A 129,655-nucleotide genomic window follows, 5' to 3' on the forward strand; every position below is an offset into this window, starting at 1 on the left:
TCTCTTGCGACATTTCTGCCACACTGCCAGGGGAAGCCGAAGGCGGCAGCAGTGACTGAGGAGGCAGCCTGAGGGAGGAGGAAGGGGAGGGGATGGGGAGGGACGCAGAAGGGCGGCACTTCAGCAGCCACCGCGGCGCCGTAAGCACCTCATGCCAGGCTCGCAGGTGGCGTGGGCGAGAGTCTCTCTCCCTCCCCCCCTCTCTCTTGGGTGGGGAAGGGCCGATGGAACTCCTCGCGCCAGGACGACAGCAGCCCCGATGTGCTGCTTAGCATACCCTCTAACCAGTGCGGCATCTTAATGTAGTTATTTCCCCCTCTGCATCCCTTTCATAACTCTATTTTTATAAATCATTTGTCCATCCATAGTTTAAATTTTTACTACAAGTTTTCTGTCAATCCTACCAATGTATGTAACTCTTTACAATAGCTTTTCAAGTAAATTATAAACTTTCCCCATTCTTTATAAAAGAGGTCCTCTTCCTCGTTTCTAATTCTGCCTGTAAGCTTTGCCATCTGGGCGTCATTCATTAGTTCTGTCTGCCACTCTTCTTTGGTTGGAGTTGTAGACCCTTAGGATCATCTAGTCCAACCCCCTGCAAAACACAGTCAGTCGCAGCAAAAGCAGCATGGCTCCATCAGTGGCTGATTTATGTACAAGCGAAGCAAAATCCCTTATTTTGGCTGCTGGTCCCTTATTTTCAAGGCTGCTGGTCCCTTATTTTCAAATCTGTTAAGTTGACAGCTATGTTAAGGGGACAAGAAGGGGAATCTGGAGCGATAAAAATATTTTAAATAAAAAGCTTGCCACTACATTTCTTCCTTGTAGTTCAAAGCAGCTTCTGTAGGGGATCTCACATTAACTACATCTTAACCTCAGCAAGGTTGATGCATCTTGCACCTTTAAGCCGTGCAATACAAAGGTGAGAAACTATCAAATCAGCATTTCTCCTTCACACAAAATCACAAAAAATTGTTGTTGCTTTGAGGAGGAAAGGAAACCACATGCTCAGCATAACACAGAATTCTTATTTCTAAGAGCAAAAGATTTTGAGAGTCAAGTCTATCTGGCTTCATCATGTGTCCCTCATTCTAAACTGAAAGAGTGGAGGGGCAAACTTGCCCTCTACTAAACTTAGAGGGAAGAATTATGCTAGGAGCTTTCTCTTGTACCCCTGCTGCTGCTAAGTAGCGGCATCTAAAAGCTCTGAGAGCCTTTGCTCTATTGCAGCCCTAGGGAATGCACCCCCGTTCACATTGCCTGCCAATACTGAATACGCACCACACCTGAACTGCCCACATCTCCTCACAACTCCTTCAAGCCCCACCCCATAGTCACCTTCTCCAAGGAGCCATGGCACTTTCAGGGGGCATTTTTTAGGGGGTGGGCCCCCTCAATTTTCAAAGGGTGTTCAGCTCTGTTCCCTGGTTCCATACAACATTGCGTGTGTGACGTCAGGATGTTACGTCAAGTCCCCACAATCCTCTTTAGATGTTTGTGCCTCTGCCCCAGCCCATTTCCTTACAAGATATATATCTTGTGCAGACACATTAACGTGAAAACATAATGTTGTTGTTATTGTTGTTGATGTTGTTGTTGTTGTTATTTCTTACCTGAAGTACCTTCTCTGCTTTTTCGTTTTCCTCAGGTGCTGCCAACTCAACAGCAGGTAAGAGCAATTCGATATATTGGAAGCATTTCTGTGCAGAAGTTTCACCCAACTTCCTTAAGACATTCAGCCAAGCCACAGACAGGGATGGGCAAGCTAGTCAGTCCTCAAGGCTCTCCCCATTTCATGTACCTTCCAAAGCACACATCTCTCTCCAGCCAGGCTCCACGTTGTCCTTGAGTAGTTCTGTCTGCTTGGAAAGCATCCTTGAACCGTATTGGTGCCTCTTCCTTGCCAGAAAGTGTGGCTGGGTGGGAAATTTGATTCAATTCACATTTAAAGATGAACCTACCTGGTTAGCATTTTCTGAAACAACACATGAACTTAAACACAGCTCTCCTTGCAAATTCTCCCTTCTCCAGAATTCGCAGTGCAGTTCTCCAGTCAGGTAATATGCAGGAAAACGCATATGCTAGCGTAAAGTGTGAATAAATGCATGTGTTAGCAATGACATACAAAGATGTATTATAGTAGGGAAAATATCTTTGCAAAATGTTTACATTAGGGGAGATTGTACAAAAATGCTGGTGAATTTTCATTAAAGCCTTTGCGGGGGGGATGCAGAGTTGTGTGCAGCTGAACTTAGACGACTGGAAGAAACTGAAATTGATAAATTTGCCCATCTCTGTCTGTGACTAACTAAGGGCACTTCTTATGCTAAAATGGAAAATTAAAAATCCAACTGAGTTTTCAGAAATAATTCAAAAATTCAAGATTTAGCAATCAGAAACACACACAAAAACATAGCCCTATGATTAGGGGAAAGAGATTTTTAAGTGTTCCATGCTCTCAAGATTTACATTTAGCTTTTATTGGTATATTCTAGAGAATATTGGTTTATCAGATAAAACTTTTGTTCGCTGTTCACTTCATCAGTAATTTTTTCAAAGTTCTTATCACTTACATGGGAATTAAGGCCAAAGTACAGGAGGTGTTAATTGGGACCCCAGTGTGGCAGGGAAGGGCACTCTAACTAAGCCTTCCCCCCTCAACTTTGGTTCTGCAGGGTAACCTCTCCTCCATACAGAGGAGGGCCTGATCCTGACCATGGCTGTGGTGAGGCTAAATGGTTTAAGTTCCGAAATGCACACATCAAGGTCCCAATCCAGATCTAGGAGCCCACATTGGAAATCTGTGAACAAAAGATCTTGCACTCAATGGCAAACCACATACTTAACACCACGTGTAGCTGGGTCCTTGGTCTCATTGAAGAAAATGAGACTTACTTGTGATAAACATGCACAGCATTGGGCCACATGTTCCGAGGAGAAATTATTGGGCAATAAATGTTGTGTTAAGAAACAGTAAGTCAGTTTTACTTACCAGATGAAATGCTCACTAAATCTATCAAAATTGATAACTGGAAATCTTGTTTTGAAGATTAAAAACAGATTAAAAGAGCTCCAACATGGCTGTGCTGCAAACCATAACAGCAAGTCCTCTCATTTTCTCCTCATCCTTCACAGGGTGTGGGCAACCAATAAACTCTCCACGAATTGTTGGTGGCCAACCAGCCTCAAATGGGTCGTGGCCCTGGCAGGTCAGCATTTTACGGAACCTTTATCCTATTTGTGGAGGATCCCTCATAGCCGAGCAATGGGTGCTCTCAGCAGCTCACTGCTTCTACAACAGGTGAGTATCTGATGGGTATTGCTGTGCAGCCGTTATCAAGCGTCACCTAAAAGATGGCTCAAGGGCAGGCTAATATCCTCTGCCTGCCTGTCAGCTACCTGGTGTCTCAGGTGTACAATACATTCAAAGTAGAACCATGTCACTTTAAACAGTCATGGCTTCCCCCCCCAAAAAAAACCCTGGGGACCATAGTATGTTACAGGTGCTCAGAGTTGTTAAGAGACTCCTGTTCCCCACACAGAGCTACATTTCTCAGAATGATTTCAGAATCCATCCCTCTTCCCAGGGAATTGAGCTCTTGGAATTATAGTTCTTTGGGGAGTCCAGGGTTAGGGTGACAAGCAGAAACTCAAAAGTCAGCATTGACAGATCCATCTGTTTGTTTGTTTGTTTGTTTGTTTGTTTTGTCCTTCTATTCACAGAATGGGGTCCATGTTCCAATACAATGTCCTCCTAGGTGCCTATCAACTCTCACACGTCTCAGATAATGCAGTGATATCTGACGTGGAGCAGATTATCCCCCACCCTGACTACAATGGCCCGGATGCCTCCAGTGGAGATATTGCTTTAATTAAGCTGAAGTCCCCTGTGAAGTTCACCAACTACATCCTCCCCATCTGCCTGCCAGAGTCCTCTACACAGTTCCCTTTGAACGAATACTGCTGGGTGACCGGATGGGGAAATATTCAATATGGAGGTGAGGGGTGTTCTTCAAAAGGCTCATTCAGACTCTGGGGCTCATCCTGATTCATCCCAAAACTTTTGCAGACGCGAGCAGTATTGAAAGTGGAACCCATTGAAACTGCCCCAAGACCTTCACGAGCACAAATCCTCAGGAATGCACAATAAAAATGCTATCTGGAAGGCCCCAGTTATAGTCCTTCTTGAACATTCAGTCTGATTTGGTTATGTGGCAGCTCCAAGGGTTTAGGTATAAGCAATTTTTGTGCATGCAAAAAAAATTGTGCACCTGGAACTGAACCCCTGTGCAAGATGTGATCATACTGCACTTGGAATCCGCAAACATTTAGGTACGTGCTTGAATCCCTCCCACAAAATGCTGACACTCTGGAGGCAAATTCAGTACAAATGGGAGAGAAATTTGATTCTGTTTTCATTTAAGACAAACCTACCTAAATTTCACTTTCTCCAAACCATACCCAAATGAAAATATTGTCACTCTTTGAATTTTGCCATGCAGTTCTGCAGCCAAGTAATGTGTACAAAAATGCTGGGGTAAAGTCTGTATAAAAATGCATGGGTTAATGAAAATGCATGCATACCGTATATTAGGAGAAAATTGAACTGGGGTGCGCCTGGATTTTCATGAGGATTTCTTTTTTAAAAACGCAATTTTTAAAATTTCCCAAGGTCCAACTCTACCATTAGACAGAGTGCTAGCAAGCGCTAAGAGATGTGAAACAGCCATGCTATCTGACTTTCATTCCAAAGCTCGCTACCCTTAGGTGTAGTGGAAGCCCAGCCGACTCACCGGTGAGGCAGCACCCCTGCAAGTGCCCCACAGACTCCACCACTGGCAGAGAAGCAGTGGCAGGGGTAGTGACAGCTTCCAATGAGATCTGATGAGACCTCACCCAAACCTGCCATTGCTGTTGTTACCCAGGTAACAGAGGATTTGGCAGGGGGTGTCAGCAGCATTGGCACGTTCCGGTTTTCCCTCAGGAGCCAAATTGGGACATGCCACCCCTGAATGAAATATGATTTCCCACTGCGCATGTTAAAGAAAGCACCAGTATGGCCGTCTTCTGCACATGCCATGCTCTGAGGTGTGGTGAGTGCACACCCACCATGCACTCACTGCTAAAAGTCTGTGTGTCTGAATGCACTTGAATTATTCTGCCTCTGCTTTCCATGGCCGCTTTCCATTTCTCTCTCTCTCTCTTCCAGTGTCTTTGCCAGATCCACGAACCCTCCAGGAAGTCGAGGTGCCACTCATAAGCCGAGAAGACTGCAATATTCTCTATAACAGTCGCCCAGTGCTAGGCCTGGGCAGGGATCCTGTCAAGCAGGATATGATCTGTGCTGGTTACCCAGAAGGTGGGAAAGATGCCTGCCAGGTAGGTTGTTCCATGACCTGTTCTTCATACAGCCATTGCAGGTGGTAGACAAAGGCAGGCTCTGGCGTGGTGGCATTTGAAAATCTCTTATGTCATTATCTATGAACTTACATTGTGTGAATATAGTACTTAGGGCATTGCTTACTAATTTGGCTCTAGCTAGGGAGATGATACCTGACAATTTTTCAGATTCTCCCATTTTTCAAAGTGTTATTGCTTTTGTTTCATCTTAAATATTGTGATGCTGCTTCTTTGGGCAATACCCCAAATATTGCAGGTGCCAGAGGCTGGCAGAATCTATTATTATTATTATTATTATTATTATTATTATTATTATTATTATTTATACCCCACCCTTCGGGTTCAAAAACTGGGCTCAGGGCGGCTAACAACAAATTTAAAACACTTAATTATAAAAGCAGCATAAATACAGTATAAAAACATGAATAACAATAAAATTCAAAAATAAAAAATCAGTTAGATAATCCCCAGGACTAGCTGGCTGAATGGGTCCTACTTGGGCCAGGGGAGAATTAGCTGTGGGGTCTCAGAGCGGGTGATCTTCATAAAACACTAAAACTATCTTGTCCATTCATCATTCATGCCTGAGGTGATAAAGATTTATTATTATTTTTTATTCAATTTTACAATTAACATTTACATTCAAACCAAAATCGTAATCATAAACTTATAGTAGTCCCTGAATCCTTGGACTTACTTCCCTCCATGGGTTCCATTGTTAATCTTTTTTGACTGCATAGTAATGTTCTCTGTTTTTCCTTAAAATCTCATTGTTACCATAATTCTTGTTACATTACAAGTGTTGTTAAAATCCTCCCTTTACAGTGTTCTCCCAGGTAACTTATAAATTCCCCCCATTCTTTATTGGATTTATTGCCTTGTTGATTTCTGCTCTTCCCTGTCATTTTTGCCATTTCGGCAAAAAAAGATAAAGATTTAAACCAGACATTGGGAACTCGTCCACACTTCTGCTTGTCCAAGAGGTTTTCCGCTTGTCCCATGATTTCTAGGCATGAGCGGTTTTTTGTCTGTCCTGCCATGTTCCCTGGGAAAACCCACTGTTTACCGCTAACATCAATCCACAGAAAAAATCAATGGACATCCATTCCAATAATAATAATTAAAAAAAATTATTTATACCCTGCCCTTCCCGGTTTAAAAACCGGGCTCATGGTGGCTAACAGCAGATATAAAACATTGATTAAAATGAGACTTAAAAACAGCATAAAACAGCATAAAATACAACATAAAATGCAGCATCAATATCAATAACATTCAAAAATTCAGGGGTCATGGGGGGGGCCCAGTCAGTAGACATCAAATGATCACCAGGGCTAACTGGCCAAGTTGGTCCTACTAGGACCAGCAAGGAGACCAGGGAAGAATTTAAATGTGGGGTCCCAGAAAGGATTTCTTCATAGAAGAGGAAAGGGGAAAGGGAATAGAGGATCAGGCTTATTCAAATTGAAGGCCAGGCGGAATAGCTCTGTCTTACAGGCCCTGTGGAAGAAGATCAAGTCCTGCAGGGCCCTAGTCTTGTGGGACAGAGCATTCCACCAGGTCAGAGCCATCACTGAAAAAGCCCTGGCCCTGGTGGAGGATAGTCTGGCTTCCTTAGGGCCCTGGACCTTTAACCTATTGTTATTCATGGTCCTTAGGGTCCTCTGCAGGACATACCAGTAGAGGTGGTCCCGTAAGTACGAGGGTCCTAATCTGCATAGGGCTTTAAAGGTCAAAACCAGCACCTTAAACCTGACCCTATACACCACCAGGAGCCAGTGCACTGGGTGAATATGCTCCCATGGCAAGGACCCTGTGAGGAGCCTCACTGCAGCATTCTGCACCCGCTGGAGTTTCTGGGACAGTTTCAAGGGCAGCCTCACAGAGCGAGTTACAGTAGTCAAGCCTGGAGGTGACCGTCGCATGGATCACTGTGCCCAGGTCGGAGTGGGAAATATAAGGGACCAACTGCTTGATACGGCGAAGATGGGAAAATTTCACCTTGGCTGTTGCTGCAACCTGCGCCTCCATGGAAAGGGAGGCGTCAAGGAATACACCCAAACTCTTAACAAAAGGCACTGGCACTAATTGAGCCACTGCAAGAGAAGGGAGTTGGTCCCCCAACCCCATGCCATCCCGACCCAGTCAGAGGACCTCTGTCTTTGAAGGATTTACCGTATTTTTCGCTCCATAAGACGCACCAGACCACAGGACGCACCTAGTTTTTGGAGGAGGAAAACAAGAAAAATAATATTCTGAATCTTGAAAGCCAGAACAGCAAGAGGGATCGCTGCGCAGCGAAAGCAGCAATCCCTCTTGTTGTTCTGGCTTCTGGGGTAGCTGCGCAGACTGCATTCGCTCCATAAGACGCACACACATTTCCCCTCACTTTTTAGGAGTGAAAAAGTGAGTCTTATAGAGCAAAAAATACGGTAATTTCAGTTGGCTCCCACGAAGCCATCCAGACACAGCTTCCAAGCATCTGGTCAATGTGTCCAGGGTCGAGTTGGGGTGGCCGTCCATCAGCAGATAGAGCTGGGTGTCATCAGCATATTGGTGAAACCCAGCCCAAAGCTCTGGACAATCTGGGGAAGGGGGCGCATAAAGATGTTTTTAAAAGCGTTTACCAATTCAGTGGTAAACAGCAGGTTTTCCTGGGCAAGAGCGGCGGGACAAGCCTAGTTTGTGGATGAGCCTAGATATTGCTCAGCTACAATTCCCAACACCCCTTACCATGGGCTGGAACTGTTGGGAGGTGGAGTCCCCCATCCCTGATTATCGCACTGATTCCAGCTGCTTCACCCAATCAAGATTCAGAGTCTGATATCAGAGTGTTCAGCGTAGATCCTCTGCAATCTCCCTTCTCTTTCTCCACAGGGTGACTCTGGAGGACCTTTGGTTTGCCAGCTTGAAGGAGTTTGGACCCAGGCTGGGGTTGTAAGTTGGGGAGATGGCTGTGCTGAAAGAAACCACCCTGGTGTCTACACTCTAGTGCCTTTCTATGCCAACTGGATCCAAGACAAGATGAGTAACGGAAATGGAAGTGGCGGCAAAAGCGACCAACTACAAAACGCCCGTGTTGTGACATTCACTTTGGTATCTCTTCTGCTAGCCCTTCTGTGAAAAACCAATCTATTGGCTTTCCGTCTTACCTATAATTGCCTGGGATATTTAGGCTGCTGGAGGACTCTGTTTAAATCACCACATGCAGTAGATCCAGGGAAACCTACCCCTACTTCTCTCTGATTAATACAGGCATTAGCCTTGTCACATTTCACTTCCTTTCTAACCATTTGTCATAGCTTAAACATTTATTATTAAATGTTGATCCCACCTTCCCTCAATGGAGCTGAAGATGACATACATGGCTCTCCTCCTCCCCATTTTTATCCTCACAACAACCCTGTGAGGTAGGTTCAGCTGAAAGCGTATGACTGGCACAAGGTCACCAACAGGCTGACTGGAAATTTGAACCCTGGTCTCCTAGATTCTAGTCCAACACTCTAACCATAACACCTTACTGTTACACCCAAAGAACCCCCAGGATTGTCACCTGGAAAAGAAGCTGAGAATTTTCCATCCATGGACAGCAGTTGGAAGCTATGATATTTCAGACTTTTACACTGATACTGAAAGTGATGATTTAATGTCCACAATTCCTTTTTATTTATTTTAAGTGGTGCCTGTCGTTCCATTCTTAAAAGAAAATTAATGTTTTTAATTGACATTTTTAAATGAAGTGGACACAAGTGATGGATAAATTCAGCCCCTGGGAGAAGACATAATAAATTATGAACTCTGATGGTGTTCCCTGCTTGGCAGGGGGTTGGACTCGATGGCCCTTGTGGTCTCTTCCAACTCTATGATTCTATGATTCTATGATTCTATGAACTTTAAATTGAATTTCTTCAGTCACTTGATCTTTTATTTGTGATGCTTCAGAGTTTTAAAATTATCAATAAATTATTATAAAATACTTGCAATAGTTTTATTGCTTTATTCTTTGTATGATTATTTCTTCTTATTTTCTTTTTTAATATTTGTATGTATACACAAAGAGAAAGAGAATGTTTTTATGTACTATCTCTGTCTGCTTCAACTACCTCCATTTCTTCATGCTTTGCTCAGCTTTTTCCTCTTCTTTCTGCATCCTGCATTCATGTATATACAGTGGTTCCTTGGTTCTCGAACTTAATCCGTTCCAGGAGTCCATTCGACTCCCAAAACCATTCAAAAACCAAAGTGTGGCTTCCAACTGGCTGCAGGAGATTCCTGCACTCAATCGGAAGCCATGGAAGCCACATTGGAGATTTGGCTTCTGAAAAACGTTCGCAAACCGGAATGCTCACTTCTGGATTTGTGGCATTCGGGAGCCGATTTGTTCAGGAGCCAAGCCGTTCAAGTACCAAGGTACCACTGTACTGAGTTAGACCATTGGCCCAGATGTTGTGGGAAGGGGCAGAGGCTAACAGAATCACTAGAACCACCTCACCAGTAGATACTGGAGATACTAAAGATTTAAACCAGACACTGGTAACCTCTGACCCTCCATTGCTGCTGGTCAACAACTCCTACCATCCCTGACCATGGACCATGCTGGATGGAACTGCTGGGAGGTGAGGCCCAACAACATATGGAGGGTTTCAGGTTCCCCATCCCTGATTGATACACTTATTCCATCTCCTTTACCTTGTTTGGCTCTGGTGTCATTGTGGGATCTATCTCCCAAATCTTTCTCCACAGGGTGACTCCTGGAGAGCCTTAGTTTGCCAGCTCAAGTTGGACCCAGGCTGGGGTTGTGAGCTTGGCATGAGGCTGTGAAGGCATCTACATTTCAGTGCCTTTCTATGCCAAGTGGATACAAGACAGTAGAAACAGGTTCGGTAAACAAAATGGTGAACTACCCAACGCCCCATGTTGTAATGCAAACCTAAGTAATTCACACTTCCAAAACTACATGCAAACGAAAACACAGCTATCTTTTGAAATCCTCTTAATTTTGTGCTGAAGTTTTCCAAAAAAGTAATTCACAAAAGAACAAGTACATTAGGAGGAAGTGTGATTAAAAGTGGATATATTAGTGAAAATGGCATACAAAAATACATTACGTTACAAGAAAGAATAATAACAATAATAATTATTATTATTATTAAGTAGTGGGTGGACATAGTAGATGACACAGAGATTTCTCCAAGTAGTTCTTTATAAGTAAGCTGGAACTGAACGGAACAGCAAACAGCTCAGCCGGCCTGCTTTTACAGGCAGCCGGCTGTCAACATTGTAACAACAACAGCCCAGGGTTTCCCACCTAAATTAACTTACATGGACCTGAGTGAGAACTATATACACAATACCCCCTGGTGGCCAGAGTGAAAACTTCAATACAAAACACCCCTCCCCACTGAGATAAGGCATAGTTACAATCATAGCGGTTCCCTTCCATACAGCAATACCCTTATTGATTCAGTAAGGCACATAAGTATATCGATTCCAATTTTACAAATTTGCAGGTATAACTGTTTCACTATCAACTATATTGTCCATAAGACTCACCATCACATATTAATTGACCCTATTCACCGTATAGCTTTACATGTGCAGTTTGTCCGGTGAACACAGTCTTTTAAATAAGCTGGGCACTTGGAAACCCTGCCGGACCGCCGAGGGCCAGTACCAGAGTCTGGGTGGCCGCCAGATTCTGGCTGGGACTGTGGTGTGACCAAATGTGGCATTGAGCCTGAGTTCCCTGGCTCCCCTGCTATCGAAGAAACCGCCACGAGCAGACTCAGTGGACGGCCAGGTATGGCAGTGGTCCGAGTCTCTGGAGAGCCAGGCAGACCCACCAAAACAGCTTGGCTGAGCTCCACACCTGCAGGTTGTAAGGAAGATGTAGGTGGAGCCTCGCCTTCCATTAGTGTCCACTCCGGAGCTGGGGCCACAGTTTTGGGCACAGCGGTGTGCCCATATCCCCAACCCTGCGCCTTAGCTGGTCTATGTGCCAGCGCCCCATTCTCAAGTGCCACCTGGTATGAACGGGGCCCCATGACTCCCACTACCGTAGCCGGCACCCAAGGAATGTCCCCCACAAAGTTCTGGGCAAAAACCTGATTCCCCGGAATAAAGGACCGTGGTGTGTTAGTACAGCCTGGGGGCTCAGCCACACCAAAGTCCGGGTGCAGCCGGTCAAGCAGAGACCTGAGGTGGTGGCCCATAAGCAGTTCAGCCGGGCTCCACCCTGTGTCTACATGAGGGGTGATGTGCTGCACGAGCAAATATTCAGTGACCCGCTCATGCCAGTCCCGCTGTTCCAGGAGCGCCAGTGCCTCTTTTACTGAGCGCACCATTCTCTCTGCCTGCCCATTGCTGGCCAGGTGAAATGGTGCTGTTAGGGCATGGTGGATGCCTAGCCCCAAGAGGTACCTTTCAAAGGTGCCTGACGTGAACTGAGGTCCATTGTCCGACACGAGAACATCAGGACACCCATGAGTTGCAAACAGGCCCCACAGCACCCGGATGACAGCTTCGGGAGTGGTGGAGGGCATCAGGGCCACCTCCAGCCATTTGGAATAGGTGTCCACCACTGCCATAAAGGTCTGGCTGTGAAAGGGGCCAGCAAGATTGATGTGCACCCTCGACCAGGGTGCCTTGGGCATCTCCCAGGTATTGCCCTTAGCTGCCGGTGATGCAGGTCTCGACTCTTGGCATGCTTGACAGGAGTCAACCCAAGAACTGATGGCATCGTCCATGTTAGGCCAACAGATGTAACACCGAGCCAACGCCTTCATTTTGACGATCCCCGGGTGGCCGATGTGTGGAGCCCCGAGGACGCGTTGGCGGAGCCTTTGGGGAATCATGACTCAGTCTCCCCAGAGTAGGCAGCCACGGTGAGCCAAGAGCTTGTGCTGTCTGATTGCAAACGCCTAGAACTCTGGTGTGAAAGACGCTTCCGGCCACCCCCTCCACACCCAGTTGAGTACATGGTTAATGGTGCAGTCCTGGGCAGATGCAGAGGCTACATCGGCTGCTGATACTGGTGCTGCTCGGAGGTCAGGAATTAGGAGTGATGAAGTAGAAGCAGGGGCTTCCACAAATGCTGGAAGAGGGCAATGACTAAGAGTGTTAACGTGGCCCATCAATTTTCCAGGGCAATGGACGAGCTGGTAGCTGTAAGCTGCCAGAAAGTCCGGCCAATCGCAGCATGTGCGGCGAGAGGACCGGTGGAGTTGGTCGATCACCGGCGAGGAGGCCCAGGAGCGGCTTGTGGTCAGTGATGAGGTCGAAGGTTCTACTGTAGAGGTGTTCGTGGAATCTCTTTACTCCAGCCACAAGTGCCAGTGCCTCCTTGTCAAGCTGGCTGTAATTCTGTTCGGCCGGAGACAGCGTCCAGGAGAAGTAGGCAAGCGGTGCTTCCCTACTATCTGGAAACCGGTGACTGAGGACAGCGCCGATGCCAAAGGATGAGGCATCGCAGGCAAGGACCAGTGGCCTGGCTTCACTGTACTGTACCAGCACACTGTCCTATGAGAGGAGGGCTTTGACTGTGTTGAATGCTGTAGTTTCCCAATGACCCCAGGACCACGGTACCTTCATGCTGAGGAGGCGGTGTAGAGGCTCGGCTAGCGTTGCTTTGTGGGGCAGGAACATGTTGTAGAAGTTCAGCAGCCCCAGGAACTCTGCCTTGCTTTTTGGAACCGGGGCCTGCTGAATGGCCCAGATCTTGGATGCAGTCGGGTGAAGGCCGGAGGTGCCACGTGACCCGGAAGTGTCTCCGGACAGCGCTGGCCCCCGGCCTCTTAAGCAAGATGAGCGCGCAACCCCAGAGTCGGTCACGACTGGCCCGTACGGGCAGGGGTACCTTTACCTTTACCTACTTGCTGATCACAGCAGATAGCGATGCTGGATTTCCCTAGGGGGCGCTGTCCAATTTCATATTGGCCAAGAAGTCAGGCTTGAGCCCAGGGCTCTCCTCGCTTGTATTGGAATCCCTGCTCTGGGTGAAGCACCTTTGCAGGATTGAGCAGGCCCAATATCTCAACATGGAAGAGAATTGGGTGTAGGTGGGTGTTGGAGAAGCAAGGGGGATGTCTGAGGAAAGAATCATTGCTTGCTAGGCTTTTATATATATATAACTTCAAAAGGAAGGGATGTGTCTGCTAAGAGTCTTCAAAGAATTAAAAGCAAACAAGGCAGCTGCACCCCTACACACAAATCACGCAACACTAGCAGTGATAGAGGGACTGCTAGAAGGAGTGGAGCCAGAGAATAGCATCTCCCCACCTCCAGTATCTAATTCAACCTTCGTCAACCTGGTGCCCTCATAAGAACATCAGACTAGTCTGGCTGCCAAATACCCCAAGGAACCTAGGAATCTAGTCAGACTGCCTCTTGACTTGAAGTGTCCATAAGAACGTAAGAAGAAACTGCTGGGTCAGGCAAAGGGCCCATTCTGTCCAGCATGAATGTACTTACAGAAAAAAGGGGAGAACTCAATATCCAAATATATTCATATTAATCTCACCATATGAATACCCCTTACATGTCAGGGGAGAGAGGCATAGATAGGAAGAATTATATTAACCAAAATCTTTGGAAAGACCTCGGTAGCAATTGACTGTATTCTTCATACAATCATACAATTAACGTGTCCAGAGGAGGGCAACCAAAATGGTCAAAGGCCTGGAAACGATGCCTTATGAGGAACAGCTAAGGGAGCTGGGCATGTTTAGCCTGGAGAAGAGGAGGTTAAGGGGTGATATGATAGCCGTCTTCAAATATATAAAAGGATGTCACATAGAGGAGGGAGAAAGGTTGTTTTCTGCTGCTCCAGAGAAGCGGACACGGAGCAATGGATCCAAACTACAAGAAAGAAGATTCCACCTAAACATTAGGAAGAGCTTCCTGACAGTAAGAGCTGTTTGACAGTGGAATTTGCTGCCAAGGAGTGTGGTGGAGTCTCCTTCTTTGGAGGTCTTTAAGCAGAGGCTTGACAACCATATGTCAGGAGTGCTCTGATGGTGTTTCCTGCTTGGCAGGGGGTTGGACTCGATGGCCCTTGTGGTCTCTTCCAACTCTATGATTCTATGATTCTATTCTATGATTCTATGATTCATTGGTTTTAATTAATTTTTATTAAAGATTTTCATGAAATACAAAATAACATGCAATGTCTCTCTTTTTTTGTTCGGATTATAAAGTATTTTGGTTAGATTCATTGTAAGACAATATGGTATTCCTCATTGTTGACAAACATAATAACATTGTACCAAACAGACAAATCTCTTTAATTTGAGCCCTCAAGACCCGTCGCTTAATATGGTGATTTTTCAAGACGTGACGTTTCCCAAACTTTCAAATAACAATATGTAAGATTAGCACCAGCAAGATCCTTCCAGAACAAGATTACAGCTAGGTCAAGAAATGGTGATTTTAAACCACAGCAGATGATTGAGTAAAGCAGAAGTAGCAGTGCGCTGAGAAGAAAATTGTGGTTTTATACAACAATAATGGTTTGGGTAAAACAGGGATGGAGTAACACTGAGGGGTTGTTATTTTGTTAAGCCAGTTTTAACAAGTACAAATAGCAGAGATGAGCACAACACAAAAAGCTACTACAACAAAGGCTTTCCAAACTCTGGAAAGAAGCTCTGGATTCAAAACTTGTTTGAAACTGCCACTTCTCCCTCTGTGGCAGATACTACAGGGAAGAGGGTTGAAATGTTGGAGGACTGAACTATACTGCTTTACAGGGAGTTGGACTAGATGACTCATGGAGGCCCAGCTCTACAATTCTATGATTCTGTACATGCCACATAGCTTGCCCTTTGCCCCTTACACAATCCTACTGCACTCAGGTGCCATTGAGGGCACTGGGCTTTATCAGTGTTGAAATAAGATTCAAAAGTCAGTCTGTCACTGTTCCTCCATCTCAATCAAGCATCTGATTGTTCACCTCAGTCAGCAAAAATGCCTTGAGTCGGCCCTGCCTGACTTAAAGACACAGGAACCTGGCCAGAAAACATGTCAACACCAGTAGCAGGAATGGGGAGATGAGAGGTCTGGGATTGTGAGAAAGAGTTAGAATTTGAGGTTTTGCAATGGGGCTTAGATAATTCAACAGACCTTCCAAGTGTCCCTATTTTCCAGGGACAGTCCTGGATTTACAAAAGCTGTCCTGGTTTCTGATTTGATTCCAGAATGTCCCACTTTTCCTTAGGATGTCTCTATTTTCATCAGATAAATGTAGGTGGGTATGGAGTCATATGACTGCTGAGCCAAGGAGATAAGTAACAATATAATCTTTAGAAGACATCTGAAGGCAGCCCTGCATTTTTTAAATGTTTATTGTTTTATTCAGTGCTATTTTTCTAGAAAAAGTAGTGCTGGAACTCACCATGAACAACTCCCTTGTTCTCTTATAATGGCAATGGGCCCCACCTGAAAGGTGCCAGAACTAAGTTCCGGTGAGTTCTGGCCTGTGCTCATTTTCCCACTCATATTGAAATACTGCCCCTCAATGAGGCCAAACTTAGATTCACAAAATGTTTAGGGGTAACCCGAGAAGGAAAAGCACTGGTTCCAGATGAAAAAAGCCCTGGTTTCATTATGTTTTTCTATATGTTGGAAGCTGCCCAGAGTGGCTGGGGCAATCCAGTCAGAGGGACAGGATATAAATAATAAAATTATTAATATGGGAAAAGATGTCCCTATTTTCATCAGAGAAATGTTGGAGGGTATTTATTCAAAGAACTGAGATTTATATGTTGCACCCCCACTCCAGACATAGAGAGACTCTCAGGAACCCAAAGAGGAGGAAATGCACAAAAGCACCACCCTTTCCCCTTGATATGGAACATTATATAGCACAATTAATTAAGATCAAAGTTCAGCTTTTCCTGGTGTTCACTGGAAAGGAACCATCCGTAAAGTACTTCAGAGAAGGACTGCAGAATCAGAAGCGAGCGGAGCATGTCGTTTAGCCCTCCTTACTGGTACTGCGGCTGCTGCAACTAATTGTGCTAAAAGGTAATGGATTGGTGAGTGGGAATCAATCCCTCAAGTTTTCCCCACCTTTCAGGGATGTAAAAACAAGACGGGTTTAAAGAGTGACAGCTCTAGACTGTCACTATTTTGCGGGGCAGGGGGATTCAATGACATAACCAGCAAAATCAGGTTGTGTGTAACAAACCCACTTCCTAGCAAAATTAGATATTTTTGTCATAAGAGTGAAGAGAAATGCACTAGAAATGCAGGAGAATATCTGCTCAGCACAGTAACAGCGAACCTCCCTGCTGAAAAATTAGGATGAATGCTCCACAAACAGATTGCCTGTAAAGGAAAATTGTTTGTGGCAAGGGCTTAAAAAGAGGCATCCCTTCTCAAATATATATCATGGAATGTTGATGGACTGAATAGTAAATCTAAAAAAATAAAATAGAACGTAATTTCTTTTTTTAAAAAAAGGGATATTATGTGCCTCCAAGAAACCCATATAAAATAGGAAACAGAAGAATTCTAATTAATAAAAGACTGGGTTCAGAATTTATTTCAGCAAGTTCAGAGAAGAAGAAAGGGGTTGTGATGTATGTTAAGCTTGACCTAGAACCAACGTTACTATTCAAAGACGAGGAAGGTAGAGTACTAGGAGTGGAAAGAAAATATGGGAAAGAGAAATTATTATAGCAATTTATGCCCCAAATAGTAAAAAATCAGAATTTTATAAGAATTTAGAAAAAAATATATCTGGGATCATAATAATGAAAATATAATTCTCGTAGGAGACTTTAATGGTGTGACCTCTGTAGACTTGGACAGAACAGAAAGAGACAGGGCTATGAATGTTGGGAAGTTATCTCTTACCTTCTTCCAATTTGTAGAGAATCTTGATCTTTGCGACATATGGAGGATTAAACACCCAAATGGGAAAGATATTACACACTTCTCAGAATCCCAAAAATTGGGAGGTAGAATAGATAATATCTGGGTTTCCAAGAAAATAGTATTAAGACCAAGTAAAGCAGAAATTTTGCCCAGAGTAATGTCAGACCATAACCCGACAATGCTGGAAGTAACACAGAAGAAGGAGTACATGAAAAGGTGGAGACTAAATGAGAGTATCCTGAATGATGAAGATATAGTTTAAAAAACCAAAGATACGTTAGAAGAATTTTTCAAATTAATAACAAACAAGGGACGGACAATTTGGGATGCCAGTAAGGCATATATGAGGGGGTTCTGCATCCCACAATCTGCTATGAAAAAGAAAAACAGAGATCAAAACTTCAACCTAATACTTAAAGAAATAAGACAGAATGAAAAAGAATTGGCAAACATCCTAAGAACAAGGAAGCCCAAGTGGGGATTAGGATATAACAAACACAAGTTGGGAATTTACTAAAGAAAGAAGTAGTAAATAAAATTAAATGGCTCAAACAAAAAACTTTTGAGTCAGCAAACCGTTCAAAAAACGGGGTTCCACTGTATCCTTTCTAAAGCTACTGGGTGGTGTGCTTCTGTGTGTGAAATTGGGAAATGAAAAAGACAGTGCTATTCTGTTAACCTAGTATTTTTCTCTCTCTCTAGTAGATTAAAAGAGGCAGGGGGGGAGTGCCCCTCTGTTTTTGAGGTTATTTGTTTGTTCATTTCTCCTCCCGTCTTCATTGGAGGTGGAGACTGCATAAACAGGGTTTACTGGTGGTCTCCCTCCAAAACTGCTTAGCTTCTCCAAAGTTTTTGCATTATGTGCTTCCCTTAGAGCAGGGGTCAGCAACAGTTTTCAGCCGTGGGCCAGTCCACTGTCCCTCAGATCATGTGGTGGGCCGGACTATATTGGGGGGGTGAACAAATTCCTATGCCCCACAAATGCATTTTAAAGAAAAGGACACATTCTACTCATATAAAAACACACTGATTCCCAGACCATCCGTGGGCCGGATTGAGAAGGCGATTGGGCTCCATCTGGCCACAGGGCCTTAGGTTGCCTACCGCCTCCTTAGAGCATGCCTTAGGGTATTCTGAGCGGAGGTAGCTGATGCTGATTGTAATAGTAGAGTAGAAGTCAGGGTGAAGACCAACGCTAGATGGAGCAAGATCCTGTGACAGGCAGGGCCAAATAATTCTAGTTTTGTTCACATCACCCTCCCTGCTGAGTTCTACAAGGCCAACACTGAGTCTAGGCACTTCCAGCCCCTGGACTGGCTATTAAGTAGGAAGGCCAGCAGGTGGGGGCTGGCTGAGGCTGGTGGAAGAATGTTCCATTGGCTCTCAAGAGCCATCATCCACTGGTTCAGGGGTGTCATAATACTATACCACAGGCAGAATGGTGTTTTCCCCCTGATATTGAAAGAAACACACGATTTTTCAGTGTGAAAGTGGGTGTTTCAGCTTGGGTGTGACGCTAAGCACTTATACACACCCACATGCAGGGAGTGCTTTGGTCAGGAAGCAAAGGTCCTGGCTCAGGTTCTGAGAAGGTGGCATGCCCAGCTCCCTCTGTCAAGCTAAGGAACAGTTTTGTGCGTGCAGAAATGGAGAGAAGAAGTAGTTTTGGAGAGATGCAAAAGCAACAAGAGAGAGAGCTGGGAAGACACCTTGGTGGGGCCAATATCTCCCTAAAGGGAGGTAGAAGACCTGCTGCAAGGGGGAAGTGTACTATGCTCAGCTTGTATATCTGTAAATAAGCTAAATATTACAATATTACAGACTTGGAGGTTCTGTGTTGCTTCTCCAATTCAATGAAGTAAGCATTATCCTTTCACCCTTGATACTGTATTTGATCCTAGAAGACATCCAGACCGAAATAAAACGTCAGTTATCCAGAACCGACTGGTGCTCAACCACTCAGAGGACACTTCAGAAGAAGGACAGCCATGGCAACTGTGTCTTTCACGCTGGCTGTGTGGCTTCTGCAGCTGACCATACTGCAAGGTGACTTATAGGGTTTGGGAAATGCAGAAATCTCCTCCATGTTGCCTTCGTTTAGGGGCATAGTTGTCAACCGTCCCTTATTTGGCAGGAAACTCCCTTATCCCAGCGCCGTGTCCCATGCTGTCCTTTATTGATGATGTCCATTAAATTTCCCGGGTTTCATGCTCGCCTGACTTGGGAGGGAAGCAGCGGCTTGGGGTCCTCCGCCACAAGAGAGAGCGCGCGTATGAGCTGGCGTGTCTCCATCTCTCCCTCAGGGGCACATCGTGAGGAGACGGGTGGCGGCGGGTGGGCAGGCAGCCCCTCTCTTGCGAGATTTCTGCCACACTGCCAGGGGAAGCGGTGGCTGAGGAGGCAGCCTGAGGGAGGAGGAAGAGGAGGGGATGGGGAGGGACGCAGAAGGGCGGCACTTCAGCAGCCACCGTGGTGTCGTAAGCACCTCATGCCAGGCTCGCGGACGGCATGGGCGAGAGTCTCTCTCCCTCCCCCCCTCTCTCTTGGGTGGGGAAGGGCCGATGGAACTCCTCACCCCAGGACGACAGCAGCCCCGACGTGCTGCTTAGCATACCCTCCAACCAGTGCGGCTTCTTAATGTAGTTATTTCCCCCTCTGCACCCCTTTCATAACTCTATTTTTATAAATCATTTGTCCATCCATAGTTTAAATTTTTACTACAAGTTTTCTGTCAATCCTACCAATGTATATAACTCTTTACAATAGCTTTTCAACTAAATCATAAACTTTCCCCATTCTTTATGAAAGAGGTTCTCTTCCTAGTTTCTAATTCTGCCTGTAAGCTTTGCCATATAGACGTCATTCATCAGTTTTGTCTGCCACTCTTCTTTGGTTGGAGTTGTAGACCCTTAAGATCATCTAGTCCAACCCCCTGCAAAACACAGTCAGTCGCAGCAAAAGAAGCATGGGCTCCATCAGTGGCTGATTTATGTATAAGCGAAGCAAAATCCCTTATTTTGGCTGCTGACCCCTATTTTCGAGGCTGCTGGTCCCTTATTTTCAAATCTGTTAAGTTGACAGCTATGTTAAGGGAACAAGAAGGGAATCTGGAGCGATAAAAATATTTTAAATAAAAAGCTTGCCACTACATTTCTTCCTTGTAGTTCAAAGCAGCTTCTGTAGGGGATCTCACATTAACTACATCTTAACCTCAGCAAGGTTGATGCATCTTGCATCTTTAAGCCATGCAATACAAAGGTGGGAAGCTATCAAATCAGCATTTCTCCTTCACACAAAATCACAAAAAAAAAATTGTTGCTTTCAGGAGGAAAGGAAACCACATGCTCAGCATAACACAGAATTCTTATTTCTAAGAGCAAAGGATTTTGAGAGTCAAGTCTACCTGGCTTCATCATGTGTCCCTCATTCTAAACTGAAAGAGTGGAGGGGCAAACTTGCCCTCTACTAAACTTAGAGGGAAGAATTATGCTAGGAGCTTTCTCTTGTACCCCTGCTGCTACTAAGTAAAGGTAAAGGTAAAGGTACCCCTGCCCGTACGGGCCAGTAGCGGCATCTAAAAGCTCTGAGAGCCTTTGCTCTATTGCAGCCCTAGGGAATGCACCCCCGTTCACATTGCTTGCCAATACTGAATACCCACCACACCTGAACTGCCCACATTTCCTCACAACTCCTTCAAGCCCCACCCCATAGTCACCTTCTCCTAGGAGCCATGGCACTTTCAGGGGGCATTTTTTAGGGGGTGGGCCCCCTCAATTTTCAAAGGGTGTTCAGCTCTGTTCCCTGGTTCCATACAACATTGTGTGTGCGACGTCAGGATGTTACGTCAAGTCCCCACAATCCTCTTTAGATGTTTATGCCTCTGCCCTTGCCCATTTCCTTACAAGATATATATCTTGTGCAGACACATTTACGTGAAAACATAATGTTGTTGTTATTGTTGTTGATGTTGTTGTTGTTGTTGTTATTTCTTACCTGAAGTACCTTCTCTGCTTTTTCGTTTTCCTCAGGTGCTGCCAACTCAACAGCAGGTAAGAGCAATTCGATATATTGGAAGCATTTCTGTGCAGGAGTTTCACCCAACTTCCTTAAGACATTCAGCCAAGCCACAGACAGGGATGGGCAAGCTAGTCAGTCCTCAAGGCTCTCCCCATTTCATGTACCCTCCAAAGCACACATCTCTCTCCAGCCAGGCTCCACGTTGTCCTTGAGTAGTTCTGTCTGCTTTGAAAGCATCCTTGAACCGTATTGGTGCCTCTCCCTTGCTAGAAAGTGTGGCTGGGTGGGAAATTTGATTCAATTCACATTTAAAGATGACCCTACGTTGTTAGCATTTTCTGAAACAACACATGAACTTAAACACAGCTCTCCTTCCAAATTTTCCCTTCTCCAGAATTCGCAGTGCAGTTCTCCAGTCAGGTAATATGCAGAAAAATGCATATGCTAGCCTAAAGTGTGAATAAATGCATGTGTTAGCAATGACATACAAAGATGTATTATAGTAGGGAAAATAGCTTTGCAAAAATGTTTACATTAGGTAAAACTGTACAAAAATGCTGGTGAATTTTCATTAAAGCCTTTGTGGGGTGGGGGGGATGCAAATATTTTGCACTCAATGGCAAACCACATACTTAACACCATGTGTAGCTGGGTCCTTGGTCTCATTGAAGAAAATGAGACTTACTTATGATAAACATGCACAGCATTGGGCCACATGTTCTGAGGAGAAATTATTGGTCAAGAAACAGTAAGAAACAGTAAGTAAGTTTTACTTAACAGATGCTCACTAAATCCATCAAAATTGATAACTGGAAATCTTGTTTTGAAGATTGAAAACACTGACTGGAAAACCAATTGAAATTCAGAAATTTTGATTCCTCATGTCCTCGTCATGTTCTGCTCAAAGAGCTCCAACATGGCTGTGCTGCAAACCATAACAGCAAGTCCTCTCATTTCCTCCTCATCCTTCACAGGGTGTGGGCAACCAATAAACTCTCCACGAATTGTTGGTGGCCAACCAGCCTCAAATGGGTCGTGGCCCTGGCAGGTCAGCATTTTACGGAACCTTTATCCTATTTGTGGAGGATCCCTCATAGCCGAGCAATGGGTGCTCTCAGCAGCTCACTGCTTCTACAACAGGTGAGTATCTGATGGGTACTGCTGTGCAGCCGTTATCAAGTGTCTCCCAAAAGATAGCACAAGGGCAGGCTAATATCCTCTGCCTGCCTGTCAGCTACCTGGTGTCTCAGGTGTACAGTACATTCAAAGTAGAACCATGTCACTTTAAACAGTCATGGCTTCCCCCCCCCCAAAAAAAAAACCCTGGGGACCGTAGTATGTTACAGGTGCTCAGAGTTGTTAAGAGACTCCTGTTCCCCACACAGAGCTACAGTTCTCAGAATGGTTTCAAAATCCATCCCTCTTAAAAAAAAATCCATCCCTCTTCCCAGGGAATTGAGCTCTTGGAATTATAGTTCTTTGGGGAGTCCAGGGTTAGGGTGACAAGCAGAAACTCAAAAGTCAGCATTGACAAATCCATCTGTTTGTTTGTTTGTTTGTTTGTTTGTTTGTTTGTTTGTTTGTTTTGCCTTTCTATTCACAGAATGGGGTCCATGTTCCAATACAATGTCCTCCTAGGTGCCTATCAGCTCTCAAACCTCTCAGATAATGCAGTGATATCTGACGTGCAGCAGATTATCCTCCACCCTGACTACAATGGCCTGGATGCCTCCAGTGGAGATATTGCTTTAATTAAGCTGAAGTCCCCTGTGAAGTTCACCAACTACATTCTCCCCATCTGCCTGCCAGAGTCCTCTACACAGTTCCCTTTGAACGAATACTGCTGGGTGACCGGATGGGGAGATATTCAATCTGAGGGTGAGGGGTGTTCTTCAAAAGGCTCATTCAGACTCTGGGGCTCATCCAGATTCACCTGCATAAGGCTTAAGTAGTGGTTAATATTACAGCCGCCTGCAGACTGGTGTTTCTTTGAGGGTGCATTCTGCAACAAGTTGTTTGCGCTATAATAGTGTATTAGTGGTAGATTTATACAGGGCCATCCACACATGATTCCCCTTTCGCAATTTTCCTGCAGTGCTTCTCAAATGTCTTAGCATTCTTACTATCTGGTAGGGTGCTTTTACACTATAGTGCAACAGAAGTAGGACCAAAAAAAACCAAAAGAGTCCCTGTACATTTGTGATATCAGAAGTTAAAGGATTTCAGCAGGAAGTTACAGAACATAAACCAATGGGAAATGAAGCAGTATGTCCACCACAAAACTTTTGCAGACGCAAGCAGTATTGAAAGTGGAATGCACAATAAAAATGATATCCAGAAGGCCCCAATTCTAGTCCTTCTTGAGCATTCAGTCTCATTTGGTTATGGGGCAGCTACAAGAGTTTAGGTATAAGCAATTTTTGTGCATGCGCAGAACACCTGGAACTGAACGCCTGTGCAAGATGTGATCATACTGCACTTGGAATCCCCAAACCTAACATTCTGGTATGTGTTTGAATCTCTCCCACAAAATGCTGACACTCTGGAGGCAAATTCAGTGCCAGAATTTTCATGCCATCATTTTCCACAGTGCTTTACAGTATGAATTGGGGGGGAACAGCTCCCTATCCCAGGGACAATCCCAACATTTCCAGGGGGAAAGAAGGAGGCATGGAATAGTACAGATTGGAGAGAAATTTGATTCCGTTTTCATTTAAGACCAACCTACCTAAATTGCACTCCAAATAATACGGAAACGAAAATATTGTCACCCTCTGAATTTTGCTATGCAGTTCGGCAGCCAAGTAATGTGTACAAAAATGCTGGGGTAAAGTCTGTCTAAGAATGCATGGGTTAATGAAAATGCATGCATATATGAAGAAAAATTTGCATTGGGATGAGATTGGATTTTCATGAGGATTTCTTTTTTAAAAATGCAATTTTTTTAAATTTCCCAAGGTCCAACTCTACCATTAGGCAGAGTGAAGCAGGTGCCTCAGCTGGCAAGCACTGAGAGATGTGAAACAGCCATGTTATCTGACTTTCATTCCAAAGCTCACCTGCTGCTCTTAGGTGTAGTGGAAGCCCAGCCGGCCCACCGGTGAGGCAGGTTGCAGCAGCCGCCTCAGGCGGCAGAACACCAAGAGGTAGCACCCCTGCAAGTGCCCCACAGACTCCACCACTGGCAGAGAAGCAGTGGCAGGGGTAGTGACAGCTTCCAATGAGATCTGATGAGACCTCACCCAAACCTGCCATCGCTGCTGTTACCCAGGTAACAGAGGATTTGGCAGGGGGTGGCAGCAGCATTGGCACATTCTGGTTTAAACTCAGGAGCCAAATTGGGACATGCCACCCCTGAGTGAAATACGATGTCCCACTGCCACCTTCTGCACATCTCATGCTCTGAGGTGTAGTCAGTGCACACCCACCATGCACTCACTGTTAAATGTCTGTGTGTCTGAATGCACTTGAATTATTCTGCCTCTGCCTTCCATGGCCACATTCCATTTCTCTCTCTCTCTCTTTCAGTGCCTTTGCCAGATCCACGAACCCTCCAGGAAGTCAAGGTGCCACTCATAATTCGAGAAATCTGCAATATTCTCTATAACAGTCGCCCAGTGCTAGGCCTGAGCAGGGATCCTATCAAGCAGGATATGATCTGTGCTGGTTACCCAGAAGGTGGGAAAGATTCCTGCCAGGTAGGTTGTTCCATGACCTGTTCTTCATACAGCCATTGCAGGTGGTAGACAAAGGCAGACTCTGGCATGGTGGCATTTGAAAATCCCTTATGTCATTATCTATGAACTTACATTGTGTGAATATAGTACTTAGGCATTGCTTACTAATTTGACTCTAGCTAGGGAGATGATACCTGACAATTTTTCAGATTCTCCCATTTTTCAAAGTGTTACTGCTTTTGCTTCATCTTAAATATTGTGATGCTGCTTCTTTGGGCAATACCCTAAATATTGCAGGTGCCAGAGGCTGGCAGAATCAATAATAATAATAATAATAATAATAATAATAATAATAATTTATTTATACCCCACCCTTCCTGGTTCAAAAACCGGGCTCAGGATGGCTAACAACAAATTTAAAACACTTTAAAACACTTAATTATAAAAGCAGCATAAAATATAGTATAAAAACATGAATAACAATAAAATTCAAAAATCAAAAATCAATTAGATAATCCCCAGGGCTAGCTGGCTGAATTGGTCCTACTTGGGCCAACGAGGAGGCTAGGGGAGAATTAGCTGTGGGGTCTCAGAGTGGGTGATCTTCATAAAACACTTGAACTATCTTATCCATTCATGCCTGAGGTGATAAAGATTTATTATTATTTTTTATTCAATTTTACAATTAACATTTACATTCAAACCAAAATCGTAATCATAAACATATAGTAGTCCCTGAATCCTTGGACTTACTTCCCTCCATGGGTTCCATTGTTAATCTTTCTCAACTGCATCGTATTAATGTTCTCTATTTTTCCTTAAAATCTCATTCTTCCCATAATTCTTGTTACATTACAAGTGTTGTCCCATGATTTGAGGCATAAGCGGTTTTTTCTCTGTCTTGCCATGTTCCCCGGGAAAACCTACTGTTTACCGCTAACATTAATTCGCAGAAAAACAAACTGATGTCCATTCCAATTCAGTGGTAAACAGCACGTTTTCCTGGGCGAGAGCGGTGGGACAAGCCTAGTTTGATGATAAGCCTAGATATTGCTCAGCTACAATTCCCAACACCCCTTACCATGGGCTGGAGCTGTTGGGAGGTAGAGTCCCCCATTCCTGATTATCGCACTGATTCCAGCTGCTTCACCCAATCAAGATTCAGAGTCTGATGTCAGAGTGTTCACCGTAGATCCTCTGCTACCACCCATCTCTTTCTCCACAGGGTGACTCTGGAGGACCTTTGGTTTGCCAACTTGAAGGAGTTTGGACCCAGGCTGGGGTTGTAAGTTGGGGAGTTGGCTGTGGTGGAAGCGACCACCCTGGTGTCTACACCTTAGTGCCTTTCTATGCTAACTGGATCCAAGACAAGATGAGTGGTAGAAATGGGAGTGGCTGCAAAAGTGACCAACTACACAACGCCCTTGTTGTGACATTCACTTTGGTGTCTCTTCTGCTAGCCCTTCTGTGAAAAACCAATCTATTGGCTTTCCGTCTTACCTATAATTACCTGGAATATTTAGGCTGCTGGAAGACTCTGTTTAAATTCAGGGAAACCTACCCCTACTTCTCTCTGATTAATACAGGCATTAGCCTTGCCACATTTCAATTCCTTTGTAACCATTTGATCGTGGTTTAAGCATTGCATGCCCAGGCGGAAAAGAGAGAGGCCATCAGAAGGAATAATAACTCATGACAACATGTTATGGAATTAAAATTGGCTACAACTTTATTAAACCTTTCAGATGTAGGAAGACCTTGGCTTAGGCATTGGGCATGTATCCCTCCCAGCCCCCCAGCTGGGCAACTGGGGCTCCTCGGGGTTAATGGGATAGGGGAGGGTGCACTGCAAAACACTTGTGTACGCAGGCAGCCCACCCCATATCCATGCAAGGCAGGGGAGTTCACTGACAACCTTTCAATGTATGGCCAGTGACTCCCTTTTCACAAACCCCTTTAAGAGGAACCCTGGAATCGCTGCAGCAGGAGGGGGGTGAGTCACCACTTCACGTCCACCCCCCATTTAGGGAAGATAGACTAAAGGATTCTGCCCAAGGCTTAAAAACTGCAAAAGTTGTGAAAATTGCTACAAGGAAGGCAATTCCTTCCTGGCTCTTCAACAGCAACCATCAAAAGACCCTAGCAACGCCCGCTGAACAGGACGGAAAATGGTTAACCTGCAGTCAAGCATTATACAAAGGGAGAGTTGGGTGAGTGAAGCTCCGGAGCTGACTGCATGCTTGCTGCTGGCTCCGCCTCCCATTTATGCATCTCAAGCGGACCAGTGGGAAGCCTGCCCATTCAAGGTCCACTAGGCTGGCCCCACCTCCAAAGAAGCCACTAAAAGGTTTTAACTGGGGTTTGGCGGGAACTCCCAATGGTTGACGACAGGGAGGAGGGCCAGCCCAACCAGCTGGTGAGTCCCACGTGGCTCCGGGTGCTGCATGCAGTCCCGCAAGGGCACCCACAAATGGAGGTGTGAGCGCTCATTTATTATTAAATTTTGATCCCACCTTCCCTCCATGGAGCTGAAGATGACATACATGCCTCTTCTCCTCCCCATTTTTATCCTCACAACTACCCTGTGAGGTAGGTTCAGCTGGAAGTGTATGACTGGCTCAAGGCCACCAACAGGCTGACTGGAAATTTGAACCCTGGTCTCCTAGGTCCTAGTCCAACACTCTAACCATGACACCTTACTGTTACACCCAAAGAACCCCAGGATTGTCACCTGGAAAAGAAGCTGAGAATTTTCCATCCATGGACATCAGTTGGAAGCTATGGTATTTCAGACTTCTACAGTGATGCTGGAAGTGATGCCTGTCATTCCATTCTTAAAAGAAAATTAAGATTTTTAATTGACATTTTTAAATGACGTGGAAACAAGTGGTAGATAAATTCAGCCCCTAGGACAAGACATAATAAGTTATGAACTTTAAATTGAATTTCTTCAGTCACTTTATCTTTTATTTGTGATGTTTCAGGGTTTTAAAATTATCAATAAATTATTATAAAATCCCAGCAATAGTTTTACTGCCTTCTTCTTTGTATGATTATTATTTCTTCTTATTTTCTTTTTTAATATTTGTATGTATACACAAAGAGAAAGAGAATGTTTTTATGTACTATCTCTGTCTGCTTCAACTACCTCCATTTCTTTATGCTTTGCTCAGCGTTTTCCTTTCTGCATCCTGCATGCATGTATATACAGTGGTTCCTTGGTTCTCAAACTTAATCTGTTCTCGGAGTCCGTTTAACTCCCAAAACCATTCAAAAACCAAGGTGTGGCTTCCAACTGGCTGCAGGAGCTTCCTGCACTCAATCAGAAGCTATGGAAGCCGCATTGGACGTTCGGCTTCCAAAAAATGTTCGCAAACCAGAACACTCACTTCCTAGTTTGCAGTGTTCAGGAGCCGATTTGTTCAGGAGCCAAGCCGTTCAAGTACCAAGGTGCCACTGTACTGAGTTAGACCATTGGCCCAGATGCTGTGGGAAGGGGCAGAAGCTAACAGAATCACTAGAACTACCTCACCAGTAAATGCTGGAGATACTAAAGATTTAAACCAGACACTGGTAACCTCTGAGCCTCCATTGTTGCTGGTTAACAATTCCTACCATCCCTGACCATGGACCATGCTGGATGGAACTGCTGGGAGGTGAAGCCCAACAACATATGGAGGGTTTCAGGTTCCCCATCCCTGATTGATACACTTATTCCATCTCCTTTACCTTGTTTGGCTTTGGTGTCATTGTGGGATCTATCTCCCATATCTTTCTCCACAAAGTGACTCCGGAAGAGCCTTAGTTTGCCAGCTCAAGTTGGACCCAGGCTGGGGTTGTGAGCTTGAGAAGAGGCTGTGAAGGCATCTACATTTCAGTGCCTTTCTATGCCAAGTGAATACATGACAGTAGAAACAGGTTTGGTAAACAAAATGGCTGACCACCCAACGCCCCATGTTGTGACATTCATCTTGGTGTGTCTTATTCTAGCTCTTCTGTAAGAAACCAACAGCCTTTCAGTCTTCCAGATAACAACACGGAATATCACAAACTGTCCACACCCAATGCGTTTTGTAGAATAGCTACAGCTTCCACACATTCAGCAACAATGACTATTTGAATGGACAGTAATCTGGGGAAACAAATGAGAGGTAGCGGAGAAATTCAGTTCTGTTCACATTTAAAGGCAACCCTATATAATTTACACTTTCCAAAGCAATACACCCACACCAAAATATGAATGTGTACAAAAATGCATATATTAACATGTGTGTTTAAATGCATATGTTCACAGAAATAATATTTTTTAAAATGCATTATGTCAGAGAAAATTGGTTTTGCAAATATGTGGATATTCAGAGACACGCTAAAATGCTGTTGATTTTCATGATCCCACACATACGCACATATACATGGAAAAGAAAAATGGAAATATTCCACACTCTAATGCCAAGTTTATTTTCAGGATTGACACACTGGTATAAAGTCCTGCGTCTGTGCACACAGCCTCCATAACTGTCAAGCCCTTACTTATCAAATTAATTTCCTTCACATTTTAATGCACATCTGCCTGAATTTATACCAACCAAACCAATATGTAGATCAAAACTCAGGTATCTACTTAAATTCACACTTCTCCAAATGCATTTCTCCATACTCCATACTCCCTCCCCCCCCCAAAAAAAATCCCAAACCACAAAGATATGTATATTAGGGGGAAATGCATAAAAAAGTGTGTGTTAATTAAAATAATGCACATCGTGCGTTATATTAGGCAATTTTTTTGCAAAAATGCATGAAAATGCACAGAAAGGTTTATGATGCTGCTGCAGAGATAGATCAAATTGAACATAAAACTGGGGGGGGGGGGGAGAGAAACTGATAGAAACCCCAACTGACATGTTTAGCCATCTCTACCAATGAACCATATACCCTGCAGAACCTGGCCAGGCAAAATGGGGCAGGGCACTTAGTTCAACAAAATATGTTTCTGCATTACCGTCTGGTAAATGGGTTGACTTTTGGTGTCACAAGCAGGAGAGGGCTATGTCTTCATATCCTCCTTTTGAGGTTCCCTAATGGCATCTAGATGGCCACTGTGGGAACAGAACACTAAACTACATAGGCCTCTGCTCTCACCTAACAGAACTCTTCTTATATTGCTTACAAAGCACAATGTTATCTTAATAATACAGCACAGTGTTCAGCTTTCTTATGTTGCTGCTAAACCAAATTGATCCCCTGAAAATTGCCCTTTAATTAAAAGATTAAAAATGGAGCAAGTTCAATTGTCTCCTCAGGCAACAGAAACTGAAGAACATCCTTCAATAAAACTTGGAATTCCACGGAAAGGGGGTGGCCCTGGAAAGAACAACTGGGAGGCAGAGTTCCCTGAGAAGAGGGGTTGATAGTTAAGTCAGTCTGTAAATTATAGCTCTATGAAAGGGTGTCTCAACAATGCTCTTAACACACTAGAGTTCTTTGAGAGAAGCCATGACTGTTAAAGCGGTGCAATAGTGCTTTCAATGTATAGTGTGAATGTCTCCTGAAGCAAAGAACAAAATTGTGACCCCCTCCATTCCAGCTGACTGGGCTGGAAGTTGGCTCTTCAGCCTTGGGGGCAGGATAGAGTCCTCCACCTCACCTCAGAACAGCATGATAGCCCAAGGGGCAGAGAGCTGGTTGTGTGGCCCACGCAGCTATGTGCTCCAATAGAGGAGAATGGCTAGAGGGCCAGGAGGAATGGCAGGAGAACTACCACCACTGCCCTAGACATCTGCCACCCAAGGAAGCCACCTCAATCTGTCTAACAGTAGGGACATCCTCTGCATTTGTGCAATTGCTGGCTGTGTGTCTAGCTGGACTCCCAGAAATACTCACTCGTAGCCAGGTAGACTGACAGCCTGACTTCACTACACGAGGCCACTTTGTACGTGTCAAAGGCACTCTGCACATGCTGAGTCAAACTCTTGGCAGCCAGATCAAAATGAAAAACAAAAATGAATGATGGCATCTCTTTGTTCAAACCAGGAAGCAAATGTCTTTATTTGAAGTGATTTAGGTGTGGTGTAATTGTACGGAAAGAATGAGATTGAGTATTTATAGAATGTGGTGTGTGTGTGTGTGTTTTCCTCCTTCCCTCCAAAATCAACAGCCTTTCATGGTATACAGTCTTTCCAGACAGGTGAGTCCAGAAAGAGCCAGGTAGGGTGCTGCAGCTGATGGAGAACGCTTGTCTTCCTGGAGAGGGGAGGTGGCAGCGTTGAGGAGAGGTCAGTAGCATTTAAGGGGGAATTGCAGGAACATACAGGAAACTGCTTTATCCTGAGTGAGACTTTTGGTCCATCAAGCTCAGTACTGCCTTCACTGACTGGCAGTGGCTCTCCAGGGATTCAGGCAAGAGATCTCTCCCAGCCCTACCTGGAGACACCAGGAATTGAACCTGCGACCTTCTGCATTCACAGCAGATGCTCTAGCCCCGAGCTAAGGCCCTTCCCTCAGAGGGAAGGAAGGTGGTCGAAGGGAAGGAATGTCATCAGACCGCTGTTTAAGCCATGTGCTTATTCTGAAAGTAACTTCCATCTATTTAAGCAAGGAACTCAGACGTTTCTCTCCATAGAGGTTAGAGATACCATCTTTGGATTGAATATTAAACCACTTACCTGCTAATGCAGCCAGGAAGGAGACCATAAAACAGACAGGCAGAAATGTATAACTTTTTAATGGTTAATTCATAAAGGGAAGGAGCCTGAATTATGCTTCAGCTATGGGAGGGAAGGAGTATCTAGCAGTTAAAGTGACAGGGCTCCTATATGCTGCAAAAGGAACAAACCCTTTGTTCTGGGAAATCATTGTTTTGCCCCAGTTTTTGGCTTCGGGAGATGATACTATTGTACTTTTAAAGCACATCCCACCACAACCGCTAAGACTCCTGGAAACTGGAGTTGGGAAGCATTCTGGGAATTGTAGCTCTGTGAGTTCCCAGAACTCTTGGAGGTGGGAAATGTGTTTTAAATGTGCTTTAAATGTAGTGTGTGTGAGTGAGTGAGTGAGTGTGTGCACACACACACACAGCCTTAAAGTGAATTGTGAGCCTTGTCATTCTTTTTCATTGCACATCTCCCCCTTCAGGGGAAGTAAGGAGGACGCGGGGGTGCATATTTTCTCTCTACCTCATACCTGTTTGCTGTACACAGACAGCTATTTTGCCTGCTGCGTCTGCTGCAGAATAATGGGAAGGAGAACTTGAGCTCTGTTTGGGCCGTCAATTGTGCAGGAGGCCTGGAGGGCGGGGAGGGAGGGTGCCCCCGGCACCAGAACGTCCTTGCACCTGCCGGCGTCACAGGGCAGGTAGAGTTTCAACAGGGACGGCCGTGCCCAATCACAGCATCTCACTGTGGAATGTTTGCCGCAGGAGCTCTGCCAGAAAGCTCGGCCACAACGGCATTAGGACTGGGGAGCTGGGAGATCTCAGGTAATTGGGAGAGAGCCAGGAGTTTTACGGAGCGACCGAGAGGAAGGATTCAGGGAAGCCGGGCTTCTAAGTTGCATCTCCACCCCCAGAACTCAGGGAGGCTCCTGTGAGCTCAGGGAAGAGGAAAATGCCTCCAGCCCTTCCCTTTCACCTTTGGACATGAAATTGTATAGCACAGGTGACCGAAACTGAAGCAAAACAGCTTTCACCAAGAACTGGTTGGAGCAGAACTATCTCGAGGACACGGCAAAAGAAGGACCACTGAAGCAAGCAGACAAAGGGGGGAGCCGATGGCAGTTGTGCCCTCCTCCCTGCTGCTGGGGCTGCTGCAACTGATTGTGCTGAAAGGTGATTGATGGGAAGATGGGGGGGGCGGGAATGAATGTGGGAATCAGTCTCTTAAGTTTCCTGCATCTTTAAGAGAAGTAAGATGGAGGACGGTGTAGAAGGGAGTCTTTGAGTAATCAGTGACACAGGTGAAACAAAGATACAGGGTTTGAGGCAAGTCAAGGGTGAACGCAGGCTGTGTACAAACCACGCAATTAAAGTGCGGGCACACACAAACACACACACACATGAATCCTTGGAACTACAGTTCTCAGGATTCTTCAGAGGGTGCTTTATCTGTTTGATTTGTAGGCAGAGGACTCTTCCCCCATTACCATCTTTGTTGTGTGAAAGAAAATGAGACCACTAGAGAGTCATATATTCACCCTTCTCCTTTATGGGGAGCTGGTTCAGTTAGAGACACTCTGCACACTCTCAGATGCACTCACAAAGGGTGAAGAGATGCGGACAGTATATGTGGTTAAGGAAATTTTGAGATGCATTCACTGTATTCTAAAACATTTGTTTTCAGGACAGAGAATCTGTTTTCAAAAGCCATTTCGAGGCACTTAGGATCTATGTCTGTCTTCTTCCCTCCAAAATGTGATGAGACCTTGGGTGCATTCACACCTGGGGAATATTGCATTAGTTTTCCTGTTTTTATAATGCTAGAGATTCTGCCCTGTTTCTTAATGTTCCTTTCCCACTGAAGTACATGCTGTGTTATTGAACTGTAGCTTTTTGACCAATATACCGGCATGTCTTGCCCAATTGCATTCACACCAGTGGGTGTGTACAACACAACAAGCAATGTCATCAGGCAGTGCTTCTACTTCCCCACCCCTTCTGCACATGGCTGCTTCTGTTCCCCCATTATTCTCCACAAAAACAGCAGGGCGTCACTGTATGCTGAAATACTGCCCCAAATTCCATCACTTTACGTCTGTGATTTTCAGGGTTAAGGAGGCTACAAACAGATTTTTTTTCTGGAATCAAATAACCCGGAAATGAGCACTAAACATGTGCTATATTCCATTGTTTTTTCTGAAAATGGCTTTTATACCGTGTGAAAGCTCAGATGTGGATATTAACAGTTCGGAAAACATCAGGAAAGTGGAACAAACTATCTTGTGATTACAGCCCTTGTTCAAATTCATAACATTTTCAGTCATCTCAGCAATTGGGGGGGGGTATAATTTCTGCATTGTCTTAGTCTGTTTATTAACATATTCATGTCTGTGGTAAATTAAAAGAGGAGGATGTGGAATGCACTTCTGTTTTCAGGATTATTTAGCTATTAATTTTCCTTCCCATTAGCCATGGAACTGAAGGTCACATGAGCTGGGTTAACCGGTGGTCTCTCATCTGAGCACTGACCCCACATAGTCCAGCTTAGCTTCCGCAAAGTTTCTGTATCCTGTGCATTCAAGCCATGCCCTTGGCAATAGCAGTCACAGAGGCAGAGCAGAAGCATGTAGTTGGTGTCCTGTCAACTGTGTTGCCTTACCCCCCCCCACACACACACACCCAATACATCGCAGTGACATTGTTGATGGCCAGTCAGATAAGTGCCACCTCCCTGGCCCTCCAACTTCTACTACCTGGGATGGGCAGGGTCATCGTGACAATATGCACACATCAACTTGTTCCTTTGACAAGGAAGGAAAACACATCCTCCAAAGTGCAAAACTTGCAGTGTTTCCAGATGAACCTTTTATACCATTACCCAAACAGTTTCATTGCTGTGTTTGCACCATGTCCGCATGACATCACCATCATTTTTTTACAATCACCCTGCCCATATCTGACATTTATGGAAGATCTAGAGCATTAGCACAAAAATATTTAGATGTGGGTGTTTGCTAAAAATTGAATATTTTTTAAATGGAAGCTGGGTGGTATGGTTCATCAAGGAGTAACTAACCCCACACCCAGACACCCATGGCTGCACATCTTCACCCCAACTTGCTTCTCCTCTCTAAATTTCACCCAAGCTCTTTTTGTTTTGGCTCCTTGAGATAGCCAGACATGCTTTCACTTTCATTCGTACAAATATTGGTCCTGCAGAGCCCTTTGCTCAGGACCACTAAGTAGTCGTGAATGTGAACAAGTTCCCACAGCTTGCTGATTTAATGTTTAACTTTAACTGAAGACCTTCCAGCATTCTGCTATCTCTTAATGATGAACCACTGTAATAATGTTCTGACCTTTAGAACAAAGAGATATCTTCCAGTTATATTTCATATGTGTCATTTTATGGAATGCATAGGCTGGGTTTCTCGATCTTGTAATGCAAATTATGGTGTGTATGTACCCTTGCAAAACTTACCCTCTTTCGTGGCAAACCTGTTGGGAATCTGAGGTGAGATACCCCCACAGTAAAAGTTGTTCCCAGTACCAGTCACCGCACACAATCAAGAGAAAGTTTCAGATAGTTTACTCCTGCAGAAGATAAGGCTCAATAAGTTCTGGCTGTAGATATATACAGCTTGTAGGCTTTTGCTGATATAGATATATAGTATACAGATACAGATACAGATGATACAGATACAGATGATACAGATACAGATACAGATACGTACAAGTAAAAGTTTCTCTGTTGCTCTAAATAAGTTCAGCAATTCACTGGACAAGTAACACCGACTAATAGGCAAATACACCTGAGATGACATGCATTAATCACAGGTGTAGTCAGGGCCATCACAGATATTGTCCAAGATAGTGGCCATCGCTGCCTCCAGGGGAAGCAGATCCCATAGTTTAACTATGTGCTGCATGAAGTCAGGAGGATTAATTTTCTAACAAAATTGGGCAGGGTCTTCCTTCTGCTCTTACCTACAAACTTATTTTTGTGCATTGTCTCTTATTTGAAATATATTTTCTCTTTTTTTCCCCAGATGTTGCTAGCTCCGAAGCAGGTATGTAATATATTGGAAACTATTTCTGTACAGTGGTACTTCGGGTTACATATGCTTCAGGTTACAGGCACTTCAGGTTACAGACGCCGCTAACCCAGAAATAGTACCTCGGGTTAAGAACTTTGCTTCAGGATGAGAAGAGAAATCATGCGGCAGCAGCGGGGGGCCCCCTTAGCTAAAATGGTACCTCAGGTTAAGAACACTTTCAGGTTAAGAACGGACCTCCAGAACAAATTAAGTTCTTAACCTGAGGTACCACTGTACAGGAATTTCACTGGCCGGAGGGAGAGTGAATGGTTAAACAAAAATAAGCTCTCTCAGAATTATAGTGCTGATACAAACCTAACAGTCATCCAGTCCAAATTCTGATCGCAGCCTATCACAACCTAGTGTCCTCTAGATGTAGTTAGATTCCACTTCCCATCAGCCTCAGCCAGCCTGGCCAATGGTCAAAGATGATAGAAGTCACAGTCCAAAAACATCTGGAGGGCCACAGGTTGTGTGAGGCTGCTGTAGATCCAATTCACCCATGTTGTACTGAATCTAGACCAGTACAAATAGACAGGCAGAGCAAACAAGGTGTCCCACAGACATAACTGCATTTTTCCAGAAAGACTGCTTACCGCAAGCTGGAAAGGAGTGGTGCAGCCGAGGCACTTTGTGGCAGCCTTCTGGCTTCGACATGGCCAGGGGAGGACATCACTTCCTCCTCCATCAACCGCACTGAATGGTGGGGCTCACCCACACTTGCAACCAATCACAGGCAACCTAGGGGGCATTGGTAGGGAGCGGACCAGAAGGGAAACTTCTTCCCTCTGGTTCACTCCCTGGCCATAAAAGCCAGTTGCACTTAGGCCCCAGCCTCAATCATGGGCAGCTTCCTCCATCCACCCTTCTGTTGCCATATTTGGGACCAGGGATGAATTTGCCTTCAGACTAATTGGGCCTTTCAGGCAATTAGCCAGCCTCATAGCAATTGTCACAACTTGGTGTCAGATATGGCATTGGGTTGGATCTTTAGTCTATCGGATGGGGGGTGCCCTCCCTACTCCAAGGTCCTGTGAATTTTGCTACCACCAGTGTAATAGTATCAATCTTATCCCCAAGGAGAACCTTGACATGAAAAGAGTCAGCAATTCCAGGTTGTTCTGTTAGCATTGGTTTGATTATACGCTGCCTAACCTGTTTATACAGACGGCAATGCAATAAAACGTGTTTCATACATTCAACATTGCAAGATAATGTGCATAGGATTGTGTTTTTCAGGGGAAACAAAATCATAAGGCTGCAATCCTTTCACACCTAGGAGTAAGTACCAAATGACTCCAGGGGGACTTACTTTTGGATAGGACATATATAAGATCGCACTAAAAAGTATTTACTTGCCGGGGGGGAAATATTCCTCAATACCCGAAAGGAGCAGTCACTGGAAATGTTACTTAGAAATTATTATACAAATAAATTTGCCAAGGCAAATTGAGACGTTTCATTTCACATCTTGCCTTGTAAGAATTCAGTTTTTGTGATCATTACAATCTACCTTTCTTTCTTCTCTCTTTTTCACAGTCTGTGGACAGTCTGTGATATCTCCGCGTATTGTGGGAGGGAAACCAGCCCCCGAGGGCGCATGGCCATGGCAAGTCAGCTTTATGGAGAACAACCAGCCTATATGTGGAGGCTCCCTCATCAACCAGAATTGGGTGGTGTCTGCAGCTCACTGCTTCACTAAGTGAGTATCCAATCCCTGCATGCCACTGGGGAGCCATTGTGCAGCTTTGTCCCAGAGGCAGCTGTGAGGCCAGGCAGATGGAGGGAGGGAGGTCTTTGAGAGACCAGTTGCAAAAACGATGGAACATTTGAGAACCAAAAACCCGCTGTTCCATGAGGTGAGCCATGGTGTCAGGGCAGGCCCAACAATATTTTTCTGACTGAAGTGAAGAGGAAGATGGTATCCTCTCCAGGCTATGTACCCAAGTGACTTAGACAGGCAGCTGAATCTTCCTACAACACAGGCAGTGGGACAGCTTCCTCCACCACACCTAAGGGAAGCAGGTTAGCTTAGGGGTCTGAGGCAAGCTACATGCTGCACACAGCCGTGTCCACCCAACACCTGACAGACTCAGGAAGAACAGCTGCTGCCATTGCACCTTTTGCCCAAGGTGGCCACCTCCCTCTGTCCAATGATAGAGCAGTTCTTTCACAGTGTATATCCCACCAAGCCTATGACAAGGACTAGTGGAAAGTAGAGGCATGGGGTGACTTGCCCATAGAGGCAAGTGGCGCAGGGCGCCAGGGCGCCAAGTTCTGGAGGGCACCAGGGAAGAGGTGGAGGCTGGACGCAGAGCCTCCTGGCATCAGGTCGCTGCCCTCGCCTACCTCCGCCATGCCACGCTGAAGCAGCACCGTGCCCGGAGCCTCCACCTGCTGTGCCCACCATGGCATGGGCACCAGGGAAGAGGCGGAGGCTAGGCGCAGTGATTCCTGGTATCAGCTTACCGCTCTCGCCCGCCTCACTAAAGCAGCACCACGCCCGGAGCCTCCGCCTCTTCCCTGCTGGAGGAGCCGCCCTCCAGCCGCTGCCTGCCTCCTCCAGCCCCACAAAGCTGCCGGTAGCGCCGTAAAAAGGTTGGCAACTCTGGGAAACGGGGGTGGGGGGCAGAGGGATCTTTGCACCGTGGCGCCGGATATACTTAAGACGGCCCTGAGTAGAGGTGAATGTTATGAATAGTGGCATGTTTAAAGATGTGTCGTGTTATAAGGCATGGTCAACAAAGCATAGCCACTCAAAGGAAGCAGTCTTGCTTGCGGACTCAGCAAGACAGGATCTCAGGTTGCACAGAAACCAAAATCCCTGCTTCACTTGCTTTTCACTCTTGTTTTCCCTCTTCCAGGGGTTACGAACAGTATGATGTGCTGCTGGGGGCCTATCAGCTCTCAATCCCCCCTTCCAGCCTTGTGATAACTACTGTGCAACAGGTTATTTCTCACCCGGATTATAACGGCAATGATGGCTCTCCCGGGGATATCGCTTTAGTGGAGTTGAATGCCTCACTGGATTTGAACGACTACATCCTCCCAGTCTGTCTGCCAAACGCTTCTGCACAGTTCTCTATGGACACATCCTGCTGGGTCACAGGCTGGGGGCAGGTTAAAGACGGAGGTGAGGAAAAGAGACAGGGCATGCTCTCATGCAGACCAGCCTTCCCCAACATGGTGCCCTCTAGATGGTTTGGACTACAGTTCCCATCATCCCTAGCCAGCATGGCCAATGGACAGGGACAATGGGGGTGTTGCAATCTACGTATCCAGGGAGAACCTGGTTGAAGAAATCTGTTTTAAATTTTGAGGGCCAAACTAAATATTATGTTGTTCATGCTTGCTTAGAATGACTACTTTTATTTTGGAGGGAAAGTATGCAACTGGGTTCGTGATCCACATTTGCAGGGAAGCATTTCCAAATTCAATTACTGCTGAAAAATCAGCCTTTCACAGCTGCTGTATTCCAAGCCAAGTACTGTTTACTTCTAAAAAGCAGTAGAACAGGCTTCCCCAGTGCAGGTTACCAGGGGAGGAGGTTTGTCTGAGTGTTCAAAGTGTGGTGTGTTCTTCCACAATGTGCTCGCTGTTAAAAGTACGTGTGAGGCACCCAGAACTCAGTTACATTGGCAAATAAAAAGTGCTTTATATGCGTTATAACACTGTGACACCAGATGGCGCCGTGGGGTCCCGTCTTTTGTCAACGTGATTTCCCTTTATGAAGTTTAGAACGCATTTTCCTGAAACTATTTTTTGGACGTGTCTAGATCCAGCCCCAGAGACCCTCTATTCCATTTTCATTCAGCTGTCCAATTTTTGTCTTCTGCAGAGGCCTTGCCACCCCCGCAAACGCTTCAGGAACTGGAGGTGCCCCTCATTGACCGAGACACATGCAACTCTCTCTTCAACAGTGCCCCAGCGCCAGAACTGCCTCAGAATCCTGTCCTAGATGATATGATCTGCGCTGGTTACCCCGAAGGCGGGAAGGATGCCTGTCATGTAAGATGCTCCCTATCCTACATGTCATAAAACCATTGCCAGTCTTGGGCCTAGTATTATTAGTGAAAACCAACTGTTCAGAAGTGTTGTAAGTTTACTCAGTGGGAACTTCTATCCCTGACTCTACAGTATCCTGAGAAAAGACAGGGAACTAAATGCACTGTAAAAAGACATGTGCCTACAGAACCCCAAGCCATGTCTTCCTGACCTGGACCTAGTCCATGGATCAGCCATACCCAGTCAACTGTCCCAGACACCCCTGATTTACAGAAGCCACCTCGGCTTCTGATGAGCTCCTGGGATGTCCCAATTTGGCTCCCACAAAAGCACAGCCCCAAAAGATGAACGTTGGAGGGGGCACAATCTCAGAAGAGTCACTTAATTTATGCAGGACCTCCACTCCGAAAGGCGCATGTCCCGATTTCACTCAGACGCATGTTGGAGGGTTGGGGCCAGCAAGCTTTTTTTAGGGGATCAAGGAGCTAATCTTTCAGTGGCAAACTGGGTAGGGTCTGGGTCAGCATGGTGGGGCAGAGCCAAGAGCAAATGATTGCTCAGTGAAATGATTTAGAGGTGTATAAAATGATGCCTGATATAAAGAAAAAGGATAGAGAGATAATTCGCCTCCCTGGCTCTCTCATAATACTAGAACCCAGGACCATCAAATTAAGCGGAATGCTGAGGGATGCAGGGTGGATGAAAGGAAATACGACTTCATGCATTGCATAGTTAAAACTGAAATTTGTTCTCACAAGTTGCAGCGACAGCCATCAACGTGGATGGCTTTAAAGGGGGAATAAACAAATTCCTTGAGGAGAAGGCTATCCATGGCCATGAGTAGGAATGAGGGTTCAATTATAGGGGCTTGCAAGCGCCTGGCTTGCAAGTGAGACCTGAGCCTTACTGCAACTTATCTAACCATTAACCCAAATCTGGTCTCAGGAGGCTTCCCATAATCACGTTCTAGCTGCCATGTCCCCCTCTCTCTTTCTCTCCACAGGGTGACTCTGGAGGACCCTTGGTTTGCAGGTGTGATGCGGGTTGGACCCTGGCTGGGGTTGTGAGTTGGGGAGAGGGCTGTGCTGAACCCAAACACCCTGGTGTCTACACCTTAGTGCCTTACTATGCCAACTGGATCTCCGACAACGTACCCAGCATAAGCTTTGTGGCGTGCAACCATGCTGGATGGCACAGTGCCCCCATTATGACCCTCTTCCTTGCACCTCTTGCTCTGGCCCTCCCTTGAGGTGCCATCTCTCTGTTGGCCCGCAACCCAAGTGGTACTGCCAACTGGACTCTGCTAAGAAATATCCAAAAGGACTGTGTGAAGTAGGGTACAGTTTCTGGGAATCTTCTCCCACTTCTGTCAAATTAATTGGGGCACATCTGCGTTACCCATTTTTTAAAGAAAAAAATAAACTCTTTGATAGTGCTGATGTTTAATGTCAATCACTCAGTTTTAAAGGGTAAATCCCAGGAGATAGTTTAAATTATGCAAATCAATTCCGCAGCAGAGGTGGGTGAAAAATGTTGAATTTAATTTATTTGAATTATTTGAATGCTTTTGATGCAGTCCAGGTTTGTCTGTGGTACGTTTGTTTACATCATCAATCTACTGCTATATTTACAAATGTTTTGGCTCTTGCACTCTTTGAATGCTCACGCACTCTTTTCCTCTCGTCCCTCAGGTGCATACCTGGGATTGCAGTTTTGCAATCCAAATGGTGTGATTTCTCAGCACCTTTGGAGAATTACCTTCCTTAGGAACTTTTTTCTTTTTGCGCAATTTTCAATGTGTATTCGGCATGTGTACCAATGCTTTGGTACTATCACATTGGGAAAAAATTAAAGGGGTGATCTAGACTGTCACTGTTTCGCAGGAGGAATCCAATTGAAAATATAAATTTTCACAAAGGGGATTAAAGCGCTGTAGTGCAACAAACCCACTAAATACAAAAAAGACAGGATTTTTGGAGTATGCAAAGTAACAGGAAAATCCAATAACCACTGATTGACAGGGAGCTATATAATCTCATTGAAACACGGGACGCTAGCTGCCATATACGGAGTCAGACTATTAGGCTGGTAGCAGCTGTCCAAAGTTTCAGGCAAGGGACGTGCCCAGTCCTGCCTGGAGATGTTGGGGATCAAACCTGTGACCTTTTGCATGCAAGGCAGATGCTCCTCTGCTGAGTTACGGCCCTTTCCCCATAGCTCAGTGAAAACAAATGAGTGCAAACAATGAATGCTCAATAAACAGTGGACATCATATAACCTCCAAGCCAATTTTGTGCTAAATAAGCAGCTCACCTGGGAGAGTGTTTCCTGGTCACTGTGTGGTGTCCGTGAGATGCATCTGTCTTAGTTGAGATCACCTCACAGCTTCTGTTCTACAGATTTGCAGCTTGATAGTTTGATACCAACATTGTCTGGCTAGTTCCATCCCAGCGAAACATGGCACTTCATTATATACAGCTGAATTTTCCCCTTCCTGTGTTCATTTACTCTACAGACAGACAGACCGACACCCAGTTCTAACCCACATGTGTCAAAGGCATCTCCGAAAACCAATCCAGGAGGCAAAATATTAGCAGTGACTTTTTCAAAGGATGGGTACAGGGAAACAGGGACTGTCTCAGATAAAGACCGACAGTTGAAGCATACCTGTGGGGTTTTCTTGCTGGTTGGGTGTTCAAACAAGGGCCAGTTACCAGCTACTGCTCATGTTCACAGGACTGTATGATTAAAATTGAAGCGAACTAGCAGCCTCATGTATGGGACGCGGGTGGTGCTGTGGGTTAAACCACAGAGCCTAGGACTTGCTGATCAGAAGGTCGGCGGTTCGAATCCCCGCGACGGGGTGAGCTCCTGTTGCTCGGTCCCTGCTCCTTCCAACCTAGCAGTTCGAAAGCAGGTCAAAGTGCAAGTAGATAAATAGGTGCCACTCTGGCGGGAAGGTAAACGGCGTTTCCATGTGCTGCTCTGGTTCGCCAGAAGCGGCTTAACCATGCTGGCCACATGACCCGGAAGCTGTACGCCGGCTCCCTCGGCCAATAAAGCGAGATGAGCGCAGCAACCCCAGAGTCTGCCACAACTGGACCTAATGGTCAGGGGTCCCTTTACCTTTACCTAGCAGCCTCATGCCATGCTGGCTATCACTGATGTGAGATGCAGTCTAAAATATCTGGAGAGCACCAGGTTGGCAAAAGCTGCCCTAACATCTGCCGCCTGTTCACTTTTGGACACAAGCCACCAGGATATTCTCCCATGAAGGCTCCACCCCCTATGTCTAAATTACTTACGAATTGGGGAAATGGTCCATTGTTACATAGAAAAGTACCCTTTTAATTTCGACCAGTTGAGTTACATTTATCTTTTACCGATCTGTATTTCATTTCATTTCTCTGTTATTCCTCTACATTCTTTCTACTGCCATCCGCTAAGCCTATGTACTAATATTGACCTCCTGCTCTGAGAGCTATGACCCTTATGTAACCAAAATGGCATTATCCACCCACAGCAGGGGTGGTACTGGCAGGTTTGAAGGCACTCAAAGTTTTGCAGAACAAAAAAAAAGTACAGTAGCCACAGAATGCTGATTGACTGTTGGGTGGGGAAGGACAGAAGACAGATGGAATGGAGTAGCCTGAAAGAAGGTGTGCGTGGCTGGCTGGCACATCGAAGAAGAGCACCCCTTGCAGATCCATGTGCTCTGTTCTTATTTTAATGGCTCTTGACCCTACTTCTGTTTCTGTTTCCTCTTTCAGTTACACATTGTTTCTCTTCACCTATTGAACAAAAACAGGGCGATCTTTCAGATGGTGGCAAAACTATTTAGAATATTCAGAGGTGACGCACTTCTGAACACTAGTTTTTGGGAATTGTAGGTGGGAGGAGCTGCTGTTGCAAGCTTCCCCTGGGCATTGGTTGGCCATGATGAGAATGAGATGTTGGTCTAGATGGGCAACTGGCCAAGTCCAGCAGGGATCTTCATCTGTCCTTGATGTCCTCTGCTTCAGGCTCAGCCTACAGAAGACCAGAGTCCGGTCACTCTGAGCTGGTTGATCCAACCTATCAACACAAGGTGGCCATTCTGAAGCTCCAAGTGTGCAGGCAACATGGGTCACCAAAGGCTGTGGGTCAAGACCAGGAGGAGATGTAGAAGCAAGGGAGTGGCAGAACTGGCACTCAAGAGATGGGCATCACCGCCACCATGGGCTGCTTTCTCTGCCATAGTGCGCTGAATCCAGTCCATGTAGGAAGTCACCCGTGTGTGGATTCCCGGCCGCTTGGGCTTTGCACAGTCCACCCCAAAGCTCACCACTCCAGCCAGGAACCAGGTGCCATTCTGCTTGCAAGCTAAAGGGCCCCCAGAGTCACCCTAGAGAGAGGGAGAGAGAAAGACAAGGAAATATAATAGATTGCCTTATAAAAGGCCAGCCTTTTTGTGCATTCATTCATTCATTTTCTAGTATTTGTAGATCTCTTTTCACTACTGTGTGATCTAGCCCAGTATTGTCTACCCTGGCTGGCAGCAGCACCTCTCCAAGGTCTCAGGCAAGGGACTTTCTTATCACTTGCTGCCTGATCCTTAAAGTGGATATTGTTGTTTAGTCAATTAGTCTTCTCTGACTCTTCGTGACCGCATGGACCAGAGCACACCAGGCACTCCTGTCTTCCACTGCCTCCTGGAGTTTCATCAAATTCATGTTGGTTGCTTCTGTAAGACTGTCCAACCATCTTGTCCTCTGTCGTCCCCTTCTCCTTGTGCCCTCAATTTTACCCAACATCAGAGGGTTTTTTAAAGAGAGTCTTCTCTTCTCATTAAGTGGCCAAAGTATTGGAGCCTCTGTCCTTCCAGTGAGCACTCAGGGTTGATTTCCTTCAGAATGGATAGGTTTGATCTTCTTGCAGTCCATGGGACTCTCAAGAGTCTCCTCCAGCACCATAATTCAAAAGCATCAATTCTCCGGTGATCAAAGTAGAGATACCAAGGGCATTTTTGTGTGTGATTTTCACTAACATATGCATCTATAGCACGCTTTACCCTAGTATATGCATTTTTGCACATATTGCTTGGCTGGAAAACTACATTTCAGTCCACATATTGTTTCAGATGATGCAAATGTGGCAACTTAGCCTTTAAATACCAGTGGAATCAGATTTCTCCCCCATCTCTAGTTCCAATGGCCCATTTGCAATATCTGAATTTGCAATAATAAGCACTCATCTGGAAGCACCCACTGTCCCTCTTGTGTTGGAAGGCTCCAAAATCTTGAGATAAACCTCTTGCAGAAACCAGGGGCGCTTCCAGACAACCTCTTTATTGAGCATTCCCATCCTGCTTTCTCTGCAGGGAGATTAGACGATGTTGGCTATTTAATGAGCATCCGTTCTGATTTCTCTGCAGGGAGGCTAGACAAGGTTGCTTCGATGCAAGTGTTATATCCCACACTTTCCAGTGCTTTCTTGATCACAACAGTCTGATAGTGTTTTGGGAAAACTCCCAATCAATAACAATTGTACCACCTGAATTTGCCAGTATGTGACTTGAATTCCCACCTAAAAGCAGTGGCTTGTCTGGAAGTGCCCCAAAGATCCACTTCTCTCGGAATCTGTATTTTTAAGGACTGAACTGTTGTACTGAAGCCAGATTCTGGCTCTGCCCTGATCTATCCCAATCCACAGTCACCCTCTCATCCTAGCTGCCAGTTGCTTCCTCCCTGACCCCTCCCCAGTTTCCATTGCCCTTAATCTTCTGCTCTGATCCACAATTACTTGGCAAGTGTCTTTATTTCCATCTGGGTACCCAGCACAGATCATGTCTTTGTAGATCAACCGGTGGCCCAGAGGCACAGTCTCGGTGCCATTGGAGTCCTCGTGGAACATCTGATCACATTCCTCAGTGCCTAGGATTGGCACTTCCAGCTCCTGCAACGTCCGAGCCATGAAGTAGCCTAAGACAAGGAAAGCAAAGGACCAAGATCAGCCACAGACTCACTGTCCCTTAACAGGATATACCATTTACACCAGACATAGTGAACCCCTTTTTTCAGCCTAAATGCAGTTCCCCTTTGGGCAACTTCTGGTCATAGTCAGAGTTAAAGAAGGTAAAGGACCCCAGACAGCTAAGTCCAGTCACAAACGACTCTGGGTGGGGTTGCGGCGCTCATCTCGCTTTACAGGCCGAGGGAGCCGGCGTTTGACCACAGACAGTTTTTCCAGGTCATGTGGCCAGCATGACTAAGCTGCTTCTGGCGCAACGGAACACTGAAACCAGAGCAGCACACGGAAACGCCGTTTACCTTCCCGCCAGAGCGGTACCTATTTATCTACTTGCACTTTGATGTGCTTTCGAACTGCTAGGTTGGCAGGAACTGGGACTAAGCAACAGGAGCTCACCCTGTTGCAGGTATTTGAACCGCCAACCTTCTGATCAGCAAGCCCAAGAGGCTCAGTGCTTTAGACCACAGTGCCACCCGCGTCCCTTTGCCAGTCAGAGTAGACCCATTTAAATTAAAAGACATGACCAACTCAGGGCCATTCATGTGAATGAAGCAGTTGGCACTACAACCCGTTCTTACCATCTGCGGAGATGAGGCCCCAGCCAGTAACCCAACATGCCATCCCTACAGGGAAGGTGTCAGGATCCGAAGAGCTCGGAAGGCAGATAGGGGAGATGGTTCGGGAGAAATTGACTGCCTCCTTCAGCTGCATCAGGGCGATATCAGCACTAAGTCCTTCTCCAGCATAAGACGGGTGTACTATGATCCGGCTGACAGCAGAGGAGACCATGCTGGGCGCAGGCTTGGGGAGCTCGTATTCTCCCAAGTTTACTCGGAATTCGGGTAGGTTCAGTGGCCTGTGAGAGACAAGGAACAATAAGCATCTTGTGCGGTAGGAAGGCCTGGATTCAAATCTCACCTCAGCCCTGATGAAAGACATTCTCTAATCCTACTCTGCCTCACAGGTTTGCCTGGTGGGTAACTTGGGGTTATTAACTGTTTTCTTTTTTATATATATAATATTTATTAGAAGTTTTATAGTTACAAAAAGAAAGTATGAAAAACAGAAAAAAACAATAAAAAATTAACAAACAATGCATCAAAAATAAAAAGAAAAACAAAAAGTAACCATGCATCAAAACAACAAGAAAAACAAAAACATTTAACAGCAAATCCAATTTCCATAACTTTATCTTTCATTTACTTATTTCCTCGACTTCCTCACACCTCCCTTTTTTGTATTCTAGTTCAAATTAGCTAATTCAGCAAATCCTTTCCCTCTTTCTCAATTTTTGTTCTGTAACTTATCTTAACACAATCTAACTTTAAATTTTCCACTTTAGCCCATTAACAATCAGTTTTTACTTAATTCTTTATAACATTTCTGCTAAAACCATATAACTTCATTCCAGTATTCTTCTAACATTCATTAATTTTGCAGTGTTTCTGTAAGTATACTTTGAATTTTTTCCAATCTTCTTCCATCGACTCTTCTCCCTGGTCTCGGATGGGGTTATTAACTGTCAAGCACTTTGCACCCTAAGGCTGCAATCCTATAGCCACCTGGCAGGGAGGAAGCCCAGAGCCAGTCCTACCATTTGATAGAGTGAGGCAGCTGCCTCAGGCAGATTATTTCAGCTGTAATTAAAGAGCAGCAATTGATAGGACCTTTGTTCTTGTGGCATTTTTACGCCCACACAGAGTACTTTTTAGGCCATATTTACAACATACATGTAAAGTGCTATGTTATCACTTTAAATAGTCGTGGCTTCCCCCTCGCAGAGCTACAATTCTCAGAATGGTTTAACCATGGATCCCTCTTCCCAGGGAACTCTGGGAACTGTAGCTCCATGAGAGAAATAGGGGCTTCTTCCCAGTGCTATTTTTCTAGAAAAGGAGGTGCCAGAGCTCACCACAAACTTCTTCCTTGTTCTCGTAGAATAGCAATGGCACCCACCTGAGAGGTGCCAGAACTGAACTCCAGTGAGCTCTGACTGGGGAGGGGGACACACACCCTGCTGCTAACTTCTCTCAGCATGCTTAATAAACTACAGCTTCCCAAATTTTGTGGGGGGGGGGAGAAGCCATGACTGTTTAAAGTGGTATAATCGTGTTTGTCTGTATTGTGTCGATGTGCTCTAAAATGCTGCCCTGGGCTCCTTTGAGAGGAAAGGCGGGATATAATCAATCAATAAAAAAATAATAAAAACTGAACTGCCTTGACTTGGGGAAGGAGGGAGTTGCCGTTTGCTGCTCTACACCAAGCACCAAAATGTCTTGTGTTATCCCTGAGAAAACCCAACGGAATTTACTTCTGAGGAGCCGTTTATTGGGTTCCATGTATGTTGGGTTGACAGGCAGAGAAAACTAATTACAGTTTTGTTCTCATCGTCCTCTTCCCTGCTGAGTTCCCTAAGGGCATCCCTGAGAGTGAGGCAAAGAAAGCCGACAGGCAGGGCAACCCCCATTACCGGCTGTAAAAAGGAAGGCAAGCAGGCAGGGGGCGCTGAATGAAGTCAATGGGGCAATAATACACACATTCTCAGTAACTGAGATAAAAGAAGACCATCAGAGCCAGTGCCTATATTCCTGAATCATTGCAAGCATCAGATCGGTCCCTTCCTGAACTAATATTGCTCCTTCTCCCTGACACTGTCCTTCGACCGCCCTCTAGTGGAGCAGTGCAAAGCCGAGTCCTTTCCCTCTCACCCTTCAAAGCAATGAGCAGCCGTCACCACCCACTGGGACGAGACCAGGCTTCCTCCACAAATGTGCAGCCGGTTCCTTCGTATGCTGGCTTGCCACGGCCATTCCCCTTCGTCCGCCTTCTTCCCCCCGATGATCCGAGGGGCGAACACGTGGGGCCGTCCGCAGGCTGCAAAGAAACGAGGGAGAGGCGTCAGGCATGGGGCAGAGAGCGGAGGAGAAGCGGGCGAGCATCACCCTCGACGACGTTTCATTGCAATTCTGCAGCAAATGTAAGCCACGCTAAAGGTTGCGGCTAATAGTTTGGTCTTCCCCGGGCAGAGCTGGGAGCGGGCAGCTCTGGCTTGGGATGCTGCTGCGCAGAACTTGCCTGCAGGTGGAGGACTGAGATGGCAATAAAACGACACACGGGCGTGCGAGCCACTTGCTCTAGTCAGATCACTCTCCTCCTGTGTTTTCCCAAGTGGCCTTAGAAATATGTCCATCTTCAAACTGGCGGACCCACCAAAATTTTCTCTTGGTTGTTGTTTTTTAAGAGGAGAGAGGCAGAAAGAGTTGTAGGAGGGGGGAGAGGGGGCCCGGGATATTAAACAAAATGGGGTCTATCTCTCTGAGTCCAGGGAAATAGAAGCAACTTTTCCAGAGGCACCTTGGAGCCTGATCCCACTGATTTCTTGGAGGAGGAGGGGTATGGGTATCCCTTCCCAGAAATCCTCTCTCACCTCTTTGTGTGGAAGCATTTTCAGCACCTGCAAGAGAAAATGAGACAGGGTCAAAATAATGGGAGATGATTGGTATTAGAAGGCGGAGATTGGACCGAACACTTTTGTCCTATTCCTGACAGCCCCACCCCCTCCCCCATTCCAAAATCTGGTCCGTGGTGAAATGCCACTAAGCCTGAGGTGTGGCAGAACACCAAAGGGTTGTTGCTTCTCCAGCACTGGATTTCATTCATTCATTCATTCATAATTAAATTTCTATCCCATCTTTCCTCCAAGGAGCTCAAGGCAGCATACGTACATGCTTCTCCCCGCTCCATTTTATCCTCACAACAACCCTGAGAGGTAGGTTAGGCTGAGAGATACTGACTGGCAGCGCCGGTTTTACGTATAAGCTAAACAAGCTATAGCTTAGGGCCCCACTCTCTTGGAGGCCCCCCCAAAAAATTAAAGGGGGAAAAAACTGGATGCACATTTCCAAAATATAGGATAAAGAACAAATAAAATAAATCCTACATCATTTTAAGTTAGAGCTTAATAATTATTTCACTATTAATATAATTCTTCTTAATTGTATTTCACTATTAATATACTTCTTCTTAGTTGTATTTCAGTTCAACAATTACTTTTATAAAATACATATTTTGTTATGTGCAAATGGCTTTAGATACCTATTAGGTCATGGGTTGGCAAACTAAGGTCCGTGAGCCGGATCAGGCCCAATTGCCTTCTAGATCCGGCCTGCTGACAGTGCCAGAATCCAGGCAGCCAGCATAGCGCTGGCGGGCGATGATTTTGCGACTCAGTCAGGCTTGGGGGTCAAAAGTGAGGAGGGCAGCTGCTTGAGACAAGCCCCTTTTCCATTTGTTGCGCTTGTGCAGCAATCTTTTCCTCCAGGATGAGGGGTGGGGAAGAGGGGAAAGGAGCCACAGTTCGGATTTCCACCATGGAGCTGCCTGCGACTGACCTCAGGAAGGGCAGTTGCGGCGGCAGGGGCTCGGAGGCGCCTTGGGAGTGATGCCCGCAGGTGTCTGTGATGGTGGTGCTGCCCGCCAAAGGAAGCGGGGAGCACCTGGGCAGCTGCACTCGGACACAGTTCTGCGCTCTGCTGGGGAGGCCACTCATTAGCTACAAGGTGCAAGCCATGGAAAGGTAAATAGCCAATGCCTTGTCTTCCTTCACACGGGGAAAAGAACTTTTTTGCTTGAGCGGCACCAGCCTGACTGGCTTTTCCCTTCACCCACGCATGTGCACATGCTCTCCAGGGCTGACAAGAATGGTGCGCTTACCTCAGCCCCCCACCCCACCTTACGAGAAAATAATAACTGCCAATGCGTAAAATGCAAAGGAACCAGCATAGGTATATGAAGGAGCACCCCCCCCCAAAAAAAAGATCACATTTGGGCAACATTGGGGTTAGTCCCAATAAGGGTTTTTGCCAGAAATGTGGGTCATAATCATGGCAACATATAGTCCCCACACACACACAAAGTCTGAGGGACAGTGGACCGGCCCCCTGCTGAAAAAGTTTGCTGACCCCTGTATCAGGTCCATAAATTACCATATAGCATATATTCAACAACAAAAAAGTGGCAATTTGTAAAGGGCCCCATTACCTTCAGTAGCCTCATCAAACCTAAATCTGGCCCTGCTGACTGGTGAAGTGAGCTTCATGACTTGAGTGGGTTCTAGTCTAACGTTCTACCACCACACTGACAACAAACAACTCCTTCTCTCTATCACTGCATCACCTAACACGGAACACAGAAGAAACCCAAAGCTTTCATGAGGGGTATGGAGGCAGAAACCATTTTGGTCCAGCTGAGGCAAATCATCATACGCAAACATCCCAGTATATCATTTGGGAATTTTATAGCTTCTCGGGTTCCCTGCTGTGGCCCATTCCCTTCTCATAAGAAGACCCCTGCTGGATCAAGCCAATGGCCCACCTAGTACAGCATCCTGTTTTCACAGGGGGCAGCTCTCTGTGGGAAGCCTAAAAGCAAAAGCTCACTTGAGATTCCCAGCAACTGGTACTCAGAGGCATCCTGCCTCCAACAATGGAGGGAGAGCATAGACATTGTGGCTGGCTCAGTTGGTAGAGCATGAGACTCTTCATCTCAGGGTCATGGGTTTGAGCCCCACATAGGGCAAAAGGGTCCTGCATTGCAGGGGGTTGGACTAGATGACCTTTGTGGTCCCTTCCAACTCTACAGTTCTATGATTCCGTGCTCCATGAAATTGGTCTGATCTTTTAAAGCCATCCAAGTCAGTGGCCAATGCTACTTCCGGAGTTTACGTGCCGTGTGGAGAAGTCCTTTCTTCTGTGTGTCCCAAATCTTCCAATATACTTCTTGTAGTAGCCTTGCTCCCAGATCCTTCCACCTCACAACCTACCAGAGCCCCCCCCCCAACTCCTCTTCCATAGAATTAGATCATCCAAAGAAAAGCAGAATGGACAGCCCAGGTGAGATGCGGAAGAACTGCTCCCCTCTGGGAAAGAACAGGGGTTGTTCTCACCTCCCCAGGTTGGTTAAAGGTTAAAAAAAAAGTAAAGGACCCCTGGACGGTTAAGTCCAGTCAAAGGTGACTATGGGGTTGTGGTGCTCATCTCACTGTCAGGCAGAGGGAGCCTGCACTTGTCCACAGACAGCTTTCCGGGTCATGTGGCCAGCATGACTAAACTGCTTCTGGCGCAACGGAAAACAGTGACGGAAACCAGAGCGCATGGAAATGCCGTTTACCTTCCTGTCGCAGCAGTACCTATTTATCTACTTGAACTGCTAGGCTGGCAGGAGCTGGGACAGAGCAACGGGAGCTCACCCCATCATGGGGATTCGAACCGCCAACCTTCTGATTGGCAAGCCCAAGAGGCTCAGTGGTTTAGACCACAGCACCACCCCCCCACCCCCCGCCTAGTGGCTCACCTCTCAGCAACAGCAGTAGCAGCACAATCTGGGAACAGCAGAAACTCAGCATGGTAATCCTGCTCCGAGGTCAACGAGGGAAGGAGAGAGCGCTGGGCTTGGTTGCTGAAGCACCCTTGGCACAAAACCCAGAGCAGCCTCTTGGTGTTGGGTGCTGCCGTCCACCACCCGCCTACAGCCACCCAGTGAAGCCAGCTCAGCTGCCTACTTTTCACCACTGGGAGAGCAAGGCTCCCTAGCTCTTTCCATCTCCACCACTGTCTCTCTGGTTGGGGAGCAAGGGCTAGTGAGCTCTTAGTTCATGAAACATGTGCACACCTACCTGTTTGCATGCATAGATGTTTGCCTATTGTAGGATTACCATAAGCTACGGAGGATGGGGCTCCTATTTCTTTAAAGTCACGTGGAACAGAGAATTTCAGTTGGCGTAGTTCATTCTTCAACAGAGAGGGGAAAGCTGCTCTGTACACCCACATAAATTCTTCCTTCAACATCATACAAAGCTACTCATTTGTTCCTGGGCTCCATTCAAGTTGCTGAGACTGACCTTTGAATGGTTTGTGCTATGGGCACTCAAAGGACCAATCATTCCTGGAACCCTATGCCCAGGATCCAAATTTCATAGGGATGGTTTGGAGGCACCCCCAATAAGCAAAGGAAGGACTTCTCCACCAAATGTTGCAACTCCCCACCCCTGGAAGAGGTTCTGCCCCAAGCTAGTCGATCCCTTTTTCTCAAGAAGAACAGAAAATCACCACTTAAGTACAGTACAGAATTTCAGTACTAATATTGGCTTGTTGCAGGGGGCCAAGGTTGTCCCCATATTCAGCCATCAGGTTTTATTGGTATTACCTGTGCTCTTTCTCTGGATGCTTTCTCCTATACAGCTAACCAACATGGTGCCCTTGTGACAATGTTGGACTACAACTCCCATCAACCCAAGCCAGCATTGCCAATGGTCAGAGATGATGGGAGTTGTAGTCCATAAAACATTTGGAAGGCGCATTGGCTACCTTGTTTTGATTTGTGTTTGTGCCTTTAAAACTCTGGTTCCTCCTTACATTTCCAGACATTTTATTTTTCAAATCAAGCTCAGTCGCTTCTCATCTGTTGAGCAAAATAAGGTAAGGAAGAAGGCAATAGGCAGATCAGTCCCCCAGTGGAAGCTCAGTCCTCGAGGGTCAGCATTCAGACCTTCTGAGCTTTCTCTGAGGACAGGCCAACTTGCAAGCCAAAGCAAGATGGCCACAGTGAAACACATTGGGAGAAGGTAGGGTGGGTCACAAAGGGACATTGGTTAAGGCCAGGAGGAGTGGAATCAAGAGGGTAGCCAAACTGGTATGGACATCAGTGGCTGCCAATTTCTCATGTGTGGTGTCTTCAATCCAGTCCATGAAGGAGGTGACTAGGGTGTAGATGCCGGGTTGAGAGCTCTCCACACAACCAAATGTTATGCTCACTCCAGTCAGGAACCACAAATCATTCTGCTGACAGACTAGAGGTCCCCCTGAGTCGCCCTGCCAAGAAAAGGAGACAGGGTCTCCATTACTCTCTTGAGAAGAGGCACCAAAATGCACAGAGGGTTTGATAACCTGAAACAAATTGCATGAATGTGTTTATTTATCACACTGGTGTCCATTCCTGTTTCTCGTTTTCCAAGTTTGAAGTTCAGTTCTCCACATTTCCACATCAGCTTGCAACTGTTTTTAATAAAAAAAAAAGTCCTCATGAAATTTAATCAGCGTTTGAGAGCAAATTTCTCCTGATATGAATATTTTTGTACACCATTTTGCCTAATATGCACATTTTTTGCAAAGCAATTGCCTCTGATATAATTCAATTTTACATGTTATTTTGACTAACGTATGTATTAACGCGCACACTTTGCATTTTTGTACATATTACTTGACTGGGGAACTACACTGCCAAAAAAAGTCCCCCCAAAACATATTTCAAAGGATGGCTGTGTTTGTTTTGCAAAGTGCAAATAAGGTAGCTTTGCCTTAAATGCAAACCGAATTTAAAAAAAAATCCCTTCTCTATCCTAACAAACTGGCATTATATTATGTGACATATTGCTGCTATTCTTTGAGATAATATAAGATCAACACCACTGCCTGTATTTCTGGACTCTCTTGGAGTGTGGTGGGATGGCACTGTCTTGACACATACCGCAAAATTTACCACTACACCACCGTCTATATTTTCCAGGGCTGGACACTGCTACTGAAAACAAGTTTTGGTTCGGCTGCGATGACCACAAACTCACAATATTTCTGCCATCGTAGCCTCACAGGCTGCTCCTGTCCCCGCCCTGCAATATCCTACATCATTGCTATAATACTCTGGTTCATGATTCTTACAAAGCAGGCATGCTTCCCAACTTCTGGATACCCAGCACAGATCATGTCATCATAGATGAACCTGTAGCCCTTGGGGATGGTCTTGTCACTACTTATGTTGTGAAAGATTCCGTTGCAGTCTTCAGCTTCTACGATCAGCACTTCCACCTTCTGTAGGGTCTGAGTGACTAGGGAGCCTTGGGCAAAAGAAAGGAAGCATAAGGCACAGTCTCAAATTTCACCAGACAACATTCATTACAGCCTTACTGGTTTTTAAGAGCCGACCAGCACATAGTTTGCTGGTTTGGAACACGAAGTTGCCCAGCTTGTAAAGGATGGGCATGTTCTGAATCAGGCTTCATTCCCCACAAAAAAATTCTGCAGCTCAGTGATACAGACCACGCTAGCTCTTTCATCAAATCAAAACAAAGTGATTAACAGTGATCCCTGCATTGCAAGGGGATGGACTAGGGCTCTTTGGGTCCCTTCCAACTCTACTATTTTATGGTTCTATTGGGAACCAACTTAGTAGTCAATAGCACCTCCACCAGGCTGGAAGGTCAGCTCGCTAGCTGTGCAACTATGCCCCTAAGAAGTGAGGGACGGGCCAGAAGAGGAGGTGGCCTGTATCCACCTGCATCCTTTGGGTCATGCTCTCTGCCAAGGCCAGGTGGAACTTAAGACTGGCTTCAGGGTGAGGTTCAAGCTGGGCACCAGGCAGCATCAAAGCTGAATGCAGGGACCCAAGCTATGCCCCACAACCACAAAGCTACTTTGTTGATTCAGCAGGAGCAAGCTGAGTCTCAGCCCTCTAGAACAGCAGCACAGCTGAGTCTTCATGGTGAACCCCACACATCCTGGAAGATGCTACCTTGCTTAAAGGAGACCAGCTCTCTCCACTAGCCTCATGCTATGATGGGGTTGGGTGAGTCTCTGGTCATGCTTGGCCCTCCACGGAGTCTTCCCAGTCCAAAGATGGCAGTGCCACCTCCTTTGGCTGGGGTCATGCTGGCCCTACAGGTTCCTCTGGTAAAACTGCTTCTGGGGTGCACTTGAAGGGGACACTGAAACCTGGTTCCTGACACTTTTCTACCATGCTTTCCCCTACTTGTGATCATTGTTCCTGGTTCCTGACACTTTTCTACCATGCTTTCCCCTACTTGTGATCATTGTTATGGGGGCGCTCCTGCCATCTTCCCAACTTCTTATCAACACAGTTTCCTGTCTTCCTAGTCAATATGATTCCCAGCCTCCCACCTGAACCCTTCTTCTCCCCTAAAGCCACAAAACAGCACCATCATCTCCAATAAACAGCCTGACTTAGCAAGACTCCAAGCTCATTCTTACCTCCTTTAAAGGGGACACCCCAGCCAGCAATCCAGCACAGCATCCCTCCATAGAAGACAAAAGGTTGAAAAGTATTTGGGAGGCAGACAGGCAAAATCATTTTGGAGAACTGCACTGTTTTTGCCAGCTGCACCAGAGCAATATCGGCACTAAGGCCAACTCCAGCATAAAACGGGTGTACTATGATCCTGTTGACACTGGTTGAGAACATGGCAGCTGTGGGTGCAGTGAGCTCATATTCCCCCAGGTTTACTCTGTACTCACGTACATTCAGTGGCCTGTGGGAGACAAGGAGCAATCAGTGACTTGCGCAGTGGAAAGGCTTGTGTTCAAATCCTTACTCAGCTCTGAAGTTCACTAGGAATCCTTTGGAAAGGAGCCCACTCTATCTTCAGAGGGTTGCTGGGAGGCTAATCATCAAGTAGTTTCCTCAGAAGAAAACCCATCCCCCCCCCCCCACCCACACACATATAGGATTTGCTTCCATAGAAACAGGCTTAGATTTTCAGAGAAAAATGGATGAAGTTCCCAAGCGCTGTTCCTGGCTTCTGACACATGCTCTAAACCATTATAATACACCAAATGAGGCTTTAAATCAAGCAGACACTGTGCACTCTCCTTCCTCGGAGGTTTTTAAGCAGAGGTTGGATGGCCATCTGCCATGGATGTTTTAGCTGAGATTCCTACATTGCCGGGGGTTGGACCATTTGATCCTGAATGTCCCTTCCAACTCTACAATTCTATGAATCAGTTGCCAGCATAATAGTGTTAATTCTGCATTTGACATGATGAACTCTTAACTATGAGTAACTATTATAACTATTATTAATGTTGTATTTTATTAAAGTGAATTAATATTACACTTTAGAGAGTCACATTTCAAGTTGTTAACTCTAAACATAGTTTCCAAATTTTGCCATTTTTGGTATCAGCAACATGGATTTCTTTCACTGAAGAATTTCAGTGGTGATGCTGGATCACATGGTGTTGATGATGATCTGTAATCAGGCCCTTCATCCCAAAGGAGCTCAGGGTGGCAAATAGCAAAATGTTAAAACAGTGCAAATTTAAAATCAAGTAAAAGCATTTAAACACAATTTAAAACCGTCTAAACGAATTTAGAGCCTCTAAGAATCCTTTAAAAGCAATTACATTCCTTCATCAAATTCAGGGTTGCCATGACTTGTACCTCTCGGCCATCAAATGCCTGAGTCAACAGGAATGTTAATAAATTTCAAATGAAACCAATACAGAGGGAAACAGGAGCATCTCACCAGGGAGGGCATTCCATAAATGGGGAACCACCAGTGAGAAGTCCCTGTCACACCGTGTCATAGGTCAATGCTAACTGGGCAGCAGCCAGAAGTGGCACCACCAACAGGGCCTCCCGGGCCAATCATATGGCTTGAAATGGTTGATTAGACAATAATAATAATAATAATTTATTATTTATACCCCGCCCATCTGGCTGGGCTTCCCCAGCCACTCTGGGCAGCTCCCAACCGAATATTAAAAACATAATACAGCATTAAGCATTAAAAACTTCCCTAAACAGGGCTGCCTCCAGATGTTTTTTAAATGTAAGGTAGTTGCTTATTGCCTTGATATCTGATGGGAGGGCGTTTCACAGGGCAGGCGCCACTACCAAGAAGGCCCTCTGCCTGGTTCAGTGTAACCTCACTTCTTGCAATGAGGGAACCGCCAGAAGGTCCTCTGTGCTGGACCTCAGTGTCTGGGCTGAACAATGGGGGTGGAGACGCTCCTTCAGGTATACAGGACTGAGGCTGTTTAGGGCTTTAAAGGTCAGCATCAACGCTTTGAATTGTGCTCAGAAATGTACTGGGAGCCAATGCAGATCTCTTGGGACCGGTGTTATATGATCTCGGCGGCCATTCCCAGTCACCAGTTTAGCTGCTGCATTCTAGATTAATTGCAGTTTCCGAGTCACCTTCAAAGGTAGCCCCATGTAGAGCGCACTGCAGTAGTCCAAGCAGGAGATAACAAGAGCATGCACCACTCTGGCGAGACAGTCTACAGGCAGGTAGGGTCTCAGCTTGCATACCAGATGAAGCTGGTAGACAGCTGCCCTGGACACAGAATTAACCTGTGCCTCCTTGGACAGCTGTAAGTCCAAAATGACTCCCAGGCTGCGCACCTGGCCTTCAGGGGCACAGTTGCCCCATAATAATGGTTGGCTGCACTGATCTTCCCAACAGGCTGCTTTCGACTCACCCATCAAAGCAATGGGCAGCTGTCACCACCCACTGAGATGAGATCAGGCTTCCACCGCACACATGTACCCTGTTCCTTCGGATGCTGACGGTCCACGGCCATTCCCCTTCATCAGCTTCCTGCCACCCAGATAAACGACTGGTGTGCTTCACTTCAGGCTGGCCGCAGGCTGCAGGAAGGAACCCGGAGCAGTCAGAGGGGCAGGGAGCAAAGCTAAGATTGATGAACACCTGCCCCTTGTAGCTATGGACTCACATATCTTCCTCACCTGGTTGAGCAGAATTTTTATTGGTACCTGCAAAAGGAAAGGAGGCAGGAGTCAAGAAGGCAGGGTGGGAAATTGTGAGCATTAAGGTGGAGCAGTGGTGGCTGGTCCCCATTGGGACTGATAGGGTGGGAGGCAAGGAGGCCAACAGTAGGTGGTGCCAGAGCTGGCAGAGCCAACTAATTTTCATTTTGCCCCCATCCTCCTCCCTACTGAATTCTACAAGGGGCAACACCAAGGAGGAGAAAGCTGCCAGTTAGTGCTACCTTCAGGACTAGAAGCAAGGAAGGAGAATGAGACTTTGTGCTGACCACCAGGCAAGGGCTTTTTCCACCAGGCAAGGGCTTTTTCTACCTGCAGGGGGCAGGGGGAGAGCCAGTGTGGTGTAGTGGTTAAGAGCGGTAGACTCGTAATCTGGGGGACTGGGTTCACGTCTCCGCTCCTCCACATGCAGCTGCTGGGTGACCTTGGGCCAGTTACCCTTCTCTGAAGTCTCTCAGCCTCACGCACCTCACAGTGTGTTTGTTGTGGGGGAGGAAGGGAAAGGAGAATGTTAGCCGCTTTGAGACTCCTTAGGGTAGTCATAAAGCGGGATATCAAATCCAAACTCTTCTTCTTCTTCTTCCCTGGAAAAGACCCTGATGTTGGATAAGATTGAGGGCACAAGGAGAAGGGGACGACAGAGGATGAGATGGTTGGACAGTGTTATAGAAGCAACCAACATGAATTTGACGAAACTCCAGGAGGCAGTGGAAGACAGGAGTGCCTGGCATGCTCTGCTCCATGAGGTCACAAAGAGTCAGACACGACTAATCGACTAAACAACATTATGTTATTGATATTTATTGTTTATAAGCCACTTTGTGACTCGTGTGAATGAAAAGTGGCATAGGAAGGAAGGAACGAAGGAAGGAAGCAGGCAGGCAGGCAGCTGGGGTTTGCCTGAGGGTAGACTGATGTGATGGATAGCCTCCATGGAGATGAGCCCACAGGAACACCAAGCTGGTCTATGGTGAAGTGTGGCCATGTCAAGAGCATGACAGAGCAAGCCACTAAAAAGCCACCAATGGCCAAAAGGAGATACCTTGGGAAGCTTCTAACACAGCAATGAATCTGCCTCTGGGGTGTTGATAATAAACATCTTCTGAGTTTGGTAGCACAGAAATAGGTGCATGGAGGAAATCCAAACCTCCCAAAAGTCGTTGAAAGGCAAACCATGTTTTGGTCCAGCTAAGAATTAGCCACAAGGCTGATCATACAGTACCAGAAAACAGAATTCAAGTCCTCCCACATTCCAGACTCTGGGCTCCGAATACACAAAGACATCTCTTCTCAATCACACATTTCCCCTTGTTAGAGTTGCCAGCCAGATTCTGGCAGGGTCCCAGTGCATTTGATTTCTGCTTGCAAGGGGTGGACAAGTGAAATCTTCCCCAATATTGCATCTCCAAGAGAAAAGCAACCCATTTGAATGGTCGCATAAGATGCACTGGGTCTGGCAAGGGCAAAAAGTGCTCCCAGAGAGGATATAGTTTAGGTATTTAGGGCCCTGGATCTCATTTCTCAAGCCCCCTTAATTCCCACCAAACTTTCACCCCATCTACTAACACAACTGCTTTAACAGCTAGAGTCCGCACCTGCATATCCCCTGGCTTCTAGGGCCTCTTGCTATGACACACTGTCCTTTCAGTTAAAGTACCCTTGCCCTTTTGCTTCTTCCACTTTGTATCCCAACCCCAATTCCTCCCGCCCCCAAGAGAATCCAGGAGTCCTGGATCATTCCTTCCCCAAAACAAGCAAAATTGGCAGCTCAGATGGGACACAGAATGGCTGCCATGCCTGGGGGGAAAGAGAACAGGGGTAGTTTTCACATTCCCAGGGGACCACACAAACCCCTCCTGATGCCTCACCTCTCAGCAACAGGAGGAGGAGCACAATCTGGGAAGAGCAGAAACTCAGCATGGCGGGCAGCCCTGGATCATCCAACTTTGATGCCAACCAGAGAAGAGACTGCTGGGCTCGGCTGCTTAGTCCAAGCAACCTTTGCAGGATCAGTGCACCAGGGAAAGAGCACAACCCAAGAGCTGGTGGTTATTGTCCTGGTGGAGTCTGCTTAGCTGTTCTTTCAACATCTACCACCCCATTCACAATATTTATTTGCAGAAATTTCTACCCCACCAATAATGAGAAAAAGTATAATGCTGGTGAACAGCATAAAACAAACAATAAAATATGACAGTAATAATAGTGGCCTATCTTATAGGTGGGGGGGTTTTAAGGAGAAATGAGGTAATATAGAATTTGGGGGAATGATCTAAAATTTGGAGGAATGAGACAATACAGAATTTGGGGGATGGCTTCTGATCACAGGCTGTGGTCTGCCCTGCCTTCTACTTAGGCCAGCAAAGCACAGCCGCTGTGCTACAAAACCCAAGAGGTAAATTATCTTCAGCTCTGCCCGTAGTAGCACCCAGTGTAAACTCAACCACCATCCCATCTCCCCCCAGCCTTTATCCGCATCCCAGCCCTAAAGTTGTCAAGGCCCCCAGCACCCCAAGGCCTGAAGGGCAAAGGGGGTGGGGCTTGTGGTGTCATGATGAGGGAGAGCCACATGATGTCACAAAGTTGTAAACCCCTGAAAGTCAAAACTCTGCTATAAGGTAACAGCAGCAGGGAACGGGGTCGACAAATTTGTCATTTCAGTCTCTCTCCATTTCTGCTTTTCCCAGTCATTTCACGTTCCCTCCTCAAAAATGCACATTTGTCCTAATATTTGTATAGTTGTGCACAATTGTTCCTAGTAGAGGCATTTTTTGCAAGCAAAACTCCCTTAACAGAATGCATTTTTGTACATTATTTTCACTAATACACACATTTTTGGATGCACATTCTTTTGAAGAGCTGCATCTGACTATTCAGGCAAGTGCAATTTTCAAAGGAGACAGCTGTGTTCCTATTCACATATTGGTTCAGAAACTTCAATTCATTCATTTTTAACCTATCCTTGCTACAGAGTGCATACCAGATTGCTGTTGAAACTCTTATTCCCATTCCAAGATAAACAACAGCAACTGACACACACGGGATATGAGGGAAACTTATGCCAGTTCCTTTTGGAGGGTTTACCACTGCTACTGACCCATTCATGGGGCTATGAGGTCAATTTAGTAAAGTGGTACGTCGGGTTAAGTACTTAATTCGTTCTGGAGCTCCGTTCTTAACCTGAAGCACCACTTTAGCTAATGGGGCCTCCTGCTGCTGCCGCGCCGCTGGAGCACGATTTCTGTTGTCATCCTGAAGCAAAGTTCTTAACCCGAGGTACTATTTCTGGGTTAGTGGAGTCTGTAACCTGAAGCGTATGTAACCTGTAGCGTATGTAACCCGAGGTACCACTGTATCTGCAAGCTGCCTTGAGTCCCATCAGTGAAAAAGGTGGGGTATTAATAAATTTATTATTACTATTATTATTATTATTGGTTATGCCAGGTTAATGCTCAAAGTGAATTGAGCATGCATAAGAGGAGTTTGGACTAGATGACCCACAGAGCCCCTTCCAACTCTACAAGTCTATGATTCTTTGATCTCTTCCTGCCTATTTTCTTCTCTCACACATGCAATACACTTCTTTTTGTCACCAATTCCAAGCTACTGGAATCAGGAGTGCCAACTTGGTCCCGCGACTGTGGGTGCCCAGGGCTGTGGGTGCCATGCAGCGTGCATGGCCATGGCACCGAAATTTGTGGGTGCCAGGTCCCTTCATGGGGATTTTTATGGGTGCTCGGGCATCCAGGGCCCCAGGGAGTTGGCACTTATGACCTGAACTACTCCCAAGTCCAATCTTTATTTCTAACAAACAAAACAATACAACTGCTTCAAACCAAAGTGGATGGAGTGTGGGTGGAAGAATGGAATGGAGTGGTGGGGCAGGACAGGGCATGGTGGACTAAACACCTCACCCCACCTCCCAATGGTCAAATAAAATATTGATTGGACAACATAGTGCCTACTGGCCCCTGGTGGCGAGACATGGAGGCACATGCAGATATGCCTAGCAGTCATTTGGTCCCATTGCCCAACTTCATTGTATACTTCAAAAGAGTCAATAATTTGTACTAATTTTTGACTCTGGAAGGTGGCCTCATCAGCCTGATGAACTCCACGCCCCCCACGCCCCATTTTGCCTCATCCCCTTGCTTCATATAACATTTTGCCTGATGAAGAACTCTACGGAACCCGAAAGCTTGCCACGCTTCTGTGGCATTTAATAATGTATTAAGATTTTATAGGAGCGTGGTTCCTCATGGGGCAACATGGCTACATTTGTTTTGTTTTTTTACAGAACTTGGTTGTATTTGTATGCGATTAACATTTTCAAAAGGCACTCCCAACATTTCTCCGGATGTTTTCAAATGCACACTTTGTTGAACCTTGAGCCTTAAATTTAGGCTCAATACTGTGATTGGGAGCTTAAACTGGTTTGTTAAGCAGGGTCCTGTGCAGCCCACAAGCTGGGGTTTCTCCTAGGCTACAGGAAAAGTGGATGTTGATACTTACAACACAACAGAAATAGCAATTTCCCAGTCACCCGGACAATAGGGAGAAGCAAGTACAAATCTCACGTGGGATCACAAAGCGTACATGTCAGGAAGATGGCCTTTTCCTGATATGCAAGGTTTACACACGCAAGCTTGTGGCAAGGGGAGAGGTTGTGCACAGGTGTTAGGGAATCCTCACCTCCCTGCAGTCTTAACTGACCACACATTGGAATAATCCCTTATCATTGTGACTCCAGTAATTTTGTAAAAAGCTGGCCCTTTCTACCTGTAGTTCTCAGATTATGGCTACATGAAAATCAAACGATGCATTTTGTCACGCATAAAAATCGCACAGGGACTCCACAGGTCTCCTCCACAAGCAGTAATGAATGAGTAAAGGATTGGTGCAAAAAGAAGAGCCTCTCTTCTCCAGCCAGCATCCAAACTGTCAGTTGGCTGCCGTTATGAGGGAGCTATGGACTCTATAGTGTCCATGAAACACAATGCTACAAAATGGTGGTCCTTCCAAGAAGTGGAGGGGGGGGGTCCTTCTCAAGATGGCAGCAGCCTCAGTCCACAGTTACATAACGATTTTGCGCTTGACCGCCTCATCCCAGCGGTCGCTGGGCAGCCTCCCTTGGCTCGGGGATGCGGAAACGACCTTCCTAAGATGGCTCCCGGCGATCGCCGTTTCTATCCTTCCTTGCAAGGCTTGCTGTCAAGGCTTAAACAGGGTTAAAACACCAGAGATAAGGATTAAATGCTTCCCCGGAGACCAGAGAGACGCAGGAGCCTTGACAGACGGGTAGCATGACGGCAACCTTTGACCTCCCCCAAACTGGCGGAAGCAAGCCCCCCGCACTGCCGCCTCATAAAATGGGGCTTGGGAAGAGGAAAATTATGTGCGGAAGAGACCTACTCAGCATGGCTGTGTTTGAGCGCGCCCTTCGCAAGATGGCGGCGATTCCTGTCATAACCCGCCTGCCTTCCTCGCCCCGCCCGCACCCCTACCACTCTCCGCTCTCTCTTTTATCTCTATGGTTCCTTCTCGAGCGTCCCTTTCACTTAGTTGTCTATGGTCTTCCGCACCCAATCGAAAGCAGCCGAGCGCTCCCGAAGCGCATGCGCCGCTCCGCTCCTTCCGTCAAACCCGGCTGGGCCGTCCCGAGGTTGCGGTGCATGTTGGGATACTGGGGGTTCTGCTGCTTTTTCCTCTCTGGGGGGTCTGGGCTGAGGTTGCGGCTGCAGAGATGGTGAGTAGGGGAGGGGGAGCAGGAGAGGGGGGGGCCGTCGGCAATAATAACAATAGTGCTGGTAGTAATAATAATAGTAGCAGGGATAGGGATACTCTCCCTCCCACTTCCTCCGCCGGCCCCCGCCCCTCCGCCGGCCCCCCTTCACCCTTTTCTACACCCTCCATACCCCAGGTTTAAGCATCTCCCTCCCGACCCCCAGCGCCTCTCCTGTGGCTCCCCCCACCCCGCCCCATCTTCTTCATATATTCATTTCTTTTGAAATGTCCTCACCCCCTACCATCTTATTTCGTGGCAACCATCCCTTTCCCCTTTTTGGGTGGCAACCCATTCCAGCCCCCCCTCAGTTTCCCTTGTCAAAACGGGAGAAGGTCCCTCCGCGTCTCGTCCTCTTCTTCCCTTTCCTGTTTCCCTCTCTGTCCATCACTGGGTGTGTGCGCTCCCTTGTTGTTGTTCACACTAATAATAGCGTCCAGGCGTGTGTTTTTTTTTATCCTTCCCTTCCTCCATGGAGCCCAGGGCCGTGTTTGTGGTTCTGCTCCGGCCCCCGAAATTTAATGCTTACAACAGCCCTGTGTGGTAGTAGGTTGGGCTGGGAAGAGATGATTGGCACACGGTCGAGCAGGAAGTTTCACAGTCCCCACCCCTTTTTTCTGGGAGAATCTGAACTCTAGCCCCACTCTAGAATGCACCCGTGACACGCAATGACCTGGTTATAGTCCTTCTGTCTTTCTGCAAAGCATGCCTCATTTCTACTGTCACCCACCCACCAACATCTATCGTGTGTTGGTAATTCTGGCATGCCACAAATGCACGTTAACACACACAGACTATGGTTGCATTGTGTTGTGGAGCATCACTAGCAAATAGGGAAGAGGATGAGATTCCTGTGTTAGGTGACGTCTTATCTAAGATTTCCACCCACTCCCTAGTAAGGTTAAATGAGCTGTTGGACGCTTCTCAAGCAAGGTTGTCCATGCTGCTTTATGTTGACAAAAAAGTCAAGAAGAAGTTGAGGGGAGTGGAAAATGCATTCAATGATATTTCAGGATTACAGGAGTGACAAGGAAAGGTTGAAGAGCCTGAGTGCTCTTAGTTTGTGGAGCAGGATGGGGGAATAAGACTTTTCAATATAAGAGGTTGCTTGAAGCAGGATGTCAACCTACAGCCACTGAGAGTTGGTGAGAGAAAGCTGTATTTGTTCTATTATTGTTTTTGTTGTTATTTTACTCCATCCTTCTTTGGGCTTCAAGGGGTGGGACGGGACTTGGGTCTCATCATAGTGGGTCAAGACACCAGTCTTTTCTTGTTTCCTAATTAAACTTGAGAGAAGGGGGAAAGTGTTTGCGGGTGGCTTCTGTGTCTGAAAATGCAGAAGACAATTGCTCCTAGGGAGCTGAGGGAAGCATACACAGTCATTCTCACCCCACCCCCACACAATGCTGTCGTCAAAACCACCCTGTGAGGTATGGTAGACTAAAGGAAAGTGACTAGCCTAAGATCACCCAGTCAGCAGGAGTGTCATACAGATTTTCTTACTCTGGGAGATGTAACTAGCAAAGGATTGGTTTGTGTAGAATGGGTTGATTAAGCATCAGATAAGAGAGGCTTCCTTTCATGGTGAAGGGGAAGCTAAATGGCCTTTCAGGGAACCTCAAATTCTTAATGGAAAGGTATCCAAGACAGTCCTAGGATTTTCAACAGAGGAGAAAAGACTTTGGATTACACCTCAAAGAAAATGAGGTGGAAAATGATGCCCACATATGTGAGAACAAAGGCTAATGTGGATACTTGAAATTATGTATCTGCATTATATGCAGTGTCAAAACTGCTGCACTACCTATTGTGGTGTATTATTGTTTTAGAATTTGTCAGCTCTAAAGAGGAAAGATGTTGAGTCTTCCCCTGAAACAAGATCCAGTGAACAGATTTAGAAATCAAAATACTGGGCCGATGGGGAGGAAACAGTCTGCACTTGGAGCTCTTTATCACTGTTGTTACCGTATTTCAGTGCATGAACATTTGACCTTGCAATAATGAGACAAGTTGGGGTTCTTTCAGTTCCAACATGAATGGAGACTGTTCCATGCTAGTTTAACTTCTTAAAGGATATTTATTTATTTATTTTATTTATGGATTGTTTCCTATGAAACATCTGAAAGTGATTTAATTAAAATACAATAAAAACATTAAACCACTGCATATGTAAAAAAAAACCCTTCACTTAGAAGGCTAGTTGAGAGAAGTAAGTCTTCCACAGGTGCTGAAAAGCCAATATAAACACCACATGATGTGCAGCAGTTGCTGTCCATTGAGCACTTTGACTTGCATGCTTGCAAAATGCTGGTTAGTACCATGAGAACATGGTATTAACCTTGTTTACCCAAATTCAAAAGAAATAAGTTACACCTGGATGCTGTCATTGTGCCCGGGGCATGTTGCACCTTGTGCCAAAAGAATTTTAAGGACTAGTCTACACATGCAGCAGAATGAGTTGGTTGGATACTGAGGTGGTAGAGCAGACTTTACCACATCAGGACGCAGGTGGGACACCACACTTTGGACTGCTCCTCCATGTAAAAACGCCCTGCAAGCAGAAAACTAGAACACTAGAAAGAGAGGTTCTAGGCTAGTTGTTTTCTAACAAAAGTGGAGTTGTTTTTTGTTTTTAAACTTTGGGGGGGGGGTTGAAAATGTTGCTTTTTCCCCACCTACAGTCTGAAGTGGTTCAGTGCCTTCCACCAACTTGTACAGCTTTCAGGGTGTCTTTGTTAGGTTCAAACAACTGTTAAGGAGAAGATCACCTTCATTGCATGCAAAAAAAAAATCCTGGGTTGGTGTCTCCAGTTGAAAGGATTGGGGAGATGGTGGTGGGAAAAGCTGAAGCCATGGAAAGCCAGTGTCAGTCAGAGCTGAGCTAATAGGTCAAATAGTCAGACATAGTATAATGCAGGTTTCCATAGTTGCTCCAACCTGTAAATAGCCACTCATATGGACACTTGTGAAAGGTCATAACTGCCTTTATGGAAGTGAGTAGGAACGCTCTTGAGAACTTAGAGGTTCTCTCTTCTTTCTTTTTAAAGTTATAAATGGCTTCCATGGCTCTAGCTCCTGAAAAGGTGTTGTGCATCAGAGAATACTTGCTCACCATCCATTGCCACTTTTCCATTTGACAGGACGTCTTTTTAATGATCCGACGTCACAAGACGACCATCTTCACAGACGCCAAGGAGTCCAGTACGGTGTATGAGCTGAAAAGAATTGTTGAGGGGATACTTAAGAGACCCCCAGAAGAACAAAGGCTATACAAGGTAACGGGGGGGTGCTTTTTCTCACTGCAGAGCATACCCCAATATCCCCTTCCTGTGGATTGCAGCTATTATAATAACGGCTGGTCTGGTCAACTTTTGTATATGGTATGGGTGGAGAGAGAGATAATGTCCTTTGCCTAGGCGGGCGAAATTATCTCGGGGCCAACCCTGGGCAGCGGTGATGTCCCTGGGATTCCCCCTCGTCCTTAGTCCCTGCCCTCTCAGGGTAATGCCACTGCCCACAAATGGAGTGGAGCAGAGCTGAAGGCTGTGGGGGGCCTTCCCATTGTGAAAAGCATAGGGTTGCGGATTTACCAAACACGTTGGCTTAATTTTTCCCTCCGCTCCTCTCACAGCCTGCTGGAATGCCCCAGAACAAGTCTTGAAATATCAACTCTACCCTTCAACCCTACTGTTGCTCATTAAACACCCATCCCCATCACTCCCCCCCCCCCCCCAGGATGCATGCTGTTGTGACAGTGGTGTGTGCCTTTGCATGCTCCAATCTGTTATGGGGCCACATTGCAGCCTGTCCTCACAGAGGCAATCTCTGCTGTTCTTTACCCACCCCACTGCAGCAGAAGTTGTGTTGTGCTACCAGGTTAGTTTTTTTGGATTTTTTTTGCATTGCTAAGATTTAATTTGTTGTGCAATTGCCACTTCACCCTCCAGGATGACCAACTGTTGGATGACAGCAAAACCCTCGGAGACTGTGGCTTCACCAGCCAGACAGCACGACCTCAGGCCCCAGCAACAGTTGGCTTGGCCTTCAGAGCCAGTGGTGAGTTGGGGTGTCTTGCTTTCTAGATTTGGGAAGGAATAAAAATTATTTGTTCCATGCATCTGTTGTTTGCCCTACAATTTGGGTACTTTTAGGCTGACTAGCCATTAAATCACCTGTTGCCATTCACGTTGGTGGAAATCATCAGGGCACCCGTTGCCTTGTGCAGGAATGAATCGGTGGGAAGAATCTGGATGCTGCCAAATCCTTGGCTTTTTCTCATGACCCTTTTTGACAAGGCGAATAGTGTGTAGCTGCTGCTGCTGCTTTGGGGCAGAAAGCTGTCTTGCAGCGCAAAGGAATATGGGGGAAGCCAATAGATAGGTAGTTTCTTTCCCCTTAGCTTGCGGGAAGCAAAGCAGAGAAATGCTACAATAATTTCACCCAATTCAAAGCATCTGTGTGAAACAGTATAGAAGTAAAATCCTCTTTTTAAGAAAGACTTGTGTTGGGGCTGATGTGGGAGTAAGCAGCTGCTATTTTGCATCGCGCTCTGCTCACCCATGCCTTTACAAAAGCTTTCAGCTCAGAGGTTGGAAACCTCAGGCCTGGGATACAAATGCGGTCCTCTCTGCCTGGTCTTCAGAACTCTTCCCCAGGACACATCCGTGCACCAGCCATGCTTTGCATCCTCCTTGTGTCTTTTTGACTGTCTGAAACCTGTCCTTGACAGTTTGCCTAGATAGAGAGGGGTGTGCGAGTGTGTGTTGAAAATTAGCCTACTGTGCAAATGGAAAATTTGCCTTCGTTGCTCTGCGCTCTTTGACCGCAGGCCTTGTCCACCACCCTTGGGCCGCTCTTGGTTGACTTTTGGAATTGTTTGGTTCCAGCCTTGCTAGTTGCCAGCTTGCACAAATTCAAACTTACTGTGTCGTCTTCTCCTCTTTCTCCTCTCGTGCAGAAGATGCCTTTGAGCCCCTCCGCATTGATCCCTTCTCCAGCCCCCCGGAGCTCCCAGACGTGATGAAGCCCCAGGACTCTGGCAGCAGCGCCAACGAGCAAGCGGTGCAGTGAGAGGCCAGAGGGAGACGGAGCGAGCTGCACAACCCGTGGCGCCCCTCCCCCACCACCCACTCCCTCCCTCAACCCTCCAGCGTGGAGAGAGACATGGCACTGTCCCACCCCTCCAATCCAGCTCCCCCTTTTACTCCACCCCTCTCTATACAAGACCACACCTCCTTCCAAGCCCCTCCCCACTCATCAAACAGAGCAATGTTTTCATTTTTGGTTTTGGAAACAATAAAAGTTCAGCTGGTTTTTTTTTCCCCTTGTCTTGTGTTGTGGGCCTGTGCTATGAAACACAAAAAGAACCCTGCTTTCGGGGACTGGGATCATGTCGTGACAACTAGCAAAAGCTTATGCCACTCTGAATTTGTGGTGGTCTTTGAGATTCCAGCAAGCAGAGTCTTACGAGACCTTAAAGACTAGGACAGGCTCCCACTCTGGAATTTGTGGTGTGCTAAAAATGCTCTTCTAAGCCCCAGGGTAGGTATATTGTCACCGAACAAATGTTAATAGCCATCTCCCATCATGCTGGTGGGAACTTGAGTCCAACAACTTTTTTATTATTGGATTATCACATTGCAGAGCCAGTGTGGTATAGTGGTTAAGAGCGATAGACTCGTAATCTGGGGAACCGGGTTCACGTCTCCACTCCTCCACATGCAGCTGCTGGGTGACCTTGGGCCAGTCACACTTCTTTGAAGTCTCTCAGCCCCACTCGCCTCACAGAGTGTTTGTTGTGGGGGAGGAAGGGAAAGGAGAATGTTAGCCGCTTTGAGACTCCTTCGGGTAGTGATAAAGCGGGATATCAAATCCAAGCTCTTCTTCTCTTCTTCTTAAAGATGACTCAGAAACTCAACTAGTCCAAAATGCAGCAGCCAGATACTGATTTGGGTTCTGTTGGATCTCATAGAACCCCTTTAAAAACAGCTGCACTGGTTGTCAGTTCATTTCTGGGGCCAATTCAAGGTGCTCACATTCATGTGTGAAGCCCTAAATGACTCATGCCCCAGCTACATTAAATACCACCTCCTTCCCTACAGACCCTCTCAAGTGCTGAGAGGCAGAGGGACCATCTTGGCAGTTCCTCTGCCCTCAGAGGCTTGTGAGGCAGTAGCCCAGGAGAAAGCATTTTCTATGGCAGCCCTTTAGTTGTGGAACTCCTGACACAGGCATTTATGACGCCTTTATTTTTGTTTCTGGTAACAGCTGAAGATGCACCTCTTTACCCTGGCTTTTGACATTTAAGGTGCATATTTTTAGAACCCACCTTAATTCTGTGGTGGCAATTTGTTTTAAACTGTTTGTAGAAATGTGTTTTGATTTTGTAACCCACCTTGTGGCCCTGAGGTAAATAAAGGGTGGGTAATAAATTGTAACATCTTGGCCATAGGTTCCCCATCCATAAACTGGGCCAACTGCCATAGTTCCATCATTCTCAAAGGACCTGGGGATGATTGTTTTGCAAGGGAGCTAGGCATAGCTAAGGGCTTACCTGTAATCCATGTAGTATAGCATTTAAAATTACAGTAAGCCTGCAACACACGGAGGATGTGTTCCAAGGATCCCGTATAAACCCAAAATCATGTATAGCTAAAACACATGCGTACAATGGTGGGTAAGACTGCCAAAGTTTCCCCACCCCCACCCGAACACCCACCCTTTTTAGGTGTGGGTTGTTGTTGTTGTTGTTGTTTTGCCAAGTGCACAAAGCTGATTGTACACAAGATAAATGTGTGTAAGTTGCAGGCTGACTGTACTTGGAGAAACCCTTGTTTTAAGATCTTTCAGCATGGCTAGTTCCCAAATTTTTCAAGGATATTCTTCATGGTCTTCAAGCAGCACATTTTGTTCCCCAGCCACTGGGCCTTGTTTAAAAATGGAAATAAAACACAACTTGAGGCACTTTTGAAAGTGGAGGTGGTCCTCTAGATGGCACTAGATTCCCATCAGCCATCCAGCATGGTCAATGGTCAGGTCAGGGATGATGAGAGTTGTCATTCAACATCTGGAGGGCCCCAGATTTTTCTTCTCTAAGGGTATTGGTTTTTAATTTATTGGTCTTTTAAGATTTCACAAGGCTTTGCTGATTTTGATGGAGCAGACTAACGCAGCAAAACCCTTTGCAGCTCGTTAAAGGGTTCCTACCACAGAGCGTCGTTATTATCTTTTCGCAAGTCCATGGAGTTCCTTGTCAGTATTTCATACAGCTTCAAATTCCCATTTAACTTACCTGAATGTGTAGATCACCTCTGCACTGAGCTACTAGCAATGCCCTAAAGGCTATTATCATTTTTCTGATTGGGAGCCACCTTGGGGTGGCACCCCCTTTCTTTGTAGAGTATATATGTGCTAAAATAGTTGCAAGGTAAGAAAAGAGGCTATTAAAATTACCCATCTAAAGCATGGCCAGGAAGCAATCCCGACTGGGTCAGGCTCTCTCATTTCAGAAACCAGCAGATTTGCAAGAACGGATTCCTATTAAAATATATGCCGTTCAATGTGCTTAAAAGAACAGCTCTTGCTCAGGTTTTTGTTTTTTTAATTCATAGAATCGTAGAGTTGGAAGGGACACAGAGGGTCATCTAGTCCAGCCCCCTGCAATGCAGGAATCTTTTTGCGTGATGTGGGGCTGGACCCCACAACCTTGAGATTAAGAGCCTCATGCTCTACTGAGCTATAGTTGCACATACACTCCACATCTGGCACTGAACATCTGGAGAGGGGGATTCAAGATACTATTCGGAGGGGGTTCTTTTGTGGAGCAATTTCATGACAGATATCTTTTCCTAGAACATGTTAATGTGGCTGCGTAGATTGTTGGTAGCCTGAACCAACTGTCCTGTTGCCACTGAAGGTGCAAATCAGGGATAGGGAACTATGCCCCCTGCTACAGATTGTTGGACTACAGATTCCATCATCCCTGGCCATGATCAAGCTGGGTGGGAGCTGATGGGGCATATCTTCCCTATCCCTAGATTATGTGAAAGGGTAAGGTATTGGGAGGCAGAGAAGAGAAGGATCACAGGTTTTTACAGCCCTCGCTTTCACTTCCAGGGTGTAGAAGTCTAAACTCATAAATAGGAGGAACAAACCACCAGGTGGTGTTGAAACAGTTTTAAAAGCAAAATATAGTTGGGGCGTCATTTTGAGGCGTGCTGGTCTAGAAACTGGATTCAAACCGCCTAGCCTTGTCAAGAACGTCAAGTTGTTATCTCTCGCCTCAACCAACCATCCTCAGACAGCTCACAGACTTGTTGGAGATTAAAAAATAACAACTATGTATGCTGGCTGCATTAAAACAGGGGGCTCAAGCAGAGGGGATAGGAGTGGTTCAAAGCAGGGGACATTGGTGAGAAATACCAACATAAACTTTGTTTTTAGATTATGTGTGTTGTTGCACACTAGCTTAAGAGAGACATTACCTGCTTTGTGAATGAAGGGAGAGTTGTCCCTTTCAAGGTGGCGTTAACCAGATCCAAGTTTTGTAACTTATTTTTTTTAATTAAAAATTGCCCAATTAAACAGGGCCATGTTGTCTCTGAATTGGCAGTGTTCGTTTTTTATCAGTTGTGGCTGCAATCCTGTGCATGCTCACCTGGGAGGAAGTCCCACAGAAATCAATGAGGCTTCCTTCGGAGTAGATTTATATAGAATTGCATTGTAAACCTTGAAGCCCCAATTCACCCTACCTCAGAGGCGCTTTGTGTGATGTGCATGGCTCCTGCCTCTGCCGTTTTAATCCTCATAACAATCCTTTGAGGTAGGTGAGGCTGAGAGACGATCCCTGGCCTATTTCTGAGAGCTTTAGGACTGACTGGGGATTTGAACTCTGGTCTCCCCCGTCTTAAGTCAATCAATAGTTCCTCCTAGGGCCAATGAACTACAGCTCCCATCTGCAATTACCACTGGCACTTGCTGGCTGGACTGATGGAAGTCTGTCAAAATCTGAAATATCTTTTTTTTTATATAATAATAGTAAAAAAGCAATTTTTCTTTAAAAAAAAAAGGAGGCGGCTTTAATGCTTGCAAGTGCAGAAGTGAAAGGTAGCATTTACTCCACATGGACTGACACAAAATTAGCAACTGCATTTTTATATTTCAAACGCTAAGTTTCTGGTTTGTAGTATCTCTGCCCGAGTTAGCAAGTTCCCTTGCAGCGCTGCCGTCGGTTGGAGACCACGTGGTTGACTTCATGCAACGAGGCATGTGGGTAGAAGACGTTGGTTTGGTTTCGAATCAACCATGTCACGGAACAGCTAAGATGGGAGAACAACGTCCCGGTTGGGTGGCAGCAGTTTACTGTAACAGTCCGTGTCTGTGCGAAGGGGAGACTCACCACAAATGGTTAGCATGGTCTGGGCCCCTGTGCAAATGTCTTTTAAAGGCACAGCTGTGTGACTACCCAGCTGTCTGTAGCCTTTTCTCTGAAAAGAAGCTGCAGTCCTCGTGTAAGAGAAAACAAGCTTTTGCGACTCTGAAATCCTTCAAGTATACATTACTGAGTTATGTATCCAGGCTTACTTGGGAGAAGGGTTGCCATACGTCCAGGATTTCCTGGAAATATCCAGAATACTGCAGTCGGCAGCAGTGTCCTGGTGGAAATCGGTAACAAATGTCTTGGGAAAAACAGACGTATGACAGTCCATGTCGTCAGTGCTGTTTTTGCCGGTTTCCCATAAAAATAGCTCAAGAAAAGCTCTTTTTTTGTCCATAGTTTCACTGTTTGAAATATGGCGACCCCACTTGGGAGTAAACCTCATTTAACACAGTGGGCCGGTTTGAGTAAACCAGGTACAGGATTGGAGTGTTCAACTGCAATAGGTTTTCAAGCTGAATTTATCCTGTGTATGCACAGTAGTGTTGTGGAAGCACGGGATTTCATTCTGGGAATCTCTGCTTTTGGGATTTCCTCCCACCCACGATAAAAGCAAATATCGGGTCCTTAAGGATACAAAAGTACAAAAGTAAATGATGAAAAGTCATGGGTGATGCTTGCTGAAATATTTTACCGATAAATATTTCCAGTTGTTATGGAGCTAGATGTACTGGGTGTTGCTCCTTGCCCTTCCTCAGGCCTAGCAGATAAAATTATGTCTAAACAAATGCATGCAAATGTAGTTAATGAATTCAAGTTGCATAATTCACCTATTCTTGAGCAGAAGTAAACCCATGTGGCCACAGCAGAGTGGGATTTAGCAAAGTTCAGGCAATAAGCTACACTAAAATGAATCCTATACAGAGTGTCGCTGCTCCAACACCCTAATGGCAAGGCAGGATGACTCAAGAAACAAAAAAACACCAAAGTTTGTGTTGCACAGGGCTGCAAGGTCCCCACTTTTCCACTTCACAAAAATAATATGCTTTTCAGACTCTTTTCCAATTCTATGTATCAAAAGTTTGGTGGAAAATATTTTTCATCTACAACGTATCTTCCCCACCCTCAGTGACATTTTGATCTGGGGGACGTTAGCACATCCTCAGCACTAAATTGCTCTTAGGGTCCAGTATCACCACCCACAACCATTTTGTGGAGGAGTCTGCATTTTTAGGACTTCTAGCTTGCTGAACCCAATGCCTTCTTTGACATATGGAGTGACACCACCTCAAGTACATCTTTTATCTTCTGCGCCCACTGGTCCTCTCCATTCTATCAGGTTTCTATGATGCCCACTATATCAATGCTACCCTGTAAGACTCCAGTTCATCTATCTTGGCGCAGAGGCTTCTAGTATTATCATTAAAAAACCACTTGTATACAGTATCTTTCTCCATAGAATCATAGAATTGTAGAGTTGGAAGGGAATTTAGTCAAACCCCCTGCTATGCAGGAATATCAACTAAAGCATCTATGACAGATGACCATCTGACCTCTGCTTTAAAAACCCCAAGGTCACAAAGTTCTTCCTGATGTTTAGTTGGAATCTCCTTTCTTGTAACTTGAAGCCATCGTTTCAGGTCCTACCCTCAGGAGCGGGAGAAAACAAGATTGCTCAATCTTCCATGTAACAGCCCTTTAGATATTAGAAGATGGGCTGTATCTCCTCTCAGTCTCCTCTTTTCCAGGCTAAACATACCAAGCTCCCTCAACCTTTCATCATTAGGCTTGGTTGTCCTTCTCTGCACATATTCAAGGGCATCCTGATCAAATTTGCAGATGACACCAAACTGGGAGGGGTGGCTAACACCCCAGAGGACAGGATCACACTTCAAAACGACCTTGACAGATTAGAGAACTGGGCCAAAACAAACAAGATGAACTTTAACAGGGAGAAATGTAAAGTATTGCACTTGGGCAAAAAAAAATGAGAGGCACAAATACAAGATGGGTGACTCCTGGCTTGAGAGCAGTACATGTGAAAAGGATCTAGGAGTCTTGGTTGACCACAAACTTGACATGAGCCAACAGTGTGACACGGCAGCTAAAAAAGCCAATGCAATTCTGGGCTGCATCAATAGGAGTATAGCATCTAGATCAAGGGAAGTAATAGTGCCACTGTATTCTGCTCTGGTCAGACCTCACCTGGAGTACTGTGTCCAGTTCTGGGCACCACAGTTCAAGAAGGACACTGACAAACTGGAACGTGTCCAGAGAAGGGCAACCAAAATGGTCAAAGGCCTGGAAATGATGCCTTATGAGGAACGGCTAAGGGAGCTGGGCATGTTTAGCCTGGAGAAGAGGAGGTTAAGGGGTGATATGATAGCCATGTTCAAATATATAAAAGGATGTCACATAGAGGAGGGAGAAAGGTTGTTTTCTGCTGCTCCAGAGAAGCGGACACGGAGCAGTGGATCCAAACTACAAGAAAGAAGATTCCACCTAAACATTAGGAAGAACTTCCTGACAGTAAGAGCTGTTCGACAGTGGAATTTGCTGCCAAGGAGTGTGGTGGAGTCTCCTTCTTTGGAGGTCTTTAAGCAGAGGCTTGACAACCAGATGTCAGGAGTGCTCTGATGGTGTTTCCTGCTTGGCAGGGGGTTGGACTCGATGGCCCTTGCGGTCTCTTCCAACTCTATGATTCTATGATTCTATTCCTGCTTGTTAGTTTCCTTCTTACGTTGTGGTGCCCAGAAATGAATACAGGTGTTCAAGTGTGGTCTGACCAAGGCAAAATGGACCAGAACTTCCCTTGATTGGGACACTAGACTTCTGTTGATGTTGCCTAGAATTGCATTAGCCTTTTTAGCTGCTGCATCACACTGTTGACTCATGTTCAGCTTGTGGTCTACTCAGACCCCTAGATCCTTTTCACATGTACTGCTGGACAGCCAGGTGTCCCCCATCTTTTTGCAGCTGGTTATTTCTGCCTATGTGCAGAACCTTATATTTGTCTCTATTGGAATTCATTTTGTTAGTTTGGGCCCAGTTCTCCAATCTAGTCATAGTGAATCCCTATTCTGTTTCTGCCACAGCTCCCAGGTTGGTGTCATCTGCAAATTTGATGAGCATCCCCTCAATTCCTTCATCCAAGTCATTTATAAAGACATTGAACAACAACAGGACCAGGACAGAACCTGGTGACACCCCACGTGCCACTTTTTCTAGGACGACAAGGAACCATTAGTGAGCACTCTTTGGGCTCAATCAACCAGCTACAAATCAACTTAACAGTAACCTTGTCTAGCGCACATTTTACCAGCTTCTCTGCAAGAATATAATGGAGGACTTCGTCAAAAGCCAGACTTAAATCAAGATACTCTACGTACACAGCATTGCCCTGATCCACCCAGCTTGTAACTTTATTAAAAAAAAGATGAGATTCTGGCATGACTTGTTTTTGAGAAATCCATGCTGGGTCCTAGTAATCACAGCATCCTTTTTTAAGTGCTTACCAACTGACTGTTTTATCTGTATTAGCATCTTTCCTGGTATCAGTGTCAAGCTGAGCAGCTGGTAGTTACTGGGGGTCTTCTCCCCGGACTCCCACACCCCTTTTTGAAGATGGGGACAACTTCGGATCGCCTCCAGTCCACATGGACCTCACCCCTTCTCGAATAATTATCATCGATTATAGACAGAGACTTTGAGTGCCTTTGGCACTTGCATTTTGTCCCATGGTGTTTTGCCCTTTCCGAATTGCTATCCTGTGCCCCTCCCCTTGCCATGCCTTATTCTACACCTCCCCCATTAAAATGTGCATCACTTTTATCACATTCATCCCAAGGGGAAATTTGTTCCACACTGGACCCACAGTTCCTGTCAGCTTCTCCACCCCACCCCACCCCCAAAAATCATAGATCTGCCATTGTAGTTCTGTGCTTATCGCCCAAATTTGATCAGGATGTTAAAAAATTCTGAACCTCCAAACACAGCATTGTGCCAATTAGCAAACTGCTGTCACCATGATTTATGGTCCCCCTCGAGAGGCCGTGGACTCTCCTTCCTTGGAGGTTTTCTAAGCAGAGGCTGGATGACCATCTATCATGGATGCTTTAGTTGAGATTCCTGCATTTCAGGGGATTGGATTAGATGACTCTGGGGACCCCTTCCCACTCTACAATTCCATGATTCTCAGTATCCACTGCAAGTTCTCAGGGTGCAATCTGTAATGCCGTTCAATCTCTCGCTCGCTTTTCGCACACTCGAGATCCAGCTGCGGGCGCTGGGGAGGGAGGGGGAAGAGATGCAAGCGCGAAATGGAGGTGCGCAGCGGGCAGAATGCCAGGAAAGTTTCAGAACAGGTCACTGAGTCTAAAACGCTAACAGGTGACAACTGCCCATCCCCCCCCAAGCACATAACTGAACGTCTTCCTGCAAGTAGCCGAAGCCACAAGCCGACCACATCCTGCCTCACCAAAATGGCGCCAAAGGCCTCGCCCTCCCCTCCCCCTCTGCCCTTGGTGTGTTTCTGCCCATATAAGGCAATCAATGCAGCGCTACAGCTTGCCCCACAGCCTACCATGGGAAGTCAAAGCTCAGCAGCCTAGCAACAGCTCAAGCCTGCCCCACTTGGTGGCCAGAGGGCGCGGGGAGGAAGAATCTAGTAGGTCAGAGCGAGGAGGAAAGGGAGGTGCAGGTCTGGGAACTGGGACTCCTGGTTTTCTCTGCAGGAAATTTTGTGAAGCTAGGAGTTGAGGTTTCCTGGGTTCTCTGAGAAAGGAGAGCTTCGGGAGAAGCGAGTAAGAATGAAGGAAGGTTCAGACTTCTGCTTTCTTTGAAACTATACATGCCCCAGCTCTGCAAGGCAAGGGTTGGAGAAGGAGCAAGTAGGGGCGAATGACCCAGGATGACTATAGAATTCAGTAGGCTTGCACATGCAGAACCATCATGCTCATCTCAAAACCGGTGGCCCCCACATCCCGCCCCCCCTCCACCAGCGGTCCCTTATCGCTCGGAGAAGATCAGTTCTGTCGGATAAGGGTGGGTCCTTCCTGTCTCATTTGCCATGAGGTTAAAAAGAAAAGAAAAAAAGCTACTGAGATGGTGGCAGCAAATCTGCCTTCAAATGTGAAACAGCCACCTCCTTCTCCAGGGCAAAAGCAAGCCAAACAAATGTGCAAACAAAAGCTGGTAATTGGGAGGCGTTCAAAGAAAAACCTGTCCACCTAACTTTGACTGCTCCATCTTGAAAAAGTAGCAAATTTTCCTCCATTCCCTGCTTTTCTGGCCCATTCTGGCCCAAATACTATATGTGTTAGAAGCCGCCCAGAGTGGCTGGGGGAACCCAGCAGGATAGGCAGGGTATAAATATAATGATGATGGTGATGGTGATGCTTTAGAAGACACACACAAATGTCCTTTTTTTCAAAAGCTGCACCTTACTCCAGCATTTTTTTGCTTCAACCACAGCCCCCCAGGAGTTTTTTGTGCCTCGTGCCTTAAACTGGGTAGCCATATTTATTCTGTCCTTGAAAGGGGGCTCATGGCCATTGATCATTTGAGTCCTTGTGAATTTGTATTGACCCTTAATAGAGTAAACCCTCCTCACCCCACAAAAACTTTATTTATTTTGTTAGGTTTTTGTGGCACTAGCCTTAGGAGGCAACTTCTCTTTAGACTCATTTCACAGACGAGATGAGAACTGAAGCAAAGAGAGAGTGACTTGCCCAAGGGGCACAGTGCGAATCCTGGGAGGGCTGAGGGGATCTTATATCCTCGTTCAGGTCTCTTGCCTATGAGGCCACTCCGGCCTTGGGTTCTTTAAATCCTCCAGATGTATACCTTTATATACAATGTCCCAGCTGCGCTTCTTTTTTCCAAACAGCCCCTGAAATTGCCTCTCTGAGGAGAGGGGGGATGTTTCTCAGAAAACGATGAAACTGCAGCTGGGTCTGGTGACAGTCCCAGCGACAACTACGCAGGGAGTTGAAGTCCCTTCCCCCACCCCCACCCCAACATTCACTCACTTTCACAGGTTTTGATTTGAGCCCTTGCAGAGACCACTCTGCCCTACCCGCCCCACTCTGGCCTGCCCCCCCCCCCAAGTTTTGAGAGAATGGGGAAGTGAAGGGAACGGTATAACTGGAGAGGAAGCAGGTGGGGTTTCTGATGGGGAAGGGGAGGCTTACACGCCAGGCCTTTTTTAGCTCAGTCAATAAAGCAGAAATTTGAAAGTCTGGGGGGTTATGCACCCATGACATCTCCCACCCGGGCTGAGAGGCTCAAGTGGTAACTGCGGCGTCAGCCCTAGAGACAAACTCCTAAGAAGAGCTCAGTGGAAAGCCTTTGGATTCATTAGAAAAGTGCCCCCAGCAAAATTGTGCAGCTTTTAATGTTAAATTATTTTCATACACGTACCCCAATACAAAATGACTTTAGAAGAGGTATTCTTACACACACACACCAATCTTCAGCACAACAGGAAATGGGGCCCCAGGAAAGGTATTGCGGGCATCAAGTAACAGTAGTTTCTGTTCGGAAAAAGCTGGTTTTCTTCATACGCAAATTGATGCAGACTCAATTAATTCGTATCAGCTCAATGACTCATTGACAAAGTTATATGTTTCGATTTACTTACAAGAAATTCTTAATAAAATAAGAAATGTTTCTTTCGTCAGATGCAGTCCTGCTCTTAAGCCCTGCCTGTTATGCAAGACAGTCAACCTCTTTATGGGTCCTGCTCTTTCTCAGCAGTCTGAAATTTAGCAAGTGGTGCTTTCCCCATCACTGTATCTGAAGGCTGTGGGAAAGCCTCAGTTGCTAAATGTCAGGATGCTTTAAGGACATACTAGGACAAACGGGGGGGGGGGGGAGGACGGGACAGACAGGCACTGTGAGAATGCCATCCCCTAAATTCTCTATCATATATGCTGTGGTAAAATGGGGAGGCAACTGAATTGTGGGGTGGGAGATTTGTCAGCGCTGAAGACCAAATTCTAAAACAATTTCATGTTGTAAAACAGGCATGTACCTGAGGTAAAATTGCCTTCAAACAACCAAACTGGGCAGCCAAACCTGAAAACAAGAAGAGCTTCACCTCCCTGCCCCACAAATCCCCCAACACTTTTTGGGAGCCAATAGGCTGCAAAATGACTAGCACAGATGGCAAGGGAGGTTAATAACATGGCAGAGTGGGGAGACTTGCCATTTTTTCTGACCTTTTCTGGCAGGCTGCTGCTAGCCATTCACCTCTTAAGAAAACAGGGTCAACAAGGCTGCTGAGGCAGCGACAGCCGCAGGGAACAGCAGCAGTCAATGCTGGGTCAATAAGGATGAGAGGGGAGGAGCTGGCAACCCTGCTGCCCTGCTGGGAGCCACCTAAGGGGACAAGATGAGAGATCAGAAACTAGAGGCCTCTCCCCTAGTTAAATCCAGCCCTTTGAGGAGTCTGATATGCCACCAGCAGCACTAGTCACCTAGAGAGAGGTGCTTTTAATGTAAAGTGCTTGAGGGAAACAGGAGGCTTACAACCGGCTAGCTCCAGCTTTTGTCCTCCTTGCTAGGTCCACCAACTTTGCTCATGTTAAAATACCACACACACACACACTTCCTGAGCCCCCTCTCCCCAGTTATTAAGCAGATGTGTGACAGGATTGTGACCATGTGGGTACAGCAAGGCCCTACTGAGCAAAGGAGACTGTGAATTTGAGGGGAAGGAGGAGGAGCCAGAGCAAGACAGACTACGCATGAGACAAGAGACAGACCGATGTGCGAGCCTGCCTTTGCTTTTCCTCTCTCAGGCTCTGGGCAGGATGTGGTTGCCCCGTCTCTCTTCTGACAAATGTTTCTGGGTCTCTGCAGTTCCCTCTCCCAGGCTAAGCTGAAACTCCCTGCAAAGGGAACTAGAGGCGAGAACACAAGCATATAGGGCAGGGTGACCTAATATGCGTCAAGAACATGAGTGCCTGCTGACAGAGCCATATAGCTCCCTGGCCAGGGAGAAGTTTCTAGAAAGCTCACAGGCCGGGCATAAAGGCAACAGGTCTTTCTCACTGTTGAAACATCCCACCGACACGCACACAACAGCAGCCATTAACTGGCATGGACTTGTATCTCTGTACATGGAGATTCTGTTTACCCATCACCACCGCTCTATGAATTGGGGCTGTTCTGAATCTCCTGCCAATCAGATTGAGAGTGCCCCCAAGTTAATAGCGTTAAAGGGGGACGAAGAAACAAATTATATTTCCTAGGTACATAATTTCATCAGCCTCTGTCCTATCTAATCTAGAGAAACACCAACACTCTAGCCTTCTTGATACCACAAGTCTAAACAATGGAATTTGTCCCTCAGGAGGCAAGAGAAGGACAAAAACTTGGGTGGGTTCCAAAGAGAATTAAACAGATTCAGCTACTAGCTACAATAGGCAGCATGCTTCTGAAGACCAGCTGCTGGGGAGCTGTTGCACTCAGGTTCTTCTTCCAGATTTCCTGTAGACTTCTGGTTGGCTATTGTGAGAAGATGCTAGACCCCTTCCTTAACACCTGCATACTCCCCACAGCCCCAAGGTCGGATGAAGCCCTACAAGACTCTTGTCCCAAGCTCTAAACAAGCGCATCCTTCGGGGGTGGGACTACACAGCAATGTTTTAGCGCAAGTCCCACTTGTTCCTTCTGATAGCAAACTCTGTCTCCAAGTGGTGATACAGAAATGGCCCCGAGGCAGGAGGCAGGGCAGCAGAACAGTAGGGAGTGAATAAGGAGTGATTCTCAAGAGAGGGGGACAGAGAACACCTCACCCAAGCCAGTCCCTCCAGAAAAAAATGCCTGAAGCTGACATTAGACCTCAAGACAGCAGAGGGGTGAAGCAGACTTACCAAAAAGCACAGCAGGTTCTGGAGAGCACATGCTAGATATACTTTTAAAGAGACTGGACATGGGAACCAATTTAACATGCATGTCTGTTTATCATGTAGCACAGGGCAAGGGAACCCTTGATCCTCCAGCTGCTGCTGAACTACATCTCCCATCAGCCCCAGCCAGGGTGGCCAATAGTCAAGGCCAATGGGCCTTGTTCCTCTTCTCCATTTTCTCCTCACGACAACCCTGTGAGGGCTGTTAGACTAAGACAGAGCGATTGGCCCTCGGTAACTCAGCCAGCTAGCTTCAAGGCTGAGTGGGTGTTAAAAATGAGGAAGCCCCCATTCAAATCTTAACATTTGAATCCCCATTTCATGTGGGATTTGTCCCTAGATACTTTTCAGACAAATACATTTTCTAATCATGTTATTTTTTAATTTTTATAATTATTTCATCTCTCTTTGAACATGTAACTGGAAAAGCAGGCTATTTATTTATTTTTTTTAAAAAATGATGACTCAATAAAAGTCTCTGTCAGTCAGCCATCACACCCAAGAATTTGCCAAATAGCCATAGCTCGGTGGTAGAGCTGAAGGTTTAACCCCTGGCAACTCCAAATAAGCCAGGAAAGGCCCTTGTCTGAAATCTTAGGCAAGGGTGTTGCTGCCAGTAGGTGTAGATCAGGGGTGGCTAAGCTACGGCTCGCCAGCTATTGTTGACATGATTTTCCATTGCTACTTTGGAAAGTAACTGATGAGGGACACAACAATAAAAAAAGATTGACGGCAAAAATCATACCCTTGTTTTCACGGTTGATTTTCCTAACACTTCTTTGTGCTATTTCTTGAGAACAGCACAGAGTGTTTACTTCCTACCTCAGAACAGGAAAATGCATAGAGGAGAATGACAAAAAGGACTGGCAAAAGAGCAAGTCATAAAACTGACTGCCTAATTCAAGTAATTATTTAATGGGGTGGAGGGTTACTATAGTAGTACATGAACTTGTGAATTGAACTGAAACAAATGACTGAGGAGAAAGCAGGGGAATGCCACCAACAGCACTTGGTAAAGATAGAAGACAAATAAGTCTTAAACCAAAGAAAGGTGATTTAACCAGTTCCTTCAGTCATTTTTAGAACTCACTACTGCAAAATGGTGGGTGGTGTTGGTCAACTATATCTGTAGCTTCCACAAAGATATAAATAACCCACTGATGATTAATCAAGGTGGCTGAAGCGTGCCTCACCTAGCCCAAGGAGTTTCCAAACCTTGCAAATTAGTCAGAAGAATAAAATCTCAGGTCCTGGAAAACTTCCCAATTAAGGCCTCTGCAACAGAGATTCCCAAATATTGCCATGATTCGCTTCTTTAAGTTTAATGAGTGAGGTATCACAATAAGCAGCTTGGATCAGTTCAAGATTCTGCTTTTAGCATTTAAAACCTTAAACAACTTGGGCTCAGGCTACCTAAGGGATTACCTCACCCCATATATCCCTGCCCAGCAACTATGCTCCTCAAAGGGTGTATTTAGTTTGTCTTAGAGACTGGGCTTTTGGTGTGGCCAACTCCAGCATCAATTCCCAGCCAAAATTGGGCAGGCACCCAACATCATGATGTTTGGGTATCTACTGAAGACATATTTGTTTAAGGCTTTCCGTAGGAATCTGTAGGAATGGTTTCATTGCTTTCAGAGCCTGTAAGAACGGTTTTGTTTTTAGAATTTGTATTTTTGTGTGTGCTGTTTTTGTCTTGTTGCACACGATGGCCTAAGGCTGTAAAGTTGGTTTTATACATATGTAAAAGTAAGAATAAGAATTCAGGGGTAGAACCCTTGCTTTGTATGAAGAAGGTCCTGTGCTCAATCTATGGATTTAACCAGTTTAGAAGGATCAGATGGCAAGCAATGGAAAAGACCCCTGCCTGAGACCCTGGATAGCTGTTGCCAGTCAAAGTAGACAAAACTGGGCTAGGTGGATTTTCTATGTTCTCATGTTGGTGGGAAAACGTTTAATTCCTCTTGCTGCAGAGCTATGGTCTCTCAGCTAGCCATAGCTCAGGAAATGGAATAGCCCATGTTCCATAGACTGCCTCCAGCCCTGCTAGATCACCCCATTTAATTCAGCACCCTGCTTCCCAGGTACCAGCTAGATGTCTCTTGGATGCCCACAGGAAGGTGTTGAGGCAATAATCCTCACCTGTTGTTGCCCCCTGGGGGCTGGAATTTAGGGGCCAACTGCATGAGGCAAGGGGAAGGAAGTTCCACACAGCAACCACGACTAAAGAGGACCACTATATCCAGAGACAGCATGCCACCAAATGCCCACTGAGCTTCTCCAATCAGCCATAAAGCCTCATCTCACCATCCTTATCCCTGCACTTTTCTCAGCTGGTCACGGCAGTAGACAGTTGGGGCCACATGTTCTTATTACACTGCAAATACCTCTGGAAGGGCAGAACCTTACTCTTGCTTTGGGAAAAAGAAGAAAAACAGAGATCCCAAATGTCTCAATACCTGACCATACCTTCTACTGCTTTCTGATGTGAGGTGCTTCTAGTTGTTAAAGGGGGAACATTTCAGCTTCTGCAACCACTGTTTCTTGGCTTGCCTAAAATGAAATAAATAAATAACGCCCTCTCATCATCAGATAAGATGTCCTGCCTGGTAAGCTCTGAAAGCAACAGTGAGGGAAGACTGACTAATGTTATGTTGCCTAGGGGATGTGGGGTGTTTGTGTGAGTCTAGTTGGTGATTTCACTGGAGAAGCCAAGGCAGGCCTAAAGAATCCCCATTCTCAAATGAGTGGTGGAACTGCAGTCTCTCCACTTCCTAAACATCCTCGTTTGTCCCAATCCATTCAGCACACATGCATCATGGGAAACACAAAGTTGTAAAACGCACAACACACACACACACACACACACACACACAACTTTAGCAGAACAATCCCTGACAAAGCTTCCGGCCGGATTCCAGTACCGTTCTCACTCATGAAGCAAGTTAAAGCAGGGAATTAGAAGGAATACAGACTCCCAAATTGTAGTTTCATGAGAAACTTACCGAGCTGGGCTTGGTGCCCACGTTTACCACAGAGAAGAGCACTTCCTCCTTAGAAAACGGAACTAGGGAGAACCTGGAATCATGTAATGAGATCTCATTGAATATGGGAGCAAAGCGGGGTGGGAGAGCGAGAGGGTGTGCTTTTTCACAAAGGGTGGTGGTCAAGGGGGGGGGGGAGAGATGAGATGTTGGAGTTCCAAGATCAGACCTCCCATCGCTTGACATTTATTTTGAAAAGGGGCCCCCAAGTTGGATTGGGGTGAGCATTTGTGAGAGTCAGTGTGGAACAGTAGCAAGTGTTTAACAAGGCTTGGGGTGGCTGGGCTCAAGTCCCCACTCAGCCACAAAGCTCTCTGCATAGGCACTATCTCATCCTCGTCTACCTCACAGGGCTGTTGCAAGAACAAAATAGGGGTGGGGGTGTACAGTGGTCCAAGCTCTCTGGAGGGAGGGTGGAATAAATTTTATAACATATATAATAGTTTTGTAACTACTGTTAGGTTAGCGTACTATTATTGACCCCAATGTTGTTTTGTGATTGTTCTCTCTTTTGAACCTTCAGGGGTGAAAAGGCAAGATATGTGTTGCTTAGGCAAGTCAACCAAGAATATGACAAATTGAGTACAGTAGGCTCTCTGCCACCTACACTACCTTTTTGCACATACCTGTCCCCTAGCCCAGCATTTCTCAACCTTGGGCGTCCAGCTGTTTTTGGACTACAACTCCCATAATCCTCAGCTAGCAAGACCAGTGGTCAGGGATGATGGGAATTGTAGTTCGAAAACACCTGGAGGCCCAAGGTTGGGAAACACTGCCCTAGCCAGTATTCTGCACAGGTTTCAAGACAGATGGATGCTAGCAAAAACATGGGATCAAGTCTGCCAGATAAGCTGCTTTAGTCCTGCCCCCTACACCCAACACTGGCTAACCAGGTGCCTCAAGGCCTATTGGGGGGATGGCTTTAAATGATTATTAGACAATTTAATGAAGGATAAGACTGTCAATGGCTACTATCAGTTGGTAGCAACTGCAGGTGGGCACTCAGATTCTGCTTGCAGTCTTGCCATGGGCATCTGGTTGGACTAGATGGGCCGTTGACCAGCAAGCTCTCCTTGTTGTATTCAGGGAAATCTCTGATAACCATGCTAATTATGCCACCTTCAAACCAACAGAAAGTTTTAGTGGATATATTTCTGCACATAATGCCTGCAGAAAAAAATGTGAGCTATGGCCCACAGATTTTACACAACCCAACAAGTTGAAAGGGGGTGGGGGGAGTGTTCCAGCAATTATGACACCTTCCAGCTGTCACATATCTAGTCTTCTATGGCAGCCAACTTATTTTTCCAGTGCCCCAACACTTTCCAAAACCTTTACAAATGCAATACTCCCACCTCCAAAACTGTGATTTCGAATTGTATCAGGTTGGGTTAGGGTTGTATTCAGAATTAGGTGCAGACATATATTAAAGAGTAGGCTCCCACATTATAGCACGTCACAAGCAGATGGCAGGAAGAATTAAAAAGAAGCATCTGCTAGAGAGGTCTGCCTAGGAACAGGAAGCCATCATCTCAGAATTTGAGGGAGGAGCAGCATTCGCCATTCCTATTCCCTTGCATCCAGTTTTCCTCGAGCCACTGCTTTTCTGTCTCCCTCCTCCCTCCCTCCCCCGAAAGTCCTGGAATTCTCCAGAAGCCTTATCATGGTTCCTCAGTGAGAAGCGTGGTACTTGTGGAAGAGTTGCTCAAAAGAGAGCTTGACCATCTCCAACATTCTCACATTGTAAACTGTGATATGGGAGGGTTGACAGCATTTGAGTTAGGCCCAGCCAATAAGCTCCTTATATCAGGTTAGCCTCTATGTCCACCTAAGCTATCAGGGCGGGTGTCAGGAGCAGAGCAGAATTAGCCAGCGGTTAACTCTCTTTAGTCAAAGAAACCAAACAGCTCAGGCGGCTAGGCTTAGTGAATACAGTAACTCTTCCATGTAGATCTTGCCCCAGTGAGGCAGTTGCGACAACTGAAAGTCTCCACCTTCCCCAGCTCCCTAAGTCTCCTCCTCCTGGGTCCTTCCTAAGCAATCTAAAACTCTGACACCTTGTCTATCTTTGCTCTGCCCTCTTCCTACCTCTTCAGGTTCTGGGAGGAAAGCAGGGAGGGCAGCTGGTTGCAACAGGAGGGGAAGACCAGAAGCCTGCCTCTTGACTCCCCTCCTCTCCAGCCTCCGATTCTGAACTGCTCTCTGCCACAGACTCTTCCTGCTCACTAAACCCTCTTTATCTCCCATTACCTCCTCCTCCCTGTCTGCTCCCTCTTCTCCCTCTGACTACTCCAATCCCCTGGCTCTGACCCTTCTTCCCTTGGAGTTTCCCAAAATGGTGCCTCAGACCACTCCTCTGCATCCAGCCAGTCCATGACACTAGTTGACTCTCCAGAGTCTGAGGCACTGAACCCTGGAACCTTCAGTGTACAATTTATGCACTCCACCACTGAGCTGTGATCCTTACCAATGAGCCAGGCCCTTGCATGAACCAAGAGAAGTGGCTAACCTGTGGCTGTCCAGATCTTGATGGACTATTACAACTCCCAGCATGCCAGGGCCGCTGGCCATGCTGCCTGCAGCTGATCAGCATTGCAGTTTCCCCTGCCCTATAACATCCACGGGACTCCATAGCAGATTTGCAAGAGCTTGGCAGAAAGGGTCTGAAAAACAACATTTAAAAGCCAGTAGTGGGGTACTTTTGACCCTCCGGATGTTGCCGAACAACAGCTTCCACCAGTCTCCGCAAGGCTAATGGCAGTAGCTGGAGGGACAAAAGTTCCCCATACCTGCTGTAGGCATGCAGAGATCTAAAAAGGAAAGAGACCAGAAAGAAAATACAAGGGGAAAGAAACCAAAAGAAAAAGTTAAGACATATAGGATGGGAGAGGGTAGGAACAAGAGGCCTCTTCCAAAACCATGGGAATATCATGAAAAAATATCACTGGGCTCTAAGCAAAGCTGCAGGGAGGTGTAGTGGCGGGGAAAGGAAGATAGGACATAGGATTGCTCAATAAAAAAAGTTGCAGAGAGTTTGTTTTTCTCTGTCAACTGAATTGCAGTCAAAACAATTCCTCTTGCCAGCAGTAAATTTGACATAGGAACCTAGGAGTTTGATTATACCCCTCTCCAGATCTATCCAAGGCTGGTAGCTAAATATATGGTTGCATACCAGAGACTGGGCATACACAAACTCACATGCAGAAGTTAGTGTGCAAGGAGTATTTATGCACACACATAATTATTCAAGGCAAAATACAGAAGTAGAAGAAGCACAGTACCAAAAGCCACCATGAAACACCTCCCAGCTGCAAAACTAACACACAGTTGGAACATAACACTACTGGAAGAGGAAAGACTTCTGCAATTCACTAAGAGCATCTCAAAAGCCATTGGGCAGAAGTTTAACATTACCACAGTCATTACACAAATAGAAAGGCTTATCCTAAATAACAACATCTCAACTTGCAGAGGGTTGGGTGCAGGGAGAGAAATAGAGATGGGACCGAGTGTGGATGTCTAAGAAGCATGTTCCATAGCATGGATTCCACTACAGCAGGGGTGGCCACCTCCCAAGAGACTGTGATCTACTCACAGAGTTAAAAACTGGCAGTGACCTACCCCCTTTTGGGGGGAGACAGTTATCTACCAGTGATCTACCGCAGACGTCCAGTGATCTACCAGGAGATCACGATCTACCTGTTGGGACGTGCCTGCACTACAGAAAAAACTCTGCCTACACCTCAGCATAGCTTCTTTGCACTACTTCAAAAAGTGCATTTGCAAAGCAGGGCACATGTGCACACCCAACACAAATTAGCACGCAGGCACTTTGTGAATGAGGAAGAGCGTTGTGAGCTACCACAAGTTCTCACTTCAGGGCCCTTATGAGATAACCTGGGGCAGCTTTCAGCAAGCCCTAGATGATTTGGATTACGGTTCCCATCAGCTCCAGCCTGCGTTGTTGTCCAAAGCCTACGCAGGACACCAGGCTAGCAAAGGCTAACTTAGGGCAAGAAAGGGAGCACTTTAAGCAATCTCATGAGGATTTTATTTGCTCTACTCACCTAGTAGTGAGCTACTCAGTGAGACAGAAGTGTGGTGAGGAATGTCAGCAAGCGACAACATCCAGAAACCCTTGTGAGGAAACCCTGAGTTGACTGTATTGCCTTCCAAAACCATAAAATACACAATCGCTCATACACACCATCCAACTTCTAGGCCAAGCCCAAAGGTCCTGTCTGTTTTAGTTTTGATGAAGTGGGTTAGAAGGAGCACAGCAGCAGATTTGCCCCCCTTTTGGCAACTTCCACACCCTTCAAGCTAGCTTTGCTTTAGGCACTTGTAAGAGGGCCAGAACATGTGCACAGAAAAACCTGCATTTGAACACTGCATGGGTGACAGAGGCCAGCCAACTGTTGCAAGGTCAGCCTGCAATAAGCACTCATTCATATAAAGCGCCCAATAGCACAGTCGTAGCTCCACGTCCCCAAACACAGCCCTGAAAGGGCCCCAGAGGTGCCTCCCCTTTCCTCCACCCGCCCCCCACAAAAAGAAAGGGCTCAAGAGAAATTTGTTTCGGTTCCGTAAGATGCTTCTATAGTCAGGCCTTTGTTCCACATGTACACGCCCTGAGCTTTACCAGAGGATGCAGGTGTCTGCGGCCCCCCGGGACCCTTCTGCCCCCTTCATTTTGCTGGAGGCAAACCTAGCCAGGAGCTGCCCCCACAAAGAGATCAACCACAGCTCCTCGGTGCATCAGGTGGGAGGGGTGTGCAAGACTCTGAGCTCGGGGCAGGAGGGGGGGGGATGTTTGCAATTTCCTGCCCCAGTTCGAGGAGAGAGGCCTCTTGTCGTTTCCTGTGGTTTGGGGCAGGGAGGGGAGAGATAGTGAACAGTCATGTGATGATCTCTCTCCCCAAGTGGGAGGAGACGCGAGGCGGGCTGTGCGGCAAGGCGTCTATAAATGGGCCAAGCACTGGCACTTCCATCTCTTGACTTCAGCTGGCGACTGGTCTCCCCGGCTGGCCCGGTAGATTGCAAGCGACCCAAGAGGTAGACTGCTGTGGGATGACAGGATCCCTGGGTGGGGAGTTGGGAAGAGCGGGGCTACTTGACTGAAGAGTCCTGGGTTCTAGCTGGGAATGCAGGAGGGCAGGAAAGGGCTGTGCAATGAGAAATAAGGCGGCGGAGGCTCTTGGAGAGAACACGCTGCATCCATGTGCTGGGTGGGTGTTATGCTCTAGGACTCCTGGAGTTCTATCATCATGTCTAGGAAGGAACAAGAGAAAGAATGAGGCTGGTGTTTGGGAGACGGAAGGATGGGGATCTGGGCCAAAGCTAATCTTAGTCCGTCTTCTGGTTTGAAGAACAAAACCTGTATTTTTAAAGAGGGGCATGAGGAATTGGGAGCATGCGGGGGTGTTCATCGGCATGTAAGCTATTAGTCCTAACTCCCCATCCCCCCTCCTAGACAGGCTTAGACTGGGAAGTAAGAATAGGGAAGTTCCAAAAGAAGATGTCACACGGGTGGCTTATGCAAAGGGGAAATATGGCGGCTGTGCTCAGTCAGTGGGTGCACACTCATGCTTATTCAGGCGCTGTGAAATTCCAACATGCCTGCCCTCTACTGATAGGAAAGAAGATGAACACCTCTGTTCAAGAGAGCAACAGTTGATTGACCTTGCAGCCATTTTCCTAACCTGTCCTCCTCCTCTCTCTGGTTTTTAGGGCAGCTCCTTTCTTGCAGAAATGTGTGGAGTTTGGCAGGAATGCCCGTCCCAGCAGCATTTGACCACAAGCGTCTCTTTGATGAAACTTGAGCTGGTCTGGGATCATTGCCTGGGGGTCTGGGAGGACAGTTCCACTGCCATCGTGAATCTCGTTCCAAGAGATGTCTATGGACCAAGACAGTTGGTAAGGTACGGGACATGGAGATCCTTTCCCCACTTTTGGAATCTAACAGGGGTAAGGAGGAGGGATAATAAACACCATTTCAGGTTAGTTTCCATTTTAGAGCATGTGGATAGTGAAGATAAGGCCTCCTTCATGCTGTGCCCAAGACGTACTTACAAGCAGTGCTCAGAAGGAAAGCCGGGGGGAATTTTGCACAAAGGTGTTCAGGGTTGTGGGGCAAGTAACTAATGTATGAAGGATTCAGTCTTAACCCCAAACAGGAACTTGCTGAAGGGGGGGGGGGAGAGAAAGTAAGAGATAGAAAACAGGAAAGGCAAGAGATACAGCGTATAGATCAGCCTTCGCCAACCTAGTGCCCGCCATCTAGGCAAATGAAAGCAAACAGACTCCTAATGTCCCCTGAATACCAGTCACTATATTAAAAAACAAAACCTCATTAAGTTCTCTGTTAAACCAAATGGGCTGCATCCAACTAAGTTCTAATCAGAGTAGACCCACTGAAATTAATGAACCTAAATTAGTCATGCTAATTATATTCAATGTGTCTGCCATGTGTAGGGCGAACATTGGATACAACCACCCCAGCTATTGTGGAAGGAAAGCTCCAACTGTTTCTCTGTTGCTCTCTTGAAATCAAAGGTATAGCCACATATTATTGTATTAAACTGAACAAACCATTTTGCATCTCTAATGGGGAAAGTCTGACAGCGCAGTCCTATGTGTGTCTACTTAGAAGAAAGTCTCATTAAGTTTAATGGGCCTTATTGCCAGACACATGAGCGTAAGATTGCATCCTAAAGATTTTGAGCAGTCCAATTCTCTGCCTGTTCAACTCAGAGTAAGTCCCAACTGCATTCAGTGGGGCTTACACCAAAATTACATACACACAGGATTGCTGTCAAATTGAACAGAAAGCTAAACATAGACACAGCCATTTTATGCTGCTTATTACTGAACTGATGCTACAATACTATGGAATTTTACTCAGGAGTAAGTCCCACTGAAATCAGCGAGGCTTACTTCCAAGTAAACCTGCACACAACTGGGCTCCAAGTAACTGGTTCTTAAGACCTGTTTTATTGTTTTATATGTTTAATCTTAGTTGATAATCTATTTACCCTGCCAATTTATAGCAGTATTTCCTTAACTTATAAGACAATTCTATGCAGATATATTAAAAGGAAACCATTACACTGTATATAAATAGGTAAACTGTTCTATAGGTTGGGTTAAAAAAAACACAACACTCCTGAGTTGCCAAGTTTGCTGCAGTTAAGTTGCCTAGTTCTTTTAGAACCAAAGCATTGCAAGACTAAGCCATTTCCACAAAACCTGTAGTTTATTCGAGATAAAACCTAGAATAAATTTTCCCACCCCAGCATATTCTCAAGATAGTTTTGCAGAACATGAGCCCTTCTCAGAGTGTCATACATGACTGGGCCTTGTGTTCAATATGGTGCATTACAACCAGACTTCCCCACTTTGTAGCCTACCTGAATCTGCAAATTCTGTATGGGAAAGGAGATCCCAAGAATTTCACTTAGTGTCAGAGGCCCTTTTTCCTCAACCTTCACCTCTTTGCTCTACTAAGATCTACCAGGGTGAAAAGCAGGGTCCTCCTCATTGTACTCCAATTCTGCAGAATTCTCTCAGTTAAGAGACCTGCCAAAACTTCACATTATAACATTTTTTTAAAGGACAGTACTTAAAACGTGTGGTTTTTTTTTAAAAAAAATTGCTTAGATTAGAAATACAATGGTTGTTTTAACGGGCTTGGGATTGCAGCTTTGTCCCTTTGGGATTGGGAAGGAGGCAAAATATTTTTAAAAAATACACTTTCATGTTCCTTATGGTAGGCTATATGGGCAGGGATCTAAGGAGTTACTTTGCCTCGTGCAAGGCATCTGTACTGACCTAGTTTTACATTTTAACACTTGCTGCTCACACGCGAGCACACACACAAGATCCACCGGCATTACATTTGTCTCGCCCATTAAACTGGCACGCAGCCCGCTAATCACTTGCATGTTTCTAGCAAGGAGGCAATTATTAGATGTATTCAAATTATTCAACCATGCAACTAGCTGGCACCAACTAGTTTCATGGGCTATTGGATCCTAGCCTTGAAAACCTTTAAATGTTTATAATTCTGAAACTCAGTGATGTGTGCACTACAAAAAAAACAGAACTATAGCTAACCCACATGTAAAATTTAAATTAAATAATCATAATATTTGGTGGACCGGCTTGAAGAAGAAGGAGGAGGAGGAGAATTTGATATATAGTTATAGAAAGCCTCTACCCAGAGAATTTCCTCGGTCTTCAAGGCCAATTGCTCATCTCTCTTAAATTTCATCAGAAATAGCAGAGACCTACTCCAGACTTGATGAGCCACACACTCCAGTCTCCACAACATTTCTTTCTTTAACTCTCTCAGGAAATAAGATTTTTGGTTAAGGGGTTAAATACTAAAAAAAAAGCAATGCCAAAAAATTCCCCCTCAGCTAGTTTCATTAAAATGCTCTACTTAGTTCCCTATTCAGTTCCCTATTCCCTAGTGAAAAATGGTTGAGCTTTTCTCATAAAGCCACAGGAACCACTAATACAATGTCCCCCAGTAAACTACCCTCTAGATTTAAACATGTGAGACATAAATTCTAAGTAGTTATAGCACAGCAGAACATAGGATCTGGAGCAGCGAGGGAAGCTATCTGGCAATCTTTTAGTTGAGTTATGGAATTTCAAAAGTAGGATACCTGCGTTATGCCCTCCGCTCCTACGTTGCGTGAACCACAACACACATATTTTTAATATCAATTCTCGGAGCCAGCAAAGTCACAGAGGTGGCTGGGAGACAGATTCTCTATTCCAAACTTCCCCAGGCTTATTTGCCATTACGATTATGAATAGGTCAGTCACTCTCAATGTGCCCAGCACTTTAAAGAGCAGCAACCAAAACGCCAGTCCCTGCCCCAAGCAGGTTACAATCTAATATCTGACAAAGGGAAGGGTTGAGAGTGAACAAATGAAAAATATGTATCCGGCTTATTTGTACGCACTTAGCTCCAAGATATGGGGATTAAGGGACCAAGCCAAATGCTTCACAAACAATGTGAGTTTTGAGGAGTGATTTGATAGAAGGGGGGGGGGCGGACTTCTCATAGCTGTGCTGGGAAGGGAGTTCCAAGCACAAGAGACAGCAGAGGGGAAGGGTAGAAACTGGATTATGGTAGCAAGAGTCCTCTGGGTGGTGGGATAAAAGAGGATGAACACAGAGGCATTTGCTCTGTCAATGCTTTGTTTGCCTTTTACTTTGGGCTCAGAACATCCCCGTAGGAGAAAGAGGGCAGACTGAGGGCATCAGCATGCCATCAATTGCCACATGAAATGGGTTCTCATTTGCCCTTTCTTTAAAGGCAGCCAGCTCCAATGACCATCTGAAAATCCGAACCACGTGCACTCATTTTTGCTTCTTTCAGTTTTTATCTGTGCATATACCTTAAATGAACTTTTACCTTTCTGCAGAGAAAGAGAGGCAGGCCCTTTTCCCAAACACAATGAAAGGAACCAGGCATGGAAGGAAGAGAAGGATAAAGGCAAGTAAGTATTTGCAGGTGAAAAGGAGCTTTAAAATATTTACTGCAATATTTTGCTGAACCTGCAAGATTTGAGTCTCCTTCAGTTTTGTTCCCCGCTTCCTAATGCAGAATTAAGCCTTATGTAGTCTGTGAGCCCTTTGGGGAAGGAAGGATGTTTTCTAATTCTGTAAAAACTGCTGTCTCACCCAAAACCCACAAGGCAGGGTAAGTCAAACCTCCCCTCCTGCTAGTATCTCTCTGTTATTTCACAACCAGGGAGCTGCCAGCGGGCGGGCGCAGGGGAGATTAAAGGGGGTGGGCAGGGGTGGGGACCAGCTCACAAACAGCCAGCGACAGATGAAGAAGACGCCGAGAGCCAACCCATGACCAGCAGCTGCACTTTATGGACAGTGGACTCATCCATAAAGTAGAAAGCACTACTAAACGCTCGTGTCCAAGTGTAGTGTTTCCTACTTTATGGATGAGTGTACTGTGAGCAACGGAGGCAACAAGGAGAAGCGGAGACTGGCACAAGACCAGGGAAAGGGTGGGGTGGAGGGAAAGGGAAGGCGGAAATGCCACGTGGCCGTAGACAGGAGGGCATCATGGTTGAACACACACACACAGCCGGACTGTCACTCAAATACAAATGCATCTCTTTCCCCAAAATATAGTACATGACACTCCCAACAATAATGCTTGTAACGTGTGACTCGTAACTGAATCTAAGTAGGAGGTAGGGGTGGAGAACAAGACCTGGGGAGAAAGGCCCATTTATTGGCACCAACTAAGGATGCTCAGAAGTTATTCTGCCAATACCCTCTTTCCAACTTGGCTACAATCTGTGCATGATACCTTCTAACCTGCCACACACCCCTACCTGAATATGCTTTTAGAAAGTGGAAGGGTTTGGGAATTTGCTGGGGGCAGAGTAGGGGGCGAGTAAAGTATCACATGATGCTTGGTACATGTGTACGGAAGCTGCCCATACATGTGCAAACACCCCACGACCAACATACCCTTAAAGACCTTCGTTGTTTGGGTAACTGTCTGAAGGTCACTAGCTGTGATTACGCGCTTGAAAGGAGAGGGGACAGATATTACAGGATGTACTGTATGACCACTTGCATCATGAAAATAAACTTTCAACACAGTTGCATCTTTGTACTTATTCACAAGGGTGGGGGAAGCTGGTCTTGGCTGGAGGGTGCGGGTTGGAGAGAGAGAAGAAACAGCAGCAGAATTTCACAAGTGTATCTCATTTTTGAATTTTCACTTAAGAATCAGCACTACAAACTTTGCCAACCTATGGTGTAAAAATTTTGGCTTGGCTCCAGAGCAAGTCACTCCAATTCTGATGAAATCAGTGTGGAAAGTTACTCATGAGTGACATCCTACTGGTTTCACTGGGAACGAAGTTGAATCAACTTACTCTGGATTCAAAGCGTTACATGCAACCAATCCACTAATCCACGTACTGCTGAAAGCATCCTACTACTAAAGCAAATTCACAGCATCACCGCATGATACAGGCAAACGGGCACAAAAAATGAATCAGACAACACAGAACCAAACTCTGGGAGTATTCTGCTCATCACTCCAATCTCATGCACTGAGATTCTTACTTTCCATTTAAAACCAGTAGCCTAAGGCAGGGGTTTCCAAACTGGTCAACAAGCTTCATTCCACATTGTGACACTGGATTTGTGGTTTAGGATGGGAGACAGCATATTCATCACATTAAATATCAGCACTGGTTCTTAATTGTATTTTATTGTTTCTCATACTTCTTATTTTACAACCTGAATTTTATGGAATTCAGATTGTAATACAATATGTAAGAAATTAAAGCAACTGTAAAAATACCTTTAAAAATAAGCATCCGGCACAGTGCATTACAGCTGCTATGGCAGGCAGAAAAATAATTAAGTAGTCTGCCACGATCCTAAGCAACTATCAAGTGGTCCATGAGGGAAAACACTTGGGAACCACTGGTCAAAGGCAAAATAATGGAAAAACAGGGTAAAAACAAGGTGGCAGTTGCAAGTAAAGCATGGACAGGGAATCTGCAGCACTTCAGATGTTTCTGGACCAAACTCCCATCAGCCCAGAGCACTACCCATGCTAGCTAAGGTTGCTGGGAGTTGGGAGTCCAATGGTAACATCTGGTGGGTCACAGGTTTCCGAATTCTGTAACAAAAGGATCAGAAAACAGGAAGGGGTAGTATTTTACCAGAAAGGCCGAGAGGAATATTCTGTTCCACTATTTTGAAGGTCTTAATATTGCACTCAGCACTCACACACACACTTTGGAGCTACTTAAAGTCTTGTATGCCCTGAAACCCAGGCCAGGAATTTCCTGCCATGGGCTCCTGAAGGGACCCTCAATTGGCCAGTGCTGGGTTGGGACAGCCACCCCCACCCATCCTTCTGGGGTTAATGAAGACCTGTCTGTCCCATGAAAAGGCAGTGAAGACTAGGCCAGGAAACTTCTGCTGTCAAGCTTTGGAAGGGACCGTCATTTGGCTTCAGAAAACACTTGTAATTTCAGAGTTACAAACCATGACGGGTGCCTTGATTTGTTACCATGTCACTTATTATACACACACTTATTTAGTTTATAATATAGAATTCCATATGTACAGTCACTTCAGTCAGGAAACCGGTAGTTTTATTTCATCTCTTGCTATGCCCTTGAACTTCAACTGTGTTCCAACTCCTGCAATTCCAAGTTAAGACCACCTCTCTGAACCCAGAAACAACTCCTTCACAGTGGCAAATATCCCCTTTTTAGAGGCAGTGGCAGCAGCCCAGCCTTGGGTCCATTCCAGTCTGGCTTCAGACCTGATCACTGCCTTGGTTGCCCTGGCTGATTGTGTCTGTCACAAGAGAGATATGGAGAGCAGTGTGACCTTGCTCATTCTCCTCAATCACCCAGCAGCTTTTGCTAGTGTTGACCACAGTATCCTTCTAGAGATGGGGGACACCATGCTTCAGGGGTTCCACTCCTAGTTCCAGAAAGTACTTATGAAAGGCCACTGTTCCAACACCATGCAAGTTATATTGTGGTATCCCGCAGTGTTCCATATAGTCCCCCCCATGCTACTTCGCATCTGTATGAAGGCTTTGGGAGCTGTCTTCAGGTAATTTGGAGTGAAGTGCCATAAATATGCAGATGATACCCAGCACTCACTCTCTCTCCCTGTGCATGTTCCATCTGAATCAGGAGCAGTGGTTGAAGTACTGGACCTGCGCTTGGAGGCAGTGATGGGCTGGATGTGGACCAATAAACTAAAGCTGAATCCTGGAAAGAGCAAGATGTTATGTGTCTCGAGTTCTCATGTCTGGGAGGTAGAGATGGCTGGCCTAGACAGTGTTGCCCTCCCTTGGAAGGAGCAGGTCCACAGCTTGGCAGTGTTCCTGAATTCAACCCTATCACTGGAGGCTCAACTGAGTTTGGGGGGCTAGGAGTGCCTTTTTCCAGCTACAGCTAGTTCACCAGTTATGACCCCTTTCGACTAAAACTTGGGACACTGCACTCCATGCTCTGTTAACTGGCTGCCCTTGGAGACTACCCAAAAACTTCAAGTGCTACCAAATGCAGCAGCCAGATTATTGGCTGAGGTTCTATTTAGATCTCACATAACCCCATTTCAAAACAGCTATACTGGTTGCCAGTTCATTTCCAGGCCCAATTCAAGGTGTTCACAGTAGTGTTTAAAGTGCTAAATAACTGGCCCTTAATACCTGAATGGCTTCCTCCTTCCCTACAGGCACTGTCAGGGGTTAGGATCAGCAAAGTGGAGACATACTGTTTGTTCTACCGCCATCAGAAGCTCAGGGTGGTGATTGCCCTGGAGACGGCATTCTCTGTGGCAGCCCCTGAATTGTGGAACTCCCTCCCCAGAGATGAGTCTGGTTACTTCATTATATAGCTTTTAGTGAATGCTGAAAGGACACCTCTTCACCCTGGCACTACAAACTCTCTCTATTTATATTATATTATATTATAATTAATTATATTATATTATATTATATTATATTATATTATATTATATTAATTATATTATATTATAGCACACACCATCTTATTCCTGCAATTACAAGTTCTTTTAAACTATTCCTGCATTCATGCATTACAGTGGACTTGACCAGATGACCTTTGGGGTCATTTCCAAACCTAGAATTTTATGATTCTGCGTTTTTAACATTGTGCTTTAATTGCGGTAACCTGCCCTGGGACCTGAGTGTGAAAGGAGGAGGAGGAGGAAGAAGTTGGCAAGACACACTGCTTTCTGTTTCATTCTGAAAAGCACAGCCCGTTTTAAGCTTCACTGGCACAGCGGCGGAAAATGAAAGAGAAACTGAAGTGCACACAGCAGATGAGAAGGGGGGAGGCAATAGGAAGGAAACTTAACATTTTAGATTTGGGTTGGCAGAAGGATCTTCCCTCCCACCCCCACAAGTCATGAGCTGAGGCCACAGCTAGCCTGTGAGCTCAAGGGGGCTTAGGCCTTGTGTCTCCAAGGCAGATAATTTCAAAAGTTTATTCTGGCATGGAAGGTATTTCAAGTGTTACATATTCGTTTGTGATGCGGCATCACAAAGGCTCCCCTTTGTGGAGCAGGAGTGAAGAGCCCTTTCGAGATGACTTGGTTGAAAGCCACAAAAGATGATAAAGGAGGTTAGAAGGCACAAGGACAAAATAAACTGTGCTTGCTTAGTCTAAGAGGGGGAAATCAATGGGAAATAAAACGCTTTTCTTTATCTAGGAAGGAGAGGCATTGATTGGCTAGCTGCAAGTTGGCAATTTGAGGCTTGTCACAAGTTGCCCCAGCAGCAGGATTACCATGAAAGAGCAAAACAAACAACCATGTTCAAAGTACAGGGAAGCAAATTTAGGAGAAGTGTTTAGCAACAGCTCTCCCAAGACCAGTGAAGCTCAACAAAGCACAAGATCTCGAGAGGCAGGGCAGGGGAGAAAGGGAGCATTGTTTGGGGTATGTACCTTTTTTAAAAAAATTAAAAAGCACTTTGAAAAGAAGAATAAAGGGGAAGAGGGTGGTGGTTTTAAGCTTTTTTTTTAGCAAAGTGGCCAGGACAAGAGGGTACACAATCTGAACAGCTCCACTGGCAAGAAATGCATTTTCCTTTGTAAAGCAAGACCAACACACTAGCCTGTGCAACAGCAGACTCTAGCGACTATTATTAGGCATGACAGCAGTGCTATTTCCTCCACCACCACCACCACCCCATCTCACCCTTCCAACACATTTACACAAAAAATCTTAACACGCTCTCTCTTTTCAGTCAAGGAATGGGTTTGAGGGAATTTAATTTGTGATGTAAGTGACTGAGAGCACCTGAACCATGTTGTGGCTGCAAGGAATGAAAACTCACTAGGCAAAAACAGTTCTGGCAACCATCTGGATCCAATACAACCAGTCAGGGTACAAATATATGTGGATTCCTATTTCACTGTAATCAACATTATACGCCTATATCAAATTTTGCAACTGAATCCACAGGAAAGAAAGCAAATCCTAATGTTTCCCATGTCTGCAACACTGGGGTACTTCTCATTTCTTACACTCTTACTAAATTTTCAAGAGTGCCCTATTTTTGTCAGGCACGCTTGAGAACTTGCTCCAAAATAAATGTGTCTTCCATAATGAGATGCAATGCCTTTACTAGTTTTCCCTTTAGAAATTTTGGGCATTCACTCTTTCCTCTCCATTAGCAATCATAAAGGTAAAGGTAAAGGTACCCCTGCCCGTACGGGCCAGTCTTGACAGAATCTAGGGTTGTGCGCCCATCTCACTCAAAGAGGCCGAGAGCCAGTGCTGTCCGAAGACACTTCCGGGTCACGTGGCCAGCGTGACATCGCTGCTCCTGCGAGCCAGAGCCGCACACGGAAACACCGTTTACCTTCCCGCTAGTAAGCGGTCCCTATTTATCTACTTGCACCCAAGAGTGCTTTCAAACTGCTAGGTTGGCAGGCACTGGGACCGAGCAGCGGGAGCGCACCCCGCCGCGGGGATTCGAACCGCCGACCTTTCGATCGGCAAGCCCTAGGCGCTGAGGCTTTAGCCCACAGCGCCACCCGCGTCATTAGCAATCATACTTTCCTACTAAAGGGTCCATCGAACAGAGCCTCATCAGAGTCCCCTTTGCAACCAACATGGCAGAGAACTGAGTTGGTTCTTTCCTGCTGTGGTCCTGACACGTATTTTGCCCAGCAAAGCAAACTAAGAGTACATATTTACAGGCTATTACAAAGGAGTATCTTCACTTGATTCTTGTATTTTCTATCTGGTTGCCCAGCTTCGCCTGACTGAGCCAGAGTATTTCTTTTTTTAAAAGAGGATCTGCAGAATTACTTATTGTTACTCAATGTTACTCTTGCTATTTACAGCCACTTTGACTGTAAGAAAAGGGCAAAGAATATAGTTTCTAACTAAATTTTAAAATACACTTTAGAAATATGCTGTTGGCTGTCACCATGTGGTAACTGAAGGCTTCAACTCTCAGAACCCGGAGGGTGGCTTTATAAAGTGGGAGGGCCAATGTACTACTTAAGCAATCAAATCTCTACATCTGAAAAACTAACGCAGTTAAGACCCAGAACTGCAATGTTAAGACAAAGCAGACTAAAAAACCTCCACATGTAATAGAGATCTCGTTTGACAAGCCAACACCACAGAAGAGGCAGAGAAAATCCCAGGGATTCAACAACAATTTCTGCATTTCGTAAGTTTTTTATTTGACAGAAAAAATCTCCTTGCTGTACATATCAAAAAAAATTAAATGCTTTTAAGAAATATGAAGAAACTTCTGTTCCCATCCCTCCCTGATTTAGGGTTTCTCGGCTTCTTTCCAGCAGAATTTCTCTCACCTTCCCTTGTAAAATGCCTGTCTGCCCCCTTTCCAGTCCCTATCTTGACCCCTCCTGACCTGGCTCAGCTGATCAATATGAAAGAGTCTGCTTTGAGGGAAGGATAAAAAGGAAAAAGAGCACCGCATATTAAAATCTGTTTGTTTTGTGGGGGCGGAAATTGTCTAATGCTCAAATTGTGCCAATATCAGAAGTCAACCCCACTGTTGCAGGCTACAAGCAACACCTAATTTCTCCCAAAAAGTTTGCTTGCACTTCTCCTGAAGCAGTGGGTCACAGAAGGAAAGCTTCTGAATATTCAGCAGGAGCCCCCCACCCCGGCCCTGAAAACTAGGGGACCCCCAAGGCCAACCTGCCCTCCTTCCCCTTTTTTTTCCTACAACCCTCCACCATTACAGAGAGGGGTGCCTGAGAAACGCTAAATCAAACAGATTAGCTCACATATATCTCCCTACTCCCCACCCGCCCACCCTTTTTGTGTTTTCTTTTATTTAAACCTTTTATGTCTAAATCAACAAAAAGGAGACCCCTCTCTCAAAACACAGAAGTAAAGATTTTAGCTGTAAAACGCACAGAAAAAACGCTCACAAGAGAGAGAGAGAGGGAAAAAAATCAAATGAACATCACCAACTGTTGGGAAGAGGAAGAAGAGGAGCGCGGAGACGGCGGATCCTGGTGGGTGCTGAGCAGAGATGTCCAGGGAGGGGAATGTAGCTGCCGACAAATGATGGGCAATAAAGACAGGGACAGTGAAGGAAAAACTAATGAGAATAAAAAGCCAATGGCAAATGAAGAGGGCCCCCCCACACAAACACACTGGCTTCCAGTGGGCTTCAGGAGGCAGGGGGCTCCCACCTGGGACAGCACTGTGGGAGGCTGGGGTGGTGCAGTCTGTGGTTGCAAGGGCAAGGGCTTTCCAGATTCTCCAAGAGGCTTAGGGGGACCTGGAAGGGGGCAAAGAGAGGAGAAATTAGCAAGCTTAGCTCCCAGGATGGGCTACCACCCGAATTTCCCAGCCTAGGGGCAGACCACCTGCCCCAGGCTCTTGCGGTCACTCCAGAGTGAACTGCAACTTTTTCTCAATTTTCTACATCACCTTAAGGAAACATGACCACTTGGACACCAGTAGTACAGAGTGAAAAATGTTGTGAGGGAAAAGGGAAAGCTTCACAATGCCCACTAGAGAGGCTCCGACAGCCTTATGTATCTGCAGGCCATTAGGGAATGAGGCAGGAAAGAGTCCACAACCCCCAAATAGAAAAACCCACAGAAGGCCTGCTTCTGAAGACAGGCATCTGTACAATGAGCCAGCCTGAGCCAACCTTCAGCACGCTTCTCACACCCCCTCCCCCAGGAGAGAAGAACTTGGGACTATGACATCACACACCAGGAAGCAAAGAGGCTGCAGTAACAACCTCCACATATTTGTAATACTTTCTACCTGTGTGATGATTTTAACGGATGATTTTAACAGTCAGCTGCTCTGAGGGTCAATCTTGGTTTGAACATGAGGTGAAGCAAATATTCCCCATACAGTGATGTCACAAAGGTCTACTCAACGTTCTATCAATTAGTTTACTAACATTACTAGAGGGAAACCTCCCATCCAGGAAGTTACAGAGTCTGACCTACTCAACTTCCACAGAATTACAGTGCAGCTGCACCATGTGCTTTCCCAGCCATCCTATGACACGATTCTGTAACTCAACTGCAAAGATCAGCAGGAACATGGAACATGGGACACTACACCCAAGGCCATTCACTTAGAGCAGAGGGGAGGAGCTGCAGCCCCAGGGACCAAGGTGGTCCTCTAGAGCATCTTTATCTGGCACTTGGACCTCCTCCCAGGCCACATCCAGAGCCAGGCTCTGTGCTTTTACCTGACTGGAATGTATGTCCTTAAACTACTAGCTGTTCATCTTGCTTGCCTGAATGGAGGATAGAGAAACAGGGGAAAGGGGCTCTATGTAAAAACCTGTTCTTACAGGCTGCTTTTTGTCAATAATTCAAATCTGGAGTTGCTGGGGTTTTTGCTGAATTACTGCTCTTTATGAGCTGTCCTATTTTATAAGCCACCCTGAATACTGTCAGAAACCAAGCAAATACTACCTTGAAGTTCTGCGGCGGGGGACTCGAGGGCTGGGGGAATTGCGTCGACGTTTCCGGCCTGGAGACCTGCTGATACTTCGTCTGTTTCTCTGTGAGGACCTGTCCCTGGACCTGTCCCTGGACAAGCAAAGGAAGGCATGAAGCTGATCCAAGTTATCTTAGCTCCAATTCTCACATATCCTCCCTCCCTATTCCAAACAGATCCCTAGCCGCCGCCTCCCTCCCTCACAATCCCAACATGGTGAGAAGGGAGGCTCAGGTTCCTACCTGCGTCGGTCCCTTGGAGCTGAAGGCAGCTGGACCGGAGGGGATACCCGGCGGCGTTCTGCTGGGGAGTAGCTGAGGGAGCGTGAATCACGCAGGGAGTCAATAGGCTTCCGGGGACTGCGTGACCTGAAGGAAGAGAGAGAAGATGGGCTGCTTAAGAGTGCATTCACCACACTTGGCCCTTCAGCTAGGGGAGAAGAAAAAGAACTCGTGTGATCATTTCCCAGCAAAATGCTGGACAAGAGTAAAGCATGGACACACCCCTAGGCTGTACCAAGAGCTGAATACCCATGCACTCGCACTACATGCAGAGTTCAGAATCCTTTCATTTTTAAGACGTTTCCAATTCAGTACTAGTTCCGTATTTTGGGAGCCCACACGTAAGATTCTCTCTGTGGCCACATTCCTTTCACTGACATCACTTGCAGGTCAGGGAGAGAACTAGCAAGTAATGCAGCAGTAGCAGCTGCCACACCATTTTCCTTGCTGTTGCCATAACTCATGCACTCACTCTGGACCAAAGGGTGGGTGAGCAAACGGTTAAGGGTAAGGAGACTCTCTGCAAAGCGTCCCCTGATTGCCCCATCAGGCCAAGCCCCAATGCTGGAGCTGTCTGAATCCTTAAAGCTGCAGAGGCAGGAAATGCCTGGCAAGATCTCAGTTGGGCAGAGGCTAAGCAAGCTTTCTACTGGAAAGGACTTTGGAGCACAGCAGAAATCCAGGCATCTAACAGTGGTTTTCAAGAAGAGGTTGATGCAGAGCAAGCCAACAGATTCCAGCTTCCTTAACAGAAACATGAAAGCTGCCTTATACAGAGCCAGATCACTGTTCCATCTAGCTCAGTCTTGTCTACACCAGGGATGAGGATCCTGTGACACTCCAGATGTTGTTAGACTAGAACTCCCATCAGCCTCAGGGAACATGGCCAATCATCAGGGATGATGGGAGATGGAGTACAACATCTGGAGAGCCACAGGTTCCCTGTTCCTAGGCATCAATGATTGGCAGCAGCTCTCCAGGACTTCAAACAGGGGTCTCCTACCTGGAGATGCCAGTGGCACAAGAGCAAGCCTCCTCACTACCACACACACACACACACACACTCAGGCCCAAAGTCTTCTGCACCTTTGTTACCCACCTGCAACACTTGGGACTGCTGGCATTCTGCTACACATGTCCTTTTTACACCATTTTCACTAGCAATGTGGTGCCAATAGCCACCCTTATTAAAGAGTTAGAAGAACGGAGAACAGTCCCACAGAATACAACAGTCTTGTAGGAGGAAGGGACTGGTCCACCCCATACTAAAATAAAGTCACTGCCAATAAGTCACGGCATCATTCCCTTGCAGCAGATTCTCAGCTCTTTCACCAATAACCAATAAGAATACTTACTTCCTCTTCTCTGGAGACGGCTTCTTTTTGGGGACCACTTTGGCTGGTACCTGGGATCCAGTCTTAGGCGACGAGGGTGAAGCAGAGGAGGAAGATGATGAAGATGAGGAGGAGGCAGAGGACGAGGAGGAGGATGTGGAGGAGGAGGAAGAGGAAGAGGAGGAAGAGCTGCTGCTGGAACTGCTGGAGCTCTGAGAACGGCGCTTACGTTTGCCCACTTCCAAAGGCTGCTCATCACGGTTAGCCTCCTTCAGCACTGGACTTGGTGGCCTAGGGCGGGAGAAGAGAAAATGAAGGATAGTATCAAGTTCAAACACACAGAGCAATTGTGTTAAAAGGATTAAGAGAGGTATTGGTGGGTTACTTCTAGAATCGCCATTTTTGTTTCTTTGCCGGGGAAACTGATACACTAACCTTTGGATCATGGTGTTTATGGGAAAGGTCCTGGAGACTAGCTGCCTAAGCTCCCCTTTACATTTCTGTTATCAGAATGGTTGCTGCTGTTCCCACCACACCAGAAAACATTGAAGGCTTCTACGCACATTGGCCTACTGCTACATCACAATGGCTACATCTCTGAAGGGGCCAGTGTCACCTCTACAGTTGCCAGCTGGGACAAAGCAGAAACATTGTGAGTGAAACACTGTGATAACGGGTGGGGAGCCTGCACCCCGCAAGCTGTCATTGAACAAATTTCAACTCCATCATCTCAGAACCATTGGCCACAATGGACATGGCTGGTGGAAGTTGGGAGTCTAACCACATCAGAAAGGACACGAGTTCACCCCCTACTTCAGGTGTTCTTAGATCAATGTAGAATCATCACCTTCAGTAGGAACAGCAACCTCACTAGTAAGATAATGTCAAAGGAGGTTCTCATTCCTGCTGAAGTTCAAAAATCAGAACAGCATTTCGATTAGTGATTCTAATGATCAGCCTCTTCCATCTTCCAACTCTTGCTTCCTCTTCCCATTCTCCAGTCCCCTAATGCCTTGTTTTCTAGTTCTATCACCCCAAACCACGTCAAAAGTAAATATGAAAAGTACACAGAACTAGAATCTTGGGGAAAGATTCAAAGGATGTTCACAAACCTAGCCACATGCATTTCATGTGTACAAACACATGCTCTGCAAGGGAACCCTGCATTTGGTTTCACCAGGTGCGCTTTAAAGGAGCAAAAGGCTTGCATGGGGCCTGCAGTGCAGATTCAGAGCCCAAATTCCATGTGCTACAAAGACACAGTGAAGTGAAACAAGGTTAGCCTCTGGTGGACAAAGGCCACCATTACAGCATTTAAAAACCACTTCAGGTAACATGAACTTTATGAGATCTTTTAAAATAAGAGGTTAAGTTCTCACCCTCATTTGGTAGATTTAAGTGTCAGAATAGAGTGTGGAGAGAGAAGCCATGAAAAGCAAGAGGTAAAGTCTATGACATTTCTATGCCAAGCTTAAGAAACATACAAGATATGGACACTGGCCATCCACAAGCAGAATCTGGGATAGCTAAGCTATACAGGTCATGTTATGCCCTTTTTGCTTAAGGAAGCCTCTCGTATGGACACCTATTGGCAACTAGATAAGAAAAGAGGACCAGCTGAAAAGGGGATGGCATACATGCATCCTTGTACCCTTCTCAAGCCTACTTAGTTTCTGTGCTAAGGAATGGAGATGCCTTTATGCCCCTCCAATGGCCAGCATACAAACACAGGTTACCAGCTTCTTAATAACTTCTGACAGCTTATTTTCAAGGCTGATATTAGTGCCAAGACACACTGCAGTGGTTAATTTAGCCCACCAAAGAAGGAGGATTCAATTATTAGCTTGCGCTTGTTATATTGGGACAGCCAACCCTTGACCTGAAGAACTGATGCAATCACCCAAGGAAGTTTTTCTGGCCCTCCAAGCAGCTTCATCTAAGACAGGGATGAACAGTGATTACTAGCAACTTAAGAGAGCGGGAACGGGGGGGGGGAGTGGGGGGAGAGAAATATAGGCTCTTACTGTTTTGGTACAATCTCCGCCTCAAGGTCTTTTGCCGGCTGATCCGGGGGGATGGACTCAGATGAGCTGGATTCAGAATCGGAATCAGAAGACGATGAGGAAGAGGAGGAAGAGGAGGAGGAGGAAGTGGTGGAGGAAGCAGATGAACTTCTCTTCGCCTTTGAAGGAGCAGGGGGTGGTGGAGAGGGGAGAGCCAGTTGTGGGGCAGTAGAACAGCTGCTCCTGGTGTTCTCCTCCATGGCAACAGAAGCCAGCTGTGGCTCAGCCTCCAGGGTGGGGAGGCGCCCTGCAGGCCTCTCTGCTGCTTTTCCTTCAGATACAAACTCCTCTTCTTTGGGGGCTGGGGCTAGCACAGAAACCAGGGCTGGCAAGGGGCTGGAGGACTCAGAGGAGGACGACGACGACCGAGCTTTAACAGGAGAAGGGGAGTCTGCATGGGAACTGCTTCTCCCTGACAAAGGAGCACCAGCAGCTGTCTCATCCCTAACTGTGGAAGGATGAAAGACCTGACTCCTATCTCCAGGGCTGTCTCGGACAGTCGTGGAACCGCCATTCTTTGACACGGCAGATGGAGCAGGAGACAGGGCCTTCCGAGCTATGGGAGAGTCCTCACATGGTGGGGTTGGAGTGCGAGGGATGGCAGTGTTGCTTTTGCTGTGCCATAGCGAGGGTGCTGATGACTTCTCCTGGATGTCAGACTTGGGGTATTTCTCCAGCACAGGAGGAGAGCGGGATTTCCTTCCTGGAGAGGTGCAGATTTCTTGGGAGCCTGATCTGGAATGCTTCCTCACAGGAGACGACCGAAAATCAGGAGACACTCTGGACCCAGTGCTTTTGTAGGTTGCTGTTATTCGAGGGGCATCTAATCTGGGAGGTGAACGGGATGCATTCCGGCTGGTAGCACTCCGTTGTGGCGACAGCCTAGACATCTCTCTCCGTGCTGGTGATCGGGAATGGCCTCTGCGCGGTGAGGCGACTGAGCGCTCACCCTTCCATGTGAAGCGAGATTTGTCTTGACGGGAAGGGGATCTTGAGCAGCTCCGGCCTGGGGACGAGATGGACCTTTCCCGCCGTAATGAGCCCCGAGACTTGTCTCGCCGCCTGGAGAGCGAACGGGAGCGACTCCTCCATGACAGAGAGCCAGATCTCCCCCGTCGCAAGGAGGTTCGAGGTCGGCTGTCACAGTGAGATGACGATTCAGACCTATGTGGATGCATGCTGGTGTTTGACCTCTGCCTGGAGCGTGATCTGGACCTCTGTCTCAGAGGTGTTCTAGATTTCCGCCTAGGGCTCAGTGGTGACAAAGATCTCCGTCTTCTTGTAATTGGTGTTCTAGACTTCTCTCTGGCTCGTGGAGATGAACCAGACCTTCGACGTCGTGGTGGGGTTCTAGATTTTATTCTGGGTCTTGGAGAGGATCCAGATCTGCGACGGCGGCGTGGTGGGGTTCTGGATTTCATTCGTGGTCTTGGGGATGAGCCAGACCTGCGTCGCCTTGGTGGGGTTCTGGACTTCATTCGTGGTCTTGGAGATGATCCAGACCTACGTCGTCTGGGGGGTGTCCTGGACTTCACTCTGGACCTTAGTGGTGACCCAGACCTACCACGCTTTGGTGGAGTTCTGGATTTTACTCTAGGTCTGGGTGGAGACCTTGATGTCCTGCGTCTTAAAGGTGTCCTTGATTTTACTGACGGTCTGGGAGGTGACGGAGATCTGCTTACAGATTTTTCTTTCTGATCTGGTGAAGACTCTGAACTGCTCTCACTGTTGTGTATTCTTGGCTTCTCTTTAACCTCTGAATACGACCCTGACCTGCTCCTCCGAGGTGCATCTCTGAGTGCCTCTTTCTTCTCTACAGGAGAAACTTTTGAAGTCTCACTTGCTTCTGGAGAAGCTCCAGGTCTGTTGTGCTTTGCAACAGCTGGAAGTGTGCTGTTCTCTGGTTCTGGAGATGAATCTGACCTGCTGTGTTCTGGCGATGATACAGGTTTGCTTTTGTTGACTGAAAGTGTTGCAGAGCGACTCAGTCGTGGAGGTGATCGAGATTTATTGTCTTCTGGAGAAGACGTTGATGAAGAGGAGGAGGAAGAGGAGGAGGAGGAGGTGGAGGAAGAAGAGGAGGAAGAAGAAGAGGAGGATCCAGATCTACTTCGCCTTGATGGAATCTCTGACTCTGTGAGTACTGATGACCCAGGCTGGCCTTGACTTGGTGGAGACTTCAATTTCTCTTTCCCAGGGGGAGATGAACCTAATTTACTTTTCCGGAATGGTGATGCAGCTCTCTCCATTACTGCCAATGATTTGTTGTGCCTTGCAGGTGACCCAGATTTTGACTTTATTTCTTGGGATTTATTTTGTTTTGGGGGAGATTTAGATTTGCCATTTAGTTCAGGAGATGATCTGGACCCACTTCTCCTCATAGGTGATCTAGACTTCTCTCTCACTGCTGGAGAGGAGAGCCCAGGCCTGACCTGAATCAACGGTGATGTGACTTTCTTTGTCTCAGGAGAGTACTTGGACTTGCTCCTGGAAGGAGATTTAGATTGTTCCTTGACCAATGGAGAGGAACCAGACCTGCTTCGCCTTGTTGGTGATCTGGATTTCTTCAACTCCAAAGAGCCGGTTGTACATTTTCCCAGTGGTGAAGTGGATTCCTTCTTCAGTTCCAAAGATGATCCAGATGTAGTTCGTCTTGGTGGAGACAGAGATTTCTCCCTCAAAGCTGGAGGTGATCCAGACAAGCTCTGCCTTCGGACTGGTGATCTAGGCTTTTCTTTTGCTGCTAGAGACCTTGCAGATCTGCTTCGCTGCAATGGGGGTGTAGACTTTGGTTCTGGAGAGGCTGTTCGTCTTGGAGGGGATAATGAGTTTTCTTTTGTTGATGACTGAGAGGAACCAGACCGGTCTCGTCTTGGAGATGATCTTAATTCCTTCTGCAGCCCTGGAGAGGACCTTGACTTCGTTTTCACTTCTGGAGAAGACTCAGACCTGTTTCGCCTTCTGGAGGATCCAGACCTGCTACGTCTTGCAGGTGAGTTAGATTGGCTTCTTCTAGAAGACATTTTAGATTTCTCTTCAACTGCTGAAGAATCCTCAAACTTCTTTGTATGTCTTGGAGATGAGCCAGATCTGCTCCTTGAGGACACGCTAGATTTATTTTTGACTGCTGGAGGTGTCCTGGATTGACTTCGCCTTGCTGGTGATCTGGATTTCTTTTTTGGTGTTGAAGAACCAGACCTGCTTTGCCGTGGAGATAACCTGGACTTCGTTTTCAGCCTGGGTGAGGAACTAGAGCGACTGCGCCGTGGTGGTGTTCTTGATTTTTTCTTCCTTGACCTTGGAGATGAACCTGAACGACTTCTTCTAGGAGACAACTGTGATTTCTTCTTTGCCTTTGGAAGTGATCCAGATCGACTGCGCCGGGGAGAAACACGTAATCTGCTTCTTGATTCAGGAGATGAGCCAGACTGGCTACGCCGCAAAGGTTTTCTGGGCCTCTCTCTCATTTGGGGGGAGGAACCAGATCGGCTTCTTCTTGAAGAAATTCTAGAGGCCTTCCGATCCGGAGATGACACAGACCTACTTCGCCTTGCTGAAATCAACGACTTCTCTCTCCTTGGTGAAGAGCTTGACCTTCCTCTCCTGGGAGGAGTTCTGGTTCTAGAGCGCCCTCTTCTGGGTTGAGTTCTGGATCGAGACCTTGCTCGTCTGGGTGGAGTTCTGGATCGAGACCTGCCCCTTCTTGGTGGGGTTCTTGAACGTGACCTCCCTCTTCTTGGTGGGGTTCTTGACCTTCCCCATCTCCCACTATTTCTGCTTCTAGACCAGCCATGCCTTTGGGGAGTTCTAGAACGAGACCAGCCACGCCTCTGAGGTGTCCGTGATCGGCCCCATCTAGGAGGACTTCGTGAGCGTGACCTGCCCCACCGCTGGGGTGTTCTTGACCGGCCCCGCCACTGAGGGCTGCGAGAACGGAGCCTTCTTGGAGGAGTACGTGAACGGGATCGAGCACGTCTCTGAGCAGAGCGAGACCTTCCCCTCCTTGGTGGTGTGCGTGATCTGCCTCTCTTAGCTGGGGTGCGTGACCGAGATCTACCTCTTCGACCAATGGGTGTTTGGGAGAGAGATCTATCCCTCCGACTGGTCCTTGACTTGTTGCCCCTGGCTGGAGGGGTGCCCGATAATTCACGACGAGATGTGACCTTGGCAGCCTGCTTTTGCCCAGAGCGGGAGACTTCGGGGGATGAACTAGACCTCTCTCTGTGTGTGGAGGTCTTCTCTTTGCCTTGCCTTTTAGGAGGCTCCTCTGGAGAAGAGCTACGGGAAACTGGGGCTGGCTTGGTTGCTGGGGAAGGAGAAGAGGAGGAAGAAGAAGAGGAGCAGCTACCACTCTCTGAAGGAGAACAAGAGCGCTGAGGTGGAGAGCCATCGGGTGAGCCCTTCCTCAACTTTGTCTCACTGGCTTTAGAAGTAGGAGATGAGGCAGCTGCCAGCTTCTCCTTCTGGTCAGTTGATGATTTAGCCTTGGATGGTAGAGTCCCATTACGATCCTCTGTCTGCTTCTTAGGGGGTGGGGAGACACTCTCCTTCGAGGAGGAATGCTTGTGCCCCGAGACTCTTTCCCGAGAAGGATCACTTGGCATTGGGGAGCGATGCTTGAACCTTGAATCCCGCTCAAATGATGGAGAGGACTTCCGATCCCCATGCCGAGAAGACTTCCTCTCCTTTTCTCTTTCCTTCTCTCTGGCAGGAGAGGGGCTGCCAGAGCGCTGGCGGGTCTCACGTACTGGAGAATGCTTGGACATAGTTTTCTGGACAACAGGAGATTTAAAAAAAACCTGTTAGTATTACAACCCCGACTCCATGATTTTTCTCATCCAAATATAATCAAGTCCTGCTGAAATCCCTAAGGAACCTCTGTTGCAAGTCACTAAAGTATAATCCCATACCTCCCGTTTTTCTCTGCTTTCTCGAGGGCTTGGGCTCCTGCCCCGCCGGACAGGCTCGGGAGAAGATGAGCGTGTTCTCTCTGGCAGATTCTTGGAAATTGCCTCGGTTTCCGCTTGCTTCCGTGAAGGTGCTGAGGGAGACTTGCTCTGTCGCCTTAAGGGGGCCCGCTTCTGGGCTATGGGGCTACCTGACCTGCAGATGATGAATAACTATCAGAGGCTTGAAATGTGAGTTATTTTCAATAGTCTGCCCAAGTCTGAAATCTGGTTTCAAGAACGTTGGACTGGTGTGAGGAAGGAATAGAGGGAACTTTGGATCTCCATCCCAAAGCCATACCTGCTACGAGAAGCATCTGAAGAGGAAGAATCATCTGGGGAGGAGGAACGATCCCGTCGGCCTTTCTGAGATGCACTCTCGCTAGTAGACCTAAGAGGGTTAGAAATGTGAGCAAAAAGGATGCAAAAAAAGAGAGAGACCACCTTTAGGCTCTTGGTAGTGGCGAGAAAAACGTGGTTTTTACCTCCTGCGTTTCTTTTCCTTAGATTTGTGTTTGCTCTTGGGACTTGGGGACCTGGAAAAAGACATTTGTTTTGAAACATTCTGGAAACACTGCACAGCCATTATTTCCATCTCAGTTCCTACAGTACCCACTGCAGAACATCCCCATCCCTAGGAATAACCAAGAAGCTATTACTAAATAGATGTCTCTAAAACACTGCCACACAATTCATAAGAAGATCAATGCAACATGTAGCTAGTAACGTTGGATGTAGATGTGGGACAATCAGATTCAAGTCACCACTCAACAATGAAAATCACAGGGTATCCTCTGAGAACTCACAATTTCTCAGTTCTGATTGGTTGAGAATACAAGAAAAGTAAAATCAGAATTGCAAAGAACTCTCTATACCCAAATGCATTTTTAGAAAGTTAACTCACCTGTGCTTTCTTTTCTTTGACTCTGACCTACAAACAAACAAACAAAAACAGGGTTTTATATACTTCAGCTTATTGCCAGTCACCTAACAACATAATAGTATGCCCAAAAATCTTGATACTGGATAAAAAGCGATGACTTCCCTCCACCCCAGTCCTACACAGGATGCTTTCAGACAAAGAATCTCTGACAAGAGATAGCTACATACGGGGTGAGAAAGGCCCCAAACTCTACATCACGTAACCTCTTTTGTAGCGGAAGACAAGACAACCGTACCCCACAGAAAGCGAGGTCTGTTCTCTCATGCACACTTGAAGACAGAACCATAAGCTATTTAGGGAACACTGAAAATAACCATCAGCTGAAGAGATGAAGATCCTAAAGCCCAGTCTATCACACTAAGCCAGACTGTCTCTCCCAAGACAGCCCCTTACCTGTGTTTCTTTTTCTTTGAACTTTTCTTCCTCTCCCTCCGAGAAGGTGATCTGCTCTCAGATCTGAAGAGACAAACAAAAGGGACATGTTACATGGGGCAAGGGGTAATGGAGACCCACACATCCCAGATTCCTTACTCTCTCCCCTCACCCCACCTAGCCAAACTCTAACTGACACCCTCTTCTCGCCACAGCTCACCACTGCCTTTGTTCATGCACCCACCTGCCCCTGTCTTTCTTCTTTTTCTTCTTCTTCTGTTTCGGGGACGGTGAGCGGGAGCTGCTAGACTCTTTAACAAGACTGGGAAAACACAGAGAAATTGTGAAAAACCAACTCCCAAACAGGCTCCAAAATAACGGCTCTCCCTTCCTTCTTTCCTCTCCCCATTCCAATCCCCAAGCAGGCAACTAGGCTGCCAAATAAAAATTATCAAGTTTAGGGGTATTAGCATGCACACCACAAAAGGTATATTAGGGAGTCCCAGTATCGTTAATAACCCTTACAAAAATTATGTTAAAACTACAGCCAGTTAATCAAGCAAAGAGATCAATAACTCATGCCAAAATACAAATCAGATTTTTTAAATACATATATATTTAATAAAGGCATCATCTGATGTAATCTTACCCCAAAGCAAGGCTTGTATTATATAGTACAGTGAACGTCAAACAACTTTTATCAAATAATACCTATTTCTTAAACAAAAAAATACAATAAATTGTTTCCCAATCCATGTAAAGCGACAAGAGCTCAACTGAGGTAGGCACAACCATGTCTACCTCCCCAACTTCTACCTTTCCTTTCCTCAGCAAGGATGCCCACATACCTGTACTGCTTTTGCTGTTCCTGCTGCTGCTTAGCTGCTGCTGCTGCTGCAGCAGCAGCAGCTGTTGCTGCCTCCTTAGCCCTGCGGTTGGGGTCAAAAGAGCTGCCATCCACATAGTTGTCACTAATTCCAAAGGCAGCTCTAAGCCTCTCGTTCTTCTTTTCATTGGCCTCAGCCAGCTGATGGGTTTCTGTGACACTGGAGAAGAACAGAAATAGTTACTACAGGGAGAAAACTAGAGGTTATGAGGCAAGCCCAAGGTAAGTATGGGAAGAGCAACAAGCCCCATGAGGAATGGAAAGGAGGTGGGGCGCTAATGAATCAGTCAACTCATCAGAATCAGAATCCACCAAGGTGCCTTACTTACGTCGGCTTCTGCTGCTGTTCCCCCTCCTTGACCACTGCTACGTCCTTCTCCAAAAGCATCATCCGAAAAGTGGCTACCTTTTCCTGGATCTCCCCTTCTCCATACCTGGGTTGAGAACACCAGAAAATATTTTACAAGGCTTACCAGATGGGTCCCATAAACAAGGTAACCAGTCTCTAATGAGGTAGTAGGCAGTGCTGCTAAGCGACATGAATCGTAACAGATTCAAAACACTGACTACTTCTATCTAACACAGCATAGTACTTATGACTTAAATGTAAACCAAAGACTTAAGCACATCCCCCCCACACACACACATCATGACCTAGCTAAGTGTCTTTCTACGAACCGCTATTCTCTCAGCCTCAACCTCCCTGATAACTGCAATTTAGAGATAATATTACAACATCTCTGCATAGGAGGATCATCATTATCAATAAAGCATTTGACTAGAACTTCAAAGTAGTTTATAAAAAGCTAAGCAAAGTTGTTACTCCCCCAAAAGGAATAATTTTCTACTGCAAATGAAAATGTCATCTTCACTCCTGGAATCCAGCAAAACAAAATCAACAAATTTAACTCTTCCTGCAATACACATAAAATTGATTGAACACCTACTAAATGTAAAGTAACTTCACCCTGCTTGTTTTTCCTATAAATAACACTACATATATTATATCTGAAGCTTCTTGAAAGCACTTCTGAACAAGTCCCACTGAAACCAACAGACAGCAAACAACCAGTGCCACAACGCATATGTACACCTAGCATGTATGACATGATTTCTCATACTTTCAACTCCTTCAGGCAACTAAAAATTACTGAGGTCCTCCCATGAAAAAATGGTAATATATATAGGCGGTTTGGTACTATCAGCAGGCAATTGCCAACATCTAATCCATATTTAGAAATTACTAAATTCTTTGCCAAAGCATTTTCCTGGTGACAATGAGGTCCATAGTTTAACTTTCCTCAAGCATAGTAGACATTTACTCAGGAGGTACTAAAACCCAGCCCCCCTATTGACTAATCCAGAAATCGACAGATACAGAAGCTCGCTTTTCCCCCACTCCCACTCATCTCTCCTAAGTATATTTTACCCATTTCATGTAAGTTCTTCTCCCATTCACCTTTCATGCTCAACTTGTACTTCATTCCCCCACCCTACCCTAACCTCAGGCCTGGTCCTTGAGCACGTTCACTTATTCTTTCCATTTCAGTTTTCCTCTTCTCCTAGTTTATTTATACCTGTATTATTAATAATAAATATGTAACTTTCCAATTTCCTTCAATACCTACTCTCACCCTTTGCCCTTAAGAGGAAGGACAGCTTTTCCTTCCTCATCCCTGCATCCTATCTTTGTCTACCTTCCATCATTGCTGTGCTAACAGATCAGAGTATTTGGTCAGTTACCAAGACCAAGGTTGCCAACAAATGAAGGCAGAAATCCCAGGTGCAATGTCCACATACCCCACCTTCCCAAATCCCACCTAGCCCCACTTTCCCATACCGCACCTACTTCCACAATTGCTATCAGCCTTATTCATTCAATTCATTCAATGCCGCTATCTCCATGGTTATTTTTCAGCCCCCATTGTTATATTCCAAATATTTTTGCTTCCCTATTGCCTACGACAACCTACCCCTGCTCTTCCATGAGTTCAGCCAACTCTAAGCATTTCAGCTCAACCTTCCGCTTGCGCTCGTGGTCCAGGATGTCCTGGTTGGGTTTTTTAACCAGGGATGACTCCAGCTTCCTCAACTCCTCTTCTGACTTGTAGTCAGTGCGATCTTTCTTGTGGCGCACGGCCGAGAGGTTGCGCTGCACGTAACCGTTGGTGCCGCTGCCCCGGGGAGTGGGGAGTCCTATCCCATTGTACATGGCGCTCACAGGCTAGCACCAACGGTGCCTCTAATGCCTACAGAAAAAAACAGAGGATGTATGGCTAGAAGCGGAGGCAAAAGAGCAACTGGCAGCTTCTGCCAACATTTTCCAAATACCAGGATGGACCCATGCCTCTTCACAATCAAGACTGAATATATAAATGCACAGAAGAAATCCGTAGAACTCATGCGGTGCAACATGCTTCCCACAAATTCCAACCTGAATCTAGTGCCAAACACCCCCTCACACACACACTTTCCTTTCTTCTTACTTTGCCCCATTAATGCTCTCTATGCATCTTCAAATTTACTTCTTATCAAAGTCTCGCTTATTGCATTTCAGGCTTCCCTTCCCCTCATCTTCAAATTCTATCTGCTCCCCCAGAGAACTGTCTCACCTACAGTCTCTTACCTACATTTTCCCTGTTCAACACTTTTCCCTTTATGAACCTCCCAGACACCTGATTTTTTTCCCCCAACCTGCTCTCAGAATTTGCCTAAATTTACTCATCCCATCCCCTAGCAGCGATGATCACAAAACCCTGGAGTCTTAACTTCCACTCTACTGAGCCCCTCTTCCTATTTTTACATTTTACACAAATACAACCCTATCCTTTGTCCCCAACCCCACCAGTTTCAAGCCCCCAGCTAAGGCTACAATCCTGTTCGTTATTATCTGGGAGCTCAGTCGGACTTACCTCTGAGCAAAAAAACCAAACAAACCACACACGATTGGCCTGCACACACTCCCCTCCTCCCTCACTATCCCATTTGATCCTCTTTCATAAACGGCTGAAATGCCAGCCCGATATTTCCCCAATCTGGCTCCAACCACCCCATTCACCTCCTTCTTTGAAGGACTGAACCACCCCCTCCCAATCTTGTTATAACCTCCCTAGTCCCTATGAGGTTTCTAAACGGCTTAAAGGCCTGCGCCCCCCACCACATGCACCCACAACCTGGCTACGAGCAATCCATTCCTATATTCCCCACCCCCCAAAAGGCCTGGACAGCCATCTCTGTAGCAGTTTCAAGCCCCACCCCTGCCTCTACCCCTTACTAGGCCTTTCCTCCCTCCCCAGGAATATCCACACACACACACAGCCCTACCTATTAGGCCGATTCACCTCAAGGCCTGATGGAGCCGTTCGAGACCCTCCCTCTGCCCGCACCCCAGCACTCAACCCAACACCCGCCCACGCATGCACCGCGTCCGTGACGCGCGCCCGCGCGCCCCCTGCCCAAACCCTCCCCTCCCTCCCCCTGCGCGACTCCCGAGATCGGGCCGCCCCGGAGTAGGCCTCTCACCCGCCTCCCTCGCGCTGCCCAGGGAGGCCGCTCTCTCTGCCTGCGCCACTCGCTCGCTCGCGCTCCCTCACCCGACGCAGCAGCAGCAGCCGCGGCGCAGGCGAAGGGTGAAGGGGAGGAGGGGGAAAGGAGGAGGAGAGGCGGAACCGCCCCCCTTCCCGTCCAATTCGCTCCCGTCTGTCCCTCTCCTCGCCCGCGGGGTTATGGGAAACGTAGTCCTTTCCTTCGCGATCAAGACCCCGACGCCAAGCGCCCGAGGCATGGAAAAGACTACAACTCCCGGCATGTAACGCAAGCAGCGCGAAGGTCGGACGCCATTTTCTAAAGCGCTCTGGGGAGAGGGATAGAGATGGGGGGTGGAGGGTGTTTCAGGAAGACTTTGCCCCGGCGGGTGGTTTTTCCTTTCGCTCTCTCACCCTCACTTTTTTTCCCCTCTCTCTCTCGTACAGCAGTCACATCGATGCGCGACGCACTTCGGAAGGCACCGCTAGTGGTGCGTGAGGGAGCGGAGACAGGACGGTACAAGACGGAACCGTCCCTCCCGTCAGCCACCGCGCGTTCCCAAATTAGAGAGGAGAGGGGAGGAATCCAGAGTAGAAAGCCAAATCTCGCGAGATTTCATTTGGGAAAACCGCGTTGCGTCTATCGCGACGCAAAATGTTGCGTGCCTTCGAAGCATGCCGGGAACTGTAGTTCAGCTGTTCCCATTGCACCATAGCACTCGCACACACTTCTACAAGCGAGACAACAACTTCCAGAATGAATTGCGAACTGATGTTGCTGCATTTTCTTTCCCGTTTCCCCTCACAGAGGAAAGAACGGGGAATTTTATTCCTAGAGGGACTTTCCATAAAGCCCAAAGGGAAAGTTCGGCTGGGAGTGGAGTGTATCTTTCGTTGCGCTGCAGACGGTGGATTTTGGGGAAAGTTAAGATAGCAATATCTCATCATCAATGCAGCCTTCTGCCATTTTGTCAGCCCTGATATGTTCTCAGCTTCGCAGCGTGGCGAGCAGGGTTTAATTCTCAAGAGTCGTATTTACATTTTATTTTTATTTTTTAAGAAACTGCATTACCCAGAATGCACTGAATACGGACCCTAAACCTTCTGGGAAATGTAGTTTTTACCAATTAAATCACTGCCAGATTTGTATATAAGCTAAACAAACTATGGGGGACGCGGGGGACGCTGTGCGTAAAAGCACAGTGCCTAGGACTTGCCGATCGTATGGTCGGCAGTTCGAATCTCCACGGCGGGGTGAGCTCCCGTCTTTCGGCCCAGCTCCTGCCCACCTAGCAGTTCGAAAGCACCCTTAAAGTGCAAGTAGATAAATAGGTACCGCTTTATAGCGGGAAGGTAAACGGCGTTCCGTGTGCTGCGCTGGTGCAGGCTCGCCAGAGCAGCGATGTCACACTGGCCATGTGACCCGGAAGTGTCTGCAAACGGTGCCGGCTCCCAGCCTCTAGAGTGAGATGAGCGCACAACCCTAGAGTCTGTCAAGACTGGCCCGTATGGGCAGGGCTACCTTTACCTTTAAACAAGCTATAGTTTAGGGCCCCACTCTTTTGGGGGCCCCCAAAAAAATTAAAGGGAGAAAAAAAGGATGTACATTTCCAAAATAGAAGATAAAAAACAAATAAAATAAAACCTACATACCTATTAGGTCCATAAATTACCATATAGTATATATTCAACACAAAAAACAGCAACAATTTGTTGTTGACAAAGGACAGCTGGACATATAAAGAACCCCATTACCTTCAGTAGTTTAGGGCCTCATCAAACCTAAATCCGGCCCTGAACTGAATATTCGTATTGGTTGCCTAGGGGTTAACCACCCAGCCCTCCACCTTTCATAGCTCTCAGAATAGCCCTAAGCCAGTGGTGGCCAAACTTGTTCCTCCAGCTGTTTTGGGACTACAGTTCCCATCATCCCTGACCACTGGTCCTGTCAGCTAGGGATGATGGGAGTTGTAGTCCAAAAACAGCTGGAGGGCCAAGTTTGGCCACCACTGTTTGGCCACCACTGCCAGGCTTCCTCAACCTCGGCCCTCCAGATGTTTTGGGCCTACAACTCCCATGATCCCTAGCTAGCAGGACCAGTGGTGAGGGATGATGGGAATTGTAGTCTCAAAACACCTGGAGGGCCAAGGTTGAGGAAGCCTGCCCTAAGCCATACATGGGAACTTCCAGCCCAGGAGCTTGCAAGGGTCACCAGAAACGGCCCAGCCAAATGAGACCGCAGCTGAGTTACAACCTCCCACCGACCCCCCAAACTTTATTAACTTATTTTTGTTTCTACTGTTCATCTTGACGCAGTTGTTCCTGAGGCGGTTTCCACGTGGTTTGACCTTGAAAGCTTTAAACAGCTCAGGACTGCAAGACCTCAAGGACCACCCTTCCCCATATTAACTGACCTGGACCCTGGGATCATCCTCTGAGGTCCTTCTTCACGTGCCTCCTCCATGAGGGTGACAACACAAGAATGAGCCTTTTCTGCCATGGCTCCTGATGAGTGGAATGCTCTCCTCAGGGAGGTTCACCTGCCGCCTTCATTATACACCTTTAAGGGCTTTAGATGTTCCTCTTTAACTAGGCCTTTGACATCCAACGACCTTTTAAAATATATTAGGGTGGGGAATATTGGGTTGTTTTTTATTATGTCTTTTGTGATTTTATATTGTGATTTTATGTATACCTGCCAGTATATTATTCATCTCTACCCTGGACTGCTGATCTTCAAACATTTAATTTTTTTGAAATTGGCCAGAGCTGGCAATTATGGCACTGTTGCCAGGAAATGCAGGACAAGCAATGCAGAAAGGTAGGCTTCACCAGCCACATCACCAACTGTCCCACAGGCCAGTCCTCCAACAAGTGAGTTGATAGCCGTGTTGCCAATCCCCACATGAATAGGTGACACTGCAGTTGTATTCCAAGTTAGAAGAACCTCCAAGAAAATAAGCCTTGAAAAGACAGAAGGGCAAATGGGAATATTAGAACGTAAGAATATTGACGTAACATTATCTGGAGTCTCTGTAATAACCTAATGAACTCAATTCTGGAGCATAGGGCTACAAATACGAAAGCACGACAGCCTTCCTCATTGCAAAATGTCTAGTAAACCTTTCACATCCGTTCTTGCCATATACCTGAGCGGGGAAGCAGATCAAGAGTTTGGAATGCATGGTGCATGAGGAAAAGCTGGAGCCACTGGCCATATTTGGCCAAGGAAGAGATGATTAAGACGATGACAGAAGCTTTCAGATATCTAAGAAGCTAAACCAGAGAAGGAATAACGTCAGTTTTCCAAGCCTAGCAACTAATTTCTGTGGGAAATTGTCGTAATGGAATCTCAGCTGGTATCACAAGCAAAAGTTTCATTTGCGCGGCTATGGGATTTGTTGTTTTTAATGTTCCATAAAGACTCAGCCTTGTCCATTCATAGTATTTTACTCTGTTAGTCTGATTCTGTGCATGTTCACTCAAACATCAAACATTCTCACTGCTGTTGCAGTTTATAAGAATATTCTTCCTTTTTCCTTTGAAAACTGTGGTCCCAATATCCCCGAGAGGAAGGCTTCTAGTTCTTTTGTAAAAGTTTGTTTGAAGAAAAATTTATTTCTTTGTATATCATATCCCAGAATTTTTAAATTTTATTGCAGCCCCACCACATATGAATCATTGTCCCTTCAGCTTCTTTACACCTCCAGCATGTATTTGAGCATGTTCTGTACATCTTTGCTAACTTGCTGGGAGTTATATACCACCTGTAGAACTTTTCATATGATTTTCCCTAAGTGTATAACAGGCTGTGAATTTCCAATCTGTATTCTATAGTCTTTCCTATGCTGACATTGGTATATTTCCCCCCCAAAACAATTGCCCACTTAGTCCTGATTTCTTTGACTTCCTCATCTTTAACCTCCCATTCAAGTAGGAGTTTGGACATTTTGGAGATTACTTTTGTCTTACTATATGTTAATTCTTTTGCCAGTTCTCACACCTGTATTTTCTTTAGCTTGTGCCTAATACTGTGGGGTTTGTTGAGTTTGGAGCAGAGATGCTGTTGCACAGAAAAACTGGAATACCTCAATTGTGCAGCTCTTTTTGTTGTTGTTAAAGTGTTTTCTTGCAAGGAAGTCACACAACTGGTGTCTGTTGGTTTTGCTTTATTGAGAAAGAGCTTGCAAGAGAATCTGGGGAACGGTGGGTAGCCCTGTACCATTTCACTAAACACGCCCTGCCCTACAATGAGGAATGTGGGGAATGTGATGCTTTTCATTAAAATGTGGGTGAAGAGTACAGGAGTGAAGCTCTCAAATCAAGTAGCTCTTGAAGTTTGAACAGCCCTTGTAAAAATGCCTTGCCATTGTTTGTGTGGACACAGCCACCAATCCTACAAAAAAGAAGCCCAAACCTTTGGCATCGCCTCTTCAAGGTAAGTGTGCCCTATTGATACTGTTGACGTAAATATGTATTGCGTGGCTTCTCATGCCCTGCTTAACTCTCTCCCGTCTCTTTTCCTGTCATGACCACAGGAAGGAGCTATAGCTTCGCAACCCACAATAACACATCCTGCCTCCTGCCTGAACCACTGCTAAGAATCAGAAGGTATTCCTGTTACTCCTGTTTGCACAGAAATGGAATTACGGTAGGAAGACTGTCACCACTTCACTGTCCACAACATGGAGACTGGGCACTGTTGGTCTTAAACCTCCAGAGGCATAAAATGAAAGACTCGCTATGTTTTCTCAAGCAGAAACCAGCCAGACTTTAAGAATTTATAGTCAGAGGCTATTGCACAATGTAGTGACAGTAAACGACAAAAGATGAATTCTTTTTTACCTCACACTCAGACTCAAAATTATAAAGCAACACAGGCTGCATACACACTCTACATTTAAAGCACAACACCTCCCCTCAAAGAATCCTGGGACCTGTAGTTCACTCCCTCAGAACTGCAATTCCCAGGACCTTTAAACTACATTTCCTGGTATTCTGGGGGAAGTCATGTGTGTTAAGTGCATTGTGCATATGCAGCCACAGAAGGGAATATCAACTCTATCGCTACCAATATTATGTGGGCCTGAAATCCTTTAAACTGTGTGGCCATCTCGGATAAAAAGCACACACATTAATAGCACACAATGGGGTGGAAACCTGTGGCACTTGCTGAACTATAACTCTCATAATCCCTGCCCATTGGGATTGGGACCATTGGTAGGATTTGGAGTCCAGAAATATCTGGAGGTCTACAGGTTCCCCGCCATCTCACATGACAGACATATAGTTTATATTCCTCACTAAACATTAGGTTGCTCCAGAGCAAGATCATGGAGCTATACAACTATGCTACAAGTTCCGAAGTGATGCCACAGTGGGTTTGCCAGCCTTCATGTCACGTTTGCAGACATCTTTGGAACTCAGAGTTGGTCTGCCAACAGGCCGGGTGCCAGAAGCCAGCTCCACCTTCCATTCTGTGGATATGACCAAGCCAGTGTAGACATTGCTGAGACAGGAATGCCAACACGCTGGGAATGTGGGCTTAGGAGAGCACATATTTGTCTGGAATTCTGTCCTGCCGTTTGATACCCAAAATTAAATTTCTATCTAAATCATAATCATTCTTTCCAAATGTGCATCTATTAGCATGTGCAAATTTTACGGCAGTCTCTTTTTGTGTTTAAGCCAACGAAGTGCGCCATAATCCTCATGCCACAATAAAATGGGTTGACTTGAAGGTGTCACAAGGCACTTCACTGTGGCAGGCTAATGTAGATAAGCAACCCTTCTAGCTGTTGCTGCTATTCCCATTAACTAGTGAACCCATGTATTAGTGTCAAGAGAGAGGAGGGAAAGAGAAAAATATCTCCATCCACTTTCTCCACCCAAAAGCAGAACCATTAAAAAGAGGTCACCATCCCATTGTTCTCTGGAACACTGACTGAGAACAGCGGCACCTGCTTACGCAGAACTCTGAGTTTCGATGTGCAGGAAGAGACGGAAGGGCAGAGGAGGGGAGGCAGCAAGAACTCCTTCCCACTGGGCAGGTTGTAAGAAGGACACCTTGGACATAATTAAGGAGCTCACACGGGCAAGCAAATCCCCAGGGAAGATCCCTCCACGAATTCAAGAGGGGAATGGGAAACAGAGGCAATTGTAGCCATGGGCTCCAAAAGCACTCTGCCCATCAGTGCTGCCAGGCAAACACAAAGCTATGCTCCTGTGTTATTTGTGGGATCAAAGCCAAGGAACAAGCAGTTCCTGGAGGCAGATTCCAAGATAATGACTCCAGCGGAAAAGTGAGCAGAGGCCTAAGCCACACACACACACAACCATCTTCCCGACAGGTGGATCCTCAAATAACTGAGGGAACAGACTGGGTGAATATATACGTCAGCACTCAGCAAACTCAGGCCTACTGGGGCTGGGCCCTTGCCACAGCTTGGACAAGTCTAGCCTAAATAAAAATAAAAATAACCCTACCTATCCAGCTGGGTTTCCCCAGCCACTCTGGGTGGCTTACAGCATATACATAATACAAACACCAAGTGTTAAAAAACCTTCCAATACAGGGCTGCCTTCAGATGTCTTCTAAAAGTTGTGTAATTCTTTATCTCCTTGACATCTGAAGGGGTTGCACTGACAGTGTAGGGCTTCCACCATGTTTTATGCTCTGCGATACATTGATGTTACATCTGATGTTGCAGCCCAGGCATTGCATGGTGGGAGATTAAGCATGGCAGTTTCCCAGAGCTAATCAGCTGCTCAGTTTCCATCCCATTGCAACCTTGCCATGTAAAGGGGAAAGGGTGGCAGGCAGCTGTTGTACCAAGTGGCTACATAAACCACTGGCAATGTCAGGGGTATGGTGGTAGGAACCCAGTGCCCCTCCAGGGCACCCCTCAATGCTGCAGGCGGTCCATTCAAGCTTGGCACCAGCCCTGTGAGCCAGTGAGTGTATTGATAAGAGCAGGCTTCCTCAAACTCGGCCCTCCAGATGTTTTTGAGACCACAATTCCCATAATCCCTGACCGCTGGTCCTGCTAGCTAGGGATCATGGGAGTTGTAGGCCAAAAACATCTGGAGGGCTGAGTTTGAGGTAGCTTGGATAAGAGTGTTGTACTAGGACATTCCCCATTTAGCCATGAAATTCGCTGGGTGATCTCAGGGGTTATCTACTTTTTTTCAGCCAAGCCTACCTGGCAGGTTTGTTGTAAGGCTAGAATGGAAAATGTTCATGAATGCCACTGCATGTTCCCCTACAAAAGGGAAGGATATCAAATTTGGTAGACATGTCACTGGTATGATTTTTTTAAAAAATAACTATTATTTATTCTGATCCTGCGCTTCCTCCAAAGTGCTATGGTGGCATACTTGGTCCACATGCATTATCTTCCAAAGAAGCCTATGGGGTGGGTTAATATGAGAGCTAGTGAACGACCCAAGGCCATCCAGTAAGCTTTGCACCATTTCAACATGCGCACAACATTTACAAGGTTCCAGATGCATTTTAATGAGAGTTTAGCAACTGGCACCCAGAGGCAGGAGGCGGGAACCAACTTGGGAGCCATATTGATGAACAGAAAAAATAGCATGAAAGAGCAATCCCTCCCTAACAACGGCTCCTCTGTTCAAAATGGCAGGCTTCCGTGGCTGCTTTATGTGGATCAAGAACCATCTGTCTCCCATTCTGCCACTCTTAATGGCTCCCAGAATCTTGCACCTGAGGCAACCGCCTCGCCTTTCCTCACTGAAAGGCTCCCTCAGGTTCCCTCATCCTCAGCTTCTCTCGCACACAACAGCCTCCCCAGAGCACGATGGCACACAGCCCACTTGGACTTCCACAGTGACCTGGGTTTGTGTGTGCTGGTTGTGTAAAGGAACATGTCATCCTATATAAACTAGTTCCTTGATACTCAGGTTTGACTTAGCTCCAAGTAACTGACTCATGGTCAGCTCTGAGTTGCTGACAATTCAGCCCAGCTGGGGGTTTGGCTCTTGGTTTTTCAAAACAACATCCTGGAACAACTGTCTCTCACCCCTAGAGGCAAGGACTGTGACGCAACAGGACTCACTCACAAAATGAAGCATGTGCTCTGCTCCTATTTATCGAAAGCAGTCTTAGTTTCTGGAAAATTTGTGTCTGCTATGCGTATGTCCCTACTTTTGCCTTCTGGTGGTTCATTGCTAACATGTTGAACAGAAAGCTGTGACCTTCCAGATATTTGTTGGCCCTGCAGATGTTAACGGATCACAATTCCCATCAACCCTGACCCTTGGTGGACTGTCTGGAGCTGATGGGAGTTGGAGTCTGTTGCAAACAAAATCTGCCCTCTTCCCCTTATGGGGTATCGAAGAGCCCGTATAGAGTCCTTACATGGGTTCCCTATTGGTAGGAGAAAATAACAGAGCCCAACCAGAGAATATTGAGAAGCAAAGCAGCTAGTAAGCCTGATCTTTATTGATCTGTTGCAACAGGGTGCTCCCCTCACACGCAGGAAAGGAGGAGACCTCGAACAATGGTGTGCAAGGCCTTATATAGACATTTTAAATTCCCTGCCCTGGAGCTCAAGACCACCCCTCCATACATCATACATACATCACAGAAGGGGTGTAACCCAAGACCACCCCCACAAACATCATACCTACATCACAGAAAAGGTGGTCTACAACAGAAATTTGAATGTTGTTGTTTTCCTGTCTGCCAGGTTATCTGATAACGCCTTATCTGATTGCCTTTCCTGGTAGTGTGTCGCCCTTTGAGATGGTGATTTCCCAATTCCTGAAACAACAGGAAAGCTCCCTGACCCCCTCCTTGCTTGCAGAGAAAACATTTGGTCAGTTTGGGAGTCAAAATGGTTTCAGGTCGGTCTTCCTGTGCTGATCTATGTACGTGCTTGGTTGGTACATTTATGAACATTTATTATATATATAAAACCTTAAATTTTATTATTACAAGTCCAACAATATTGGGGGGAGGGGGTGCACAGCCTCCTCACTCTTGGTCTATAGCAATTAGCAAAAGGTTGAAGAAGCTGTGACTCTCCAGACTCTGTTGGACTCCAGTTGCCATCAGCCCCATTTAGCCCCCCCCCCCAAAAAAGAGTTTATTTTAGTTTTGCAAACCTTGGGATTTCCCTGAACATGCTGCTACCTCCCACATGTGCATGGATGGTACCAGTTTGGCCTGATAAACATCACCACTCAGACCTGAGCATCAGACATGGAGGGAGTAAGTGGGAGCTACAACAAAGCGTTGCAGTGTTAGAGTGCTCCTCCTCAGGACTGCGGTCACACACACACACACACACCCCACTGGTTCTCTGATATTTTCCTCCAGCAGTCAGTCAACATTCTGTGGTCACCAAGCATGTTCAGTCCTGATTGGACCATTACGGTATTCCTTCCCCACTGCAGTAAGTAAATCCCCCCCCAAAGTATTTTGGGTTTGTTTGTTTTTTGTATGTTTACAAACTTCAGGATTCTTCCTAACCTGTGGGTGCCTCCCACTTGCACTAAAGGCCCAGGAACAGACCCAACTGGTTTCTATTCTGGCCGGTTGTCAGAACTAAAAGTCCAGCGCAGGCAAGTGGCAGAGGCAATAAAAGTAGATTTCCTGCACAATCTAAGCCTGGCATCAATTCTTGTCACACAGGGAACAGCTCTCAGGAGGCTACTGTACTTTCTTTTTCCATAACTGGCCTTGGCTTTCTACCAAGCACCAGTTTACGGTTTAAATTAATAATAGTTTGCAGCTTTTAGTGATATTGTGCAAAATGGAAAAAAGGAGGAGAGAGAAGTGGATCTGGGAATATAGAAAGTTGCCTTATACCAAATCAGACCATTGGTCCAGTGACTGGCAGCAGCTCTCTAGGATTAGAGCGGGGGGAGATATTCCCATCCCTACCTGGAGAAGGTGGGGATTGAGCCAGAGACCACTAGCATGCAAAGCGTATGCTTTGCCACTGAGCTATATCCCAGGAGGGGCAGGCAGCAGCAGACAGCCAACACACTGAAGAGAACTGCCAAGCAATGTAGTCATAGCAGCTTCTATCAGCTTAATTTTCCCAGAATGCCCCTGAGCATGGAACCCAGAGGCATTCCGGGGGAAAAAGAAGATAGCAGCAGCTGCAGTCACCTCAGCCAGTGCTTTGCTTCAGTGCCCTAAAATGTTTTTTAAAGGAAGCACTTCACTGTATGTTATTTTAAAAGGAAGTTGGCATCAGTAACCATGGGCTCTCCAGGGTTTGTAGGGCATGGCATTTGCCATAGTATGCCAAGTGCTGATGTCAGGATTTTAACCAGATTTGGGAAACATCCGCACACAAAGTGAAAATGTGTCAGCTGTTTAATATGATAGTAGATTTTTGGCTAACCATAACAACAGTTTTAAAAACCGGCCCTGTTCAGATGTCATATCAAACAGTGGTTCGTCATCATGAGCACAGGCTAGCACAAAGCATGGCTTGCACACGCCAGGATCCTGAATTTGATACTCCAGATTTAATATCCAATCTTGGTTTGATACCCTGGCTTGCTAAATACAGTTTGCTGAGTTGGAATGTCACAAAGAACTGCAGAAGCTTTAACTGTCATATGTGGAGGAGAGTGTGAGAGCCCAAATCGACAAACTATGGTGTGTTTCATATATCAGATACAAACAGAGGCAGCAAACATATGAAATTTTCCATTTAATTTGATCATATCTGCCCTGGTTGAAGGGGCTCCACGCTTTCCCCTGCTCTGCTACTTGAAATCTGGTTGAGCACATTTTGAAGTGAAATATTTACACAATGGTGTGGCCCACACGCAACGCTAAGCCAAAGCACGATTTAGCATGAACAGGGACAGAGCAAAAAAACGCTGCCACTTCGCTCCTCCCCTGCTCCTGTTGCTCCTATACTACCTGGAGCTAAGCTAAGGTTTTGGTTTACCATGACAGTGGTACCTTGGTTCTCAAACTTAATCCGTTCAGGAAATCCATTCCAAAACCAAAGCGTTCCAAAACCAAGGCATGCTTTCCCATAGAAAGTAATTAAAAATGGATTAATCCGTTCCAGGCTTTTAAAAACAACCCCTAAAACAGCAATTTAACATGAATTTTGCTGTCTAACAAGACTACTGAGCCATAAAATGAAAGCAATAAACAATGTACTGCAGTCACACAATCAATCAATCAGTAGCTGAACTGGGTTCCACACAGTCACAAAAACAAAACAAAAAGAGCTGCAAAAACAAAAATTCAAAATAAATAGGAAAAACAGACTGACCTCAGCATAACACTCAAAACAGAAGTGTGGCACTCAAAGTGGAAGCGTAACACTCAAAATGGAGCATGTTCAGCTTCCGAAAA

At 46.2% G+C, this 129,655-nt stretch overlaps 7 protein-coding genes and 2 long non-coding RNA genes across 37 annotated transcripts in view; 6 read left to right on the top strand and 3 right to left on the bottom strand.

The window, feature by feature from the left end:
* LOC310663485 (serine protease 27-like) overlaps nt 1-8,690 on the top strand; it is a 12,710-nt gene extending 4,020 nt beyond the window's left edge. For all 6 annotated transcript variants that reach the window (XM_083411366.1, XM_083411369.1, XM_083411364.1 and 3 more), the window contains exons 3-7: nt 1,649-1,669; nt 3,136-3,301; nt 3,724-3,998; nt 5,210-5,379; nt 8,278-8,690. In XM_083411366.1, the coding sequence (XP_083267492.1) occupies nt 1,649-1,669; nt 3,136-3,301; nt 3,724-3,998; nt 5,210-5,379; nt 8,278-8,523 (878 nt within the window). In that variant the 3' untranslated portion in view covers nt 8,524-8,690. The remainder of the gene's footprint in view (nt 1-1,648; nt 1,670-3,135; nt 3,302-3,723; nt 3,999-5,209; nt 5,380-8,277) is intronic.
* Nucleotides 8,691-16,307: 7,617 nt separating this feature from the next.
* On the top strand, nt 16,308-26,512 carry LOC310663483 (serine protease 27-like). Of its 5 annotated transcripts, none has more exons than XM_083411355.1 (7): nt 16,308-16,433; nt 19,179-19,323; nt 21,306-21,326; nt 22,269-22,434; nt 22,898-23,172; nt 24,823-24,992; nt 26,197-26,512. In XM_083411355.1, exons 2-7 carry the CDS (start codon nt 19,266-19,268, stop codon nt 26,440-26,442), a joined length of 936 nt encoding a protein of 311 aa, XP_083267481.1. In that variant the 5' UTR covers nt 16,308-16,433; nt 19,179-19,265; the 3' UTR covers nt 26,443-26,512. The 5 variants fall into 5 exon arrangements, with proteins under 5 accessions (XP_083267481.1, XP_083267482.1, XP_083267483.1 ...); XM_083411356.1 differs by having other exon boundaries at nt 19,182-19,323; XM_083411357.1 differs by having other exon boundaries at nt 16,308-16,422.
* Nucleotides 26,513-32,054: 5,542 nt separating this feature from the next.
* LOC310663486 (prostasin-like) lies at nt 32,055-41,157 on the top strand. 3 transcript variants are annotated; one of them, XM_083411371.1, is made up of 7 exons: nt 32,390-32,793; nt 35,670-35,690; nt 36,957-36,998; nt 37,257-37,419; nt 38,582-38,850; nt 39,556-39,725; nt 40,726-41,157. In XM_083411371.1, exons 4-7 carry the CDS (start codon nt 37,340-37,342, stop codon nt 40,969-40,971), a joined length of 765 nt encoding a protein of 254 aa, XP_083267497.1. In that variant the 5' UTR covers nt 32,390-32,793; nt 35,670-35,690; nt 36,957-36,998; nt 37,257-37,339; the 3' UTR covers nt 40,972-41,157. The 3 variants fall into 3 exon arrangements, with proteins under 3 accessions (XP_083267496.1, XP_083267497.1, XP_083267498.1); XM_083411370.1 differs by lacking the exon at nt 36,957-36,998 and having other exon boundaries at nt 32,055-32,793; XM_083411372.1 differs by lacking the exons at nt 32,390-32,793; nt 35,670-35,690 and having other exon boundaries at nt 36,942-36,998.
* Nucleotides 41,158-41,511: 354 nt separating this feature from the next.
* LOC310663474 (serine protease 33-like) lies at nt 41,512-53,088 on the bottom strand (the record flags this gene model as incomplete). 4 transcript variants are annotated; one of them, XM_083411340.1, is made up of 6 exons in its annotated part: nt 41,512-44,106; nt 45,504-45,682; nt 46,310-46,587; nt 48,440-48,605; nt 49,159-49,185; nt 52,083-52,531. In XM_083411340.1, the coding sequence occupies 6 exons, from the start codon at nt 52,132-52,134 to the stop codon at nt 43,849-43,851; spliced, it is 960 nt and encodes a 319-aa protein (XP_083267466.1). In that variant the 3' UTR covers nt 41,512-43,848. The 4 variants fall into 4 exon arrangements, with proteins under 4 accessions (XP_083267466.1, XP_083267464.1, XP_083267463.1 ...); XM_083411338.1 differs by lacking the exon at nt 52,083-52,531 and adding an exon at nt 52,935-53,088 and having other exon boundaries at nt 43,050-44,106; XM_083411337.1 differs by having other exon boundaries at nt 43,050-44,106; nt 52,405-53,031.
* Nucleotides 53,089-53,139: 51 nt separating this feature from the next.
* On the bottom strand, nt 53,140-63,806 carry LOC310663482 (serine protease 27-like). Of its 9 annotated transcripts, none has more exons than XM_083411351.1 (7): nt 63,719-63,806; nt 60,179-60,437; nt 58,272-58,298; nt 58,004-58,172; nt 55,772-56,049; nt 54,446-54,621; nt 53,140-53,599 (listed from the first exon to the last, which is right to left on the bottom strand). In XM_083411351.1, the coding sequence occupies exons 2-7, from the start codon at nt 60,228-60,230 to the stop codon at nt 53,363-53,365; spliced, it is 939 nt and encodes a 312-aa protein (XP_083267477.1). In that variant the 5' UTR covers nt 60,231-60,437; nt 63,719-63,806; the 3' UTR covers nt 53,140-53,362. The 9 variants fall into 9 exon arrangements, 7 of the variants coding, with proteins under 7 accessions (XP_083267477.1, XP_083267474.1, XP_083267478.1 ...); XM_083411348.1 differs by having other exon boundaries at nt 63,090-63,754; XM_083411352.1 differs by lacking the exon at nt 63,719-63,806 and adding an exon at nt 63,003-63,706.
* Nucleotides 63,807-63,825: 19 nt separating this feature from the next.
* On the top strand, nt 63,826-69,404 carry ELOB (elongin B). Its single transcript, XM_083411377.1, has 4 exons — nt 63,826-64,056; nt 67,233-67,367; nt 68,040-68,148; nt 69,050-69,404. The coding sequence occupies exons 1-4, from the start codon at nt 63,841-63,843 to the stop codon at nt 69,160-69,162; spliced, it is 573 nt and encodes a 190-aa protein (XP_083267503.1). The 5' UTR covers nt 63,826-63,840; the 3' UTR covers nt 69,163-69,404.
* Nucleotides 69,405-90,423: 21,019 nt separating this feature from the next.
* On the top strand, nt 90,424-96,077 carry LOC310662404. 2 transcript variants are annotated; one of them, XR_014504281.1, is made up of 3 exons: nt 90,424-90,482; nt 91,158-91,343; nt 94,869-96,077. It is a non-coding gene; the product is annotated as an uncharacterized lncRNA (long non-coding RNA). The 2 variants fall into 2 exon arrangements; XR_014504282.1 differs by lacking the exon at nt 90,424-90,482 and having other exon boundaries at nt 90,706-91,343.
* A 5,582-nt stretch (nt 96,078-101,659) lies between these two features.
* SRRM2 (serine/arginine repetitive matrix 2) lies at nt 101,660-121,738 on the bottom strand (the record flags this gene model as incomplete). Of its 6 annotated transcripts, none has more annotated exons than XM_083409300.1 (15): nt 118,714-121,738; nt 116,749-117,024; nt 115,105-115,209; nt 114,738-114,935; nt 114,134-114,211; nt 113,911-113,973; nt 113,479-113,505; nt 113,060-113,110; nt 112,876-112,965; nt 112,539-112,731; nt 107,590-112,400; nt 105,587-105,856; nt 104,193-104,318; nt 103,926-104,042; nt 101,660-102,760 (listed from the first exon to the last, which is right to left on the bottom strand). In XM_083409300.1, exons 2-15 carry the CDS (start codon nt 116,985-116,987, stop codon nt 102,751-102,753), a joined length of 6,378 nt encoding a protein of 2,125 aa, XP_083265426.1. In that variant the 5' UTR covers nt 116,988-117,024; nt 118,714-121,738. The 6 variants fall into 6 exon arrangements, with proteins under 6 accessions (XP_083265426.1, XP_083265429.1, XP_083265427.1 ...); XM_083409303.1 differs by having other exon boundaries at nt 118,720-118,860; XM_083409301.1 differs by having other exon boundaries at nt 118,369-118,860.
* On the top strand, nt 104,325-105,080 carry LOC310662405. Its single transcript, XR_014504283.1, has 2 exons — nt 104,325-104,680; nt 104,942-105,080. It is a non-coding gene; the product is annotated as an uncharacterized lncRNA (long non-coding RNA).
* Nucleotides 121,739-129,655: the final 7,917 nt, after the last annotated feature.

Source organism: Podarcis tiliguerta (genome assembly GCF_965153285.1).
Source record: "Podarcis tiliguerta genome assembly, chromosome: 13".
Taxonomy (NCBI): Eukaryota; Metazoa; Chordata; class Lepidosauria; order Squamata; family Lacertidae; genus Podarcis; species Podarcis tiliguerta.

Bases quoted from the DNA above. Each gene is read 5' to 3' on its own strand.
- LOC310663483 (XM_083411355.1), top strand. From the start codon at position 19,266: ATGGCAACTGTGTCTTTCACGCTGGCTGTGTGGCTTCTGCAGCTGACC. The intron at 19,324-21,305 runs GTGACTTATAGG...CGTTTTCCTCAG, and splicing joins GCAGCTGACCATACTGCAAG to GTGCTGCCAACTCAACAGCA. The intron at 24,993-26,196 runs GTAGGTTGTTCC...CTTTCTCCACAG, and splicing joins GTGGGAAAGATTCCTGCCAG to GGTGACTCTGGAGGACCTTT.
- LOC310663486 (XM_083411370.1), top strand. From the start codon at position 32,736: ATGGCAGTTGTGCCCTCCTCCCTGCTGCTGGGGCTGCTGCAACTGATT. The intron at 35,691-37,256 runs GTATGTAATATA...TCTTTTTCACAG, and splicing joins TGTTGCTAGCTCCGAAGCAG to TCTGTGGACAGTCTGTGATA. The intron at 38,851-39,555 runs GTGAGGAAAAGA...TGTCTTCTGCAG, and splicing joins GGGGCAGGTTAAAGACGGAG to AGGCCTTGCCACCCCCGCAA.
- LOC310663482 (XM_083411351.1), bottom strand. From the start codon at position 60,230: ATGCTGAGTTTCTGCTCTTCCCAGATTGTGCTCCTCCTCCTGTTGCTG. The intron at 58,173-58,271 runs GTGAGGAAGATA...TCCTTCCTGCAG, and splicing joins TAAAAATTCTGCTCAACCAG to CCTGCGGCCAGCCTGAAGTG. The intron at 53,600-54,445 runs GTAAGAATCATG...TTTTCTTGGCAG, and splicing joins TTGGGAAGCATGCCTGCTTT to GGCGACTCAGGGGGACCTCT.
- ELOB (XM_083411377.1), top strand. From the start codon at position 63,841: ATGGTTCCTTCTCGAGCGTCCCTTTCACTTAGTTGTCTATGGTCTTCC. The intron at 67,368-68,039 runs GTAACGGGGGGG...TTCACCCTCCAG, and splicing joins AAGAACAAAGGCTATACAAG to GATGACCAACTGTTGGATGA. The intron at 68,149-69,049 runs GTGAGTTGGGGT...CCTCTCGTGCAG, and splicing joins CTTGGCCTTCAGAGCCAGTG to AAGATGCCTTTGAGCCCCTC.